The sequence below is a fragment of the Carassius gibelio genome, chromosome A18, assembly GCF_023724105.1.
Source record: "Carassius gibelio isolate Cgi1373 ecotype wild population from Czech Republic chromosome A18, carGib1.2-hapl.c, whole genome shotgun sequence".
NCBI lineage: Eukaryota > Metazoa > Chordata > Actinopteri > Cypriniformes > Cyprinidae > Carassius > Carassius gibelio.
Window position 1 is genome coordinate 2512787 of NC_068388.1, and position 139449 is coordinate 2652235.

The 139449-nt window shown below is 36.1% G+C and overlaps 6 protein-coding genes and 3 non-coding genes across 10 annotated transcripts; 3 read left to right on the plus strand and 6 right to left on the minus strand.

Annotated features, from left to right (window-relative positions):
- Positions 1-1553: 1553 nt before the first annotated feature.
- On the minus strand, positions 1554-5708 carry LOC127934545 (40S ribosomal protein S3). Its single transcript, XM_052532002.1, has 7 exons — positions 5573-5708; positions 5038-5168; positions 4077-4170; positions 3894-3988; positions 3441-3628; positions 1877-2080; positions 1554-1615 (listed from the first exon to the last, which is right to left on the minus strand). The coding sequence occupies exons 1-6, from the start codon at positions 5600-5602 to the stop codon at positions 1881-1883; spliced, it is 738 nt and encodes a 245-aa protein (XP_052387962.1). The 5' UTR covers positions 5603-5708; the 3' UTR covers positions 1554-1615; positions 1877-1880.
- Positions 1695-1840, minus strand: LOC127934789 (small nucleolar RNA SNORD15). Its single transcript, XR_008147898.1, has one exon. It is a non-coding gene; the product is annotated as a small nucleolar RNA SNORD15 (small nucleolar RNA).
- Positions 2167-2312, minus strand: LOC127934791 (small nucleolar RNA SNORD15). Its single transcript, XR_008147900.1, has one exon. It is a non-coding gene; the product is annotated as a small nucleolar RNA SNORD15 (small nucleolar RNA).
- On the minus strand, positions 3704-3853 carry LOC127934790 (small nucleolar RNA SNORD15). Its single transcript, XR_008147899.1, has one exon. It is a non-coding gene; the product is annotated as a small nucleolar RNA SNORD15 (small nucleolar RNA).
- A 3751-nt stretch (positions 5709-9459) lies between the features above and the next one.
- On the minus strand, positions 9460-84264 carry LOC127934356 (F-BAR and double SH3 domains protein 2). Of its 2 annotated transcripts, XM_052531681.1 has the most exons (21): positions 83990-84264; positions 80586-80683; positions 65022-65067; positions 43750-43829; positions 42731-42875; positions 42510-42643; positions 39884-39938; positions 39354-39482; positions 29493-29615; positions 28829-28924; positions 25954-26028; positions 23339-23455; positions 22282-22386; positions 18750-18911; positions 17364-17492; positions 16501-16584; positions 15278-15455; positions 14316-14536; positions 13270-13441; positions 13089-13180; positions 9460-11502 (listed from the first exon to the last, which is right to left on the minus strand). In XM_052531681.1, exons 1-21 carry the CDS (start codon positions 84236-84238, stop codon positions 11419-11421), a joined length of 2574 nt encoding a protein of 857 aa, XP_052387641.1. In that variant the 5' UTR covers positions 84239-84264; the 3' UTR covers positions 9460-11418. The 2 variants fall into 2 exon arrangements, with proteins under 2 accessions (XP_052387641.1, XP_052387642.1); XM_052531682.1 differs by lacking the exon at positions 25954-26028 and having other exon boundaries at positions 83990-84263.
- Positions 84265-88907: 4643 nt separating this feature from the next.
- On the plus strand, positions 88908-97196 carry LOC127934608 (P2Y purinoceptor 2-like). Its single transcript, XM_052532103.1, has 2 exons — positions 88908-89165; positions 94119-97196. The coding sequence occupies exon 2, from the start codon at positions 94131-94133 to the stop codon at positions 95106-95108; it is 978 nt and encodes a 325-aa protein (XP_052388063.1). The 5' UTR covers positions 88908-89165; positions 94119-94130; the 3' UTR covers positions 95109-97196.
- Positions 97197-104583: 7387 nt separating this feature from the next.
- On the plus strand, positions 104584-111156 carry LOC127933987 (P2Y purinoceptor 2-like). Its single transcript, XM_052531131.1, has 2 exons — positions 104584-105605; positions 110709-111156. The coding sequence occupies exon 1, from the start codon at positions 104594-104596 to the stop codon at positions 105593-105595; it is 1002 nt and encodes a 333-aa protein (XP_052387091.1). The 5' UTR covers positions 104584-104593; the 3' UTR covers positions 105596-105605; positions 110709-111156.
- On the plus strand, positions 109686-110697 carry LOC127933988 (P2Y purinoceptor 2-like). The gene has a single exon (XM_052531132.1). The coding sequence runs from the start codon at positions 109696-109698 to the stop codon at positions 110695-110697; it is 1002 nt and encodes a 333-aa protein (XP_052387092.1). The 5' UTR covers positions 109686-109695.
- Positions 111157-113143: 1987 nt separating the features above from the next.
- Positions 113144-137596, minus strand: LOC127933907 (tumor necrosis factor receptor superfamily member 19L-like). The gene is made up of 11 exons (XM_052531035.1): positions 137412-137596; positions 127281-127355; positions 126141-126233; positions 125483-125667; positions 125285-125337; positions 123904-124140; positions 119199-119279; positions 119027-119105; positions 116934-117155; positions 115771-115942; positions 113144-114862 (listed from the first exon to the last, which is right to left on the minus strand). Exons 2-11 carry the CDS (start codon positions 127320-127322, stop codon positions 114851-114853), a joined length of 1176 nt encoding a protein of 391 aa, XP_052386995.1. The 5' UTR covers positions 127323-127355; positions 137412-137596; the 3' UTR covers positions 113144-114850.
- Between the last annotated feature and the right edge of the window lie 1853 nt (positions 137597-139449).

Sequence of the window (139449 nt, forward strand, 5' to 3'; positions counted from 1 at the left end):
TAGGACAATGAATGAATAATGTGCATCAATTGGTCACACATTTTATTAAACGGATTTAAAGCCAATATAAAATTGCTCGTTTTATGCACAAAACAGGATTTTCAATGAAAGATTGCTGAAATTAATGCGACCAGCTGATGTTTCTATCCAAAGCAAATGCATTGAGGTGACATTTTGATCATTTCTTGCATTCAATGGGAATCAAACCTATGATCTTAGCATGCTTGGGTTGGGATTTAAATGCAGGAAATGATTGGATGGGGAACAATGTCTATAGATGTTTGAGAAGTACATTTTAGATACTACATTCTTAGTATTTGAATCTTTAAAATCATTTTCTCAAGCTTCCGCTTTAAGAAGTATCGAGTATTATTAATTAATACAGCTCAGGATGTTCAAAACTACTCGCGCGAGTTTGCTTTACAGTCCGTGCTGTGAAATCTTCAAAAGCACGTGATGACCGTTATAATCGGTCAAAAATCTACTTAATGTTATACATATACGTCTCAGGCGATTCGAAAGATTAGCTGGAACACAGAACAGCCGTTAACATCAAATAGAACGCTCACGATGAAAACGTTACAATGTGACATTCCATTTTTAAATGCAAATGTTTCTTTTTGTTCATGTAGAATGTCTCACCGACTGCACAGGAGCGGAGGACTGCTTTCCAGGAGATTTAGTCACGATGTTCAGCTGAAACTAATGTTCTTCATGCAGGTAACAGCAGCTCAGGCTGTAAATCAGGTGTGTGTGGGTGTGACACTTTTGAAGACCCACACAGGGCTGATGCCTTCCATTCTAGCGAATCAGGAACTATTGGTTAAAACGGAGCAAATGATTCTCGATCAGTTTAATTCAACAACCCACTGACAAAAAGTACTTTAAACGTTATCTGTTTTAGACATGTACCATTGCGGTACAATGTAAATCCGATGGTATACATGTATGGTAACCACTCATCACTGGGCTTTTACAGGAAGGTTTGTCTCAGGTTAAGCACAACTGAAGCTCTCTATCAGGGACATATTTACAATTAAAAGACAAAAGCATTTTGTTTCAAAGGAAACTTATTTTAAAAGTCATTTCCAAAATTAAAACCACTCTAAAACATTTGATCCAGTAGAAGTTGTGATTGAATATATATGAAGTATAAAGTCTCTAATTCTTATTCAGAAAATACCATACAGCGGGGAAGGTCATAAGGCCTTTGAATATTGTGCAACGAGGGGCCATGGAGTCAAGTATATAAAATGACTCAATGCAACATTAAAGATCACCCTCCCATAATGTAACAATTTCGTTACAACTTAACACTTTTTTTTATAAATGAAATCAAAAGTTATTTTAAGCAGTTTGTTGAAGTTTCTACTGTTAACATGACCTCCAGGATGACACGGACTTCCAACTACATTCTTCTTCTCACGGTTGTGTTTAACATCTGCTAGATCATCACACTCAAATGTGTTATAAGCTACTAAAATGTGCATTGCCATGTACTGCAGAACATCTTTAAAACATTGCTCATCTGAACAGAATGAAAACAGACAGCATTTCGCCATTTCTCATTTTATTTATACAGAAAAGTACAAGCCTTCCATCAATGATGGTCAACCTGGAAGAGACAAAAACATCTTGTTAGTAAAAATAAAAAAAAATAGCATCACAGACAAACAAGTCAGCAAGGAAAAACCCCTTCTCAGACAAATGCCTCTACATCTTCAATTTGAGAGGACACGTTATCTCTGAGGAACTGAAGTCTGACACACAGAACGTGAGCCTGACCCAGAATCCTCAGAGACGGACCTCGATCCGACTCGTCATCGTATCATCACCGAAGGGAACGTGGAGGTCAGTTTGGGGTTTTAGGGCTTACCTCTTTAAGGGGTTGGCACTGGGGCTCCCTGTGGCATGACTGGGACATCGGGCTTGGCCCCCTTCTGTTCGGACACCGGGGTGGTGGGCAGGACCTCGTCTTTGGGCTCCACGATGCTGACGTGGTCAGGCAGGGGCTTCTTGGGGCCGATCTTACCGCTGGGATCCCAAGGAAGCATGATTTTCACCTTGATTCCAAGCACACCTGTACGACGACAATCACACGGACACATTACTAAACTAGATATGACAAGAACTAGTCAGCAAGAAAACACACACACATAAAAAAACCCTTCTCAGACAAATGCCTCTACATCTTCAATCTGCGAGGACACGTGTTCTCTGAGGAACTAAAGTCTGACACACAGAACGTGAGCCTGACCCAGAATCCTCAGAGACTGACCTCGATCCGACTCGTCATCGTATCATCACTGAAGGGAATGTGGAAAGAATCACATGGATCATGCATCACACATCAGTATAATACCATTTCATGCATTCAGAAGCTTCTCAGACTAACGCATCTAAACCATCACAGCTCTGAGGAGCCAAAAACAACCCAACTCTGGTTCAGTATATCATCACTGAAGGGGAGGTATATATGCTTCTGAAATTACATTCTGGAACAATGGTTAGTTCATCAATATTTTAGACAACTGATGTGCCATACTAAACCTTATAGCTTTAGAAGACAACAGGTTTGCACATTAAAGTCCAAGTATTTAAGAAACATTTCAGTTCCCAGACTTAGATTTGATTTCAAGTTGAGTCACAAGCTCTCAATTCAATAATCTCACTGAAAAATCAACTATGTTCCCATTTTACTGAAAGAGTGATCAGTGCATAAAGTAATATTTTAGATGCTAAAAACAAAAAATATTTTTTATTTAAAATAAAGACCCAACTTGTACTTAATATTAAAAATGTGTCTAAAATATTTTGAATTTAGTTTAGCAAGTTAAATTATATATTTTTTAAATTATTGTACATTAATTTTCTCTAGTTATAAAATTCAGTATTTTTTTTAATCTTAATATTAATATACTTTGCTCAAGATTTTAGCATTACGAAAATCCATAGTACTCATGATTATGTCAAATAATTTAAATGCAGTCCATTTAGTTACACTCTTGTTTTCTATTTATAGTACTTTAATCTTTTTATTTGTATCGCTAAACATTTTCACTGACCCCCTTGCAAAATAATGCAATAAATGTACACATTTGACAAACTCCTGAAATAATTTAGAAAATTTGATTTAAGTTGCATTTTATTCTACTCTGAGTACTGTACTGAGTAACACTGTCATACAATGTATTCTTATTTAATAATTCTTTTTTTTTCTCTAAACATTTACTCCATTAAAACACAATTTGCTAAAGATTGACAAAAATTCTTAGAGCTTATGAATATTATTTCTACAAATATTAATATTTACAAAATACGTAGTTTGAGTACCATTTACTTTATAGTACTGCATTTTGCTCAACATTTCCACAATACCATAATAAAATGTGAACGTGACAAAAAGATCTGACACAATCAGTCCATTAAATCTCTCTCACCCTGTCGGAGCAGCACGTGGCGGACAGCCGTGTCGACGTAGTAGTTAACGGGGTCTCCGCTGTGGATCATCAGGCCATCCACGAACTTCATGGATTTGGCTCTCTGACCTCTCAGTTTACCAGAAACCACCACCTCACAACCCTTGGCCCCGCTCTCCATGATGAAGCGCAGAACACCGTAGCATGCTCTGAGAAGAACAAACATCACATCCAATCAAAAAGACTGAGAAAAGTAATCTAGACTCTAAAAAAATCCCATCCATCCTTCTCAGACAAATGCCTCTATGTCTTCACACAAACAGGACTCACTGCTTCGAGGACCTGAAGTCAGACGCACAGAACGTGAGTCTAACCCAGAATCCTCAAAGACAGAACCGGCCCCGTTCCGACTCGTCATCGTATCATCACCGAAGATAACTGCAGCCCAATGCATGCTGGGAAGTGAGCGCTCACCTACGGACAGCCAGTCCTCCGAGCAGCTTGTAGCGCAGAGACTCTGCCTGAGCGATGGCGCAGAGACCGCGGGTGGCGACCTTCTCAGCGTACAGCTACGACGAAACAACCCAACACTTCAGAGCATGCCAACACAAACTAATGTTAGACCTCATTCACAACTGTATTTAGCACTAATCTTACCTCCACACTACCTTCAGGGAACCCGAAGCGTTTCTGAACGACGGCAGTCAGTTCACGAATGCGGCGGCCTTTCTCTCCCAGAACATTCTGGGTCCTGAAAAGACAAAAGGATTAAATTATTACACTGTACGCTTGAGTTAACCATAGGGATGTGCTGATCAAATACTCATTAACATTTTTTATTATGCAAGTAAAGAATGTGTCAATGTTTACAAGTGCCAAATGCAATCGCTCATGATTAAAAAAGATTTGTCATAGATTATGACTATATTCTATATTCTAACTTACTACACTGCTAAGGGCCACACAAATAAATGAATAAAAATCAGACGCAAAATATTGATTTGATTACACAACATTTCACCACAAAATTATTAAGGCAATAAAATTAGGACGAAAATCACAGCAAAATGGCAGCAGTTGCGTTTGAATGAAACGAGAGCGAGTCCGCGATGCCAGAATGACAAACAATTGTAAACCATTTTAAATAGTTTTAATATTTTACTAGCTGACAAACGCAAAGCTTTGACCAAAAAAAAAAAAAAATAGTTCAAGCAAGAGTACAGCGCCAACTGCTGTTACCAGGATGTTATTACCTTTTACAGGATGTTATCCAAAAGATAACATGCCTCGGAATGTCGCGACTGACCAATCAGAATCAAGTATCCCACAGAGCCGTGTAATCATTTTCTTTAAAAGTTGTCCATATTTAGTAGATTGCGTTTAATATACAAAAGAGTGATTATAAGGTCTACAAACATTCAGGAATAGAAAATGTACACTTGATTAGAAAAAAATAAACATTTTTGTATCAGATCGATATCGTATCGGGCAATACTCAGAACTTCTGTTATAGGATCAAATCGGGAAAAAATGGTATGGGTGTATCCCTAGTTAACCCATGCACGTTTTGAACATGCAAAGTAATAGAAATCAGTGTGAATAAGTGAGCAGTGCACACCTGGTGGCTAGGATGATGATTTCTGTTCTTGTTGGGGTCACACGGACCTCCACACCCGAGTAACCATCCTCAGCCAGCTCTCGGGTCAGAAACTCGTTCAGCTCGGCCTTGAAGATGCCATCTGACACAAACTGATAGAGAAACATGAAAACGATTAAAGTCTAACGAATGTCAATCAGAAATAGAAGGCAACTCTGGCACTACATGCAAAATAACACATGTACGAACACTTACGTAGTTACCTGTACCTGAATATAGCGTCACTTCCCAGAAGTCATACTAACGCCAGCATAAATTGCTGAAATATCACTTCTGTATTATATATTTACACCGCTCAAATATTTATGTTCATCTGCCATGTTTCACTTCCAGAATTCAGTGCCGACAGCATCCGACTCAATCCGCCCATACATCCTTCTTAAATCCCCATCTGAACCGCTTCGATCATAGTTAAGTATTATAGCAAACAGATTCCGCACTTATTTCGCACTCTAGTGCTTGCCTTACACTATTCTGAAGTGAAATTCGTACCAACCTTTCTCTTCTTAGAGATTTGCACCGCCATCTTGCCGGAGGCCGCAGACAGGAAAGGAATTGGCGGCGTAGCGGAAGTGCGTTTATCGTAACAAATCACTTCCGTATGCTGCGTATGTGGTGATGGGAATTGTAGTCCTCCCATCACATTCTGTAGTTCGTCACATCGCCGCGTTTAAACTAGTGTTTTCATTGGATAGGTTTTAAATGTTTCGTAACAAATGTTTTAATAGGATAAATAGATAGGATAAATGAGTGTGTTTGAATAAAGTTATTGTGGTAAAACCCAGATGCATCTGATAAAATCATCTTTAGAGGAATCTTCTCAAATAAAACTGAACAGATATTACGCAAGTTTAAATCATGTTGTACTGAAATAAATGTACCACAGGGCTCAGAGAATATCTCCAGTATGTGCAATTGTTTCTTCTGTGAAGACCAGAATTTGGGATCTGCTGTCAATTACCTGACAGGTTGGATCAATAGACAGTTGTAAATTTATGATTTTTGCTTATTTTTAGTGACAATGCAAATAATTCAAAGAAAATACTTTGTGCTGGTGGCCTAGATCTCAAACTGCCAATCAATCACCTTTATTTATATAGTGCTTTAAACAAAATACATTGCGCCAAAGCACTGAACAACATTCATTTGGAAAACAGTGTCTCAATAATGCAAAATGATAGTTAAAGGCAGTTCATCATTGAATTTAGTTATGTCATCTCTGTTCAGTTGAAATAGTGTCTGTTTTAATTTGCAATCAAGTCAATGATATCGCTGTAGATGAAGTGACCCCAACTAAGCAAGCCAGAGGCGACAGCGGCAAGGAACCGAAACTCCATCGGTGATAGAATGGAGAAAAAAAACCTTGGGAGAAACCAGGCTCAGTTGGGGGGCCAGTTCTCCTCTGACCAGACGAAACCAGTAGTTCAATTCCAGGCTGCAGCAAAGTCAGATTGTGCAGAAGAATCATCTGTTTCCTGTGGTCTTGTCCTGGTGCTCCTCTGAGACAAGGTCTTTACAGGGCATCTGTATCTGGGGCTCTAGTTGTCCTGGTCTCCGCTGTCTTTCAGGGCAGTAGAGGTCCTTTCTAGGTGCTGATCCACCATCTGGTCTGGATACGTACTGGATCCGGGTGACTGCAGTGACCCTCTGATCTGGACACAGACTGGATCTGGTGGCCACGGTGACCTCGGAACAAGAGAGAAACAGACAAATATTAGCGTAGATGCCATTCTTCTAATGATGTAGAAAGTACGGTGTTATGTGAAGTGTTCCGGTTCCAGTTTACCTAATTAATGCAGCCTAAAAATCCTTTAACGGATTTAGATATTAAAAGCATATTAGTATGTTATGTGTATGCCAAGTTAAAGAGATGGGTCTTTAATCTAGATTTAAACTGCAAGAGTGTGTCTGCCTCCCGAACAATGTTAGGTAGGTTATTCCAGAGTTTAGGCGCCAAATAGGAAAAGGATCTGCCGCCCGCAGTTGATTTTGATATTCTAGGTATTATCAAATTGCCTGAGTTTTGAGAACGTAGCGGACGTAGAGGAGTATAATGTAAAAGGAGCTCATTCAAATACTGAGGTGCTAAACCATTCAGGGCTTTATAAGTAATAAGCAATATTTTAAAATCTATACGATGTTTGATAGGGAGCCAGTGCAGTGTGGACAGGACCGGGCTAATATGGTCATACTTCCTGGTTCTAGTAAGAACTCTTGCTGCTGCATTTTGGACTAGCTGTAGTTTGTTTACCAAGCGTGCAGAACAACCACCCAATAAAGCATTACAATAGTCTAACCTTGAAGTCATAAATGCATGGATTAACATTTCTGCATTTGACTTTGAGAGCATAGGCCGTAATTTAGATATATTTTTGAGATGGAAAAATGCAGTTTTACAAATGCTAGAAACGTGGCTTTCTAAGGAAAGATTGCGATCAAGTATCACACCTAGGTTCCTAACTGATGACGAAGAATTGACAGAGCAACCATCAAGTCTTAGACAGTGTTCTAGGTTATTACAAGTAGAGTTTTTAGGCCCTATGATTAACACCTCTGTTTTTTCTGAATTTAGCAGTAAGAAATTACTCGTCATCCAATTTTTTATATCGACTATGCATTCCATTAGTTTTTCAAATTGGTGTGTTTCACCGGGCTGCGAGGAAATATAGAGCTGCGTATCATCAGCATAACAGTGAAAGCTAACACCATGTTTCCTGATGATATCTCCCAAGGGTAACATATAAAGCGTGAAGAGTAGCGGCCCTAGAACTGAGCCTTGAGGTACTCCATACTGCACTTGTGATCGATATGATACATCTTCATTCACTGCTACGAACTGATGGCGGTCATATAAGTACGATTTAAACCATGCTAATGCACTTCCACTGATGCCAACAAAGTGTTCAAGTCTATGCAAAAGAATGTTGTGGTCAATTGTGTCAAATGCAGCACTAAGATCCAATAAAACTAATAGAGAGATACACCCACGATCAGATGATAAGAGCAGCCAAGTGTTTTATACACCATAATCTGTCTCCTGACATGCTTTTAGAAAGAAGTATATAGTGTTACCAAGCAGAGATCGATACTAAGCCGGTCAGTGTTTTTATCATTTACACAATTAAACATGCATTATGTTTAGATAATGAGACAGTAGAACATTGAAACCATGCTCAATGTTCCAGTGAAGGAAATAACCATTATTTATTCATGTTTAAGGATTAAAACATAATTGCTTGTGGGGGAAAATCATTTGTTATTGTCAGCTGGAAGTAACACAACTATAATGTTTCTCAGAAGTAGATTGATCAAATGCTTTCCATACTGACAGAAGATGATGAAAAAATAATGATGGATGTGTTCGGACTCTGAACTCAACTCCATGCATGTGCATCCGCAGCATTCCCTCAGTCTGGGGAAAACTCTTCCTTAGCAATGCATTTTGGGAACATGCATAAAGACAAAACATTTCACAAATAAAACCAAATGCAACATTTCATTCATTAGAGATGTGCTGGTACTTAATTATTAGATATTTAAGTACAATTCTCAGTTATATTATGGGTAGTCATACTTTGGTAAAGCCAGAAATTTAGGCTTTTATTCTAAAAAAAAAAAAAAAAAAGAAGGAAAACAAATTTCTGTAGCCACTAAAACTCTAAATTTAATCAAGTTCAGCCATTTCATTTTCTTCAAAGTTTCTTGTTCATTCCATGTAAAATGAACATGCTGAAACATTTTGTTCTTGAGGAAATATGTGAAAAATCTGCACACATTACCCTGTGGATGGAGAAAGGATGAAGGCGAGGAGGGCAACCACATGTTTTGCCTTGTACCTCATTTCCCAGCAGGAAACCTGTCCCTGTTATTTACATGCAACAAGCAGCATGATTTGATCTGATATCATCCAGCAAAAACACACTCTAGACATTAAATTAATTTTAAAACATTCTGAACACTTCCTACAGGAAGTAGTACAAAATTTGAATTAATTTAAAAGTCATTTCAATTAAAGCATTCAACATTTAAAAAATGCAGAAGAAATATTACATTTTATTCATAAGAAAACATTTTTGAGCATATTGTGAAAGGAGGTATTTAACTTTTAGATGTTCAAATGTCTTGGTCTTCAAATGTTGATCCACTTAGAAGAAATAATACCAGCTGCATTTGGTATTTACTATTACCTATGTAATAGTTTTTTTTCTGCAGCTATTTTACTCAAATATGGGTCTGAACAAAGTTAAAAATATTCATTTTCTATGAAAATAAACACTTAACATAAAATAAATACAACTGATCAAATAAAAATAATATTTGTAGTTGCAATTTTTGCATTTAAGTATGCAATTGGCTACGTCAGAAAACAGAAACAAACAGAAGCACTTTCCCCAAATTTTTATTTAACATTTGTACACAATAAATACAAATAATTTTACAGCTAATAATATGCAGAAAGAATATTTTTCACCTGTTCTCTGATATTGTCACTGCAGCAACAGTCAATTGTTTTTCAGTTATTTTTATTTTTATTTTATTTTTTGTCTAGCAGCTCGGAATCATCTTCAAATTTTAATAAATGCAGATAAAATCACTTTAGAAATAAAAACAACTAGAATATGCAGCTAATGCTATTGAAGAAGCTCCAAAGAGTTGAAACTGTCCGAGAAAACTGGGAGCGCAATTTTAAAAAAATGCAAATGAAAATATCAAAATATGCGTTCGTTTCGTAGGCGAGAACAGTTTTTGACACAACGGGCTTTAACCTCTAACCATAAACTTCAAAACAAGTTTGATAACATTCAAAAGATCTCAACGAGATCAACAAGAAAATAGGTTGTGACAGAGGAATATAGAAACAAAGGAAGATTCTCAAAACATCTTCCGCTCGGATTAAAAAAAGTCGGGTTTTTTTCCTCCCACGTCTCGCACACGTTCTTTTGGTGATGACCCTGTTCCTGCTTAACAGAACTATGGTACCATTTCACAAAATGGATTTTTTTTTATTCTTTCCACTATCTATATTATGGAATCAACATAATAACTCTGTTCTCTTTCAAACGTTACGGGAAAACTACAATCAGTCACTCTCTAACGAGATCAATAACACGACGCTGGGCAGCTTCATCATCCAAAAGAGGCAGCTGGGATACACGGACATTAAAAAAACTGATCAAGGAAAAAGATCAAGATATGCATTAAAATACTGTGGAAATGAATGAAAATGATAAATCTAAATAACAGGCCTTGCTTATTAAAGTCTTCGACTGCAAAAAAGACAAACACGTAGCTGCCCCTCGTAGGGAGGAAATGCACTTAGGACACAATAATAGGTTTGCATTCATTGGCAATAATTAAAATGAAAAATCCCCATGATGATCCACCTTTTCTGTGCTTGTTGGAGGGAATCTTTCCCATCACATGACGATGAGAAATGCATTAAAAGCACTTTAACTGATACTTGTATACTGATCAGCATATTTCCATGATTACGCTCTGCCCAAACAGACGCAGACACATCTTTAGATCGCTCTCACACACCTTTCTGAGGACTAAATATTAGTAATACATACAAACACTGGTCTTCGTAATGAAACGTTGAGGAAAAGGATATAGCTATGTAGTTAGTACTTTTTTTTTCAGATCAACACAAGACAGAAAAACGCTAAATTGATGAAAAAAAAGAGCGAAGTAACCAGCCTTCCTCTCTTTTTAATAACCCTCGTTCTCCTCTACCGCTCTAGCCTTTTATATACAGTTCCCTTTCTCCGTTATGATCTGTAATGGTTAACGTGAATATAACATTCCTATGAGGACAGTAATGTACTGTGCTATTACATATGAAATACGTAAATGGTCGGAGTATTTGTGGCTGACCTCTTTTTCACATCCCAGAATTCCTAGTATTGCATGTTTGGCTCTTCAAAAGCTACTGAAGAGATGGATGTGCAAGTGTAGCCTCTTTAAACTCTTGCTAAACCATTGTATTCGATTCCTTTCTGTGTTTTCAGATGCACACTTACACATCAACCATGATTTCGCAAAACTGAACTGAGTGGATTAAGAAAGTTTTAAACAAGTTCCTGTTACACGATAAAGTCATTACGAATACAAGGATTAGAGTTTGGCATGAAAGCGGTTTAAGGCACCAAACAGTCTGTGACGCCAGAAGAGGTGTTTGTATTTTATGAAAAAGAGATGCCTTTGAGATGCTGTTCTCTGTCCCCTCAGGGATCTGAGGATGCTCATAGGGCAGGTTAATGCATGCCCCGCCCCTTCTGCGAGGAGTGGGAGGAGTTAGAGGTCAGATGGGGTGTGTTCTCAGTCCACTAGGGCGGCGCTCTACACCAGCGTGATCTCCACCTCTTCGGTTTTCTCCACCTGTTTGCGGGTGTGCTGCTTTGGAGGAGGAGGTGCAGCCCGAACCTACAGACACAGAGTAACAGGGTTGTTTAGGGCCCCCAAAAATAAAGAGAAAATGAAAAGGATGAACAAAATATTTATAATATCATATTTACACAATTAAAAATAAAATAATCAATAGTAAATATATAATAATAAATATAAACTATTTAAATAAAAAAGGGTTAATTTGTTTTTTTTTTTTAATTTAAAAAAGAGAAGTTGGGAAAAAGTGCTCGATTGTTAAAAAAATAACATCATAATAAACCTTAATCTTAGAAACTCAGAAATAGACTTCATTATCTTAATGAAAAATATAATTTGTTATTTCTCAGAGGATAAAATTTGGTCTGTATGCGTTAAAATATATATAAAAACTGAAGTTATTGTATATGAAGTTATAAAAAATAACTCATAAAATATATATTTATTTGAACTAGTGAGCAACATCTTGAAATCAAAGTAATAATAATAATAAAAAAAAACACTTAGCAATCTGTTTTTTTATATATATATATATTTCTCTTAATTTAAGAAACTGCCAGGGTAATTTTAGTAAGCTGAAACCATAAACATGCATTTTTGTTACTGAAATAAAATGTTTTTTTATTATAGACATATATATATATATATATATATATATATATATAAAATTTACGATTAATAAAAACTAGGGCCGGGACTTTAACGCGTTAATTGAGATTAATTAATTACACAAAAAATAACGCGTTAACTAAGATTAATTAATTACAGAAAAAAATTTCCCGCATTTTTAATAACTTATTTTTGCACCGCGGAACGTTTCTCACAGGATGAGTTTCAGCGGACTGATTATACTGAAGCACCAACTAGCGTTCGCATGTCACTGCAGCAGCACATCGAGCCTCAAGTATCCCCTTAACGCAAAACATATAGCAGCTAGCGTGGACTTTACACTTTATGTTGAACTATGTATTATTGTGTTGGTGCAACAGTTTATGTTGAACTCTTTATTGTTTTGGCCAAGGTTATTGAGAGTTGGAATTAGTATGTTATGGCCTCTGAAGCAACAGAGAGATGTTTTCTAATAGTCAGTGTTTCCAATGTTCTGAATGTACTTGACAGTATTGTGTTTTACTTAAAAAACACTTTACAGAAGGTTCCAGCACCTATGAGCTTCCTGAATTTCTGAAATGTACTATTTCTAAATTGTTTCTAAATATGCTATTGCTACACTTCATGGCAAAAATTGCACTGGTCTGCTAGACTTGGTTGAACAAAAATAAACAATATTTTTTTGCTTAAGCTTATGTATTCAGTCATTATTCAATGGTATACTATAAATCCATGTGAAAAAAATTACTTCTCACTGTTCTCAGGTCAAATATTTATCTGCGATTAAAATGCGATTAATTTCGATTAATTAATTACAAAGCCTCTAATTAATTAGATTATTTTTTTTAATCGAGTCCCGGCCCTAATAAAAACTATCCTTGTTTTCTCAGTTTTATTAAAATAATACTACAAGCAGCAAAATCTTACACATAACTTTAAAATGCAGTATGCTCACAAAACAAGTATAAAAACCCATCTGAGTCTAATCAGATCCGTAGCACTGTGTGTTCACATACAGGTCTGAGTTTTCCGGGGCCGGATCCGTCCGGAGCGAGTCTCAGCGGCTGGGAGAAGCCTGGGCTCTCTGGACTCAAGCTGGAATTGTGATCTAAACCAAATGAAAAACATTCTCAAGTTAGAACAACGGCAGACACAGATCCACAGAGTAGCACAGCTGGATTCATGATGGCGCCTTACTGTGAGCGCTGATTTTCTGCGGGACGGGCAGTTTGTGTTCTCCGTTGACAGACGGCGAGCGGGGCAGCGAGGGAGCGCTGCTGGTCTCCGGGCTCGTGTACAGACTGCAGGGCGGCTGATCATACAGCGGAAGAGGAGGAAGTGATGAATGAAGCCTTTGGCACGGGGACACCTGGAGACCACAACACATGTTAGCTTGCTAAGCTAGCGTCTCCTTACCAAGACCTGCATAATGCAACCTTCTGATCCTCCTTATGACAGATAAAGTTTGGGGTCAGTAAAATGTTTTATTTAGCAAGAACGCTTTAAATTGATCAAAGGGATTTAAAATATTATAGAATAGTTCTATTTCAAACTTCAATGAAACAGCCTAACTGTTTTCAACACAAATAATCTTTCTTGATTTCTGAAGGATCATGTGATACTGAAAACTGGAGTAATGATGCTGAAAATACAGCTTTGCATCACTGGAATAAGTTGAAAACTTTTGAACATGATGACGATTTTTCTTATTTTGATGGAATAATTTTTTTTTTTCATTTAGTTCTGCCCTTTGTATACAATAGAAGATACTTGTATGTTTCCCGGAACACAAATTAAGTACAATTTACCTTGATCTTAAAATTCCAAAAGTTTTCACGCCCCAGCTCTTAATGCATCTTGTTTCCTTCTGGAGCATCAGCGAACATTTGAACCTTTTTTAATAGTTGTGTTTGAGTGCCTCAATTGTCCTCAGTGTGAAAAGATGGATCTCAAAATCATAAAGTCACTGCTGGAAAGAGTTAAAATATGCGAAAGAAGCTGGAAAACTGAAGAATCTGCAGGACCTTAAAGATTTTTCTGAAGAATGCTGCTCAGTTTAACTGTCGTGAACTGAATGTAAACATATTTTTTGTACAATATCTTACTCAGGACAGTATTAAATAAAAAATAACATGCATTTAATATGATCTCTCTTATTTTGTTAAAATTATTCACATTTTCACAGATTCTGCAAGGGGTTCCCAAACTTTCGCATGCCACTGTACAGTAGAGACTTGTGTCACCTGTGTATCTGTTCCCCAGTGAGCGTCTCCGTTCTCTGAGGCAGTCAGGTCCTCCACCAGCACAGACGGGAAGACGCCCACTCGACCGTTAAACTCGCCCTCCCAGAAGCCGTCGTCCTCCTGGTTGTCCTTGTTGAGGATGCGGATGATGGCTCCCTCGGGGAATGACAGCTCGTCATCCGTCTGACCCTCGTAGTCGTACATGGCCTTAACAAAACTCACTGGAAAAGAGGAAGAGGAAAAGATGAGGTTATTAATACGGCAGGCTGGATTTAATGCAGGTAAAAGCGAGGATATGAGCGATAGACTTGCAGTCTGTACAATGGCACGCACTGTTTAAAGATCTGAGATCAAGTCTTTTTCACAACTTGAAACTTTTCAAAAGTGTTTTAAGGAGTTTTTGTCTGCCAAAAGTTTGGGATCTGTAAGATTGACTTAAAATAAGTCTCTTACGCTCAGCAAGACTACATGTTTTAGAATTAAAATAGAGTAGAAATAGCTAAATATATATATATATTAAAAAATATTTTGAAATGTAATTTATTTCTGTGATGTCAGCATCATTATTCCAGTCTTCAGTGTCACATGATCTTCAGAAGTCATTCTAAATAAACATTTCTGATTATTATCAATGTTGAAAACAGTTGTGATGCTTCATGTTTTTGTGGAAACAGTGATGCATTTTTTTTTCTTCAAGATTCTTTGATGATTCGAAACTTAAAGAACAGCATTTGTTTGAAATGTAAATCTTTTTTTAACATTACAAATGCCTTTGCTGTTACTTTTAATAATGCATCCATGCTAAATAAAATGTATTTCCACACTGACTGCCTGATAGTAGTACCATAGCACATTTTCATGAATAAAGGTCAGCATGAACATTTAGATGACATCACACACAAACCATCTCTCTCTGTGAGTGAGTGTGTGTGTGTGTGTGTGAGTGTGTGAGAGAGACTCACTGCTGCTGTCTCCGTTGAAGCTGCCTGATGCCAGCTCAGGCTCCGTGGAGTTGCTGGAGGAGTGTGAGCGTGCGTCCAGAGCAGCGAGGGATTGGAGCATGCTCAGGATGCTGTTGGACGTGGGGAACTGCAGGTACTTCTCTGGGACGTAGCCCACCTGACCGGTCTTATTCCGTGCCTGGAACCAACCATGACAACATTCAGTCACCCAAACGCAATCCGCAGACTTGAATCCCATTTTCTTCACTGACTTTGGGAGAAAAAACTCAGCAACTGATCTAAACATGACAAATGGGTTAAACACTGCTAAGAACAAATAGATGATTAAAAATAATAACAGCCAATCGGTAATAATCACCAAAATATTTCATAACCGAGCATGCAAGGATAAAGACCGACATGGAATCTGCACAGACTCTGCAGAACGTTCCACAGAATTCAAACGATCGGCAAATGGAACTTTCGGAACAACGCTGGAATTCAAATGGAATCTAAAGACTTTAATATCCTTTTCTGCAAAGTAAGAGATCTTTGAAATGACTGGTAAAATGTGTTAAAGTATGCATGAAATGAAAATTAATTCTACATATTTTCTTTTTAATGAATGTTACATTGTGTATTGTGAACTTTCATCCGTGCATACTTTTTTTTGACCTTGTAATTTTGTAAAAAATGTCATGGCTCTTCTGGATCTTCCAGTGAAAGCGCCAGTCTTCTCTCTGGCGATGTATGCTGGACTTAAACCCGGCTCTCCACAATCGACTGCAAGCTCACATCTCAAAATCCAATCTGCAACGTCACATAGAACCAAGATCCCGTCCTATTTTTTCTCGGTCTTTAATCTGTTAAACTGTGATACAAGTCACAACACCAACAAAAAGATGCAGCTACTTTTATCTCACTGCAACTTTGAACAGAACTAAAAGAATATTCATCAAATAATAATAAACTAAACTAAAACATGACTAATCAAACTCATAAACAGTCTCACGTGGAATCTGCAACCATTAAAACCTCAGCAGAAAGTTCTACAGTTTTCCAAAAAAAGTATTATTTAAACGGTTTCTGTGTAGAGCTTTGGGAATAACCAGAACTGAATTGGAATTCTGTGTAAATCTCATCTCGAGATGCAAGACTCAAGTTACTGAACTGCAGTCTGATTGAAAGAAACTTCAGCAGGTTGTGTAGAACTGCTGAAATAAGCCCAGGTTTGATTGGTTTACCTTCACCCAGTCCTCCATGTCTCCATCTTCTATAACCTCCAACATCTGATGCTCATCGATCGTTAGTTCATCAGGCTGAGAGGCCTGAGAGAGAGAGAGAGAGAGAGGTTAACAGACTATAGTGCAATGCAAGGTCAAATGTGCAGCTGATATTTTAGCAGTTTCCCAGACACAACCTTTAGAGTCAAGAGAATGATGCAGTAAAACGAAACTGATTTCCAATCGTTCCAATCTTAAAATATGTATTTTGTTTGGCTGCAGAATAATGGTTAAAAATATGAAGCACACAAAAATGACATCCGGCTACACTGAAACAATAACTGTGCAAGTGCTAAATCACAGTCACTATTAGGACACAGTTAGGACATCACGTTATGTTATGCTATAATTGAATTATAGAAATTGACATGTATTAATTTAAAGAATAATATTATCTAAAAAATGAGAACAAGACTTTATTTATTTTTTTTATTTATTTTTTTATTATTTAAGTATTTGTAATTTATTAATGTAATTTTATGCACATAAATAAAATCTATACATCTATTTAAAACCCATTTTTAAATTTTTTATTAAATGTTAAATAAATTATAAACATTTATAGCTTATTAATATACTTTGATGTATAATTTATTCTAAATAAAAATAAAACTTTTTTTTTAAATTTTATATTACATACAATTATATGAATAAATGAGAAATATGTATTAAACAAGTTTTTTATTCCAGTGCAAGTTTTTCATCTAATATTTATATTTAATTCCAACTTTACTAGTTTTAGTTTCAGTTAACAACTAACAGCACTGGTCTGGTTTGGGGTGGATCCTGAGCCCCAGTGAAGAGTCTGAGTGGGTGTATTTTACCTTGTATGAGTAGAGCACCTTGCAGGTGAGCGGGTAGTTCCTCAGGGTTCCTGATGGACTCGAGCTGCTGTCGTCATACGTCTCCATGTTCTCTTCTAATTCTTCTCCTTCCTCTCTGTCCACCGTGGTCTACAGAGACACCATTATGAGTGTCACTACACTGACAAACAGACCTTGTTGCTTCACAATCCATCAATAAGCTTTCAAAAGTCTGGCAGGGGGCTGATAGAACGGATAACAGACCATAGATGTGTGGACTCTACTCAATGTCCACCAACTCTGATGGGATAATCTCATTGGTCTAGAGAGGATTAGGTGGCAAAAAGAAGAATAAAATCATCAACGAAGAACACAGGCATTGGACCTTCACAGGTGCTCAATGTGCATCTCACAGAACCGGATTGAACTGGTTACAGTAACAGATGAAAACTGATCCTGAGTCAGTCAGTGAAGGTCAAGAGAGCTGAATCATGAGACCAGATGAGGTCACTGTAATCTGTAACCTGTGATGTGGTGGGCGGAGACTGATCTACAGGCCACGCCCACAGCTGACATTAAATCACTTGTGATGAGGTAATAAAGATTACACTGTGACGTCACTTATCTCTTTAACCCTATAACCCCAACTGCATCATCTATATATATATATATATATATATATATATATATATATATATATATATATATATATATATATATATATATATATATATACATTTTTGCAGATGTCAAGCTTTACAGGCTTGAAGTATCATCTCCGCACAGATGTGTGTAAACTAGCTCCAATACCCTTCTCTTTTCATTTCATATATGCTCATAGGGACAGAGATCAGCAAAAGCGTGGTTCACTTTAGTCCAGGTTTCCCAAACTCGGATCAGTTGCTGCTGTCTCTTCTTGTCTTTACCTTTCTTATGTAGTCTTGAGAATCTCTCCGTCTCTGTGTCTGTGTGCTGCAGGGTGCAGTGAGCTGAATATTAAACCACAGGCGGAGGTCAATCCGTCTACGCTGTGGGCTAAACTCCACTACATTATTCAGATTTCCGCTGTCTTACCTAAAATCACTCGATCTTTACAATGACCTTGATGCACTACGCTACACTCCTGCTTTACGCTATGTGGATGTTTCAGCCTCACAGTGCTTAGCCACTTTTCTCATACTTTACTCAAGTACTATTCAATTTAAACTAAAATTTGACCTCCGATTAGTCAATTTGCAGTACATGCACATGCACAACTAGCAGTTAATCAAGTGGTAACCAGTCTTATTTTTCTGATTCAGATTAGACCAATCTCTGTTTTTATATAACTGACTGATTTTAATAAATTGACTGCAGGTGAGGAAAGCTGCATGAAACCCTTTGACAGTGAAATCAAGAGGTGCTCACTGAGAGAGAGAGGTCGTGGGTGATGAGGGTGGGCAGCGTCGCCCAGCGCTCGTTCTCCAGCTCCTCCATCACCTGGTTCATGGCGCTCTTCAGCCATGTGTCCACAGAAACACCCACCTGCCGCAGGAGGTCCAGACGCGCTTCTGCTTTCAGCTTTAGTGTCTGAAAAAGACATACATTTAAGTTTAGGAAATAAATATCTTTAAGTACTATAATTACTAAGACTGACATAAAATACAGTTAAATAGAAATAAACTAATAAAAATGACAAAAGTACAAAATAAAATGAAGAAAACTTTTGTAACTTATATTACAATTAAAGGTAAATAAACAAAAGCTTTGAAAAAAATAATTCTGTTCATACAACAGCTTGCATGTACTCTAGTAAAGCGACTGAAATTAAATGGATTATATTGTTTAGTAATTGAAAAGGGGCTGAATTAAAATAAAAAAAATATTAGATGTAAACCATGAGGAATGAAAATTTAAATACTATGTTGGGAACTAAATGAATCAAATAAGTTGAAATAACAAATTGACTCAAATTAAATTTTTTAAACAAAAGCTAAACAGAAATATAAAATGCAAAAGCACATAAAATTAGTAAAGTAAAATTACAATGAAAACTAGAAATAAAAAAGCTAATAAAAAAATCTGTTTGTACAATAAGCTTACATATACTGCAGTTTAAAGAAAACTGAAATTTACATTTTAATTCAAAGTATGCCTTGGAAATAAACTGAATTAAACTGAAATACTTAAATTATAATAATAATAATAATAATAATAAAGCCAAGCAGAAACATTAAAACACTAAATAAAAATAAACAAAAGCTAAATAGAAATACAAATAAAAATGAATAAAAATTACAAAAGCACACAAAATTTGTACAAAAAAGTAAAATTACACTGAAAACTAAAAATAAAAAAAGCTAATTCAAAAAGATAGATTGTTCTGTACAAAACGCTTACATATACTGTTGTTTTCAAGCAAAAAGAAAAATTACATATTTTTTAAATTATTTTAAACCGAATAAGTACTTATTATAATAAAAATGTAAATTATTAAAACAGATTTAGTTTTAATTAATTAGTAAAGCTAAGCAGAAACACTAATACAAAAAGACGAAACAATTCAATAGTAAAGCTAAAATTAAAATCTGGAAATACCAAAATACCAATAATAAATTAAAATTAAATTAAATTAATTAAATGTATGCATTTAGCAGACGCTTTTATCCAAAGCGACTTACAATGCATTGCATTCAGGCTATACATTTTTACCTATCGTGTTCCCGGGGAATCAAACCCCTAACCTTGAAAACACAATGCTCTACCACTTGAGCAACAGGAACACTATATAATTAATAATTATTACATAATAATACTATAAAAATGTATAAAAATGACTAAAATAACAGTCTAGGTTTACCAAACTCACTTTTAAAATGCATTTTTGCCATCACTTTTTGCAATGCAATTAAGTTTATATAAAGTCATACTGTATATTCTACTGCTGAATGAAACTAGCATCTGAAAGCAAAAGGGCAGCATTTTAAAAGACAATCTAACATCAGACACCCAAGATGAAGCAGCCGGGGTCCCGTCCCTGATGCTCAATAATGTCTGGAGTAATTGTGCTCATCAGACGGGTGAAGCGTCTGATCTCTGAGGATCTACAGCCGTCCACCAGCTTCAGCATTTCTCATCATCAGGCAACGACGCAAGCTAACTTTCTGAAGACTCATCAGTTTCAATTTAGACAACAAACTGCTTTCAAAAGCGGTTTCAGTCGTTCATTTCTGTGTACTGGAATTCTGAGGGGACGAGAAATTTCCAAGGAAATAATTAAAGCGCAATTATACTTTTAATATTTGTTGATGAGTAAACACAGATTCCTCTGGCACACTGCCTAGTTCTGAAAACAGCTTAACATTTCCAAACGCAACTTTATGCTACATTTCTTATTCTGTTTGTTGTGTTGTTGCTGGCTGTCCATTAGTTCTTAATGGGGATATTAAATATTTAACCGTCTGTAAGAACTATAATTGGGCTTCAAGCATTCTGAGTTCAAGAGGCAAAGCAAAGATTGTGTCTTAGTCTATTAAATACTCATGCTTATTGTCATGAATTGAAAAGATTTTATCAGTTACCAGACATGCAAGAACCAATTTGTGTGGTGTCAATGATGACAAACCAGATAAAATGACCAGACTGAATGCATGCGTGCTTAAGAATGACTGAGAGCAATGCTGGAGAGCATCATTTAGAGGGAACACAATATTCGATTTCAAGCTGTTGTAAAATTTATGAAGACTTATAGCACACTTTTATGGTTTTTTTGAGTCTGTTTTTGAGTTTGACATCTCTTTGACATTGCATGAAAATTAAAAAAAAAGTAAAAAAAATAATGTTGATTGAAAAAGTGCAGAAAACATAATATAAGTATTTGATGAAAACTGAAAAAAAGATAAATAAAATAATTTAATGTTATAATAAATGAAGTAGTAAATTACTAAAAATAAAAATAAAATACAATAAAATATAAAATACTGAAATAAAAATAAATACAAAAAAGCAAAAACAAACGAATAAAATAAAAAGAGAGATGAAAATAAAATAAATTAATTTGAAATAAAGATAGGTAAATAAAGGTTTTATACCTAAAATTACCAAAAATAAAACTGAAATAAAAATAAAACTTAAACTAAAAAAAATGACAAAAGCAACAGTAACAATATTAATTAAAAATAAATTAAAATGAAAACTGAAAATAAATTCAACAGTCACCTATGAATAACTAGTGGTCAGTTGTCAACTATTGAAATTGATTTCATTATTGAAAATAAAGCTTAAACTTAAAAGAAAAACTTAAAATGTTTTAACAAAATTATTTTTATGGTGCATTTATCTCTTAGTCACTATAAGCTGTCAGTGCAAATATCAGCACAGGATGAAGTCATACGGGCTTGGTGCCACATGAGGGTGATTAAATGATGATACAATTGTCATTTTTGGATGGACTATTTCATTAATATACGCCAGAACAGAGGTCAGAGACATGGCCAGCAGAGGGCGCCTCGACTGGGTTCATGTGTAGAGACATCTTAGAGAAGAAGACACATCGATCAGACAAAGAGACTGACAGCCTGTCTCTGAACAGATCGATAGAGAGACGGAAAGAAAATGCACCTCAGTTTGCAAAGGGAAATGCGTTCATTACAGAAAAACAGAGGCATTATTACTAAGTACTTCTGCCTTGTTTGGCGAAAACACGAAAAACAAAAGAAATGCTCTACTCTAATAAACACTATACATAACTATTCTGTTCTGTTTGCAGTACAAGTAAATAGAGATGAACACCATCAAGCTCTAAAGAAGCGAATCTATTCTAGACTAAGGATTTTTCGAGGATTATTGAAGTATTTAAATGATAATAACTCATTCCCAGTTCACTCTCTTAGCGGGAACATCCTGCTTAACTTCTCCATTTGTGTTCCTCAGAATAACATGATAAGTGTCATTACATCACCTCTGCTTTGCGGATGTTCTCCTTGATCTCCTCTATTCGGAATTCCAGCTCATTCCGGCTCTGTTCCGTGGGCGGAGTCCCGAGCGTCTCGCATTCCTCTAGAGTCTGCCATAAAAACAAATGACCGCTAATCAGCTTCAATTCAATTAGCTCATCGAGCAACTAGCCTACAAAACAAAAAACAGCATCAGACCACGCTTCCTGCTACTAATCTAACATCCGCTCAGGACACAGAGTGATTAACAACAGAGTCATTCAAATTCCTGAAAAAACAACAGCAACCTTTCCAGAAACGATGAGGCCATGTGTGATCTCAGAATCAAAAAGAAAGGAGTAAGAATAGAAAGGAATTAGAATTTACAAATGTAAAATATGCCCAGAATTTGGGTCTGGCACTCACTTAATTGTCATAAAAATAAAATAAATAAAAAGATTATGAATGAATAATTGTATGATTATTAAATACAATACTGCATACTGCAATACAAATAATATTGTATAATATTATACTGCAATATGTTTTAGATCAAATACTGTACACACAGTAATTAAAAACAAATCACAACTGAGAATTATTTGAAGTAGAAACACACAAAAAACCTCAACTGAAAAATGTCTAGAATTTGAGGTTGGAACTTACTGAATTGTCATGGAAAATTGGTTAATTATTATTATTATTATTATTATTATTATTATTTTGTGTATTTATATGACCTGGACATGAAACAGTAAATTATGTCTTAGCCATTTGTAATTATATTATTAATCTTCATCTCAGCAGCTGGATCTCACCGATTTGTCATGAAAATCAAATATAGCAATACAAATAACACTGCAATATATTTTACTGCAATGTTTTCAAATACTGTATATACAGTAAATAAGATTTAACTACAAAAATCACCACTGAGAATAACGCAAACTTCAAAAGTAAATTAATAAACTGGGAAAACACTAGATTCATCCGCTCACAGATGATGTTTGTTTAAGTGTTGAAGTGTGTGTGTTGCTGATGTGTGTGTGTGTGTGTGTGTGTGTGACATCCAGCGCCTCTCACCCGTTTGTAATGGATGATGTTTTTGTGTTCGCGGGCCACACGTGTGGCCCATTTCCTCGCCTCTTTGTTCAGACTGTGTTCTTCTGTGGTTCCCGTCTCCGATTCCAGCTGTCGACTCTGAAACACACACACACACACACACACACAGAACTGGTTACCAAAGCAACACACACCTGCTGGAATCACAGGTCTGGGATCTATTCAACAAGGATGCATTAAAACGATAATAAAGACATTTATAAATGTTTCAACATTTCTATTTCAAATAAACACCGTTCTTTTGAACTTGAAAGAATCCTGAAAGACAGAGTTCCCACAAAAATATTAGATTAATAATCTGAAATTTCTCTCGAGAAGCATTTCATCATATTATTCTGATTTCTGAAGATCATGTGACACTGAAGACTGGAGGAATGATGCTGAAAATACAGCTGCGCATCACAGAAATAAATTATTTATTCACATAGAAAATGGCCATTTCAAATCTATAATAATATTTAAATTTTTTACAGATTTTACAGTTTGGGTTTTTAAATCTAATTTTACCTATTAATTATTTAAGACATAATCTTAAATTGTGTCTGGTCATCTACATACATTTTTCATTGCATTTTTTTAAAAACAGATTAATTTTTCGATAAGACATAGTCCCCACATTCTCTCCACAGAACAGTATCCTGACTGAGAGTATCGCAGACGCTGTGAATATTTGATTCTGACAGTAATGATCAATACAAACTCAATCAGAGCGCTTTAACACATCTGATGTCAACACTACTCAAGGCTGACAAGAGTTTCATGAAAGGCACAAACAAAAACATGGCTTTCATGTCTTCCTGTTTTTCCTCTCAGCGTGACCTCAAGCAGATGTGGCGTATGTCTTGCCCGAGTCTGCTGGGAAACACATGACAGTCTGCAGGGTCTTCATGTGGATCAGAAGTGCTCACGAAAGCCTAATCAATCCCATGTGTCTCTGCTTTAAACTCTGAGACATGCTTTCTAGGAGAGCATGATGGGATGCATGTGACATTATGTTTGTATAATGAGAAATATTGTGTGTGTTTGCACTGTTGATCGATCCCAGCAACTGTCTCTTTGAGTGTAAGATGTGTCAGTCTTTTAACAGCAGACACTGCACGGATTCGACAAGCAAGCTACAGTCTAAAAGACTGAAGTCATAGTAATCAACACAGACACACTAGCACAGTGTAGGAAGTCAGATATCTAAGTGGACCATCAATAATACAGTTCAGTGCCATTACACAAAATTATCTGACCACAGAAAACCACGACTGACCAATCAGAATCGAGTATTCCAGGGATGTGTACTACATCCTTTTTATTTAAAAGGCAAAGTGTGTAATCTGATTGTGATGTTTTCCTTCAAATTAAATATAAATATACATTACTATTAATATTTATTAACATTAACTCATAAATACACTTTAAAAATGTATATACATTTAGCATAATATAAATGTATAAGAATTTCTGTTAATCAGATTTGAAACTGTATTGTGAAAACCTTTATACAAAAAATGTACTTGAATAAATATAAATTAAAAATTACTATGAATATTTTTAATATAAACTAATACATGATATTAATTAATATATATATATATTCATATAAATTAACATCATGCATTTATGTAAATACAATTCAAACTGACTTGGATAAAAAGATGTATTAATATATAAATATAATGTATGCATATAAATTAGTTTTAATATTTATTAATAACTAATACATTATATTAATTAACAGATTTTAACAACATGCATTTGTATAAAGCTGCTGTGAAACTGTGTACTGACAAAAAACATTAAACAAATAAAAAATATAATTGTCAAAATATAAATATATAATAACACAGTAATGATAATAAAAAATACACACACACACACTTATGTAACCCTGGAGCACAAAAGCAGTCTTGAGCCTCTGGAGTATAATTCTAGCAATATCCAAAAATGTATTGTATGGGTCAAAATGATAGATTTTTATTTTATGCCAAAAATCATTAGGATATTTAGTAAAGATCATGTTTAATGAAGATATTTTGTAAATGTCCTGCTGTAAATATATCAAAACTAATTTTGGATTAGTAATATGCATCGCTATGAACATAATTTGGACAACTTTAAAGGCAATTTTCTCAATATTTAGATTTTTTTTGCACCCTCAGATTCTCGGCCAAATATTGTTCTGTCCTAACAAACCATACATCAATGGAAAGCTTATTTAAAAAAAAAGACCATTATGACTGGTTTTGTGGTCCCCGGTCACATATATTCTGCACCACTAGCGGCACCCATTAGTAGGACAAACAGACATATAGTTACACCACTGGTTGTGCCAATGTTGTTTACACATCCAGTCTGGCCAATCAAATTCATAGACTGTAATTTGGATTGGTGCTGCTACTGGTACGTAAATTACACACTTCACTTTTAAAAGAAACAATGAAAGACTTGAATGCCATGATGAAATTTTCCCTTCAAATTTGTGCACAGGCTGATGTCAGCATGCAAGCAACAACAATGGTGAGTTGATGATGGCTGCACGAGACTGATGCATGATGGGAAATCAAGTCCAACAGATATTGTGGTACCTGCGCCAGAGTCATTCTCATCACACTGACCGTCGATGGCTCAATGTCCACCAACTGCTGCACAGAGCTCAGTGTCTGAGCCGGAGAGGAGGAAAGATGGGCACGCACACACATGCACCCACATCACACACACACGCACGCACGCATGAGGTGGGGTTAAGAGAAGGTTAGAAACAGACTGTTAGAAGACAGAAAAACAGGGTTAGAATCAGCAGAGCAGTCAGAAAGATGTTCAGAGACGTTAACATTAGCAGACACGGTACCTACTAACTACTAGAGCCGTGAGAGAGAACAATTACACTACAGGATTCAACACTGAACTATAGGAAGATGAGAGAGAGACATAGAGAGAGACATAGAGAGAGAGAGAGAGAGAAAAATTACACTACAGGATTTAACACTGAACTATAGGAAGATGAGAGAGAGACATAGAGAGAGACAAAGAGAGAGAGAGAGAGAAAAATTACACTACAGGATTTAACACTGAACTTTAGGAAGATGAGAGAGAGAGAGAGAGAGAGAGAGAGAAAAATTACACTACAGGATTCAACACTGAACTATAGGAAGATGAGAGAGAGACATAGAGAGAGAGAGAGAGAGAGAGAGAGAGAGAGAGAACAATTACACTACAGGATTCAACACTGAACTATAGGAAGATGAGAGAGAGACATAGAGAGAGAGAGAGAGAGAGAGAGAGAGAGAGAGCAATTACACTACAGGATTCAACACTGAACTATAGGAAGATGAGAGAGAGACACAGAGAGAGAGAGAGAGAGAGAGAGAGAGAGAGAACAATTACACTACAGGATTCAACACTGAACTATAGGAAGATGAGAGAGAGACATAGAGAGAGAGAGAGAGAGAGAGAGAGACAGAGAGAGAGAGAGAGAGAGAGAGAGAGAGAGAGAGAGAACAATTACACTACAGGATTCAACACTGAACTATAGGAAGATGAGAGAGAGACATAGAGAGAGAGAGAGAGAGAGAGAGAGCAAGCAAGCAAACCTAACCTTACAGTTATTTATGGGGTGTTTGATGATGAATTGCTGTTAGTCTACTAATACTTCTTACAAAACTGTGGTCTGTGATCATTGCAGCAGTCGGAAACAATAATTTGATATAAGTTAATTAATATTACTTTATGAACCAATAAAATAATATCTTAAGTATTTCATGATCCACACAAAATAAAGATGTAAAGAGAAGCTGCTGTTTCTGTATTTCAAATTTTTTTTCTTTTAACAGACACTTTTATCTAAAGCGACTTAGCAGTGAGTAAACTAATAAATCTTAAGGATGCAATAACATGTGCATAACAAAAAAACTATAAAAACTGTGTGAAATAGAACAGATTAAAACAGGAAGGAATAAAATTCTGTGTTAAAATCCTCCTTTTTTACTTTATTTTTTATACCTGCATTAAATTTTATATATTTTTGTTAACAATAGTGAAGGTCTTAAAATTAAACTCACACCAAGCTAATTCCAATACCTTTATTTAAATAATAATAAAAAAATAGAAATGTCAACAATTTTTCAATGAGATCGATTTTAATGACAGTTATGAAAACTCTATAGCTAATTAATATAATGCATTTAATAAAATATGCTATTTTATCCAATTAAATATACAAATAAAATAAAAAATAGAAGAAATAGAAAGAAAAAACCCTCATAATAGCCTTAACATTTAATTTAATAATTAAATTAAACTAATTTTTTACATTATAGAAAGTGCATTTTATTACAATGTCTATGTATTGGTACTAAATTAGCAGGTTAGAATGTCACCAAGTTTGCTGTTATGTCATTAAAGCCCACTAAATTGAAACTAAAGTTTAAAATGGGACAGAAAAATACAGAAAGATACAAAGAGGAAGACAAACTAGATCTCAATCGCACTCGAGCCGAACTGAAGCATAACGAGAGAACGATCCCAAAACGGCTGCTGATTAAAGCCCGCGCAGAGACAGACGAGAGTTTAAACAGCGGGATGTTTCTTCATCACCACAGGAACAAGAGATTCTGTTCCCGGAGACTCTCAGAAGCGTCAGGCTAAAGATAGAAGGTGGTGATGAAATTTCAGAGGTTTTTTCGGCAGTTGTGAGGTATGTGTCGATGATGTCGTTAACGCTGAATAAAATCTGAAACGTCTGAACACAATTTAAACCTTTAAATAGAGAGAAGACCAAGAGACAGAGAGGAAGAGAGAGCGCTGATACGCTGAATAATGAAACCAACCAAAAAAAAAAATTAGAGGCCGATTCCCTGCCATAACATGGTTCAAACTGAATCAAATCTCATTTGAGATGATAGAGAATTGAGATATTCACACACTGAAGTGATTACATGAATAAGACACATTTTTCTTCAAACATACACTACTGTTCAAAAGTTCAGGCTTGGTAAGATGTTTTTTCATGTTTTTGAAAGAAGTATATTCTGCTTAATAAGTAAATATGTTTTCTATGGAAGCCCATTTCTTAACTAAATAAAAAATAAAAAAAGGTAATTGTGACTTTTTTACTTACAATTCTGACCTCATCTCATAATTGCAGGATATCTGCGGGTGATATTTTGGAATTGCGAGTTAAAATACATAACTGTGAGAAATAAACTCGAAATTCAAAGAACATATCAGCCGCCCCCCCCCCATTTTTTTTTTTGTGAAAGGTGTGATGCATTTCTATTTTTAATGATTCTTCAATGAACAACTTTAGAACTGTAGCATTATAAATGTCAGTACAGTCACTTCTGATTTATATAATGCATCCCTGCTAAAAAAAAGATATCTTACTGACTCCAAACTTTTGAACAGCAGCACATGATTCCTTGATTGCAGATCAGTTTATGAAGACGCATGCGTAAAGCTCACCGTATCGCTGTCGCTGGGCTGGAACGGGAAGTCTTGGGCTTTGTGAAACACTGGGTTCTCCTGCAGGAACAGCTGCTGGTTGAAGTCCTGCATCACCTGGACATGACATCACAACTAATTCACAAACACGTTTATATGACATGTACAAATGTTCCTTCAAAGGGAGCGTTCACCCAAAAACAGACTCTTTCTTTCTCTCTTCTTCAGAGCTTTTTTTGGGCACACAATTTCAATTGAATTTCAAAGCCTTCATGATATCTTTTGTGTTCTGCAGAGGAAAGAACATCATGCGTGTGAGTAAATGATGACAGAATGATCATTTCTGTGTGAAATATCCCTTTAAAAACGTGTGCAGGAAAGATCCTTGTGTAACTCTCGCCCTTTCTACACACACACGCGCGCGCACACACACACACACACACACACACACACACACACACACGTACACGTTTCACAATAGTGGTATGTAAAATTAGGGGCCCTTGGGCAGTGAAATAGTGCTCAGACAGATGTGTTTGACAGTGCAGCGGAGGAATGATGTGTGTGTGTGTGTGTGTGTGAGAAGGGGATTTCTTCATAGGGGAGCCGATAATGAGGCGCTGGCAGAGGGAATCTATTTTTGGGAATGAAGAGAGTGATGAAACTATGAAAGAGAGAGACTCACTCGACTGGACTTCTCCAGCAGGAACTGGAAGGTGCTGTGGACAGCTTGAAACGCTTCCAGCTCGGTCCGACAAAAGGATATCAGATAATCCTTCACATGATCGTATACGTTCCCCTCCAGACCCTAGAGAGAGAGAGAGAGAGAGAGACAGATGACATAGTCTGTGTTTGAACTGAAGAATAACAAATGCCCTCAGAAAGGGTCAGTGGTTCCAAAAAGTGAAATGAGAAAGATAGAATGATGAAATGACAGAACTACAGACAGATTTAAGCACAAAAACGACAGAAAAATAGACAGAGTGATAGACCAAAATATAGAAAAATAATCGAATGATAGAAATGACAAATGACGAATGAAAGAATCTTAGATAATGGAACAAAATAACTATGACAGAATTATTGAATAAGACAGAAAGATTTAAAGAACAACAGACAGAATGAAACAACAGAATGATGAAATGATGGAGCAATAGAAAAACGACAGAACAAAATGATGAAGACAAAAAATAAAGAATGAATGAAAGAAAAAATGAGAAAAAAATACAGAGCAATAAACTGAAAAATATTGAAAAACTATACAGTGATGAAATGATGGACAGATAGAATGAGAAGCCAAAAATATAGAAAATTATGGAAAGAACAACTGACAAAAGAATGAAAAATAATGGTAGAACAAATACAAAAAAACTATAGAATGATAAGAGACAAATAGAAAACGGCAGACAACAGTTTAATAAAAATACAGACAGAAGGAATAACAGGACAAAAAAAAACAGAATAAACTAAATAAGAGAAACAAAAATGAGTGTGTTAACAGACACCAAACACATCTGTATGAGAGACGGAAAGCAGGACAGAACGTCCCGTCGGCAGCCTTCGAACAGACGGAGTGTGACGCTCGGATCAGAGCAGACTGTTCAAACAGCAGCAGCTGCTGGGAAAGGTTAGCTAGTTCAGATTCCAAGGCCTCGACGTGCAAAAACAAGACTCCAAACCTCTGCTTTTCCCTCTCTCTCTCTCTCTCTCTCTCTCTCTCTCCATGTTCAGCAGCACTGGGTAGGAATGTATTTTGGAAAAGGGCTTTGATTTGTATGAATGAGCTGGAAATGACACAGACTCGACCATGAGCAGCTCTGGATTCACGAGCTCCGTCGGGTTACAGCAGGTGGCGCCGCTGTCAGGAAGCACTTGAGTGTGTGTGTGTGTGTATGCATGAGAGAGAGAGAGTGAGAGAGATGGAGAAAGAGGCTGTGCTTCCTCCTGATAGGATCATGTCTACCTCCACCCACCACACTCAAACTCCATAACGTCCATGTGTGAGAGCCACGGGACCTGCTTCATGTGGTTATCTCACCTTTCTAAGTTGCAAGAGATTTTAAAGTAACAGTTTAGCCAAATTGTTTTTTATTAGATTTGGAGAAGAATTGTATCACTTTCTCACCAATGGATGCTCTGCAGTGAATGGGTGCCGTCAGAATGAGAGTCCAAACAGCTGATAAAAACATCACAATAATCCACAAGTAATCCACATCACTCCAGTCCATCAGTTAATGTCTCGAGAAGCAAAAAGCTGTGTGTTTGTATGAAACTAATCCAGCAATAAGGCGTTTTTTTTTTTCTTTAAACTGTTTCTTCCGGCTAAAATACAATTCCTTTATCCATAACAACAAGTCCAAAAAGTCCATCTTCTGTTGCCCTCACACATCAAAATGAGACAAATCCACACAAATCCACAGACAAATTTGTTTAGAACGGCTTTAGACTTTTTTCATTTGTAGACGGTGCTTGATATGTGCATATTTTTCTCCTCATTCAGACAAGACAACTTTTTACCTGGAGAAAGTAATATTAATTCATTTTTAACAAACATGCGGCTTTCTGCTTCTCCAGATGTTAACTGATGGACTGGAGTGATGTGGATCACTTGTGGATTATTGTGATGTTTTTATCAGCTGTTTGGACTCTCATTCTGACGGCACCCATTCACTGCAGAGGATAAATTGATGGGCAAGTTATGGAATGCTATATTTCTCAAAATCTTTTCTGATGAAGAAAAAGACCCATTTAGGTAATACCTTATAATAAATGTAATTAATAAATCTTTAATAGACATTATATAATGCTTAACAGATCATTATTTAATGCTTACCAATGTTATTAAACTTTCAATTCATACTGATCATGCTCATTTAAAAAAAAAAAAAGATTTTAGCAGATGTTAACAGGTTATTTGTTAATGTACTTTTGCTAACAACTGTCATTAAAACTTCAGTTCACATATTACCTAATGCTTTTTTGTTTTACAAATGTTTACAATGAGCTTAATTAGTAATTTTAAGCACTTCACAAACTATTTATGTTAATATATTATTATTTATTAACTCTTTAACTCTTAATCAATGTCAGTAAAGGTCATACATTCGGTCTTCATTAGTTGTATAAACTTCTACTATTTACACATCTTAATAAATCATTTATTAATCATTTGTTTGTGTTTTTCACAGTTTTCAAGCTAAAGTTGACACTTTTCATCATTTGTAAATGCTTATTGTTTCCTAATCTTTTAATATCTTTATGGGCATTGGACTTTTAACTGCTGTAACAACGTTTATGTAAAGGGCCGTTAGTTAAGATTAACTAAATGCTCGCTAAAAACATAAAACACATTGTAATTTGGGTGCAAAATATATTTGTATTGCCTCAACAGTTATATCAGTGTACTACTGTACATCATTAAACAGAATATTCCTTGAATCGTAAGTCTACAGGAGAAAACATCTAGTTTCCAAGAAAATACTCGTTCATTTATTGAAACAATTTAATATAAACCGATTGAACCATGTTTCCTTATAGTGATAAAACTGACTCCTGTATACTTCTTCTGACCCACTCAACCGTCCCTAAACTTACCCATATCGCACCTCATCCGCAGCAAATGTGCTGCACATTAACAAAAGCTTTTAGTAATTGCATCACATCTGTTAAAATAATTGGTAGATTTACAAGAAGTGCATGATAAAATGGATAAAAAGTTTAATGCCATTTTTAAGAATTTTTATTTACATTAAATGATGATCCGTTGATCCTTAGGTAATGATCATAAATGTATTAGTAAACATTAACAAGCACGTTATCTCATATCTCTAGTGGTTTTGAATATATATTACCTAATGATCAGTCAAGAATTATATAATGTTTGTTAATGATTTAAGAATGAAAGTGTTACCCTCATTTACATCTCAGATAGCCTGAGAGAGAGTTCGCAATTTTTGGGCCGGTGAACGATTTCTTTAAGCTAGGTTATTTTGTCAAGGCTATACATTCACAAACTCTCTGAAAACATACCCAAATGTGTCTCCACGTGCATGGGATGGGAACACACGCATACACACACAGCACATGAAAATACATAAAGCAAATACAAGCATCAGCCGAACAAACACTTCTGCTGCATAATAATTGCTTCACTTTACACCCCAATGCCTCCTGCAGGAAACTAATGAACCCTCCACCACACACACACACACACACACACACACACACACACACACACAGAGGAAGATTTCTTGAAGACTCGATATGAACCTGTGGTGCACATTTAGCAACAGCCGTCTGCTGGCTATAAATAGAGGCTATCAAAATAAATATGCAAGTTATTTTTATACATGTTTATACTAATGTGAGGTTACGAAGAAAAAAAAATTCAACCTAAACTAAATTATATCATTGTAGTTTTAATAACGCAATGTTAATGTTCAACACCATTCAAAAGAAGGTCAGTAATTGGTCACAAGATATGTAAAAGAAGCCATACAGGGTTGCAACAACATGAGGGTGTGTAAATGATGACAACCTTGCCATTTTTGGATGTACTTCTCCTTTAAGCTTTTACCAGGGATATTAGTTTATAGAAATATATGTGCATTTGGGTGTTTCTAGGGAGGCCACATTATCTCACAGTTCAGTAAATGTCAACCTTCTATAAAAAACAACAAGAGCAGAAGTGTGACACAATGCTGATGGTGTTTGATGGCTGGTTCACGCACAAAAACAGGAACAAGATCTAAGAATACATGCAAAACACACACATCTGACATCAGGCTGCTCTCACCTCTTTCCTCACATTTACAAGTACAATACAACAATGACAAACATGGGGGAAAACCCACAGCCCACCTCGAAAGCAGAAAATCCCCTCTCTTGAACCTCTGAGATGCCGTTAAACATACTAGGCAAAATAAGGACTAAAAGAGAGACCTACTCAAAACAGGATCATGATGCAATGTGAGAGTTTGTATAAAAAAGTGCTGCAACGGTTCATGACATTTAGAAATGTTTAAATTGTGATGAATTTAATGAACTGATTCAAGACTTTTTATGGATTATTTGCAAAGCTCAAAACAAAGTTTCAGGTTCCACCAAAATATTTTTGGATCATTTTTTTTTTTTATTTATGTGCTTTCATTGTAAAAATAAGTGCACAACGAAAGCACGACATAGCAAAAAACTTTTATACATATATACACTAATTGACATATACACTAACACATAAGTGTGTGGAAAATTTAGACTTTTTTCAAAACAATATAATATAATTACAAAAAATAGAAGCACCTTATTTCTGCTCTTAAACTCTTGAATGCATGGTCCATTAACTTCCATTGGAAGTGTATTACTTTAATTGTGATGTCTGCTTTTAAAATACATGAAAACCCAGAGGAACAAGCAAAATGATTTTCTATGGCAACTGACAATATGCCACTTAGTCTAGGAGCTTAACTTGTAAATTAACCTGGAATATTCCTTTCATGTGGACCGCCAAATGGAGCAACTGCCACAGACACATGGAGAAATGAACCTGGAAACACTTATGCTGAGAAAAACTACATGTGCAAGGAAAATAAAAATTGGAAAAGACAGGGTAAAAGAAGTCTTTAAATCCGCCCTGACAGCAATGGAATATATATCTAAGAATATATCTGGAAATATGACTGACGAGCATAGGCGGAGGGTGAACCAACTCCAAGGCAAGGCTAAAAGCAGCCAAATGTATTAAACATCATAAACCAGTATTTTTAGGCATGAACCAGAAATGGGTGTCATGTAGGCAAAAAAAAAAAAAAATGTTTAATGGGGCTGAATTTGTAATTAACGTGATTAAAATTTAATAAAAACCTTTAAAAAAATTATAATTAGGCTATATAATTTTTCCTTTCATCAATTTTTACTTTCCACGATCATTCAAACAGCAATTAAATTATATATAGAAAGTGACATTATCACTAACATTGATCTATCTAAGTCTAAGTACTCTCAAAAGAACAAAACTATTGTTCTAATCGCTAAAGCTATTTACACTGTGTATTGAATCTCTTACTTACATTGTACACACATCTGCGCTTTGTTGTTTATGATTAGAGAATTCGCAAGAGTCCGGAATTCAGTCAGCGAACGTGCATGTGCTCAACAAAACTGATGAGTTTCATCGAGTTTTCATCATCCGAACGACTTTGACATGGCCAACGCATTTCTAAACTCAACAGAATTGTGTGCGATTGGTTAAAACGCGCAACACTGTAGGATTCTCCTAAATTTCCTTTTTTTCTTCCTTTTTTAGTCTTTTTCAAAATTCATGTTTGCAATGTAGCTATTTTTGTTTTGTTTGCCATTGACACATTCATATGCACTTCTAGTGTTTTATTAGATTAAATATTTAACCTGGCAGTGATCTTGCTGTGAATTTCATGTTTTTCAATATTGTTTTTTGTAGTGTAGCGGTTTTCCAAATTTACTTATAAGTAATTAATTATCAGTTTTATTCAGTGTTACTAGCAAACGCTAACAGCAAGGCGCATTAATGTTAGTATTTTGTAAGTAAAACTGTCCACACATTACACTTGAAAAAGAAGCAATTGTGGCTCTTGTATATTTTTTGAAATATATATTTTTTCGCTGTATGTGTCAAAATAGCACAACATTAGGCTAATTCAATATATGTGCTATCAAATAAGGGTTAGCACAAATGTAATCTAAATGTAATCCAAAAGTAATCAGATTACGTTACCGAAAAATGTGTAATCTAAGAGATTATTTTACAGACTACAAATTTTGTCATGTATTCTGTAATCAGTAACTGATTACAATTCCTAAGTAATCTACCGAGCTCTGTGTACAGCTATGGTAGATTGACCATAACCAAGTATACGGGCTCAGCCAATGGGAGATAAGGAGAAGGGCTGTGGTGGGCCGGTTGTTCTGTATTTGGTGGAGCCTGAAGCACTGACTCTCCATCTATCAATAATTTAAGACAGATTCTCTCTCTCTCTCTCTCTCTCTCTCTCTCTCATTCAGATTGCATTCGTATGGCTCTCGGTCAAACACAAAGCGGGTGGAGCACAGATGATGTCCTCCGGTAAGAACAGGAGGAGACTAGCAGTTCGGTTCTGGAGGCGGTGGAGAAACAAAGCTGATAGCTGCGTTACGAGACAAATGAGACCCATCAAGTAGAAAAATGCTCACTTAATGCTCGTCTGGTCTGATCACGAGTAGAAGTGCAGAAATAAAAGAGAAAGATTTAAACAACAGATTAACAATCGGATACAAACTTCTGACGGTGAAGCTGATTTAAAAAAAAATACAATACATTTAAAGTAAGCCAGGATTGTTATAGTTAACTAAAACTTAACTACTTACATTTTGTTACATAGTAAATAAAATATAAAAAACTTGATGTACTAAAACACCTAAAACAGAAATAACAATTTAAGAACTACATAGATATGAAAATTATTAAAAATGACAAAACCTCAAAATGACTAAAAACGACTTACACCCACATATATAAATCTTAATATTAATGAAAACTATAAAAGTATATCAATGATACTCAATTAGACGGATGCCAATAAGATAGAATACAATAAAATAAAATAACATAAGATTAAAAACAAAAACAAATGAATAAATAGTAAAATAGTTACAATAAAACCAACCAATTAAATAATCTTCATTAAGAAAAACAATAAAATCTATACAGATTATATTTTCAAATGTATATTTAAAAGGTCTGAATAAATGTAAATGCAAGATGCCTGGGAACTGTAAATAGACAAGTGTGAAGATATCAAACCATGCTGACTGATGAAATAATTAATAATATGTTTAATCATGTACTGCATAATGGTGCCTTGTATTTGTGCTGCTGCAAAATACTTTTAAGAGAGTGACTTTCATATGGTTAATGGAGCTTAATATATTTTACTGTCACCTTTTAACGTGTACTGCTTTAGTTCTGTTAATCTGTTTCAGTTCTCCATCACCCATGATGCCATGTGTCTTTTTATATCTGTTTTGAAATGCATCACTTCTGTAGTTACAAATAAAACATCTCATTTCTCATTTGACTAGCATATATTCTGATGTCAGATTTAGACCGGTTTGACTAATGTATCTTTGAGGATGTGGTGGTCTTTTTGCCAGCACATTCTCCCAGATATCTGCTCCCAATGGTCCAAGATTAAGAAAGATGTTGAAGAATTCGAGAGGGTGTGCATCACTAAATAAGGCCATGAGTGGAGCGGCTGTCAGTCTGTGGAGATGAAGCATTGATTTATACTGGCACAACCCTGCACTGACACGACCGCACAGCATCACTGGACACTCGTCATCTTACAAGGCCTGAATAGTTGGCTGAAAATGTATTTGCAAATGGGCTCGGACCGTGCATGAGGTTTGTTAAAGCCAACGTGAAATCCACACGACTCTATTTACAGTCCTAATGCACGCTTCTGGTTTTACTGTGAGAGATTCATCAGTGCACACTGTCACAAAGGTGGAAAACAAATGTCTTCATCTCTTTCATCAAAGTGTAATAACCTGCTCCACTTATGAAATGAATTTCCTTTTCGGGTGACGTCAATAAAAGGTCAAGGTTTGGTTGGTTAAGCATAGCCCTGTTAACACCTGCCTTTAACTACACCATCTGGCTCTATTGATGGAGACAAAACTTTAAAATCACAAATATTTCACTATATTAAACTAAATGTTTTATCCATACATCCAGTGCAAAATGGACTTATATTTTCACAGCTCAGGATGTGTTATTGTAGGATCAGATTTATTCATTATTTGAATTATTTTGTATTTTCATATGTTCCTTTTTTAATTTTAGATAAAGTTTTAGAAATGGGTTTTCATTTTTTTTTTTAGGTATTATATATATATATATATATATATATATATATATATATATATATATATATATATATAGATATATATATATATATAGATATCACACCCACCCACAAATTTACTATACTTAAAATATGCATTTCAATAATTAATAATTGTTTGCTTTTAATGGTTTTAGTTTTAATTTGGCTGCACCGAATAAATCTTAAAAATAAATCTAGATTAAATCAAGGGTTTATTTAATAATTCTGTTGTACCTAACTTTTAAACCATCAGTTTGATCCTGGTTTTAATTTACATTTAAAACAGTTTACCTTTAACCCCGTTACTATAAACTCTGATTTAAGTCTCAGTTGTGGATTAACTTTAAACTCACAGGTTAAAAGGAAATGCAATATTAAAACTATTGCTGTTTATTAAGTGATGCAACACAGCTCGATCAACAAATCTTTGATTATTTCTACATTTTGGTTAATTTAATCCCACACTTGTTCCCTGAGCTGTGATAAAGTCCCACGAGCGATGTGAACACATACCAGACGTGCTTCAATGTCCTAGCCAACTTCTGTCTATTACACACACAGCCAGATATGCTGGACCACAAACACCAAACATTCAGTTATGTAATCCAGCAATTACAAGCATTTAACATCTGCAGGAGAAAGGAACTGTAACATAGTCGCCAGCCAGTGAGTGTGTTTACATGCACGGCACAATGCTTATTAGAAACACCAGAGGAGATTTTAAAACACAAACACACATGCACACACACCAGAATGGAGGTAACGTAGTTTCTACAGCTTAATGCAAGCAAACATTCAGTGTCATAAGACTAGACCTCTCTTATCCAGCTGTAAATGAGCAATACTGGGCAGAGAAAGAAAGTATGCAGCTCTTTCTCTCTGTAAGGGAGCTTTTTCCTGTGAGGAAAACGACACAGGAAGTACATAGTTTGATCTGTCCATAGATAACATCATTGTGTGAACCACTGTACTAGATTCATGCCAACAGACATAACTCATGTAAAACGTTAAGATGTGCAATACACAACCAACAACAGAAATGACAAAATAAATACTCTAATGTTCAGTTAAATTAAGCACTGTAGACATGGAGCAAACTCCACCCACGTGATAAAACACAAGGTCATCCACCAAGAAAAGTCCTTAAAAAGGATGATTTAGAAAACTTTTTTCAAGGTTTTTTTTTAACTAAAGAATTAATAAAGGGCGTTTTTATGCCTTTATGATGCTTGGTTCAGAGGTCAATCATCACTGACGAGTTTTTGCTACCTAAAACTAAATCACCTAAAACTACAAAGTTTAATTTTTCGAAATAAAGCAGGAATAATTCAAAGTAGAAATAGAAGAAAATTTAAACTTAAAAAAATAAATAAATGAATAAATAAATAAATTGAAGTACTCCAATTACTAAAACAAAAAATAAATCTAAATGGAAATATTATATGTATATATATATATATATATATATATATATATATATATATATATATATATATATATATATAATACTATTCAAAATGTCAAAAGCAAGTATCTGAAATTACAAAAAGTATACACAAATAAAAAAATAATAAAAAAGATACAATTTTGAATAAATACAATAATAGTAGTTGAATACTAAAATAGCAGTGCATTGCTGTGGTGCTCACCTTGATGCAGCTGGCCAGGTCGGTCTGGTAATATCGGTCGTGATGTGCGTTAGCGGCTGCCAATGTGAGAAGATATTCGTTCCTTGCGTGGGTCGCTTTGGAGTTACAATCGCTCCTCTTCGCTTTCAACTGAAACACACACAGAAGGCCCAAAACTTCAAGAAGTGCAAAGCACAAGCCTCTAAAACAACCATGCATCAAGCCATTCTAACACTGTATCATTCACTTCATCCTGAACTGTCATCGGTCACATGTGTCCTTTTCTCACTGAACACTATTAGAAGACTTGAAATATAGTGTATGTTGTAGTTGTATGCACTACTTTTATGGTGCATTTCTGTAACTTCAAAATTAAAATCATTTACTTCTATATTCTAGTTCAGCTGAGCAAAATATGAACATTTTTTGAGCTTGACAGAAGACCCAAAAACATAGTGGTCATGCTACACTAACATGGCATAAAGAGTAAATCAGGTTTTCGAGCTGAAGCAAAATGTTTCTCAAAGAAACAGACAGACGCTGGTGTTTACCTTCACACTGGCCTTCTGTAAACTTATCCTGGACTGGAACAGACCCAGCTTCGACCTGAGAGAACACAGAGCAGGTATTATAAATCACAGATATATCAGGCCCGGCGGAAGCAACAGGCAGGAGAAACGAAAGCCTTGTGTCGAGGAGGAAACAGACATTATAAATCAAACTAGTGTGGATCACTCCTGCAACCTGTGAAAGGAAGGAAGAGGCTTTATAAAGCTGGCACAAAATCAAGTTATGCCATTTCTGAGATGACTTCTTATCTTAAAGGAACAGTTCAACCCAAAAAAAAAGAACCAATGCTTTTGTGTACCATGGTATAATTTGGGTTTGGAATAACATTAGGATAACACTATTATAGGTGAACTGCTATGTTCATTGGAAACCAAAAGTTGCTTTCTTTTTTTTACCAACTATGTTCAAATTCATAAACAAATCTGCACAAACCATCTAAGAAAATTCTGAAATGTAATATTAACATCCAATTTTCTGTGTTTATGTTAGATTTACATCTGGATTCAGAGATTACGCCCACATCACAGAGCCCTCATCATTAGATATCAAAGTTGTTCTGGGGTCTAATACAATTTGATTCATCAATTTTGCATGAAATTAAGAACAAAGACAGAGTCTCTCCCATCTTCCTCTGACCGCTGAGAACAATAACTGATTCTAATTCAGCTTTACTGCCGGCCATGTGAAGCAGGACAATATCCATAGCCAAAATCAATAGAAAAACCGAGTGAGTAGCTCACAACACCGTGCAACTGGACTCGTCTTTCGCCTCTCGGTGTAATCCGGTTTTGGCAGACGCTTTGGAAGGGCAATTGTTGTGTGGGTACAAATGGCCCTTGAAGATAGAGAGAGAGAGAGATGGCTAAGTGTGTTTAACAAATTCTGCATCAGGCTAATAAAATGCTTTGAACAGAGTGGGGTATTCCCTACTGAGGGCTTATAGGAGTAGTTCACTTCCAGAAAAAAAGAGACAATGTTCTCACCCTCTTGTCATCCAAGATGTCTTTCTTTCTTTGGTAGTAAAGAAATTATGTTTTTTTGAGGAAAACATTTCAGGAACTAACTCCATGTAGTGGACTTCTATGGAGCCTGTGAGTTTGAACTTCCAAAATGCAGTTTAAATGCAGCTTCAAATGGATCTAATTAAACGATCCCTGCCATGGAAGAAGGGTCTTATTTAGCAAAAAAAGAAAAAAAAAGAAAGACTGGAAAAAAAACTAACAAAAACATCTCGGGTGACGAGGGGGTAAGTAAATGTTTGTTCTGGAAGTGAACTACTCCTTTAAGAATCAGCCATGGAACTGCATATTTAATGAAGGCATCTCAACACAAAAACACATCTTATATTCTTTGGCACTTTTAATGCTTCGAGGTTTGTGATTCTGAGCCTAATATCTTCGACAAGGTGAAAAACTGCTCAGTGCATTAACATTTTAAATTCCAATACCAAATTATGCATATTTTCATGGAAAAGGCCCACAAAGCTAGCAATGCCAAAGTCATGGGTTTGATTCCTAGCGAATATAAAAACTGATAAAGCGCACCTTGAATGCAGTATAAGTCACTTTGCATGATACTGTCAGTCAAAAAAGTAAAAGGATTTAAACTCTACTGAAAAATAAGATTACAGTACCAAGGTATACACATTTTTATAGAAAAGGCATTACTGTAGCTAAAACAGTAAAACACAGCGATAGCAACGCCAAACTCATGGGTTTGATTCCCAGGGATTGCATGAACTGAAGTGTACCTTGAACATAATGTAAGTGGTTCTGCATAAAGGTTTCTACCAAATGCAAACATTTAAATATAAGAAAAAGGACTTAAGTGCTATATAAGTTTCGATTCCCAATGTAATGTAAATAAATGTAAAATGATTTAAGCCCTACTTAAAAAAATAAAAATAAAAAAAATATGCAAATGTTTATAGAAAAGGCATTCCTGCAGCTCAAACAGTAGATCATGTTGCTTCGCCAAATACACAATTTTAAATGTAAATAAAAGGGAAGAAAATAGAAAAGAAAAATAATTAAATTGCTATACCAAGATATGCACATTTTTATGGAAAAGGCTCAAAAAGCTCAAACAGTAGAGCACAGTGCTTACAATGCCGTGGTCATGGGTTTGATTCCCAATATAATGTACACAACTATAAAAGGATCTGAGCTGTACTGAAAAATAATGCAATTACAACTTTCCGATATGCACATATTTTATGGAAAAAGCATTCCAGTAGAGCATGCGCAAGCAACACCAAGGTTATGGGTTTGATTCCCAAGAAATGCATTAACTGATAAAGTGAAACTTAGCTTTACAAAAGGTACTAATATGTACATTTTAGATACCAATATGCAGTTTTAAAGTATTAACATGCACCTTTAAGGTACTAATATATATCATTTAGGGTTAAACATGGTACAAAGAAATACCTTTTAGCTTTTGTAACTTAAGAGTACCACCTTAGTGACAGCTTCATACTTTTTTTTTTTTTTTTTCGGAGAATGTAGTTCTTACTCTTTAATTAATGGTACAATCACTTGTGAAGTGCGTGTTTCTGATCTGGGCACCTCTGGAGCCGTTTGCACCTGCAATACCAGAGACACTTACTTGGACTCAATGTCGGCCTTTTCCCGCACAGCCTGGGCCATCTGCTCCAGCTCAAAGTATTTCTTTTTGGACTTGGCCAGATCCTTTACTGAATCCTGGAGCTCTGCCTGGATCCGACCCAGCTGGTCAATGCACTGCGGACAGCAGAGAGAGAGAGGTGGAGGGGTGTTAAAGAATTACATGATGGATCAGGGCAAAGGACACAGGATCGAAGTCAGTACCTTTTTCAGCTGCTGTTCTTTGTAGAGGCGTAAGGTTTTGGCAGGGTCCGAAATGTCGCTCTTGTAGTTCTCGCAGACGTTGAGTCGAGACTGGGTCACCTGCACGGTGCCTTCAAGATAAGCCCGCCACACTCCATACACATTCCTGCAGCAGGAAAAACATGGCTACTGATTGCAAACACTATTTATGATTGATTTATTTATGGAGTGATATTCCCATGCAAACAAAAGCAGGAGCCCTATTCTGACAGTGTCTGATTGCATGCATTTACAGTAAAAGAACATTAGCACAGTTCCTTCACATTCAGATGGCGATTTATTCACAGGTCGTCCTTCTAAACTGGAAGTTTGTTTCACACATGGTCAGTCATGATCATAAATAACTTATTCAAGGTAAATACAATGCTTCCTACCTAAAGAAAAGAATTTATTTTAATAATCTCGATAGACTGGCTCCTAGTCACTGTAGGGGGGAGGTTATTTGATTTAATTCACATTTTCATTACCATGCAAACCGTCATTTAAAAAAATGATGGCAATCCTACAGTAGTCAAAAAAGGTTTAATCAAGGCATAGTTCACCCAACAATTACACCCTCAAGTTGTTCCAAACCTGTATGGATTTCTCTATTTTTTTTTCTAATGATATTTTTTTTATATTCTGAAGAATGTGGATAACCAAACAGTTTCTAGTCCCAACTGAATTTCATTGGGGTTTTTTCATATGGAAATCAATGGCTACCAGCAACTCAAAATCTCTTCTTTTGTGTTCAGCAGAAGAAAAACAATCATACAGGTATGGAACACCTGTAAATGATGAAATGAGTAAATGATGACAAAATGTTAATTTTTGTGTAAACTATCCCTTTAAGACATTGATTTAGAGATTTATATTTAGAGTAAAAACATTGCCATTTCTATTTTTTGACTGTAGAATCACAACTCCGAAAACAACAGTCATTAAACAACAAGCTCCTTATGATTTCATCTTAAACTTGTTAAAGAGGGTGTTTTATTCACCGGTAGTCTGTCCTCTGGTCATCTGGTTTGATCCCAGGCCAGTCCCTCTTTAAATACTGATTCGCCAACTTCTGCAGGGCCTGGAAAAAATAAAAGTAACAGAAAACAGAATAAGATGCTTGAATGTGTTCAGGTTATCACACTACATCCCAAATCCATTACTATTCATCCCAAACAGTATGCAAAATACAAAATCTTAGTATATTTATAAAAACATGCCAAAAGATCCAATTAAATGTTTTATTTAGGTAATATCACTCAATCCCAACAGACCTTTTCCGCTTATTAAAAGGCCGTATATAAATGAATCTAAAAGTTATGCATTCATGAATAATAAGCTAATAAACTTCAATCATACACAGAAAACAACAAGGTCAACAAGACATTTGATGATGTGTACGTCTGCTGTACTGTTCTTCTGGTCGTATGCAGTCATCTGTTATTTTGTTTTCGAATATGAACACAAAGCAATTAACAAGCCATATGCGTGTTCTCATGACCCTGTCATCGAATGCCATTTATCATGGATTAACACAAGCCCAAACACACAACGCGTTACAAAGCAACCCAAATTCCAACGACCGTGACATATGTTTGCTGTTGGTTTGAAGAGCGGGGAGTTTGCGCTCTCCTTTGGGATGGAGAATGGACTCAAATGCCGCCTGACTTTCTGTGAAACAAACAAGTCGGCCTCACTTCATAACATGTTCTCCATTCTGCCATATTGTAAATGGAGGAGAGAGATGCGCCTCTACGTGAGGCGTCCCATCCCCACCTGCCCGATTCCCAGATACCAAAAGTGGCTGGCAGTGAGCACAGCATCTTCAGTGTGTGTGGGGATGAGAGAATGGCATGTGTTTGTGTAAGCAGCAGGGAATGAAGCAGAAGAAAGGAGTCGTTCTCTCGGTCTGAGGGCGGCGGTGTGGCAGAGACTGGCCTCTTTCAGTCCCTCAACAGGACGCTACAGATCAGCTGGGCTGACGTCTTTTATTTTCCTTCCTCTGCATGACTCCCTCTGCGTATTAGAATAATCACTGGACGTGTTTTTCTAACACTCACATCACCGCTGGACACTCACTCATACTTAAGGCCAACAAGACCGAATTAAAAAGGTCAAAGAGAAAAGCAAACAAAAATGTCTTCGTGTGCACTAGGGCAGGGAGCGAAATATTAAATATTAACAATTTACGCAACACTGAAAATCACAATGATTGCATGTTATTTTTCTGTATTTGGATTAGTTTTCCAATCCTTTAAAAACACAACAAATTATTTCTGTGATTTTACTACTTTAAAATGTTTCAACGGATAATTAGTTCAACAGTTTCTTCACAACATTTTCATAGATTTTAGTAAAATATATGAAGATAAATGCTAAATAGAACAGTGATGTTCATTATAACTGTTTACATGGGTGAACATCAATAAACATTTAAAAATTATGAAATATTGTACTGCATTGTGTTCATTTGATTATGTCCTCTGATCAGCTGATTCAGGGCTCAGTTTTCATTATATTCCATACATATTAAATAAATAAGCAAATAAACAAATCGTTTAGCAAATACATACATGAGTAACATCTTAAAAAGTAAAAAAAAAAAAAAAAAAAAAAAAATATATATATATATATATATATATATAATATCTCTTATAAATAAAATAAAACCCTTTTAGCAAATACATAAAAAAAATATATATATAAAATATAATGACAGAATATTTTCAAAGTTCAAAAAACACATTAAAACAAGCTGTAAATGAATAAATGTATTAACCAAGAAATAAATAAAATCATTTTAGAAAATACATAGTTGTATAGCTGTATTCTAAACATCATCAACAGCCCAAAAAAAACAAAAAAAAAACATGCATTTATATACTAGCTGTGCACTAAACATCTTCATTGATCTTGTTTTTTTTTTCAAATTACTTCAATAACAGTGGAATATATATGAAACATCCTTTTTCTTATATACGCACATCCTAAAAACTTTTAAAAACACCTAGAAACACAACCACAACACACAACAAAATAGAAACGAAGGGGAAGAAAAGGGGAAGCGGACATACTGTCTCGAAGACTTGTGAGAACGGCACCAGAGAGACTGACACAACATCGACAACACGACTGCTGTTCCTTAAACACAAGAACTTCACATGAAGAAACAGGAGACACTGATATGAACATGAAGAAGAAGGAGCCCGTCTAAAGATGCAAACGGCCAAATGTTACAAAACGAGTGAAAGATTCAGAACTGTCCTGTCGAATCAGGCCTGAATGTCTCAAACCTGACAGGAACGCTAGCTAATGACACAGTTAAAGGGTCAAACCTGGTGCATGAGAAGCAAGCAAGCATGAATCTCTCTTTCTCACCATACATAATGCATACACTCTATAATGCATTTTGTCCAGGGAGGCGTTCAGACTCGGCTGATTGTTGCTTCTAGAGTCTACAGGCGTGTGCCACGTCTCCTGAAGCATAGAAGTCAATTCAAGACTTCTGCAGTCAAGCTCGGGTAATTACAGGCAAACACAGCACTTCATCTCCATAAACACCTGGTGGAGCGGTCGTCATGGCAACCGGAACAGTCTTCCTGTGCGGTCTAGATAAGGCGGACCACTGCTCTGATAAAGTGTGGTCCATTCAGTCATGAGGGATCCCGGGAAGATGCACTGAGGTCATTGCATTGCATTGCATGCTGTCTGTTTTTTCTGATTTCACATAACCATGCAATATCATCTCAGAAACATGCAAGCATGAAATATGTCAATTATGTGACTCTTGTGACTTTGCAAATAGAAATGCAAAAATAGTTAAAACTGCAATTATGATTTAAAATGCCTTTTTTTCCCAGGTTTGCTGTGCTTGCTTTTAGGACTGCAAATTGGGACAAAAAAATTACACATAATTATAAATATGACCATACAATAATAATAATAACAATTATTATTTCTATTACTACTTAATAAAAATATTAACAAAATAGGATAAATGAAAAAAATTGCAATATTTCACTGTAAAATTTCAGTGCTTATAATTGTTTTCATTTCTTTATTTTCAAACATCCAGCTTGTATTTCAGCAAAAAACACAGCCATAGAGTTATTTTTGTTTTATTTCTCTACTTTTAGTAGTGTCTACACTTTAACTGAGATATGAGAAAGTACCGTATTTTCCGGACTATAAGTCACACTTTTTTTCATAGTTTGGCTGGCCCTGCGACTTATAGTCAGGTGCGACTTATTTATCAAAATTAATTTGACATGAACCAAGAGAAATTAATCAAGAGAAAACTTTACCGTCTACAGCCACCAGAGGGCGCTCTATGCTGCTCAGTTCTCCTGTAGTTTACACTGAAAACATAGAGCGTCCTCTCATGGCTGGAGACGGTAATGTTTTCTCTTAGTTCAAAATAAATGCGACTTATAGTCCAGTGCGACTTATATATGTTTTTTCCCTCATCATGATGTTTTTTTGGACTGATGCGACTTATACTCAGGTGCGACTTATAGTCCGAAAAATACGGTACATACTTCAACTGTAACAAACATAAAATCCATTAAAGCACAGCTGTGTAAATTCAAAATGCAGTAGTGAGTAACTTGTGTCAAAAACTAGCCCTTAAAGATCTCTGAATTAGGCTGGCTTTATTACTAGCTGACCATTTATGCAAAGTCTCTCTTGCAATAAAAAGCAGAGCACAGCTAGACAAATTCTAGAACTATTCTATAATGAAAAACAAACACGAATCATAAACGATTTAAAATGCGATGGTCAAAGTCGTTCATAGATGCAGCTCTTTAAAGTGGATGCATTTAAAGATGTGATTTTAGTAAAGCATCAGTAGTTTCAGGCTCATTCTGCCGTGACATTACTCTTTAAATGCCTTCTTCAGTCTTTACTCTCTCTGAGACGTCCTCATCTGACCTGCTGAGAGCAACCAACTAATCACATTTGAGGACACTAATTAAAGGTCGTCTAGACTAGCATCTGAAGCTGCAATTTATCTCTTCTCTCTTATCATTACAGGCTAAATGTTAGATAAAATGGGAACTGGCCTAAATGCAAGACAATATATGAAGTACAGAGGTTATACAGCGCAGTAAAATACAATGTATAGAGATTACTGTGTTAAGCCTGGTTTGTGGTATATGGGTGTGTGCACTGCATTCAGTATGTATTTTAGTAGATCACACATAAAGAGGAGAGGAAGCCCAAATGTGTGTCATTACAGTAGACTTCGACACTCTAAGATCTGTGTTATTTATAGAAATGACTACAACAGCAAGTTCACTACCCTTATAAAGTTTGGGGTTGGTAAGAAATCCCTAGAAAGGCTTCATAAAAAAAAGAAAAAAAAGAAATATTATTAGAATTTAAAATACGTGTTTTCTATTTGTATAGTTTTTAAAATGTAGTTTATTTCTGTGATTCACTGCTGTATTTTCAGCATAATTCCTACAGTTTTCAGTATCTCATCATCTTCAAGAATCAGAATATGATGATTTGCTGCTCAAAAACATTTCTGATTATTATCAATGTTGGAAACAGTTATGCAATTTTTTGTGGAAATTGTGATTTATTTTATTTTTTTCAGGATTCTTTGATGAATAAAAAGTTCTAATGAAGAGTGTTTATTTGAAAGAGAAACCATTTGTAACATTAATGTGTCTTTACTGACACTTTTGATCTATTGAATGCCTCCTTGATGAATAAAAATATCAATTTATTTACAAAAACTGACCCTCAAACAGATGAAATGGAAGCAGAAAGATTTTATTTATTTATTTTTTACAATTTTTGTTAAACTTAAAGGGATAGTTGACCCAAAAATCATAATTATGTTATTAATCACCCTCATGTCGTTCCAAAACCGTAAGACCTCCGTTTATCTTTGAAACACAGTTTAAGATATTTTAGATTTCAGTTCAAAACAAAGCAGTTTGTGATATCCAGTTTGCGAACGAATCACTCAATGTAACCGGATCTTTTTGAACCAGTTCACCAAATCGAACTGAATCGTTTTAACCGGCTCGTGTCTCCAATACGCATTAATCCACAAATGACTTAAGCTGTGAACTTTTTTAATGTTGTTTAATGTTTTAATGACACTCCCTCTGAGTTAAAACAAACCAATATCCCGGAGTAATTCATGTACTCAAACAGTACACTGACTGAACTGATGTGAAGAGACAACTGAAGATGAACACAGAGCCGTGCCAGATAATGACTCGTTCACGAGTCAGGAACCGGTTGCATCAGTTTTCGGATCACCAGTTATTTCGGACAGTTCGCTTCAATAAACCAGTTGAAGAAAACGGTTCACCGGTTCTTTTGAGCCCTGGTTACTGGGCTCATAACACTAGCACAGAATCAGTTCAGAATCAATCACCAAAAGAATCAGTTCGGTTCAGACGCTCTGTGTGTGTCGGTCTGCTTCACGCTGAATCACACATGTGCAGTATCATCAGCTCCTCGGTTCTCGAATCAGACACGTCTGACGAAACGGTTCTTGACTCGCGTTGGAACTGTGTTCCAAAGATAAACGGAGGTCTTACTGGTTTGGAACGACATGAGGGTGAGTTATTAATGACATAATTATGATTGGGTGAACTATCCCTTTAATTTAGTGGAATATTGACACCATATCTTAGATAAAGCTGTTTTTTAATTAAATTAAATTAAATTTAATAACTGACCTATTTTGATGTTTTAACAACGTGAATCAGCTTTAAACCAGTCTGTATTACATAAAGCACTATATAAATAAATGGGACTACAAAATTAAACAAAACATACTAGAAATTCACCAGCTACAAATCGAAAGTGTGATCACTTTGAACAAACTGCACCAGTGCCTGTGGTTTCATCGAACGCCTCATGTCTAAGTACGAGCAACAGCAGCACTCATGTTTCTCACTCTTCACGAATACGGCTGCTGTGTCAAAAAGACCATTATTGGTCATAGGTGTGGTAGCAAACAGGCCAGTCGTAACAGGAAGCTCCTACCACTGGGCACACAGTCACTTCCTGTCAGCAGGCAGAGGTTGGAGCGGCCAGCCCAAAAGCAGGATATCCGCAGCAGACGAAACAGAGTGAGAGAACGAAAAAGTGAGAAAGACGGAGAGATAAACGTCTCCTTCCTGCTCTGTCGTTCTTGTCATCAAGAGCTAAATTAACAACCAGTGCAACTGTCATCAAACACAAAATGCCACAACGATAAGATCACAAACAGCATGAGAAAGCAGTGAAAATCTGCCGGAAATGAGAATATATATATATATATATATATATATATATATATATATATAGAAAAAGCTGACTAAAATTTAAACTAAAGTTAAACCTGAATAAAACCTGAAAATAGAAGCAAATTCATGATATTAATAAAAACTATAACCTATATATATACAACAATTTAAATAATACTTATATAAAGAGAAACATGGGGAACAAAAAAAAGTGTTACAGCTACAATAAGTGTTAAATAAACACCCACGTAGAGAAAAGAGTCATAATCCAAGCATGACATCACAAGGAGAGGAAACAGAAACTTCAAAATCACAAAACGGACTAAACAATAATCACACGAGGGAGTCTCTCTCTGTGTGTGTGTGTGTGTGTGTGTGTTTGTGTTTCAGGCTTCAGTCCGCACAAGCTGTTCTTTGTGCATCCCTCTATTGTAAGGTCAGTTTCCTGGCCTGTCCTCTCACAGGGGCACAAAAGGGGCATTGAGAGGGCACTGCACTGCCTTTGAGCTCCGATAAAACACCTAAAACGGCTACTTCATCCTCTGAGCCTTTCGGGCATCGTCTAGGTGCATCTTTTAGTAAAAGAGGGGGTTTATTCGTGCCCTCGTTCTCCATGGTTCTGGATTGAGGGGTGAACAGGCTTTTGGCTGGTTCTGGGGTGGCACTGTCCGGAGGGACCGCAGCTTGGCACCCGGCTGAAAGCTGTGAAAGCTAATGATTTATGTGCTGTGTAAAGATTGACTGACTCTAAACGATTGGACAGACTTCTGGGATTGTATAAAGTACAGCACCGTTTATTTTAAATAGCGAACAAGTTTGGACAATACAGCGCTTTTTATGCAACTAGGATGCCGTCCAAACGCTCCACGGCCTTCATACCTTAACAAGAGTCAGTAACAACAGCTCTCTAGAGCACACATATATTATACAACGCTGGAAAAGAGTTTACAATGAATACACTCAATCATTTCACCCTGAAAAAAAGAAAAAGAAAATAAGCTCTGCATAAAGAAATAGAATAACTTTTTGCATGTAATTATTTCCATGACTGTTTTCAGCACAATTTCACCCTTAAATGCTAATTACTGTAATACTTCCAGATGTGCAGTTTTAAGTTTTGTTTTGTTAATTGTCATTAAATGATGATCCTCATTAGATTCGCATTAGTGGAATGAAAAATAATGTATTGCTTTATACCAGAAATAAAAAAGGATATTTAAATATTTAAATAGTAGTGCATTACAGTAATTAAAATAAAGACATTTTATTATTTAGATTCAATTTATATATAGATATTTGTGCATATTGATAATATTTATTTTACTTCATTTTATTTATCCCAATTTATGCCAGTACTGTATTTAAAACGACACTTATTTTAATACAATACTACTAAGCATTAACGTTTTTTATTTAAATCAGCATAATTAAATGGAAGTAAATGTAAATAAAAAATAGTTGTTTGTTTAAATTGATACTTTTGTATTTAAAATTACATATTTATTGATTGTCAATGGAATACCATACTTTTAAGTAATACAATTATTTTTTATTTAAATCAGAATTTTAATTAAAAAATAAATACTGATATTTAATTCTGTATAAACACAATTGTTAAATATTGAAATATATAATCTTAAATGTGGAATGCAAAAAAGTGTCTAAAATGTAATAAAACATCATAAAAGATATCATACAACTGAAAACATCTCCATACATCATAAAAACAAAGAACATAAAAAATAACTTTATTTACTTGAAATGAAATAATTTTGAACTGAGATGAAGTATAATATAGTTTTTTTTTTTCAGCTAGTTGCCAAGTTTCATTCAGTATATCTTGGTGTACTAAAACAACTAAAACTGAAAAAAACATCATTAAACATAAGAGGTGTGAGCATGTCGAGGTTTGAATCGATCCCTCCAAAGCTCTTCTAATGGGACGGGGTCCTGACATCCAAACTCTCCTCTCATGCACTACATATGCTTCATGGTTCTGCTGAAAGGGAAACACTTCGGGTGAGATGCTCATTTGTACCCCGGGGCTCAACGCCTGCCATATGCTGCATGTTTGTCTCATGTTCCTCAAGAAAACCCTTTTCTCCAGCTTTCTCTGTTGCTCTCTTGTGCTGATGATACAGAGGGATCATGCGTGTGGTCAAGGCTCTCCTCGGTGAGAACCAGGATAAAGGTGAACAGTGAAAGTCCAGATGAAAACGTATAGTTTTGAGCAGGACTGCACAATTAATCTCACGCGATTGTCATGCGTGTCTCTTTAGTAAAGCTGGTTCTGTGACTAGTACTAAATATCCATCACCTGCTTTCAAATGGAGAGGCACTCACTACACAGAGCCGTGATTCGCTGACAAGCTACGCAATATCATGCGAATAATCATGCAGCCCTAGTTTTGAGTAAGCAATGGGGGGTCACATAGATGTGCAGATAATTCAATTCAACAATATGACATTATGCTATTCACGATCTTCACAAATGTGCTGAAAACGACTAAAGAGTGAAGAAATGATTAAAATATTCAATTAAACAAAAACAACCATTTACACTACAGTTTTTGAAAGAAAGAAGCCTCGTGTTCACTAAGCTTGCATTGATTTGCAAAATTGTGAAATATTATTGCAATTTAAATTAAATGCTTTCTATTTGAATACATAGAAAAAATATAATTTATTCCTGTTATCAAATCTGTATTTTCAGCATCGTAACTCCAGTCTTCAGTGTCACATGATCTTCAGAAATCATGAAAATATACTGATTTGCTGCTTGAGAAACTTATCAGATTATCATCAATGTTTGAAAACAGTTGTGCTGCTAGTGCAGAAGATGCAAAAACATTCAGAAAGGCGTAGACACTAATTCATCTCATCCGTACAACGCTTGTCTGTCCAGACACCCAGTGCAACACGGACCAAACCTTTCACCCTGTGACCTCTGACCTCTTGGCCCACGATTTAATGACTCCTCTGAGATATACAGACCCCAGACTCATCGCTCTGGTGTGAGTCCAAACAGACCCCAAAACAACACTGGATTCTGGCAGAAACACAGACTGCGCTTGGATTTGGCACAGTTGTCGAATCCCCCTGCGCAAACTCAGATTAACACTGGCCTCCAGCGAGCTCACACATCTAAACATCACACATAGCTCTTGGAAGTGATCTGTCCTTGGGACCGGTGCTGCCACATTATCAGCGTTTTAACGGAGACATGGTGCATTAAAACACTATTAACGTGTGCCAGCACCGCTCACAAAAGAGTGTGAGAATCGATCGTGGCCATTTTTACGCTTCGTCATTCTGATTAATACAGTAAGACACAGCGGGTGGGATGAAAGCATGTGTTGCGTTGCGCTACGTGATGAAAATTCCTATGGAAGGAGTAAGGGGAGACATCTGGCCTTGGAATGACCTGCTCCAGAAAACAAAAACAAAACAACATGCCCCCCGAATCTGACCCCTCACATTTCTATGGCAACAGCCCCTTTCCCGCCCATCTTTCAACCTGCACCTCAACATCAGTGCTAACATATGTGTCTCCTAAAACAGACATAGATTCAATCCCAATTCACACACTTCAACTAAACACTAGCTTAACATACTGCATTTTAATTCTGCGTCTGGAATGCACAGACTTCGGTCACCTACTGTAAGCATCTTTAATGTTAGGGGCTGTTCACACACAATGACTTTTTGCATTCCACTGCACTGGTTTTCAATTGTCTTTCTATGTACATCTGAGTTAGACGACTCTTTTGCAGTGTCTTGAACATTCAACACACAGCGCAAGTTAGAACTAGAAGTAAAAAAAAGATTTCACTGTCCTGTCTTTTTTGCCATTTTTCAGAAGGAAATCAAAGTCTTAAACTTGACATTAACACAAAAGTATGCACAGAAATATTACGGCATTCAGGTCGGGCTTCACAATTTTGGAAAAAAAACCCGAATGTAATCTGAAAATAATTTGAGCATCTGAAAAATAAATATAACAAATAAACTCCAGATTTACAAAATTTGTCCAAAAACAAACAAACAAATAATTATTATATATCAATATGACTTGAATAATTATAAAATAATAATAGTTATAATATTGTATATTATATCATTATATATTGTAATAATAATAATAATAATAACAACAATTAATATTATTGGTAGTAGTATAATTTTATTTTCTTCGTCTTTCAACAAAAATATTAATCTTGAAAACATATTACTATTGCTATTGTAATATTTGACAGTAAAAAATATTTAACAGTAATTTATTTTTGACAGTAACATAAATAAACAGATTTTTTTTAAATTATTGTTGTTTGTTATTTTTTTTTTATTATTACAGCAAAAATTTTAAAAGTTATTACAATTGTAACTTATCTCTGTAAAGTATTTGAGAATAATATATAAAAATTTACAACTGTAAAATTACAAGTCTAATTTTTATGGCTGTTAATTTCTTCATTTTCAAAAGTTAAAGCATTGAGATTTAATTTTGGCAGAAAACAGCATGGAGCATGGGTCAGGCCATCATTCTCATCATATGCACAACTTTGATGTGATACTTTGATGCGATACAGCGAGTAACACCTGCAGAATAGAGGCTGTCTGACCAACGAGTAAAACAGCCAAACAAATCAGTTTCCACATTAAATTTAGTGACATGTAATGAAATAGGATGTCCCCTGTGACCTCCAGAGGGTCCGTCCTACCAATGATGACTTGGCTCTGTCTCAGTACCTGGAAGAGCATCTGACTCACTGTGCTGGAGCTTAATGTGTTTTCAGGACTTTCTAAAAGGGCTATTATCAGCTATTATCAGCTCAGACAGACAAACACACGGAGTCAGCTGGGCATCACAACACACTGTTCTCACACTCTACTGGAGGTCTATCTGTCTGTCTATCCATCTCACATTATCAGTCTCCAGTCACTTTCCTCTAGTTGTGTCAGAACCACCCTGAAGCGTGATTGATGATGCCATGAGGAGGAGACGGGCTTCACCCCAAACCATGACATCATTTCCTCTCTGGCGTTCAGCTGCAGTCGACTGGGTCGATGCTGATGGAAGCAGACTCACGAGATGTGTGTACCTGAGACGGAGAAACCCACTGATGCATTTCATGATCATACCAAGTCCACATCAGAATCACATTTCACAAACTTGTCTTCCCATGAAGTCATTGAATTAAAGATTCTGTTTTTGCTAATGTGCCTTTAATAATGCATTCCTATAATCCTCCGTGCTAAAGCCGAGCATTAATAAAATAAATAAAACATCCTTCATGCTAGAGGACAGAATTTTAACAAGATCCCTTGCTTCCCTTGAGAAGTAATTAGGGCCGAATCTCCTCTGCTCAACAAAGCTGCATTTAGTTCATTAAAATACAGTAAAAACAGTCATTTTGTGAAAAAGTTCAAATAGATTCATCTTGTAATTTATTTCTGTGATCAAAGCTGTATTTTCAGCATCATTCCTCCAGTCTTCAGTGTCACATGATCTTCAGAAATCATGAAAATATGCTGATTTGCTGCTCAAGAAACATTTCTGATTATCATCAATGTAGAAAACCGTTGTTCTGCTTCATATTTTTGTGGAAACCTGAATATATATTTTATTTCTCAGGATTGTGTAATAAATAAAATGATCAAAAGAACAGCATTTATTAGAAATAGAAAGCTTTTGTAACATTACAAATGTTTTTTTTCCATCACTTTTGATCAATCAATGAATGCATCATTACTAAAAAATTATTAATATCTATCAAATAAAAACATTTAGAGTAGTGGCTTATATAAAAAGTTTTTTTTCTTTTTTGCTCTCAGATGAGAAATAAGTTGTAAAATAATTTCTTTATGGTCACTTTTGATCAACTTAAATATAAGTATTCATTATTTGGAAAAAAACGAATACATGTATGTATCACATCACTGACCCCAAACCTTTGAACGGTGGTGCAGATTCAGTTATGTTATGTGATATATATTTGAATGTGCATTATTTTACATATTGTGATAGACATAGCAAGGGCAGACACATTGTGCTCACATGCTCCGCATATATTCGGATACGGCAGTGTGAACGCCTACTAAATCCAGCTGTGCAGCACATCTGTGACCTGCAGCGATTTAATGAGCGTCAGTGTGAACGCCCCTCTAGTTACAGCCCAAACAGCTCGCGAGCGTCAAAAATCCCTCTCGCCGCTCTGCTCGCGACGCTGCAGAAAGATTCGTGAACTCTCAGACGCTCTGACGTAGATCAAATGCTTATTTTGTATTTAAAGTGGCCGCAAAGCAAACAAGCTTGTTGATCACGTGCAGACTAATCACAAGGAGGGTAACGTTTCAAGTTAACCTAATTAAATATTGTTGTGGACGATGTATTAAGATCCTTTACCTAATAATGTATAAAGCACTGTAAAAATACTCCGATGCAAGTAAAAGTCTTGCATTGAAAATGCTACTTAAGTAAATATAATCAAGTATAAACATTACTTAATGTAAGTATAATCAGGGAAATTTGTTTAAAAGTAAACTGGGACTACAGTACTATTATTTATTATGTCATTAGATTATAATTCCTATAACGTTACTGCACATCAGCAACTCACTAGGAAAATGAACAATCTCAGACACCTTGGTCCGCGTATCACTTTTAATTGATTTTTTATGTCCCTCAGGGACACATCATAGATTATTGCAAACGCGAAATGGCAATAATTAACCTGTCCTCCATAGTGCTTGGGAACTAATGTGGTCAGAGCTCTGGAATCCTCTCAAGCGGTGGACTTCTGCGTTCCGATTGGTTGCTACCCAACAGCATCATAGCTAATTACCATAAAGCCTTGATTTCAACTCTCCTCGCCGCTGCTCGACGCCGGCTTACATTGAAAATGAATGACTTTTGGCCACTTTGACGCTCTCGACGCCGGCGGTGTGAACACACAGATACAGCAGACCTAACCCTAACCCTAACCCTAACCCTAGCATCATTGCAGCAAGTTTTGAACAGTTAAGTACCAATATTCTTTACTAAAGAAAGTCATTTTCAAATTATTTCTCTTCTGAGTGGAATATTTTTTTGGGGGGAAGTTATTGAGAGTTTCATTTACATCATCACAAAAAGTATCAAAATGTCACTACCATTGATGTCTGAATCGATAATGTAACAAATGATTTGCATTTAAAATATATAAAATAAATTCTGGGCATTTTAATTTTCTTTTTTTTAAGAATCCTGAAAAAGAAAACATTTATCAGTTTGGATATTGTTCAGCACAACGGTTTTCAACATTGATAATAATCAGAAATGTTTCTCGAGCAGTAAATCATCATATTATTCTGATTTCTGAAGATCATGTGACACTGAAGACTGGAGGAATGATGCTGAAAATACAGCTGTCAATTGATCACAGGAATAAATGAACATTTTAAATACATTTAAGATAAATACATACAAATATATTCAAAATATATTTGTAAACAGAAAACAAATAAATTGTCATAATACTTAATTGTTTTTACTGTATTTTTCATCAAATAAATGCAGCTTTAGTGATTATAAACGACGTCATATTAATAACGTTATTAATTGACGTCAAAATAATTCAATAAATGTAACAATAATTGCAGTGAGTTATGGCTATGCAGATACAAGATCTGTTTTCGAGTGTCAAGTTTAACAATGTGATCATTGAGACTAACAGTTATGTACTTGCAGTTAAACAAATGAAAACAGATGGATATATTGCAATTTATCATTATTCTCAAACAAATAAATCCTTCGGGCTCTCATTAACAGACTAATGGCTCTCTTTTGTCCATCTAAGTCATATTGAATCAATTTATTCATTAGCATGTGGATGTGAGCGCGAGCAGGGAGGGGTCCGGCCGCTGCACAAAGAGCCGCTTGATTTGTTCTGGACAGGTGGTCGAGCCGACCAGTGACGGCTGCCGCTCTCCCCGAGAGCCCGCCCACAATGGCACTAAAGACGATTATGCAAATGCAAGACCTTTCCCGGAGACTTTCCCAGGAAGGGGAGCACGAGAGCGAGGGGGATTGGAGGAGCGCGTGTGAAGGGGGGAGAGCTGCACTGCGGACGTCAGGCTGATTGTGTCTCAGCTGGAGAGAAGGATGGAAAAGACTGTGCATTCCAGCGCTGCTCGCGAAGATGCTTTTCTGAACGACTGAGGCTGGTTTACTGTGATCTCACCGCGGTTAGCAGAACATGCAGATAAAGCCACATCTGACGGGCTTGATGAGTGTCGCTGACATGCACAACTGATTATTGGCAAGATAATTACATCTGACAGATGAGTGTCACAATGCTGCTGAGAATACCCAGATTAAAGTGAAAAGAGGGAAATATTTAAACCTTTAATTACAGCCCAATGTGTCCATGGGGAAAAGAGAGATGGTGGGAAGAGAGAGAATGTGACTAGCTCTCTGTTTGTTTCATTTATGCCATTTTTGTATAGTTTAAGAACTAAAATAACTAAAACTGACAAAATTTATAACAAATAAACAGATATTTAAAATAACTAATAAAAATTACAAAACAGAAAATTATTTTAAATTAAAATAAAAAAATATTTAAAAAACATGAATAAAACTATAATAGTTTGTATTTTGCAGTTTTTTTTGTCTTGCTTGAAGTGCTAAAATGAATAACACTAAAATTTGCTATAACAAAAACTACACATATAAAAAAAAACTTATACAAATGACAAAACACATTAAAATTACTTGAAATTAAAACACAAAAAGAAAAACTAAAAATATTAATAAAAACCATAATAGTATATCAACTTGAAGTACTAAAATGAAAGTGGAAAAAAAGTGATAAAAAGTAATAAATAACTACAGATTTAAAAGTGAAATAAAAAGTAAATTGTTAAAAACTAAATGGATGTTTTTAGGAAAAATATAATAAAAATAATAATAATTGTGAGTTTTTTTTTAAGCTCTAGGTTTGCTGTGCTTCTGTATTATATTACATAGGTTTGCTCCTTAATAAAAAAGCTGTTCCAAAATATTGGAAGCATAATTAATTATTTTGGCCAAATCCTTTCAGAAGAATCCAATTGGAGTTTTTATAAATATATATAATATTTATAAAAATATATAGAGTATTTTATATATATATATATATATATATATATATATATATATATATATATATATATATATATAAATGTTCTGGTTTCTTCCAGGCTTTATAATGGCAGTGAATGGGTGTTATTTTTCAATAATCCAAAAGAAGTCCAATAAAGTGCATCCATCCATCATAAAAAGCGTAGGTCTCTTTTTTTTTGTTTTTAGGTGAACTATCCCTTTAAGGTCTCTATAATTGCAAGTGTACTATATGTGCTAATATCAAGTTTAGCACATCACAGAAGCACATTATATGAAGTTGTTTATGCGACGGAAACATCAAAATGCATTGGTTTATAAATCATGTACTATGTTAAAATGCATTTTGAAGTCATTACATATTATTGTGCAAGGAACTGCATGCAAATTAGTTTATTAATTGTTACTCTGTCCCTGAAATCATCATTTGTGGGAAAGCAATACAAGTTGTCAATGCTTTCTGCCACTTATGTTCATTTTTAGCTGGACCCTGGTAGGTAGGTTTTTGGAGTGAACTAGAGGCATGTTTTTCCACAGAGATGTTGGAGATCTCACAGTGTCAGGTCAACATACAGGTCCATGTGCACAATCTCTCTTCTCTCTCACACACTCAGACAAACCAACTGTGTGAGATCTAATGCATGCAGACACAAATATAATCCTGTGTTTACCCTCAATATTTACACATGCACAAGCAAATAATCTTCCTAAACCACTCAAGAAGCTTTTTCAACCCTCAGTGATTTGTGGTTGGTGCATGAGTAAGTCTATAGTGGATCTTGCCATGCAATACTCATTGCCATCATGTTAGTTGGTTGCGATAATTAATAGCATGTTGCTAGGTGGTTACAAATGGTGTGGGATAAGTTATGTTAAAGTTTAGTACTTTATGACCCTTCCACCCACAAGTGACCAACAATTAGCTATGAGTTCTGCCTTCACACGAGGGGCTTGTGATCTACATATAATGACGGCCAAAGGTTCAAAAGCATGGTCTGCTTCTGCTGGATGTGCCAGAAATGGGCCACATTTCACATTCCCACTGGATGTCCTCACAAATGAAGCCATTTAATTACATTGGCAGCAGAGGTTGTGAAAATGCAACCAAATATGTGGGAAAGCTCTAGATGTACGAGTGAGACCGAGAAATGGTGCGACTGTGGGACTAGAAAAATGGGAAATGGAGAAAAATAGCTATTTGGTTATTGGTTAGAATTGACCAATTACCCATCAGCTTTATCCATTACACAAGTTTAAGATTATAAATGAATTGGACTATTCTCTTCTTACTACTACTATTTAAAAATATTAAATTAAATCAAATATTAGTACCGTAATATTTCAGTTTTAAATAAAGCATTTAAGAAAAATATAATAATAATAGTTATTATTATTATATTATACTGTTGTTCGCTTATTAGTATATTACTACTCCTAAATAAAAAAAGGTAAACAAGATAATCAATATTATATTTCAATGTAAAGTACGAAATAATTATAATAAATAAAACATTTTAAGGTGAATAAGAAAATATTATTGCAATATTTCAGTGTAAAGTAAAAAAAAAGAATAAAAGGGAAAAAATACAGTAATTAAAATAAATTATTATAATTGTTGTTATTTATTAACAATAATAATAATAAACACAAATATAAAACTAGAAATATTTCAGTGTAAAGTAAAAAAAAAATTGTATCATTCCCCTTATCCTATGTTTGAGAAGAAATAGAGATACTAAATTAAAAAACTAGTCAGTATGATATAGATTAGAGGATCATATCTGCCAGCTGTAGATCAGGTGCAGGTGTTTGTAGATGTTTGTAGATGCGTGTCTAATGTACGTCTGCGCGCTGTGCGATGTACGTCCATGTGATGTGTCACTCCTCTCCCAATCTCTCACCCTTCATCTTGTCATCCTGCCTTTTCTCCGCATCAGGAGCCAGCAGCACACGGGCAACTCATTAGAGCCGAAGAACAGAAAGAGAAAGACAGAGAACGGTGAGGAGAGAGAGTGAGTTTCTCCATCTGTTACGGTGCGATCCAGAAACACACACACACACACACACACACACACACACACACACACACACACACACTGTCCTCACTGTCTCTCTAGTGTACAGTGTGGATGTCTCGGTCTCTCCCAGCGGTGATACTGAATGTCTCATCACTGCGGTGATGGCGGTCGAGTCGATCCAAGCGCTGGCTCGGCTCACAGGATAGACTGACTCCAGCTTCAAAGCCACACCCCCTTTCTTTCCCCCTCTTCTTTAAAAAAACAAGTGTTCCTCTGTTCGTCAGGCCTAGGCAATAAAACAATGTTTATTTGTGTGGACAGCTGCACAGCACACCATGTTCATGTGTGAGTAGGCCGTGAGTAGGCCAGCATGCCAAGTGCGATAAAGGATAAAAGACTTCATGGAGCTGAATGGATGGACCTCAAGCTCACTTTCAGTCATTTTATTAATCAGATGAAAACTGGTCCATTCAGAGAAATAGGAATTAGCCTATCCTTCCTAATCGGCCAAAGGGAACGATTAGACTGTGGCCTGTTTTGGTAGAAAATGATGGACATTGTTGCCATGGCAACATTAGAACAATTTAGAACAGATATCTTAGCCCCGCCCCTTCACCTGTGTTCTGCTCAACAACAACAATAGAGTGCATTAGTGATTTTTTTTGCAGCAGCAGCAGCACTGGTTCCTGAGTATTTTTTTCCTATTAATTGTCCAATTGGGATTTTTTTTAATCATTAAGCTATAGCCAGCTAGGGAGAAATAACAGCACGACAAACATTTAAAGCAAAAAAGTATTCGAAAATCAGACAAAAATACCAAAATATAAGAATGTGTACTTGGTTTTAGTCAGGAACAAGTATCCCAAATAAAAAGAAGCATTGTGAGACATCGAATTTAATGAGACAAAACGATTTAAAGTTTCTGATTGTAAAAGTTTATTGCAAAAAAATATATATATATATATTCACAAAAAATATATATATTTTGTTTTGCAAAAAACTTTAACAATCAGCTAAATTTTCCATGAATTAATGTAAAGGATGTAATCTTTCAGTGCTAGAAAAATTGCTTAAATATTTGCTATACACACACATACTACTGAGTATGTAACAAGTCTCTGTTCGATATATTTGCTCAAAAGCTTGATTGCTTCCACTTTCTTCATGTGGAAGTGGCTTTGGATAAAAGCGTCTGCTAAATTAATAAATGTAAATGTAAATGTAAAAGCTATGCATATTCAAAAATCCACAGAAAACTAGAGCACAATAGTCATGCTATTTTAATATACTATGATTTAGGATACACTAAACCCAATTTTGCATATAATACAGCTTTGAAAGTATGCAAACTGAGATTCAACTAAAAACTGCTTTCGAGATTCATCATTATGTCCTATGGGTTATGGAAATGTGCCATACAGTAAAACAGAAACCGATTAAACATTGAGGCATACAATAGGAGTTAAATATTAACAACATCACAAACGTCCCACCTGTAAATCATTAACTACTCAAAATTCTGACAACATATAAGTCAATTATGAAAGAGTTAAGTAACACAAGAGTTGGATCAAAGTTCAAAGGTCTATAAACTTTATCGCACATGCATACAAATAGCCTATGCATATGCATACAAATAATCAGATTCTAGAAGATTCAGCAAAACAAGGCAGTTTTGGAATAAAGAAAACTCTTCCAATATAATTATAACTTAAATCCACCAAACTGTTTGTTCTAAAGCCCAAATACTCTTCCATGTGTCATACATCTGGTGCGTTTGTGCGTGCACGTCTTCATTAAGACCATGTGGCGTTTGTGTTTACAGCATTATAATGTGCGTAAGATGATGCAGTGAATTAAATACAGAACCGAAATCCATGTCATCTCATTTGATTATTTCCGCCTTTTTATTTGGAACTTAATAGCCATGCAAACACATCTACCGTAGTATAAACATTATAGTGAGACCTTTACAGGTTGAAACAGCTTGTGCACTATAATACTGTCTCCTTAAGTGTTGTCATACACCGAATAAGCTAAAATAGTGCCAAAATCATTACATGGGACCACCGTACAACCACGCACACAGAATACGAGCTCCAAATCCAACAGTTAATAATGTTGCATATAATCTCAGAGACAGCATCCTTCCCTTCACATCTTTTGATGAAGCAGTTGCATGACATCATCCCTCAGTTTTCTTCTGTCGAGAATGCTGCAAATACAAGTTTCATTTATATCTCAGAAGCTGCAATTAAAAGTCCCCTGCAGTCACTAATTATATCCCTTAAAAGGATAGCTCACCCAAAAATGTTAATTTTGTCATCATTTACTCAAATTTAGTCACTGACTTCCATAGCATGGGAAAAATACTATGGAATTCAATGGCTACGGTCAACTGTTTGGTTACCAACATACCTCAAAATACATTCTTTTGTGTTCAACAGAAGAAAGAATTTTTTTTTGAGGAGGAGTATATTAAGACAATTTTCACTTTTGGCTGAACTATACCTTTAAAGTTTTCATAACCAAAATGACATTTTTCCTGCGTATTATTATTATTATTATTTTTTTTTTGCCTTAAAATGGCTTTAATAAAACTACACCCTTATGTGGATACATGAATATGCAAAATAGTCCCCCGCCTCCACTCAATCAAAGCAGCACAGACCACTTTAACTCGAATGGTGTTGACTGATGAATTTGCACATGGTTGGTCTTTAATCATTTTAAAAACACCAAAACGACATGTGAACAATGTCGAAAACTTGACTTTTAGTTGACCACATCGAGTAAACTTCACATAGCAGGACATCCAGAGGTCGACAAAGAGCAAACACATTTTCTTAAGATGCTATTTCTTTTTCTTTTGCATTTGAATGCTTCAGCTTCAAATGCAATGCACTTCAAACAGTATCTGGAGATAGCTAAATACATATCTTCTTGACAAGATATTACCAGTGCAATAATAAAAAAGAAAATTATATTTTAGCACTAAAATCTGCCGGCATGATGCCTAATGTCAAAATGCATGATAAATACAAAAAAGTGTGCTTATGAAATATGAAGAGACCTTAAACCTGGTAATAAACTCAAGGACTGATCACCTGTGAACCAATCTATGACCTTTGCCATGCCTCAATGTGATGCACGTTTACAAACCTTTGCTATATCATGCAATCAAACAAGCACACGAAACATACTTAATCAGCAAGACAATATGCTTGGTCATAATTCACCAACTAATGATAAACCAGAAATCATTTCTATAAAACCCACTGCAAACTACTAAAGATAGAATCTCACTGAATCGATCTAGTCAACCAAAGGGTGCATTCATTATTATCTTTTTCTTTTTTAAACATAATTCATACTTTATCTATGCTAAGCTTAACTTGGCATGAGATCTTTGCATACTTTCCAATATTCAAAAGCGACAGAAGTTTGAAACACTTGGACTTCTGGCACAATGTCTGCACAACTCAATCAGGTTTACAGTGATTCGCTGAAATCAATCATTTGTTGACAGATTCTTACTTCTCTGAAAAGCAAAAGACAGTGGCTTTTCAGTACTGCCTGGTTATCGAACAAGAGGTTCCTTAATATTATGCTGGAAGAACCAGATTTCCAGTGATCCTATTATTGCAATAAACCAGGGTAGGCGATGGATTTGCTGTTGTTTTGATGGTTCCCAAAAGAGCACTGAATGTTTGCACGGCTGCAGCGTGATATGAATCAAAGCAACAGGGCTGTAATCAACACTTTAGAGTAGACTTTAGTGAGAAGATTAACACGCACGAACCCTCAGACATCATCATCATCACCAACATCAAGAAACAGAAAAACCGTAATCTCACCTGTGCGTAATCTCTCTCCAGTGTGGCCTTTTTCTGGCTGTAAGTTCTGCAATTAGAAAGAAAAACAGTGAAAAAAAAGTGCTATTTGCCATTTCAATTCTGTGCAAAATTGTAAGTGAAAATTGTTTCAAAAGTAAATGCTACATTATTTTTTTATTCAGTGCAGATTTGAATAACATTCACATTAAGACTAGAAATATGCATGAATCATGTAAACTGGGTCGGTTTTGGTTTCATGCTGAATTTAAATCATAACGCAAGATCACAAGATTAACAGTTGTGATTTTTTTCAAAGTTCAAACTCTCTGAGCTGCAAGAATCATTCATCTCCATCACACATCATCCTGTGAGTTGGCCGTGGAGACGGTGTTTTTAACATTCTTCCTTGTATGACTGCTTTGGTTTTCGAGCCAGAGGGCAGGAGGCATCCAGACAGCTGATGGTTTGAGAGCATTCATCTCCATTCGCAGCATCACAAATGAGTACAGTCTGAGACTAGACGACTTGTTTTGCTTTTCCTCCCTCTGCTGACTCCAATTCCTTTTCCCATAATCTCATCCCTTAGCTGCACCCTCTGATTTTAATTTCAAATCAGCGGAACTCATGACACGTGTTTTAAAAATCATGAAGGAACGTGGTAACAGGCTCTGTCCTATCATATGGGTCGTGGTTCAGGTTTATGGGATTAGTGTGTTTGTGACATTGCTTTTATGCAAGACAGGAGTTTACGTACCTCCCCCTCCCTGCAGAAATACTTCCAAATATACAGGAAAGTTAACTACAGGACACCTCTGTGGCCCGGACCCAGATTCCTATCAAAACAGGCTCACATAGGCTTACATAGCGCCAACAGTTTATGGGGGAAGAGGTTTCGTGTGGTATGTCACACATGCTTGCTCATCGCTTTTCACTTTCCAAGGGTCTGTGGGCCAGTGAACACACCTAAGGCCTTTCATCCCAGTTCACGGCTACTGAAAAGGTTTCTTTAAAGACTTCTTTATCTGCTGCACATTTACACTGCGTGTTCACATACTATGCAAAATGTTAATAGTCGTGCGAAATTCCAGTTTTAAAGGGGGGTTGGTCATATGATGCAATTAAAATTTTTCCTTTCACTTTGGAGTGTTACAAGACTAAAGTCTCAAATCCAAAGAGATATTCTTTATCAAAGTTAAGACTCTGCCACGCCCCCTAAAACATGTCATTCAAACACACCCCCACATCTCTACATCACGATGTTGAAATATTTGCATAATGCTGCCCAAATATTTTTAAAGCAAAAACAACAGACTAATTTATTTATTCTTTTGGTAACACTTTATACTAAGGCTCCATTTGTTAACATAAGTTAATAATATTAGTTACATGATCTAACAATGACAAATACTTCTAAAGCATTTATTATTGTTAGTTAACGTTATTTCCAAAATGCACTAATGTATTATTAATGGGCCTGAGCTGATGTGAACCAACAGCGAATAGTTTTGTATGTTTATTAAATAACATGAACAAAGGAAAAAAAAAAACTTTAACAAATGTATTGCTCATTGTTGGGTAATATTAGTTAACTAACATAAACTAATGGGATTTTACTGCAAGGTGCAAAGTGTTAATATTGTTCTTTTAACACCATTTCAGCAGCAAGGCTATCTTCTCGACAAGAAAAGTTGTACAATGAACAAAAAAACCTATATAAAAGACATTTAAAATTAATATAAGAAAACTAATTCTAAAATGCACAAAACATAAGAACAATACAAAAGGTGATACTTTTTAAATACATCTGTTACACATCTGAATAACAATGTTGTTTATTTACAATAAAAACAATGTAAAATAAACTTAATCACATCTAGAAATGCAATGACTAAAAAAACTGGTGATACTTTACACTAAGATTTCATTTGTTACCTACATGAACTAACATTGAATCTGTTAACATTAGTTAATGCACTCATGAACATTATTAACTTACTTTACTGCAAGTATACATTAATGTTTTTACTTATGTTTACAAATAAGACCTTATTCTAGGATTTAGATGTGCTAATAAACTGTGGCCGCATACAAAATAGCACTGTTTCCTAATATATAGTAGGCGGGTAGCCAGGGAGCGTCTCAGTCAGCTCCCTTGTCCAGTATTAAGTGCACTGCCCAGGGAGGTGAAGATTTCTAGAGCTGTCCCAGTGTCAAAATCAATCCACTGACACACTCACTCCCTAAAAATTTCCAGAATGCATGTGAAAAACCACCGGAAAAGTCCCCCAAGCTGTCAGAGAAATTTATAAACTCTTATTTTCCGTCTTTAAGAATAGATTTTGTTTGTAATGATCTTTTATCCTTAATGTGCATGAAAACTTAAGTTATTAGAGCTATTAGAAGATTAGAAAGACTTTTTAAAATGTATATCAAATTATGCATGCTCTAAAACGTTTCAATATTTTTATTAAACATTAAAATGCCATTATGCATGTACATCATCGGTTTAGCTGCATTTAAAAAGGAAGGACAAGTGCATGTTTTTGTCATATTATACAATTGCGCTAGTCTACTGATGTGTGTGCGATCGCTGCTAGGCACTTCTGACTCAGCAGTCTAACATCGATCATCAATGTCAAAATGACTGAGATGGCCAATCATATAAAAGTAGGCGGGGTTTACTGTTCAAAGAAGCAGAGCATGAAGCATCCGTTTAGCTCTAAAGAGAGAGATCATTTAATATTAGTTAACTTTTATAACTATTGAAATGCTAAATGACCAACAGCTATATCCAGTGATGCAAACTACTCGAATTTTTTTCTCTCAAATATAGTCATTTTAAGAGAGACGTGAAAATTGTCTGCGAATGTATCTCTCTACAAACAATGAATTTGAGTTTAGTTACTTTAAAAAAAAAAAAACAGCAATTTTACCCCCCTCCTTGCTGAGAAATAAAATGTAGTAAAATTCAGTAATGATGAGTGATTACTATTAGTGATTAGTGATTAATGGAATAGGCCTATTATTTTTTTATGTATCATATTAAAATGTGTCTGTACAGTTTAAATAAAGAATGCATAAAGGGGAGGGGGGGGCAGTGGTTAACCAGGAAAATTTAAAATGGCACATAATGCCGAAAAAGTTGCAGACCACAGCTCTATAGGATGAAGTGAACCTGCTGCTAATTAAAGTGTCACTGGTTTCATAAGAGCATGGACAGGGTGACCTCGAGTTACAGTATAGCAAAAATCTTTTCCTTGAACAAGGATACAAGCCAATCTATTATGACATTTTTTCATTTATTTTTAATTTTTTAATGTAGTAAGATTGTGTCAGTGCTGTTGCCTGCAAAAAAGGGATGTATATAGCCTGACAATATCAACACAATATCAAGTGGCATCTATAAATGGAAATTGCATCAGATCATACGGACACAGACAGTGACAGACAGAAATGCAAGCAGACAAGAGCAGGTGTTACAACACATCCTCTGACTGCTACAACAACTTTCTGTTGCAAAAGTCAAGTCAACAAATTTGTTTTTTCCTGCTGTATCATAACCCTCACCACACACACACACCGTCTGACTGAATGCCTGTACAACAACGCGCATTCTTTTTCCCACAAATTTTAAAAAAGTTAAAACGAAGCTGAATTATAATCGACTCCTTTCATATTAAGGGGGAAATTCATCTTTAAAAAAAAAGCAACGTGCTATTTATTTTTTTATATCACGTTTGGTGTGAATAGTATTAATTAACATTAGTTAGTTAACATTACGTTAATCTCACAGCAGGGCACTGCAAGCAGACAGGTCTGAATGGATGGAAATGTGAAACCCACTTATGAATAGAATGGTAATAATACTATATTTACATACCGTAAATGTTTCCATAAAAATATTTACATAAACATTACTATATATAGTGTCATACAGCCAAGAATGGTGACCCATACTCAGAATTCGTGCTCTGCATTTAACCCATCCAAAGTGCACACACACAGAGCGTTGAACACACACCCGGAGCAGTGGGCATCATTCATGCTGCGGCGCACAGGGAGAAGTTGGGGGTTCAGTGCCTTGCTCAAGGGGACCTAAGTCGTGGTATTGCCAGCCCAAGACTCGAACCCACAACCCTAGGGTTAGGAGTCAAACTCTCTAACCACTAGGCCATGACTTCCCCATATACACACACGAACACAGACACACACGTACGTACACACACGCACGCACACAGACTACTTTGAGCTGAATAACTCAAGTCTTTTTCTAGACTTTGCACAGGATGACCACAGGTGTGGAGTGGTAACAGAAGGTGGCATACAGTGTCAAAGGTTTAACAGACTCAGTGTGTGTGGTGAGGACTGGTTGCTACTAGACAGGAAATGCAGAGGCTGCATTCAGACAGTGAAGCATGTGAACTCCAGATGTTAAAATCTTTGCCACGACTGACCTACATAGGAAACAGCACAGTTAGGGTCAGAGGTCACTTGGCCTGAGGTCACGTCTACTAATATGTCTCCACTGTGAGCTACGCTATCAAACGTTCAAGAGTTTGGGGTCTATAAGATATTTTTAAAATAAACTAATACTTTTATTCAACAAGGATCCTTTAAATTTAAAGTGACAAAGCGGTTAAAATGTTACATAATATTTCAAATAAATGTTGTTCTTTTGAACTCTTGAGAATAAAAAGAAAAACAAGGTATAAAGGTTTTCACAAAAAATATTAACTATTTTCAACATTGATAATAGACAGAAATGTTTCTTGAGCAGCAAATCAGCGTATTAGAATGATTTCTGAAGGATCATGTGAAACTGAAGACACTGAAAATTCATCTTTGATTACAGGAATAAACTACATTTGTAAATGTATTCAAATAGAAAGCAGTTATTTTAAATTGTAATAATATTTCACAATATTACTCTTGAACCAATATACTATACTAGACCTCAAATATGTAGCTTGTTAAATTCAGCAAATGTTTCTTTTAGATAACATGCTTAATTATCATTTTTGCTAAATAACGGCATCACATTTAAAAAAAATAAAGTATGTAGTATTGCATTCCGAACATACACATACATGGAAACAAAGAGAACCCGAACAGAAAAGGAGACATCCAGAGGAAGAGGAAATGGGGAAAGATATAAGTCTAAATCAATAATTACAGCAAGCCTCAGAGTGACTAATTACAGAGCAGTATCTCAGCCTGAGGAGCCGTGGAAGCCTAATGATGGCTCTTGCTCTGGGACCAACAGGTCTGTCTGTCTACAGCTGGGAAAAACCCAGCAGTGTCCTTGGAAACCCTGTCATTCCGGATTGAATGCCACTTAAATTATTAAATCAATACAGCAATGACTGCAATTAGAACTTGAATGTTATGTGCTAATTCAATCATTATATCTTGGAAGCAATCATAACGATTCCTCTTGCAAGCATTGCTATTACTGCTATTCATTTCAACTAACCCCTAACAAATCAAGTATTAAAGGGCTCATCAGATGCCCATTTTCCACAAGTTAATATGAATCTTAAGGGTCTTAAAGAAAAGTCTGTAAGATAGTTTGTTACATTTTCTCAGTGGTAGTGTAAAAAACAGCTCTTTTCAGAGCAAACCATTTTGTAGTATTTTCCTTTAAATGTTAATGAGCTCTGCTGACCCCGCCCCCTCTCTTCTGAGCTGCTCTCTGAGGGACTGTTTACTCTACCCGCATTCATCGAGAAACTTACTAATTAGCATATTATTAGGAAAGGTGATTTGCAAAGATTCATTATAAAACCTTATATTCACTTCTTCTGTATGTGAAGCTGGATCACGAATGATTTGTATGAACATAAACGCATTTATGTATGTTGGAAACAAATGTGATCCACTGTGTCTTCATCGGCTCAGATGTCAGGAGTAAATGACCTCTGCTATGTTCATTATTACATCCAACAACAGAACACCTCAATCGCTTAGGAGTCATAAACATGTAGGCCTAACTAGTCCCACAACAACACATTCAGAGCACATTCACAAAATGAAAAATATTCGGTAATACTTCAAGTGGACTTGAAGCATTTAGACACATTGTGTTTACTGAGAGCAGAACTGTGGTGGGCAGAATGGCACTTTCTGCAGAGATTGTTTAGTGCGGAAACACACAAAGCAGACCGGAGGAATTTGAGGGCCTAGAGTCAAGCTGTAAACCCAGGAATCTCCCACAAAACTACAAACGCACACAGACCCAGCCAATGTCATTTATCTTATAGGCAGACGTTACAAACCAAAGGCTAAAAGATTAGTGTTTGTAAGAAACAAATCCATCATTTAAACAAGTCCTCTGTCCTATATTGCTTTCGCCACTCGTCTGAATCAGGACAGAAATACACACAGACCATTTACAAGCCAAAACAGTCTAATAAACGTATATGTTGGGTGGATTTTGAAGTGAGAGACAACAGGAGATTGTTATTATGGACTGGTATTTTGGCCAGAAGCAACTCTTTAAAGTGATGGATTAATTTCTTACAAACACGCAGCTTTTCACTTCACAAGATATTAACTGCTGGACTGGAGTGGTGTTGGATTACTTGTGGATTATTGTGATGTTTTTATCAGCTGTTTGGACTCTCATTCTGACGGCACCCATTCACTGCAGAGGATCTACTGGTGAGCAAGTGATGCAATGCTACATTTCCCCAAATCTGTTTCAATTAAGTGACACAAATGTTCTTTTTTGAGTGAGTGTATTATTCCTTTAAGCATGACTGAACTATCCAAAAGACACTGTACATAAAAAACACGTTGCATGATGGGAGTTGTTTATACAAATCTGTGTATACTAAATGTTAAATGACTGATTACTTCCTAAAAAGAACAGTCATAAACACAGTAATACACATACAGATGGGAGAGTGGGGTGTGTGTGTGTGTGTGTTCAGTTATAAACAGATAAAACTAATCCAGAGGTCAGTAAACCTTAGATGACGTGGTTTTTGTTTCTAAGAAAGATAATGTGAACTATTTTTACAGCCTAATATAAAAAAATACCTTAACTATCTACATAAAATTTTTTTGTGTGCAAATATATTTTTTTTTACTGTCTTAAGCCAAAAGAGAAAGTCTGGTCCTTAAATACGAAGGCGCTTGAGTCCCTCCTTCAATCTTATTTTTTATCATCTAGCAAGTGAAGAAACAATATTTGAGGAACAGTACTTTAATACTCAAGGTTAAAGGGTTAAAGTCACTAACCCCAAGCATGAGAACCAGTAATAGTGATGTTTGACTTGACAAGAACAAGAGAGCAGGAGAGTTAAATCCTCAGAATAAGAAACCAAGTACAACAAAGAGATGGAGAGACTCAGAGATGAGATCGAGCGAAAGACAAATGAATCGATGGGCATTAGGAGGAGCGTTTTCGATCTAATTAAGAGTGTCAGAGGCGTCTGAGCTATTGGTGAGAGGGGAGGAAGAGGTCGGAGAGGTCAAGGCCTTGTATTTCACTTCCAGCTTTTCCAATTAGTGCTTGTTTGGATGTGAGAGCAATGCAATCTCCACACAACACAACACAGACGGCCAAGTGTGTTTGTGTGTGTGTGTCTGATGTGACATCCTCTGTAGCTGAAGCCTATTTTGAGGAATATTGCAATTTTTTTAAAGTTTAGTGTCTGGAAGATGTTAATGTTTTTGTCTCTTCTGCTCACTAAGGTTGCATTTTTTTAATCAACAATGCAGTAAAACAGTAAAATTTTGAAATGTATTTACAATTCAAAGTATCAGTTTTGGATTTGAATACATTTTAAAATGTAAATTAAACCTGTGGTGCTAAGATTAATTTTCTGCATCATTACTCCAGTCTTCAATGTCACATGATCCTTCAGAAATCATTCTGATATGCTGATTTATATGATTTGCTGCTTAGAAAAACATTTCTCATTATTATCAATGTGGAAAAGAGTTTTGCTGCTTCATATTTTTGTGGAAAGGTACACAATTTATTTGAAACCGAAAACTTTTGTAATATTATCAACGTCTTTACAGTCAATTTTGATAAATTCTTGCTGAACAAAAGTATTTAATAATCTTATTGACCCTATACTTCTGAAGGGCAGTGTACATTGTGATATTACTTTCATGACACTTTACCTAAAACTCAAGAAATGTTACTTATATTGTAAAATATTTATATGCAATGGATAATTTAATTGAAAACTACAGCATTACAGTAAACATAATCTGAAAAACATCAGTTGAGATTCAAATAAAGGGGTTAAAATGTCTGATGCATTACAGTATTTTTTTGAAAATTGGCTACATTTTCCTAATGCAAAACTTTATTTTGGTTTTAAATGTGACCTGCACATGTTTTCGTGACTTTCTGGAGCCGGTACAAAGCATTCCACTTTGAAGCATCAGGCTCGCTTGCTCTCTTTAAGAATTCATAAACCTGTATGGTTGTATTTGCTTATGAACGCTGTGTTTGTGTGGGAGAACATGACTTTGTGTTAAAGTGAGCATAAGAGAATGTGAACTCCAGGGAGACGAGCATTACAGTTCTCCTCCTTCCTTTATCAGCACCTCCTGCTCTCACATGCCTCCTCAAATTCCTTTCTCCCTTTCAGAAACCCCCCCATCATGCTCTATAACATCACACACTGGCTCACTTTTCACATCCGAATCCGTTTTGCTTGCTTCAAGTTGTAAAGCCTTCATCCTCACAGCACAGTCTGAAATCTCCAGGAATTTGTGCTGTTTTCCTTCCCAGATCACAGTCATCTGCTTTTTTCCACACTAAAAGCTCACAATAGAAAGCACACACACACACGGCCCTCCAGATCATCTCCAGGATAGAAGGCATGTCTGGGCCTCACGCTCCTATTGTTCTAGTGCTCTAAAGACATCACGGAGAGTGCTATAATACAGATTCATGGTGCTAGTTAAGGCAAGAGTCACTATTACTCCTTCTCACAAACAACCTTTAGGGATTTGAATGACTAAAATTATAGCACCATAGCTTTATGAGAGGAAACAGAAAAAATATAAGACATTTTTACTTTACTTTTGCATTATCATTCCTCCAGTCTTCAGTGTCACATGATCTTCAGAAATCGTTCTAACATGCCGATTTGCTGCTTGAGAAACATTTTGTTGAAAACAACTGTGCTGCTTAATATTTAAGAGATCAGAACGTTGCCAAAGATTTCTGACACCTTTGATCATTTTACTGAATCCTGAAGTGCAAACTGTGTACTATATAAGTTTTAGAAATTCATATAATCAGTTTGTGTGAGGAACCGACCATAACAGACATTTCCCTCAGATTAATTATATAGTTCACGCCAGAATAGAAAAAGCAAACATAGAAAATAGTTTCAACTACTTTTGTCCTTACAATGAAATCCAATGGGGCCCAAAACAAAACGGTGGACTCCATTGACGTTAACTGAAAGGAAGGACAGAAAAACATCAAGACATTATTCAATCTTCTTTAGTGTTCTGCAGATGAAAGTAAGTCATACAGGTTTGGAACAACATTTGCACATATCTAAAACTTTCACTTTAATCTCATGTCTATCTAGACCGAACTGAATTGTTCACACTACGTATCATTTACGGTCTACATGTGGCGCAGGTTGAGGCTGAGCAGATGCGTTTCGGTGTTTGAGAACGCTGTTGAAAGAATGAAAAGGCTTTTCATGAAATACCTCTCTGATCAAATTAGCCTTGAGATTCGGGAGGCAGGCTCAATTTCATTAAAGCCTTTGAGAGATGTGGGCTTGTGTGTGTGACGATGGTTGTAAGAAAAGCTCATTCATTAAAGAATGATGGAGAGCAGGATTTCTGTGCATTTGGAAGACAAAGTTAATGCTCAGGTCAGATCTGACTCAGAAAACCTTGGGAGAACTCAACATAACAAGAGCAAACATCAGCCTTTCAACGACCAAATTCTAATGTCACAATCTAGCTATTTTTACTGGAATTCAAAGGAAAAATTGTTCCTATATCAGAAAGTGCAAAAGAGAAACAGATCCAGTCAGAATTAGGGCTGAGAATCATATTGGTCAATATTGTAAGCACGATTATTTAATATGATTATAAGTGGGCCACATGACCAAAACTTTATACGATTGAAAGATTCATTTAAATATAGTGACATATATCAAATATATGTTTTCTGTAAATGAGGTTGCTGACATCTACATTTTAGATGCCAGTAAGGGTTACTTAAAGTCTTCAAACATGATTGAAAAATAATTCTAAGAAAAAAGATACAAATGAAACAAAGAGTGATTTGCGTTTTTATGCAAGTCTAAAGTATTCAGTAAAAAGCCTAGTACAGAAATGTTATAATCAAATGTAAAATAAGCAGTATAGTAAGAACTTATTAAAGCTACAAAAGTCCTTCAGTCAAGAGCAGCGAGGGATTTTCTCTTTGTCTTTTGTTGTTTGATTAATACGAAGCACACAGTCAGCAGCAGAAATATAGGCTTCTGTCACTTTAAGAGCTGCGCGGTGGATGCATTTTATTTTCTTCCTCACGTTTGCATTCACTTAAGACATAACCAGGAAGGGTTTCCGTGCATAATAATCTTCAAGCGCTGCATTTTGACATATTTTAACGAGTATCTGACTGCTTAGGCAAGTAACTTAAGCTAAAAGGTTTTTAAGGAGGATCGAAAGCGCACCGCTGGAAAGGGGGGCGGAACGGGGCACAGGGTTTCATAATCGTTGGAGTCTAAAAAGGGAACTGTATTTCTATTAATTGCACAGCTTTAACCAGAAGAGTCTTGATGGAACTCATTACGTCTCTCGTACACAAACAGGACAAGGCGGCTCCCTCAAAGCAACTATTTCTTCTCGTCTGCTTTGCTTTTTTCTTCTTTTTCATCTGCTCCATCTATCAGTTTCTGAAACAACAACTCTTTTCAACTCTTTAATATCACACAGGATTCCTCAGCTATTTCCCACAATCCCTCAGCTCCCTCCCATGTCTTCCTGACGGCAGTATCAGGACATCTCTGATATAGATAGTCGCTCAACTGCTGCCCTGGGCAAATAATTCGTCCCACACCATTTGTTCTGCAGATATGAATGATTCCTCAAGTTATGTGAAGAAGAGAGGCGTGCTGTTTTTTGGGCTGCACGATTAAGCAAAATAAAACCAAAATTGCGCTATTGCTTTGTACAATTTTCAGATCACAAAGATTAAGATGTATTTTAATAAATAAAACCGCTGTTTGTTTAAGAGTGACGCACTTCACTGTGTTCTTTTACACACGAGCCGCTCATGATCCAGTGTTTTCATACATACATTTGAAAATGCAACACGCACTAAACATCTTCTTGAGAAGCAATTATAAATTGGCTGTGGTAAACAAAAGATAAGCTTTAAAGCCTCCCAGTGGTTTTTCTTTCAAAATAAAAGCATGATGGTTTAACATTTGAAAATGAAGATATTAGAACAGCCATAGAAAATTCAATAAAGTCAAACTACAATACTGTATGATAAATTTCTGTAATATTTTTTTTTTTAGAGAATATGCCGATATACAATAAATAGAATCATGATTATTATTGTTAATGCTATTATTATTATTATTATTATTTGGTCATATTTATGTATATAAAAATCACAACAATTTGTTTTGGCCCAACGGTGCAGCCTTACAAACAATCACAGCAAACCTGGAGCTTTTTGCCTTTATTTTTTTATATAGGAAATACATACATACATGCATGCATGCAATTAAATAATTCTTATTACAGAGAGGGGGAAAAAAATAAAGAAACTCCCTTCCTTTTTCTTTTCTAAACAATCAGACCTTGATTTTTGCCCATAAGGCAAACAATTCTAGACTTATACTTATAGACTTATAGGTGATGGGGATCATGGATCACGCTAATCAGGGAACCGGCTTTACTGATGAGATGCACATTATCATATCGTTTGATATATTGTCCAGCCCTAATTCATGCTTTAACTAGTAAAGAAGATGAGATGATTGGTTCATGTGCCACTTGAAATGAGGCGCTACAGCGATCTCTCACCACACATTAAAGAACCACATAATGGTTTAAATTTCTTTAAAAAAAGACAACTTTGAAAGCTGACACTTTGTTTCATACCAAAAGTAACCTGCTCTGTTTTGTCTGTCGGCAATGTCTTTTTCCCTGCATTAGAGCTCCATTGGTTGTTGAATGTAGCAACAGTGACTAAGGGGGCGGTCTATGCAAAGGTTGAACTGAAAAGGAAGGTCCCTAAATCAGTTAACACAGGTCAAGTAACACAAGTGCTGATGTCAGCATCTGCGCATTAACGACTAGGTGAGCAACAGGAGGAAAAGAACAACACCGACTACAGCAGAGCGCTTCATGTTTGGAGTTACTACTGACTCCAGCGTTCTGGTCTGGAAGAGTCAGCAACACTACCCAAAATACACCATGAACTCACCACTGCCAAATATATCTGACACAGTGCGAGTGTGACTGTGTTGGAGTTCTGGGGTAATAACACATCTGCTCACACAGCCTTCCTCTCGTCCTGGAGAGATTACGCTCAGAGGCGGTAAACAGGAAGATCAAACTCACAAGAGCCGCTCAATCAATGGGGCTCTTTGACTCCTGGCTGAGACGTCGATTTATCCCTCTAGACCACCTTGAGACTGTTTGCATACGTGTTTGTCAGCAACAGTCAGACGGAGAATCAAAGAACAGAGCACAGAGACCAGATCTATGAATGTATTTCACAATGAGAGAGCAAAAAGAAGCGAAGTCCGTAAAAGTAAAAGTCACTTTTAAAATCACTTAGTATAATATGACACCATGAGATTTCTTGTTGCAACAAAATCAGCTTTTGGCATCTGTAATAATCCAGAACTATGCTAAAGTACTGGGACTATTTTGCACAAACTATTTCCCAGTACCATAAATAAGTTTTTGCGAAAGGCCCTAAACAAACAGCTCAAATCTAAAGAACAAATCAATTATCAATACAAATTCAACTTGATAATCAACTTGAGTTCGATGCAAAATCTGCGTGGGGAAATCTTCCACCCTCAAGCGAAATTCCCAACTGTGCACATTCCTATTGAAATGACTCAATTTAAACCATGACCATTCAATTTGCAGAACACTGGTAAATGTTACTGTAAATTTAGTCTAATTTGACTAACTCTGTGTTTGATGAACTTTTAATCTCAATGAGATTTATATGAAAGTACACTCTACTCCTTTAAATTCATTGAAAAGTCAGCATTGAAAATTTAAGTCCGTTTCTGCCACAGAATAAAAAATAAAAAAAGGTAATTGCAACTATGTTTGTGGCAAACATCTGACTTTTTTCTCATAATTCCAAGTTTACATCTAGGGTTGGGAACCGTTAGAAAATTTCCTGTTTTTTCTAGTATTTTACCTTCAATGAATGTAGTGTTGCTGGACGGTAGTGAGTAATGTTGAGTAATGCTGGTCCATCAATCAGCATGTGCTTTAAAGGTGATGTTTTTTACACTATTAATAACATTTTGCTTTTTAAGAAGGAATAATCTGGTTGGCCAAATAGTCCCTTGAGGGCTGAGACACTTGTTCATTTCCCTAAATTAATGAACTATAAACTGATATACTTATAACCATGTATACACACTCAAAGCCCCTATTTTACAAATAATAATGCAGTCAGGAGATGTGACGCAATGAGTGGTTTCCACATTTTTAAACATTTAAAATGCATGAAAATAAATATTTTCTAATCCCTCTTGAAATGTTCTGTATACTAAATAATCTATCCCTCATACTTACATAACAATAACAGTCCATTTATTTAGTGGTCCAAGTTGAAGTCAGTATGTGTATTAATGACAATATGGGACAAATATAAAGTAATTCAGTGGTAGCAGGTGCTGTGTGCTGCTGGTACATGCACAATCAGACTGGCTAAAATGGCTAAAAATCATAACCAAATTATTAATAGTCATAATTATGTTATAAAAAAAATGAAAAATAAAAAAAGTGTTTCCAAAGGGGTTTTCACGCATTTAAACCTTCCCTTCCATCCTTGACTATTATTCAGGCAAAGAGTGATTCAAAATTAGATGAGACAAAGTTGACAGGCCTAAAATAAATAAATAAAATAAAACAGATCAATGTTTCAGTGGCAGTTGTTTCTGCACATTAAAAACGAGCATTTTCACGCCATAAATAACTACAAGCGTCACCTTTAAATACGGCGTCTAGCCTGATTAAGGTTATTGATGTAGTGCGTAGCATCATCGCTAGCAGAAGCCAGGGATCTGCACATTCAGCAGGATTCCAGATGGTTAGCTGATTCACTGCATGACTGACTTTCATGTCTCACTATTTTTTGTCTTTTTTTTCTGCCTGAAGTCGGGGACAGCAGAAACACCAGCTGAAGGTCTTTGGCTATGAGGCATAAAGCTATTAAAGGATAAGTGCACTTCCAAAATAAAAATTTCCTGATCATTTACTCACTCCCATGACATCCAGGATCTGTCTTCAGTCAAAAAGAAATGAGGGTTTTTGAGGAATACGTTCCAGGATTCTTTTCCATTTTTTCTTCTTTACTCTGGAAGTGAACTTATCCTTTAAAGTGTGCAGCGAGCGGTTCTCTGCAAGGATGCAAAGCTAGATGCTTGCAGAATTTACATGCAATAAAGTTTGTCCTTTCTCCAAGCAGAAGGTATGACATACAGATTACTGAATTTAAGAATCAGACCAAGAATCAGGCCTTCTATGTTGTAAATAAGGGCAAAGCTATACAGTATGACAGAGTGAAGCACCTGGAATACAAGTATATAAGTCATTTTTAAGTTGCAACATGTTTCAAATTATTAAAAATGTGACTTTATGGATATTTTGGAAAATACAGCAAGCAAACGTTTTTTTTTTATAATTTGCAATAAAAAAAAATCAAATGCAAATGGGAGAGGTGTTTAAAAGTAATTATTATTTTATTATCATAAACTAAATGACATTCTCACCCTTAAATTAGACTAGTCTTTTAGGCAGTCCGTCAACTAATCAGTTGTAAAAATATGCAGTTTAACCTATCCTGACTCTCTCTCTCTCAATCTCTTTTGGACACAAACTTCTTTTCACTCCATTACACAAACACACACCAAAATAGCCTCTAAAGCAGATTACTATTGCACTGCAATTTTCATCTTCAGCTCCCTTGTGAGGGTGTGCCACAGTCAAATATCTTCTTAAACATCCGTAAGCATGTACAAACACATACAAGCTCAAGATGTGCATAAATTCTGTCCAAACGCAGAGGTTTTAACACGACTCCCTCCCCCTGCTCTGAAGCAGCCCGCAATCCCTTTTAAGAGAAGACAAGGAGAGAAAAAACAGGGGAAAAAAGAGAAAAGCAGCACAGTTATGACTTCCAGCTGTGGGAACGACTGGCCTGTGAGCAGGAAGTCCGAAGGAAATGCCTTCGTCACATCCCGCTCCTGTGTTCGTTCTTCAAAAATGGGGAGAATTTTTACTCTTTTTTTTTCTTCTTCTGCGGCCTGTTTTATCCGTTTGTTTTTATAGATGCGTGTGTGTTTTAGGCAGTGTTTTAACTTAAAGCCTTACCTCATATCTTCTAATAAATCACATTCCGTCTGGTGTTTGAGATGCAGGCGGCCGAGCTGCTCCGTATGAGTGTTCTTCAGTTCCTGTGTCACTTTTACCTGAAAGCAGACGACATCATTAGAGGTGAGGAAGAGGATGGCACATGCAGGGTGCACAAACACACACAATGTCCCACGTTAGCTCATTATTGCGTTTCCAGCTCCAGTCAACTGTACAAGACACGATGACAAATTCACAGTCCTTCCAAACAACAAGAGCAGAATTCCCACTAATCAAACTTGAACAAAACAGACAGACACAGTTTTATGGTCGATTACTTCTATAAAAAAAATATCTGTGCATGTTAAAACTTTTTCCTGACCCAGTTTGATATGCTGTCAATCAAAACCTTGGCTCAACCAATGGCATGAGTTTGTGGGCGGGACAATCTGACCAGCAGTGCTCAGGAAACCTGTTTGAAAATGGTCATCATTTTTTTTGACACTCAATGCGTGAAAGTAACACGCTTCAGCTTTAAACTATTCTATGTTACACAATACAGCACTGCTCATCTTATAATTTAGACTATTAAATATGATTCTACAAAAGTCTAAACTATGAGATGAGCAAACCAAAAACCAAAGTAATTAATAATTAAAAACAGATTTGCATATTTCTGCAACCTTTTGAACCAAGGCTTCAAAATGTCTGAAATGTTTCCATGTTATGTTGACTGAATAAGATTAAATGATTTTATCAAAACAGTTCAGATGAGTTATGAGAATTTTTTTTTTGATATTTAGCATGATAGGAATTTTTTTCTGGCATGACATCCTAATATTCCACATCTAATGGGATCTAAATACATCAGAAACTATTGCATTACACAAAAATGTTAAAAAGCAATCTGTAGACTTTGTACCGTATCAACAACTGAGAATTCATGAACTTAATCAGCAAACTTAAAGCCACACCTTTAGAACATATCACAGTAATGAAAGAGCAACATCCTCACATACCAAATATTCTGTCCAAAAATACCTGTATTTTGTTGCACTTTTCATTTGTTGCACTCTTAATAAAAAAGGTATCAAAAGAGGGTTTTGCAGATTTTTTTTAAAAAGAAGCATATTATTTTCTTAATGTGAAGAACATTTTAATAATCTAAAGAATGCTTTTCCACTAAGATGAAATGGTATGTTTGTTAGAGGAACCATCAAAAAAATTGGCAGAGTGTAGTGCCATACCAGTAACCTGAAAGAAAACTGTTTTAGGTTTATCTACAGGAAGTTGCCAACAGTAATGCTTTGAGGTCAACAATAAAGACACAGGTGATGGTTTCGATTAAGACCTTTAACCACTCACATCCTGAGTTATGAGGAAGTGAAAGTCGTGGAATGATAAAGAACCCTTCCATACACTGATTAAGCTCATAAATAACTCCTTGCTGGAAAGACTATGTGGCGCAGCCATCCAAAACTCCATGAAATAATCTTGATTATAGGAAATATGGCATTGATAACAACACATTTATGAGTTAAAGGAATAGTTCACCCAAAAATGTACTCACCCTCAGGCCATTCAAGATGTAAACAAGTTTGTTTCTTCATGTAGCATCACTAATGGATCCTCTGCAGTGAATGGGTGCCGTCAGAATGAGAGTCCAAACATCTTATAAAAACATCTTAATAATGGATGATATTATCACACAGATATTTGCTGCACAAGATGTGAACTGATGGACTGGAGTGGTGTGGATTATTGTGATGTTTTTACCAGCTGTTTTGACTCTCATTCTGACGGCACCCATTCACTGCAGAGCGAGTGACGGAATGTCACATTTCTCCAAATCTGTCCTACATAATGGATGGCTTGAGGGTAAATTCTCAGTTTAGTATTTTCTTAAATGCTCTTAAAATACTTAAGATGAACACATTCTCCTCAGTGTCTGGGTTCAATAACAGGTACTGGAACCTGAACCAAATGTAATACAAAAGAAAGTTTAATACGCAGCTGCAAAAAAACAAAACAAAAAAACAACAGGACCAGACCAATGAGCCCGGGCAGGTTGACTAATATCTGGGGAGCAATTGTTAATTAACAGAAGTTCTCCACTTGCAGGTGAGGAGATAATTGGTTCTGTATCAACTCCCTAAAGGTTAAAGGCAAGGAGGATGGAGAATACTACAGAACGCCTGCATCCAACCCTACCAGCATCAGCAGGACACAGTGTTACAAGCTGCACCATAACACATGGTCTGACAGCCGGCTGCACGGCTCTCATCAACACTTTGAGCTGTACAGGTGAAGCATTATTACTCTGAGATGGAGGAAACATTCACAGCAGCATTTGCGTCAGGGGAAAACAACAGGGCATCAACAGACCAGCACATTTTCCAGGCATTTCCTCAGATCTTTGTTGTGGAAATATCCACACTGATGCCAGACACAGATCAAATCTGATTTTTGGTTTGAAAGACACATTTGATGACACATTTACAGTCTGTCCAGCACATGCACCTTTTAATCCCACATTTAACCTAGGATTTATACTGTAGCCTATCCTGTGTCCTGCATTTCTATAGAAAGAGCTAGACGTCATTTTATTGTGCATTCAAAAGGGAGGGAATATTATCAGCGCAAAGCAAACGCTTCTTTGTAAAATATTTGCATTTTAAAACATCGTTTAGCCAAAATAACAGGGCTATTGTGGGGTAAACGTGTGCTACATGCTATCTGCCTCCCTTCTCTCCACAAGACAAAGCAACTGCAACGAGTCAGACGTCACCTTTAAGGATTTTACACTCTGATGTAATGCTTTGAGGATTAAAATGCATAAATGTGTGCGGGATGATAGGAATACAACGGTTTCGCGAGGTAATTTCACATTCCTCCATGCAGCCTGTGGGACATGAGTTTGAAACCCAACACCTCTGCTGTCACCTCTGAGGGAGACAGTAAAACATCTTTGTGCAGGATATATGATTTTAAACGCATCTTCCCCTCGTGTGCATGACATCATGACACATGTGTAACACAATGTCAGACTTTAGGGTGAGAATAATGATTGGTGATCCGTCTATTTGACAAAAGCGTAGTGACTCGGTCCATTCGGAGTAAAAACACACAACACAAGACGACTCTCATGGCTGCAGGGTTTAACCGTTATCTGAGGGCAAATCAGCCTAAAACACTCATCTATCATCTCTAGAAAATGACCTGCTGAATCTCGGGATTATTTACAACCGCTGCCGCTTGAAAAACAACAAGAAAAACAGCACCGCTCGAGAAAACTCTTGATACATGGTTTCAAAACAAACCGCGGCTGGATACAAAGTTGCAACTTAGGGAAAATGTAACAAATCACATTTAAAAATAAAAATAAATAAATAAACACACGCGTTGTTCCAACGCTGGGTTCTTACCTTTCTTGGCGGAGGCTGCATGTTTGAACATTGGCACAAATGAAGTAATATCCCAAAGAAATGATTCCCACTGCGATCGGGAGAAATGATTGAGAAAACGGGATCAGACTGGGATTTGGATCCAAATTCAGACGGCCATGATGAAACAGGTCCAGTCGGGCAGACGCTTAACAAACACTGCAGATCAGGGGAGAAAGTAATGAAAGAGAGAAGAATATGCCTCCAAAGATGAGTCTCCAACCGTAACATCCAGCCCAACAGCGCCCCGGACCGGACACACCAATCCCCGCTGCACGAACTCTACTACGGGGATGGCTTAGTCATGAATATTAATTACGTAACGGGACGTTCGCTCACTTGGCGAACTTGATTGGCTAACGTTGGTGCGTGAGCAACGGTCATCGGGTCATTTGAATATTAATGAAGTTACGTGATTGGACAGTTCAAGAACGCACCAACAGCAAATAGAGCTCATTACTATTCATGAACTAGGCCTTTGTCATAGTAATGTTAGTACATTTCGCAATCCCATTGATTCTTTATCCAGTGGATGAAAATATAACACATTTTGATGTACTTCGGACAGAGTTACAAAATGAGTTATCGACTGTAGAATTCGGTAAAAACACATTTCAAATGCGTAAAATAATTAGACAAACCATTCTGGAATGTAGGCTATAACACATCTGACATATAAAGCCGCTAAATCTGCAGGTCTGAACATGAGGATACACCTTCAAAGATTTTTCTTTGAATATGTCAAGCTCTTGTGTATGTGCAATATAGATCGTATACAGTCAAATACATTTCACTGGATGTTACATAACAATAATCAGATCTAAGGATCTCAGAATGGATTCCAATACCATGATGAACCTCCTATTAATGTTTCACAGACAATGATCTTTTGACTTTTTTTCACAATATAAATCTGTCTGAACAGGCTACTTGTCACAAGGGAAGACATTAATGAAAGAACAGTCAAAACCACCATTCAGTCTTTTATTATGACTATTTTCTACAAGATAGAGTAATGAAAAATCTGAAACTTCAGTGGAAGTGTTATATAATGACTTTATATAATAAATTAGCTATATAATGAGCAAAATATGTGACAAACTATCTTATATTTGAGCTGCTTCTTTGCTAGATGCCCGTTCTTTATGAGGTGCATGTTGGGACACTTTTGAAGCATCTATTTGATTCTGTTGAAGTAGTTCACATGTATTCTTAATACTTGTCGACTGATCATCCTCATCCTCAATTCAGTCAAGTGTGCACAAACATCGTAGTACGTGCAGAGACTGACCACGTATAGCCCAGGTTCATAACTCTGCTTACTAAGGGTAAAAATTATTACAGTATTGTGAGGCAAGTACGATAGCAATTGGACTCTTTGACATTCTTTCTTACCTTTATAGTAACACAGTCACAGAGGAAAGATGACGGACCTCATACAAATCTGATAAAGCCTTTTGAAGCGTTTTGCTTTTGCACTGGAACTGTGCCAGTGTTGAGAATATTTTCTTGTATTTGGACTGCATGGTTTGTTAAGAAACCAAGCAATAGGTTTCATGCGTTAACATCTAAACTATGGTTTTATTCAAGTTCCCTGAACGAATGTGTTTCCGGTTTCTTTCAGGCTGTGTGTATTTCCTCTGCACTGTACTGTCGAGCAAGATGTTAATTATTGATAATTAGCATATGCCTTTCTCCTTTGCCAGACTCTGCAGGGTTCTCACCAAGGGCTCTATTCTGAAACGTTAAAATGCAAAGCATAGTGTTTTTTTTTTTTTTGTTCTTCTTTTTTCCCATCAGTATTATTGATTAAAAATAGATTACTGAACTTTAAAGGAATAGTTCACCCAAAAATGAAAATCAGCTGAAATGTACTCACATTCAGGCCATCCAAGATGAGTAGATGAGTTTGTTTCATCATCTGAATCAACATTGATTTAAACGTTTGCTGGAATGACTCGGCAGGTAAAGCCATCAGGAACTCTAAAATAATATTGCTTACAGGAAATATGGCACTGATAACAATAACTGTATGAGTTAAAGGAATAGTTTACCCAAAAATGAAAATTTGCTGAGAATGTACTGAGTTGTAGATGAGTTTGTTTATTCTTGGGAACATATCACTTGCTCACCAATGGATCCTCTGCAGTAAATGGGTGCCGTCAGAATAAGAGTCCAAACAGCTGAGAAAAAAAAACATCACAATAATCCACAAGCAATCCACAGCACTCCAGCCCATCAGATAATGTCTTCTGAAGCAAAAAGCAGCACGTTTGTAAGAAACAAGTCCATCAAGATGTTTTTTTACTTCACACTATTGCTTCTAGCGAAAATATTCATAATCCATAATATTGCTTTCTTTTCTGAATCAGGAGAGAAATCTGCACAGATCAAGCACTGTTTACAAGCCAAAACAGCTCTAAACAAAAATATGTGGGTGGATTTTGATGTGAGAGGACAACAGGAGATGGACTTTTTCACTGGAGGGTGAGCACATCTTCAGCACATTTTGATTTTTGGGGAATTATCTCTTTAAAGTGACTGTGTGAGGCTTCCAGAATGGCTGATACTGTGGCCTATGAGAGCAGGCTGAGGCATGTAAACACACCCACAGTGGATATACTGTATGCAGAATAAACAGGCTGTGTAGGTATGCAAACTGAAAGGAGGCACAACTGTTACGTTGCTGAAGGAACCACTGAAAGCATCTGTGTGAGTTGCTTTTTATTTTGCATGTGTAAAGGATGATTCTTTAACATCAGTATAAAATGCATTACCATTTTTCTTTATTGAGCTTGCACTATAAAAAGATTGTTAATGAAAAAAAAAAAAAAATCTAAATCAATCCAAAGAGAGATAAAGTAAATTATGCATTCATAACATTTATAATCTGTTTAACAAATGGTCAGGATGTCTAATAGGTTTGTTCAAATCACATCAAATGTCATTAGATGTAGATATGATCTATAAGAAATATTGGATGAAATTCTGAGGAAGTTCTCAGCTACTTTATGGCTTTATCCAGTGCACTGATCGAGATGTGTTGGTCTGTGTCATCAATGCAAGCACTTAATGGGGTGTGTGACTATGAGAACAACCATTTAGTGAAACTTTAAAAGCTCATTTTATGCATTGAGCTTTGAAAAAACAACTCAACACACTCAGTTAACAACAAAGTTCAGAAACACTCGCATGCATATACAAGCTGGCTAATGCATGCTGATCTTTTATAAAAAGACTTTCAAAATTCAAAGTAACGTTGACATGACACCACAATCAACAGTTTGCTATGACACCACAAGCAATGAGCTCTTCAATGACTTTTATTATTGTGATTTTGGCTTTCATTTTGTGCTTCTTGCCTTTCCATGTGAACCGCAGTATATGCTACACCTTCCGTTACCTGGACAAACACGACTGCAGCATAATACTACTCTCCAATAATATCTACAAGGTCACACGACCCCTGGCCAGTCTCAACAGCTGCATTGACCCCATCCTCTACTTCATGGCAGGACAGAGCTTCAGAAACAAAATCAAGAGCAAGAAAAGTAAAGTTAGATTTGAAAACAGGAAATCATCCTCAACCTCTCTTACAGAGTTTGTGATCGAAGAGAGTCACTCAGGGAAATGACCCATGATAAATGACTGTGATAAATATTAATGGAATTAACAGTTCATTTGAAATCTCTGGACATCTTTGAGTCTCTGAAACTCCTAACAAGGAACCATTTGGTGTTGAATAAATAGAAAGACCTTGTGTCCCTTCTGAAAGATGTTTTATAGAACGTGAAGGACCATATGGTTAAATATATCTACTCTTTAACCAGAGAACGTGCTTCGTTCAATTCATAAGTTGCAAACTCTGCATTTGTTTGGAAACCTTGCAAACTGACACTGTGTTTGAGGATTTATGGGATTATAGGCTGATTAAGTTGTTCACGAAAAGTTGTGTCAGGAAGGTTAGTATCAGGACAATGGCTTTTCTCTAACTGAATTTGGCATTTGACAATGGCTTTTCACTAAATTTTGGTTCAGTTCCAGAATACTATTCAAATCAGCCAGAGCTGTCTAAACATGCCTTTAATCAGTCGAGCTAGTTTTGTTATTCTTAACTAAAACTGAAAGTAAAACTATTAAAAAGCATTTACTGAAATTAAGTTGAATAAAATACAGGTTGTGAAGGGCAAGACCTGTTTATAGTTTAAGAAAATTAACATATGAGTGACTTGTAGTTTTCTTGTTTTAAACAAATCAAACAAATTATGTACTTTTTTTAAGTAAAAAAAAAAATAAATCCATAATTTAGCTATTGACGAATAAATGTAAAAGAATTGTCTGAAATGTTTAAATATCAAGAAAACTGTACATCATGTGGTTTAAATACCAAGAAAATCAATAAATACCTCATATACTGTTCACAATAACCAAAATATGTCTTCCACGGTGAGTTTTTTTCTTTCAGGTGAATTGCTGTCAAGTCTGAACATACAATTGCAGTATTGTATAACATGTTAAACAAGCATGTTTTAAAGATGTTGATGTAGCTGTATAAGGGTGAAGTTTAAATGAATTTGCTACTTAGATTGAAGCAGAAGTGCCCCTGTTATTGATTGTTGAAAATCACCTTTCCTGCAGTGTGTAACACAGCTCTAAATGAATGAAAACATCCCGCAAAGTTTTACATCTTAAAGTGCACTGTGTGTAAAGTTATTGTATTTTAAAAGAAAGAGTCGAGTCATAAGTCTCCGAGTCATGAAAACAAGTAATGTTTAAAACCAATCTTTAGCTGCTTCAAGGTGATGTCAAAATTAAAACATTACAAAAGGTACATTTGTACCTTTAGGGTCCATTTTGGTACCTTAAAGGTACATATTAGTACATAAAGTGTACTGTACATATTAGGACCCAGTAGTTACAAAAGTGTACCTTTTGAAAAGGTACAGCCCCTAGTGACAGCTTTTGTACCTTTATTTCTGAGAGTGTGCCAAGTGATTGACAGGCCATTGACCAATGAGAGCAGGCTTGAGGCGTGTTGACGTGAGTAGTCCCGCCCACCATGAAGAAATGCAGCATGATCAGGCAGAGGAAGATCAGGACTGTGCGGGTATGAAGAGCACAAGGGGACATTCCTGAAAATAAACTGCCGAAAACACATGTGAGTACGTGACTTACATTTTTTTTTTTTTTGGCATGTCCACAATCATATTTATCAGAATGTGTAACTTACAAAAATGTGCAATGATTATTGGACTTCACTGTGATTACTTTTTTTTTTTTATAAATCTGGACATAGATAAAACTATAAAGACGTGTCAGTTTGTGGGATATATATTTTCTAAGTTTATTCATTTAGAAGATGTCTCTAAGTGACATCTAAATAATGAATGCTCTAGTCAACACCATCGATTCATCCTTAAAACACAGTTACATTAGACAAAAGTCTAAACTGTAAAGTTCCAAAACTTATATATTAAAAGGTATTTGTGGAATTATTAACTAATAATGTATGCAGGGTCCGGAAGTCTCCAGTCAGATTTATGCTTTAGGTTTCCTAAATTATTATCAAGTTATGCTAGTGAACATGATTAGTTTTGGTTTTATCAACATTTGATAATATAATTTATATTAAAAAAAATTTGTTGTATTGAATTATACAAAATAGAAAGCAAAAACTGTAAAATTAGTCGTTATTGAAATATAATCCAATGAATTTCTTAGGAAATTCTCGGGAGATTTAAACACACTTTGTTGATGATTTGCTTCATTGATCGATAAGATGTGCTGTTTTCAGGCATAAATGAGAGTGCTGTTAAACTGTGTGAGGAGCAGAAAAATCTATTTAAACTTTGTACATTTGTTCGTGCCATGAGTTTGGATGAAACAGTTTAAAATTACTTCAGTGCTCTGTTACAAACAATATTCCAGGAATATTTGTAGGCTGTCATATGCATGACAGTATCAATATGGGTGTGTGCAGTTTGTCGATATTTACCATCTCTTAAAGAAATACATGTGTGGTGTATGTTTACCGTAGGTACCCAGACAGACACCATGATGTGCACTTGTTACATTAACCTATTGCAACGTGAAATATATTTATTCAAGCTACACCAAGATATGTTGTACTATGCAAGACCTGGCTTGGGAAGCAATGAATGCTTAAATGGTTTTACATAAACAGATTATCAATATATTTATATTTTTATTTGCTTGCTTACTCATTTAAAGGAATAGTTCAGCCAAAAATGAAAATTTACTGAAAATGTACTCACCCTCAGGCCATTCAAGATGTAGATGAGTTTGAATCAGGAGAGAAATATGCACAGATCAAGTTGTTATCAGTCTCACAGCACTCATTCACTGCAGAGGATCCATTTGTTAGCAAGTGATGGAATTCTAAATTTGACATGGACATTGTCTTGAGAGATCTTGAGAGGCATTCATCCTGATATATTTTCCTAACCAATTCTCGACTGAAAAAAAGCTTTTTATTTTCTGGCAGCTTAGTCATGATTTCCTCTTTCTAACATAAAACAGCATCATTTTACTGCTTACATTGATTTACAAACCTGATTCAAAAAAAGTTGGGACAATGTACAAATTGTGAATAAAAACAGAATGCAATGATGTGGAAGTTTCACATTTCTATATTTTATTCAGAATGCGACATAGATGACATATCAAATGTTTAAACTGAGAAAATGTATAATTTTAAGCGTAAATTAAGTTGATTTTAAATTTCATGGCATCATCACATCTCAAAAAAGTTGGGACAAGGCCATGTTTACCACTGAGTGGCATCCCCTCTTCTTTTTATAACAGTCTGCAAACGTCTGGGGACTGAGGAGACTAATTGCTCAAAAATGGGACAACATTCCTATTCCTAAACTTGTCTAATACAGGCTAGTTGCTCAATTATCTTGGGTCTTCTTTGCCGCATCTTCCTCTTTATGGTGCGCCAAATGTTTTCTATGGGTGAAAGATCTGGACTGCAGGCTGGCCATTTCAGTACTCTGATCCTTCTTCTACACAGCAATGATGTTGTAATTGATACAGTATGTGGTCTGGCATTGTCATGTTGGAAAATGCAAGGTCTTCCCTGAAAGAGGCGACGTCTGAATGGGAGCATATGTTGTTCTAGAACTTGGATATACCTTTCAGCATTGATGGTGCCTTTCAAGATGTGTAAGCTGCCCATGCCAAACACACTCATACAACCCCCATACCATCAGAGATGCAGGCTTCTGAACTGAGCGCTGATAGTTTGTATACGGCTTCTTTTTTGACCTAAAGAAGTAGAGTTTTAGCCAGCAACGGCAAATGGCACGATGGATAGTGTTCACCGACAATGGTTTATGGAAGTATTCCTGAGCCCATGTTGTGATTTCCATTACAGTGGCATTCCTGAATGTGATGCAGTGCCGTCTAAGGGCCAGAAGATCAAGGGCATCCAGTATGGTTTTCTGACCTTGACCCTTACACACAGAGATTGTTCCAGATTCTCTGAATCTTTGGATGATATTATGCAATATAGATGATGATAACTTCAAACTCTTTGCAATTTTTCTCTGGGAAACTCCTTTCTGATATTGCTGTACTATTTTTTGCCGCAGCATTGGGGAAACTGGTGATCCTCTGCCCATCTTGACTTCTGAGAGACACTGCCACTCTGAGTGTCTCTTTTTATACCCAATCATGTTGCCAGTTGACCTAATAAGTTGTAAATTGGTCCTGCAGCTGTTCCTTATATGTACATATAACTTTTCCGGCCTCTTATTTGTTACGGCTGCTGGTGTGTGAATGAAGGCGCACGAAGGAGAAGATATACTAAAGGGTACTTTTAATGATCGCGGGAGAATAAGGGCACATCCAACAAAACTATACAATATTACATTAAGATACAACATCATACATCAACTTACTAACTCAATCACGGACAAGGAGGAACTCAAAAGCCAGGGTATTTAAGCACAAGGGAAGAAATCAGATGAATGGAGAAAGGTGGGGATTAATCAATTAACCAAACAAGAAAAGGAAAATGACAAAAAAAAAAAGGAAACAGAAAGTCAATGAATGTAACAGTTCTCCCCCTCCCAGAACAGGGCGTCCTCGCACTGAATGAGGAATACCAGCGGAGGGAGGGTGGGGGTTCTGGAAGCGGACGTGGGGCAGGCAAGGGGCAGGCAATGGAGAGGACCCCGGATGGAGTAGGAGGGAGGAGCCAGAGAGGAGCCCGGAGCAGAAAGAGCCAGGTGGTGTTCCAGAGACCAGCCAGGACGACACCCCAGGGGTCATACAGACGGAGACAGCACCGGTGGGTGAGGAGCCCAAGATGGAGCAGAGCAGCCGCAGAGCCAGGGTGACGCAGAGGTTCCGGAGGTCCAAGGCAGCGCTGAAGGCACCAGCAGCCGAGGCAGAGGCGGGGTCTCCGGAAGCCCACTGCAGAGTCGGAGTGACGGAGGACATAGGTGGAGCCAGAGGGAAGGAGGAGCCTGACAGAGCCGGAGGGATGGAATGACGAGGCGAAGCCATAGGAGTGGAGTCCCAAGACGGCGGATGGTCGACGAATGACCAAGGTGGATCCGGAGGGACGAGGGAGCCCGGTGGGATGACGGGCCACGGTGAAGACGAGGGAGTGGGGTGCCAAGGCGGAGCCACAGGGTCGAAGGGCCGAGGTGGAGTCCACACGCCAAGACAGGGAATACACACGCCAAGGCAGAGCTGGAGACTGGAAGTCCTGCGGCAAACCATCGCGCCCAGATGGTGCTGACTGAGGGTGAGCTGTGGGACTGACTGGCACCAACAGAGATGAGGTTGAGGAACAGGCTGGTCTAGGAGGAGATGAGAGAGGGAGGCCGGGAGGAGACACAGGAGGAACAGGGCTGGATAGAGCCAGCAGAGAAACAGGAGATTTAGGGCTGATTTAACTAACGGAAATGAAGCAGAGGAACTGACAGGTCTAGGAGGAGGTGGGAGAGGGAGGCTGGGAGGGAACACAGGAGGATCAGGGCTGGATGGAACCAGAGGAGAAACAGGAGATTCAGGGCTGGATGGAACCACCGGAAATGGAACAGAGGAACTGACAGGTCTAGGAGGAGGCGGGAGAGGGAGGAAATTCAGGACTTACCTCCACAAACCAGTCAATAAGGTCCATTAATTCCTCCATATAATTTACAGAAACCGAATGCAGCTCACATTCGGTCGCAGGAGTGTGGGCAGGGCTTTCCTTCACGCCCTCGATCTCCACCAGTAATCCCACGAGCACGGTGTTGCCGGCTCACACACCTGGTCAGTTGCGTTCTCGAGTCCTTGCTCCCTGACAATGATAGGCTCAGGCTCTGCGGCTACGGTGGGCTCTAGCTCCGTGCAGCGGGATGGCGGCTGGCCAGATCGAGAAAGTCCCTAGTGTGGTCTTCCAGCGAACGGTCTAGTTGCTCCAGGCACAGGAGTTGGACTGCTGAATGAAGGTGCACAAATGAGTAGATATACTAAAGGGTACTTTTAATGATTGCGGGAGAATAAGGGCACATCCAACAAAACTATAAATTATTACATTTAGATACAACATCATACATCAATTTACTAATTCAATCACGAGCAAGGAGGAACTCAAAAGACAGGGTATTTAAGCACGAGGGGAGAAATCAGATGAATGAAGACAGGTGAGGATTAATTAATTAACCAAACAAGAACAGGAAAATGACCAAATAAGGAAACAGAAAGTCAATGAATGTAACATTACTGCTACCTGTCCCACATTTTTTGAAATGTGTGGCTCTCATGAAATCCAAAATGAGCCAAAATTTGGCATGACATTTAAACACGTCTCACTTTCAACATTTGATATGTTATCTATATTCTATTGTGAATAAAATATAAATTGATGAGATTTGTAAATTATTCCATTAATTTTTTACTCACAATTTGTACATTGTCCCAACTTGGAATCGGGTTTGTATTAACAGAATATATTCCGAATATTAGCTGATATTACTTTTAATCTGTATTTACGTGCATATTGAAATGTGTATCCATATCGCTTTGTAAATTAATATATTGATGTTGACATGATGTATTGATATGATTTAATTGTCTTATTCTCTGACAGATCTGATTGAGAATGGCAACGCTTAACAGTACTGGAATACTGGAGACTGGAACTAATGATAGTCAAGTCTACCGTTGTACTTTAAAAGAACAATTCAAGTACATTCTCCTCCCGGTGAGTTACACTTTGGTGTTTGTGTTCGGTCTGGGGTTGAACATCACGGCCATGTACATCATCCTGTTTCGCACCAAACACTGGAAGCCCAGCACCATCTACATGATCAACCTCAACGTCTGCGACACGCTTTACATCCTCACCCTGCCGTTCCTCATCTACTATTACGCTGATAAGAACGACTGGCCGTTCGGTGAGCTGATGTGTAAGCTGATTCGCTTTCTCTTCTACACAAACCTCTATGGAAGCATCCTCTTCCTCAGCTGCATCAGTCTGCACCGGTTTCTAGGCATCTGCCACCCGATGCGCTCTTTGTACTGGATGAACCGCCGGCGTGCTCGTATGATTTCTGTGGGAATATGGCTGATCATTCTCATCTTACAGGCACCACTTCTTTATTTCTCCCGGGTGAGACAAAATGATAATAATCTGGTCTGTCATGACACCACCATCAAGGAGCTCTTCAATGACTTTCTGGTCTACAGCACGGTGGTGATGTTTCTGCTTTTTGTCCTACCGTTTGGGGTGGTGCTGGTCTGCAGTGGCCTGATGGTGAAGAAACTTCTTGATCCCGGAGATCTCAGAGAACCAATGTCACAGCGCTCCAAACAGAAGTCGGTGAAGATGATTGTTATTGTGCTCTTGGCTTTCATGGTGTGCTTCTTGCCTTTCCATGTGAACCGCAGTATATACTACACATTACGTTACCTTGACAAACACGACTGCAGCATAATACGTCTCTCCAATAATATCTACAAGGTCACGCGACCTCTGGCCAGTCTCAACAGCTGCATTGACCCCATCCTCTACTTCATGGCAGGACAGAGCTTCAGAAACAGCTTCAACAAGAAATCAAGAATAAAGACTCACAAATAACATTCATTATTATAGTAAAAAATCTGGATTTTTACAAATATCTGTATTTCATAGAATGACCCGGGAAGATCCTGGCCAGGATTTCTAAACTGGCTAAAATGTGTTCCATTGTGTTGCATTGCTTTGACCGTTTTCTGTAGATCCCATCTTCTTAGATGCCACGATCGGTCGATTATGCATAATGCCTGAAGGCCATTGGTCAAACTACTGTATGTCATTACTTCTTTAACAAGTATAAAAACAATGCCAGAACCAGACATTTAAGGCAGTTGAGAAATCCTGGCCATGAAAAAAAAAAGAGAGAACTTTTCACCATGCATTTAATCATTTCACACATGTAGCTAATTCAGAATCAAGTTTGAATTAGCAACAGATATCCAATCACGTGCCTCACCTGTCAAACAGTGACAGAGAGCATTTACTCCTCCCTTATAGCTGCCTTCACTCATGTCGTAATGAACGTAATTCTGAAATTGACAATATGTGGCATTCTTTCTTCTCTGAGCTCTTCCAAGCAGGGTTGCCAAGTCCTCTGTGGGTTTTTGGGCCGGTTTTGTTGCGATGACCTAGCAGCCCTGTTTACAATTCATACAATTCAATTCTCTGAATTATGCATTTATCCATTTAGATTTTGCATGCTCAAAGTATACTGTGACGCTGCATAATTAACTATTTAAAGTGTGAAAAGCCATATTGTTTATGTTACTGTAACAATTTCCTGGTAATCATCAGGTTATTGCATATAATCCGTCCAATAGCATGTGAGATCAGAATAGTGTGTTAGTATACTGAAAAGGCCATATATTATACAGTGTTTTCTGTGGATTTTTAAAGTGTAAATTGTAATGTTTTTATTTTATAACACTTTTATCTATTCCTAATGCTCAAAAATGCAAAAGCCCATTTTACACCACTCTTCAAAGAAGTTTGGGTCAGTAATTTTTTTTCTTAAAGAACTGAATACTTTAAAAAAAAAAAGTCACCAAAGAAGAAAAACCAAAAAGGGGGTTTCGTGACGATGGCGTAGAGGAACTGTCACAAGGTAAGCTTGTTGACAGATAAGAGACTACCTGGACTTGATACACATGCACACATCATTATTTGATTATGCCAGAATTTACCATTTTATAAATCATCATGTTGTTGTCTGTAAATGTTGTGCCCATTTCAAATGAGTATGATGTTGTTGTTGTTTTTGTTAGCCAACATTTTGTTCAGTTGTTCTTTTTAAAGAATGTCACAATACGGTTTAATTTTACAGTTTAATCTAGTTTTGTCTGGGGGAAGGGGGGATTTATTATTTCTGTGTATGTGTAATGTTTTATTATTTTATTTTCTCCTGTGTATAATGTATGGACCCTGTTTGTTGATTTGGTAGCCTCAGCCTCAACCATTCATCAAAAGGACTGTGAAAGCGGGAATTCTTTGAACCACCAGAGGCAGTTTCCATGGGATGAAAAAGAGCATACCAGTGGATGATGGGGGCACTGACATTAACCTGCTGTATTCACTCTATTACACATTTTTTATTTCAAGTACTGGTGGTTTTGATTTTGTCTGGATGGCATGCTGTTCTAACACAAACTAGTCAGAGCTCAGGTACCACTCAATATGCTGCCATAATCAATCAGAAAATGAGAAATATGAGTGTCCATTTTTCAAAATTGAGATTTATATATGATACGAAGGCTGAATAAATAAGCTTACCATTGATGTATAGTTTGTTAGGATCTAAAAATTAGGCCGAGATACAGCTATTTGAAAATCTGGAATGCGAGGGTGCAAAAAAATTATATATTGAGAAAATCATCTTTTTAGTTCTCCAAATGAAGTTCTTAGCTATGTATATTATCAATAAAAAATGAAGTTTTTATATACTTATGGTAGGAAATGTATAAAATATCTTCATGGAACATAATCTTTACTTACTATTCTAATGATTTTTGGCCTAAAAGAAAAATGTATCATTTTGGCCCATAGAATGTATTTTTGGCTATTGCTACGAATATACCCCAGCGACTTTGGTTTTGTGGTCTAGGGTCACAAATATAAAGTCAGCTTATAATAAAGTACTCAGACTCGACAGCGATGAATGGTCATGAAATTAATGATTACAGTGACTTCTCAGTTGTAAGGTCTGAGTACTCTAGTACTTGTGCACATCTCTGTTACTTATAACACATATACACGGTATTGGGGTAGGATGTATATTGCATTGATGTATACTGTAAATGCAATAAACATTTTAATCATACATCTTGTCACATCTTGTTACTTTTTTTTTTCAAAATTACTTTATGAACAATCTTATTGAGAAGAAAATGTATAGTATGATAGTATGATACATTTTAGGATATTGTTTTGGAAGAAATGGGGCCATAAACAAAATAACCTATTCATCGGTGGTTCTTTGTAACACCATTTCTTTAAAGAACCTTTCACAAAATGGTTCTTCGGGGAACCAAAAATTGTTCCTGTAAGAGATCCAGCCCAGTGGTCTGAGGAAATAATTACAATCAAACTGGTCAGAGGTCCGGTGACCACTTTACAGCCAAAACATGCAAAGAGTTTTGCCATTAAAACAAAGCAAAAGGAAAGAGTAGGCGCAATCTATATTATTTCATCTCTCTATAGCATAGACTTTATTCAGTGCACAGAAAGACAAATGTATTATTGAAAAAAATGTCTATACAAACATGTGAAGTCATTAACAATGCTGTGAGACAAATATAATGTAATTTAATAGAAAACGATGTGACTGGTGCCAAATACTTTTAGATATACAGCACAGATACTGTGCACTGTTTTTGAACACTTTAAGAACGGGAGAAAATCCAACAAGCAATATAGGGGAATAGTCCTGCCTTTAAAATAAAAGAGCCAATCGCTATTTGGAAAAATCGACGCATCACTACAGGTGCCTTTAGAAGCTCTGATTAGGGTCTTGAGATGCACATTTCTGATTGCACAAGGACATTGGCTGATTTACCCTGAATTTTTTTGTTTGTTTAGGCTTTTTATTATTTTTTTGCGCTATTTGATCATAAGAAATGACATATTTTATAGATATTTGTTGTCAGATTGAAATATCTGCCCGAGATGAGTTTCAAAGATGGCCGCCATGTAAAGCGACTTACCTTTAAAGTGGCTTTGTGCCTCAGCATTTTGAACAGCTCTGCACTTCTCATGCAGTCTGTGTCCACCTTTAAACTTACTTGCAACCAATATTAATATTCTTGTAATATTCAATGTTAATATATTAACAATGTGCAGTGCCGCGACACATCAAAATAAATACTGATAAGGTGTAATGAAATGTCATCAAACTGCCAGCAGCAAATACATTTTTAAGGTAGCATGGGGTGGTCAATCAGATGTGCCACTGTTACAGTTTTTATAATGCATTCTGATTTATATACTGTTTATTAAAATAGTTGGCAGCAGTTCCATTCAAAAGACAGTCTGTTTTGTTTCATTGCTCTGCCCTTCAAAGAAACAGTTCAACTAATGGAGTAATTTTACAAAAAACAATGGAAGACAGGGGAATGAGAAGAGTTTTTGGAAACCTGTTTACCTCTAGTGGAACTTCTTAAAAGAACAGTTCTCTTCTCATACCAGGTGATTGACAGGCCACTGACTGAGGCTCTGACCAATGAGAGCAGGCTTGAGGCGTGTTGACATGAGTAGTCCCACCCACAATGAAGAAATGCAACATGATCAAGCAGAGGAAGATCAGGACTGTGCAGGTATGAAGAGCGCGAGGGGACATTCCTGAAAAAAATCTGCTGAAAACACGTGAGTATTTTTTTATTTGGCATGTCACTGTGATTACTTTTTAAATCTGGACATAAATAGAACTATCAAGATGTGTTATTTTGTAGGATATGCTGTACAGACCAAAAGTTTGGACACACCTTCTCATTCAAAGAGTTTTCTTTATTTTCATGACTATGAAAATTGTAGATTCACACTAAAGGCATCAAAACTATGATTTAACCCATGTTGAATTATATATGGCATTATATACATAACAAACAAGTGTGAAACAACTGAAAATATGTCATATTGTAGGTTCTTCAAAGTAGCCACCTTTTGCTTTGATTACTGCTTTGCACACTCTTGGCATTCTCTTGATGAGCTTCAAGAGGTAGTCACCTGAAATGGTCTTCCAACAGTCTTGAAGGAGTTCCCCGAGAGATGCTTAGCACTTGTTGGCCCTTTTGCCTTCTGTGTGCGGTCCAGCTCACCCCTAAACCATCTCGATTGGGTTCAGGTCCGGTGACTGTGGAGGCCAGGTCATCTGGCGCAGCACCCCATCACTCTCCTTCTTGGTCAAATAGCCCTTGATGCGTGTGAAGTGTGACTCTACAATTTTCATAGGCATGAAATTAAAGAAAACTCTTTGAATGAGAAGATGTGTCCAAACTTTTGGTCTGTACTGTATACATTTTTTACATTAATTCATTTAGAAGATGTCTCTAAGTGACATCTAAATAAAGAACGCTCTACAACACCAATGATTCATCCTTAAAACACATTAACATTAGACAAAAGTCTAAACTGTAAAGTTCCAAAATTTTTACAAATTTATACTTTAAAAGGTATATGGGGAATTATAAACTAATTGTAAATAAATAAACTGTGTTGTGGAGCAAGAAAGTCTGTCAATAATAAGATGGCATAGATCATGCGGCTCCTTTTACAGACTGTCAGATTTATTTGCTTATGGTTTCCTACATTTTTAAATTATGCTGAACATGATTTTGGTTACGCCAAAGTATTCCGTTTGATACAACATTGTGTTGATTTCTTTTGTGTCGGAAGTGCCTAGAGGGTTTCTGTGACTAGCTGTTATTGAAACATCATCTGGAGAAATTCTTAGGAAATTCTCAGGAGGTTTCCAAGATATTTTGTGGTTGATTTGCTTCAATCATCAATATGATGTGCTATTTTCTGGCATAAATGAGAGTGCTGTTAAAGAGATACTCTACCCCAAAATGAAAATGTTGTCAAGTCAAGTCAAGTCACCTTTATTAATATAGCGCTTTAAACAAAATACATTGCGTCAAAGCAATGAACAACATTCATTAGGAAAACAGTGTGTCAATAATGCAAAATGATAGTTAAAGGCAATTTATCATTGAGATGTCATGATCTCATTTCAGTTTAAATAGTGTCTGTGCAAGGAACCGAAACTCCATCGGTGACAGAATGGAGAAAAAACCCTTGGGAGAAACCAGGCTCAGTTTGGGGGTCAGTTCTCCTCTGACCAGACAAAACCAGCAGTTTAATTCCAGGCTGCAGCAAAGTCAGATTGTGCAGAAGAATCATCTGTTTCCTGTGGTTCTCTGAGAAAAGGTCTTTACAGGGGATCTGTATCTGGAGCTCTAGTAGATGCCATTCTTCTAATGATGTAGCAAGTACATTGGGTGTTATGAGAAGTGTTCCCAGTTCCGGTTTATCTAATTAATGCAGCCTAAAAATCCTTTAACGGATTTGGATATTAAAAGCATATTAGTATGTTAAAGAGATGGGTCTTTAATCTAGATTTAAACTGCAAGAGTGTGTCTTCTCCGAACAATGTTAGGTAGGTTATTCCAGAGTTTAGGCGCCAAATAGGAAAAGGATCTGCCGCCCGCAGTTGATTTTGATATTCTAGGCATTATCAAATTGCCTGAGTTTTGAGAACGTATCGGACGTAGGGGAGTATAATGTAAAAGGAGCTCATTCAAATACTGAGGTGCTAAACCATTCAGGGCTTTATAAGTAATAAGCAATATTTTAAAATCTATACAATGTTTGATAGGGAGCCAGTGCAGCGATGACATGACCGGGCTAATATGGTCATACTTCCTGGTTCTAGTAAGAACTCTTGCTGCTGCAACAACCACCCAATAAAGCATTACAATAATCTAACCTTGAGGTCATAAATGCATGGATTAACATTTCTGCATTTGACAGTGAGAGCATAGGCAGTAATTTAGATATATTTTTGAGATGGAAAAATGCAGTTTCACAAATGCTAGAAGCGTGACTTTCTAAGGAAAGATTGCTATTAAATAGCACACCTAGTTTCCTAACTGATGACGAAGAATTGACAGAGCAGCCATCAAGTCTTAAACAGTGTTCTAGGTTATTACATGCAGAGTTTTTAGGTCCTATAATTAACACCTACATTTTTTTTTCAGAATTTAGTAGTAAGTAATTACTCGTCATCCAGTTTTTTATATTGACTATGCATTCCATTAGTTTTTCAAATGGGTGTGTTTCACCGGGACATGAAGAAATATAGAGCATAGTATCATCAGCATAACAGTGAAAGCTAACACCATGTTTCCTGATTATATCTCCCAAGGGTAACATATAAAGCGTGAAGAGTAGCGGTCCTAGTACTGAGCCCATTGTCATTAATCACTTTCCCCATGTTGTTCCAAACCTGTAAAAGCTTTGTTCGAATTCAGAACACAATTTAAGATATTTTGGATGAAAACAGGGAGGCTTGTGATAAGAACGTTATGAAGCGACAAGAATTGTTTTTGTAATGCGTGAAAACAAAAATATCCATAATTTTAGTGCCATTTTGAAGAAAATGAGCTGAACACAGGCAGTGTACGCTCTTCTGTCTCAGCCGCGCCACAAGGATTTACTATTTTCTTTCAAATCAAACCGTCCACTGAGGAGACAAATTGTTGAATAGTCATTATTAAATATAAATTCATTATTTTTGTTTTCTTCAAGTACAAAAATTATTCTTGTCGCTTCATAATGTTACGGTTTAACCACTAATGGGAGATGGACTATTCTGACGATGCTTTTCATACTTATACAGTGAATACTTCATACAGAACAGTGTCTTTTACTTTGCAATCTATGGGATAGACACAAGCCTCCTGGCTTTCATTCAAAATATCATAAATTGTGTTCTGAAGATGAACAAAGCTTTTACTGGTTTGGAACGACATGGGGATAAGTGATTAATGGCAAAATTTTCTTTTTGGGGTGGATTTTCCCTTTAAACTGTGTGAGTAGCAGAACCAAAAGACTATACTTTGTACATTTGTTCGTGCCCTGAGTTTGAAAGAAACCATTTGAAATTACTTCAAAGCTCTGTTAAGAACTATGTTTCAGGAATATTTGTAGGCTGTCATATGCATGTCAGTATCAGTATGTGTGTGTGCTGTTTATGGACATATAAAACCTCTTAGAGAAATATCTGTGTGCTGCATTTTTATCGTAGGAGCCCAGACAGATGAAGTGCACTTAATTGCAACACAAAATCCATTTGTTTAAGCTAGACCAAGATCTATTGTACTATGCAAGACCTGGCTTTGGAAGCAATGAAATGCCTAGAATGGTGTTATGTAAACTGATGATCAATATTTTTATTTTTTAAATATTATATACTTACATAATTAAAGGAATAGATAAGCCAAAAATGAACGTTTCCTGAGAATGTACCCACCTCTCAAACCATCCAAGATGTATTTGAGTTTTTTTCTTCAATAGACCAGATTTGGAGAAATTTAGCATTCCATCACTTGCTCATCAATGGATCCTCTCCAGTTATAGCTGGTAAAAACATCACAATAATAGGGGATAACAATAAGTAACACAATAAGTAACACACATCACTCCAGTACAGTAATTAACATCTGAGAAGTCAAACAACATGAGAAGTCAAAATCGGATCACCAGTAGTTCTTTCGGACAGTTCGATTCAATAAACCGGTTGAAGAAAACGGTTCACCGGTTCTTTTGCGCTCGACGTAATGGGGTCATTGACGATGATTACAAGCCTTCGGTTTACCTGGGCTCATAACACTAGCACAGAATCAGTTCAGAATCAATCACCAAAAGAATCAGTTCGGTTCAGACGATCTGTGTGTCGGTCTGCTTCACACTGAATCACACATGCGCAGTATCATCAGCTCCTCGGTTCATGAATCCGACACGTCTGACAGAAATGGTTCTTGACTTGTGAACGAGTCATTATCTGGCTCGGTGTTCATCTTCAGTTCTCTGTTCACATCAGTTCAGTCAGTGTACTGTTTGAGTACATGAATTACTCCGGGATATTGGTTTGTTTGAACTCAGAGGGAGTGTCAGACACATTAAAAAAAGTTAACAGCTTGAGTCATTTGTGGATTAATGCTTATTAGAGACGCGAACCGTTACAAATGATTCAGTTCGATTTAGTGAACTGGTTCAAAAAGATCCGGTTACATCGAATGATTAGTTCGTGAACCGGATATGACAAACTGCTTTGTTTTGAACACACTCACAACAGACATGGAAGAGAAGAAGACAATGCTGAATAAAGTCGTCGTTTTTGTAATTTTTGTACCAAAATGTATTTTCGATGCTTCAAAAAATTCTAACGGACCCTCTGATGTCACATGGACTACTTTGATGATGTTTTTCTTACCTTTCTGGACATGGACAGTATACCGTACACATAGCTTCAATGGAGGGACTGAGAGCTCTCGGACTAAATCTAAAATATCTTAAACTGTGTTTCAAAAATAAACTGAGGTCTTACGGGTTTGGAACAACATGAGGGTGAGTTATTAATAACATAATTATGATTTTTGGGTTAACTATCCCTTTAATCGTTTTTCAGTTGCCCCACTTACCACCGCTCGTCTCCTCACTCGCTCTCCCATCGCAGACCTCGCTGAACCATGCCTCCCCCGCCACAGTTATGTAGCTACCTTCCAAATGGACAGTTTATGCTGTTCTTCTTTGGCTGATGAAAAACAAACGCAGCTTGAACGTTCTGTATCAGCAGAAAAGAACACAAAGAATCTGGTCTGCATTGTTCAACTTCCATGGAGAATCAAAATTTTTGTCCCAACTAAAAGAGTCTTCCTAAACAAAAACAAAGGTCCTGGCACAAGCAGTTTTAAACACATACTGCAGTGATGTATAAAGACACAATACAAATCTTAATAGGGATAGGAACTGATTTCCACAGTATTTTTTCCCCCATAAATTCCATTTTGCTACCAGAAACCATTTGGTTACCAACATCCTTCAAATATTCAGACAGAAGAAATAAACTTATACAGGTTTGACACAACTTGAGTAAATGATGACATAATATTCATTTTTGGTTGAACTATCCCTTGAATGGTCCTGATAACATACTTTATTTACTTATTTTTCATGCAAAAAAAAAAAAAAAAAAAAGATCTATATGATCCTCATATATTTTCCATATTTTCTTATCCAATTTACTACTTAAAAAAGTTTTTAATTGTGTGGCAGCTTAGTCATTTGAACAGTCTTTTTATTGTTTATATTTAATTTTTTATTGCAAATATTGATTGATCAATACACAATATGTTCCAATGATAAGTTGCTTTTTATCTGTACTTGCATGTATATTGAAAGGCACATCAATATCACATTGTAAATGAATATGATGATGACATGATGTATTGATATGATTTTATTGTCTTATTCTCTGACAGATCTGGATCAGAATGGCAATGTTTAACAGTACTGGAATACTGGAGACTGGAACTAATGATAGTCAAGTCTACCGTTGTACTTTAAAAGAACAATTCAAGTACATTCTCCTGCCGGTGAGTTACACTTTGGTGTTTGTGTTCGGTCTGGGGTTGAACATCACGGCCATGTACATCATCCTGTTTCGCACCAAACACTGGAAGCCCAGCACCATCTACATGATCAACCTCAACGTCTGCGACACGCTTTACATCCTCACCCTGCCGTTCCTCATCTACTATTACGCTGATAAGAACGACTGGCCGTTCGGTGAGCTGATGTGTAAGCTGATTCGCTTTCTCTTCTACACAAACCTCTATGGAAGCATCCTCTTCCTCAGCTGCATCAGTCTGCACCGGTTTCTAGGCATCTGCCACCCGATGCGCTCTTTGTACTGGATGAACCGCCGGCGTGCTCGTATGATTTCTGTGGGAATATGGCTGATCATTCTCATCTTACAGGCACCGATTCTTTATTTCTCCCGGATGAGACATAATTATAATAATAATAATCTGGTCTGTCATGACACCACCATCAAGGAGCTCTTCAATGACTACATTGTCTACAGCACGGTGGTGATGTTTCTGCTTTTTGTCCTACCGTTTGGTGTGGTGCTGGTCTGCAGCGGCCTGATGGTGAAGAAACTTCTTGATCCCGGAGATCTCAGAGAACCAATGTCACAGCGCTCCAAACAGAAGTCGGTGAAGATGATTGTTATTGTGCTCTTGGCTTTCATGGTGTGCTTCTTGCCTTTCCATGTGAACCGCAGTATTTGCTACACCTTCCGTTACCTTGACAAACACGACTGCAACTTATTACTACTCTCCAATAATATCTACAAGGTCTCGCGACCTCTGGCCAGTCTCAACAGCTGCATTGACCCCATCCTCTACTTCATGGCAGGACAGAGCTTCAGAAACAGCTTCAACAAGAAATCAACCAGGAAGTCTGACAGAACCCTTTTAACATTACAGTAAAATTTCTTGAGTTTTTATGTCTTTATTTTTATAGATTGACCATATGTACTTTTTTGGGGGATTCCTGGGTTAAGCGCAATGTGAAAAGGTCTATTTTCCCGGAAAAGGTCCTGGCCAGGATTTCTAAACTGGCCAAAATGTCCGGCTGTATTTGCATTGCATTGCTTTGACTGTTTATGTAGATCCCACCTTCATGAACGCCATGATTGGTCGATTATTCACAATGCCTGAAGGTCATTGGTCAAACTACTTTTCCGTCATTACTTTTAGCAATTCTGAAAACAAAGCCAGAACCAGACAGGCAGGATCTGGCCAGGATCTTCCTGGGAAAATAGTGCTTTTCACACTGTGCTTAACCCAGGGTTATCATTTGTCACATTTAGCTAATGTAGAAGTGAGGTTGAATTAGCAACAGACACCCAATCGCTTGCCTCACCTGTCAAACAGTGACAGAAAAACATCAGATGGATTGAAGAAACTGTTTTATCCTCACTTATATAATATTTAGCTAATATAAACAATATAAAAATAGCTGCCTTCATACCATAATTCTGAGATGACAATGTGTGACATTCTACTTGCTTTTTGTGTTGGTTTTGTTGCACAGACCTGGCAACCCTGCTTCCAAGACATCAGACTCTGAATTATGCATTTGTCCATCTAGATTTTGCATGCTCCAAATTGAGATCAGAATAGTGTGTATACTGAAAATACATTTCAGTGTACTGAAATTCTACTCTTATGAACTTTTTATTTATCAAAGAACTCTGAAAAAATGATCATGATTCCCGAAGGGAAGACTTGATGCAGAAACAGCTTTTATAACAGAAAAAATATATATTTTAAAATGTATTCAATATAGAAAACAGTTATTTTAAATTGTAATGATATTTCACAATATTACTGCTATTACTGCTAATGCAGCCTTGGTGAGCAGAAGAGGCTTCTTTCAAAAACATAAAAAATTCTTAGCGACCTCAAACTTGGTGCATGGTGCATTACCAGAAAAATCATCACAAGTGAAAATTTAATACACCGCAGTCCTAATGCAGCTGACATCAGTCTATATAAAGATGAAGACATGTAAATATAAATTTCCATGCAGATACTGCAATTAAGTTCTTTATTTGAACAGTAGAAATATCAAGAAAAAACATTATTATTAGGAAAATAATAAATAAAAGCAACAGCAATACAAAGCTGAGTTTCCCCCTTAACTTATAATTCTAGTCGATCTTCGCAAAGTAAGGTGTAACAGCGATGTATGTCTCCAGCTATAACTATGATGGAATTCCAGAAATGATTGCAAACAAACATAAGTATTGTATCAAATATTCACTTTATATAAAATGTGCATGTACAATGAAGGAAATGATGAAACACAGAGTATTATTTCATAATATATATGTCTATTTAAATTTTTTTCAGTTATCTTAGTAAGTTTTGATGATGAGTTGATTTTGCAATCAAGGTCTTTGTGAAACGTACCGGAACGGTTCAGGATAATTTCATGTAATTTTTGAAGCCTTGCACAATCTACCAAATGCAACAGCTCATGTAGATTCTTGTTTCTTTACATCTATGGACTGATGAACACTAAACTATATCCTGGGAGAGGAAGATGCATGACACCAAAATGTACGTCAGAAGTTACGTTCACACTGCGAGCCAATTTGAACAACTACAATTGTTTTCAAAGTTTATTTTTAGGTAGGACAAACATGGCAAAAATGTTTTTTTGTACTTAGTATTACATTTTTTAAAATCAAGATGTATTTAATTGCGAAGCAGAATTACTTAAGAACATAACAAATATCTGTCAGTGTGGAAAAAAATTTAAATAAATATCTTCCCCAGTATTTTTCCCAGGACAAATGTCTTAACATTTCAAAATCAAGAAAAATTGTATTCAAAGGGTAACTTATTTTTCATACCCCATTGACAGATATTTTTTCTTGTTTAAATAATTATTTATTTTAATTTTGTAATGGAATGAAATAGGGATAGGGATGTAAAATAAAAAAAATAATAAAAAATTATATATATATATATACTAAAAAAATATATTTTTGCAGTGAATGACCAAAAGATCATCAGCAAATTTCATTATATGTTTTAATATAATATTTCATTACACAAACTTTAGGCTTCTGTTGCTAAATTTATGAATTTTTATTTTCAATGTTATGGTTGACAACATATAAGACATTAATATATATTTAAAAATATATATTTTTTGCACCTTTGTGTATAATAATTAAAAAAGTGCAGTAAGGTGCATCAACTATTTAAAAATTCATACAAAAACAAGAGTGCAGTTATTATGGATGTAAGTTTGATTTAAAAATCTCATCAATTTTGACAACACTGAAATCGCACATAAAAAATCTGATTGGAAACATATTTTCATTTATTTAAAAACTAACGTCAGATTCAGTATTGGTTTTCAAATTTGATTGACATTGAGCTGCAGCGTGAACGTCAGTCAGACGTTTATCACTTTTATCACATTAGTTTAGCTTATAGCATGAATTTCTCAGCAGTCTGCCCTTAGATTAGTGCCTTGCATCTGCCAAAGATATAAATGAATATATTTTATTCAGTTGCTTTGTTTTTTAAAAAAACATCTTCAGTTCTCTCTTCACAGCAGTTCAGTCAGTGTACTGTTTGAGTACATGAATTACTCCGGGATATTGGCTTGTTTTAACTCAGAGGGAGTGTCAGCCACATTAAAAAAAGTTAACAGCTTAAGTCATTTGTGGATGAATGCTTATTGGAGACGCGAACCGTTACAAATGATTCAGTTCGATTTAGTGAACTGGTTCAAAAAGATCCGGTTACATCGAATGATTAGTTCGTGAACCGGATATGACAAACTGCTTTGTTTTGAACACACTCACAACAGACACGGAAGAGAAGAAGACAATGCTGAATAAAGTCGTTTTTGTAATTTTTGTACCAAAATGTATTTTCGATGCTTCAAAAAATTCTAACGGACCCTCTGATGTCACATGGACTACTTTGATGATGTTTTTCTTACCTTTCTGGACATGGACAGTATACCGTACACACAGCTTCAATGGAGGGACTGAGAGCTCTCGGACTAAATCTAAAATATCTTAAACTGTGTTTCAAAAATAAACTGAGGTCTTACGGGTTTGGAACAACATGAGGGTGAGTTATTAATAACATAATTATGATTTTTGGGTGAACTATCCCTTTAATCGTTTTTCACTTGCCCCACTTACCACCGCTCGTCTCCTCACTCGCTCTCCCATCGCAGACCTCGCTGAACCATGCCTCCCCCGCCACAGTTATGTAGCTACCTTCCAAATGGACAGTTTATGCTGTTCTTCTTTGGCTGATGAAAAACAAACGCAGCTTGAACGTTCTGTATCAGCAGAAAAGAACACAAAGAATCTGGTCTGCATTGTTCAACTTCCATGGAGAATCAAAATTTTTGTCCCAACTAAAAGAGTCTTCCTAAACAAAAACAAAGGTCCCGGCACAAGCAGTTTTAAACACATACTGCAGTGATGTATGAAGACACAATAAAAATCTTAATAGGGATAGGAACTGATTTCCACAGTATTTTTTCCCCCATAAATTCCATTTTGCTACCAGAAACCATTTGGTTACCAACATCCTTCAAATATTCAGACAGAAGAAATAAACTTATACAGGTTTGACACAACTTGAGTAAATGATGACATAATATTCATTTTTGGTTGAACTATCCCTTGAATGGTCCTGATAACATACTTTATTTACTTATTTTTCATGCAAAAAAAAAAAAAAAAAAAAGATCTATATGATCCTCATATATTTTCCATATTTTCTTATCCAATTTACTACTTAAAAAAGTTTTTAATTGTGTGGCAGCTTAGTCATTTGAACAGTCTTTTTATTGTTTATATTTAATTTTTTATTGCAAATATTGATTGATCAATACACAATATGTTCCAATGATAAGTTGCTTTTTATCTGTACTTGCATGTATATTGAAAGGCACATCAATATCACATTGTAAATGAATATGATGATGACATGATGTATTGATATGATTTTATTGTCTTATTCTCTGACAGATCTGGATCAGAATGGCAATGTTTAACAGTACTGGAATACTGGAGACTGGAACTAATGATAGTCAAGTCTACCGTTGTACTTTAAAAGAACAATTCAAGTACATTCTCCTGCCGGTGAGTTACACTTTGGTGTTTGTGTTTGGTCTGGGGTTGAACATCACGGCCATGTACATCATCCTGTTTCGCACCAAACACTGGAAGCCCAGCACCATCTACATGATCAACCTCAACGTCTGCGACACGCTTTACATCCTCACCCTGCCGTTCCTCATCTACTATTACGCTGATAAGAACGACTGGCCGTTCGGTGAGCTGATGTGTAAGCTGATTCGCTTTCTCTTCTACACAAACCTCTATGGAAGCATCCTCTTCCTCAGCTGCATCAGTCTGCACCGGTTTCTAGGCATCTGCCACCCGATGCGCTCTTTGTACTGGATGAACCGCCGGCGTGCTCGTCTGATTTCTGTGGGAATATGGCTGATCATTCTCATCTTACAGGCACCGATTCTTTATTTCTCCCGGATGAGACATAATTATAATAATAATAATCTGGTCTGTCATGACACCACCATCAAGGAGCTCTTCAATGACTACATTGTCTACAGCACGGTGGTGATGTTTCTGCTTTTTGTCCTACCGTTTGGTGTGGTGCTGGTCTGCAGCGGCCTGATGGTGAAGAAACTTCTTGATCCCGGAGATCTCAGAGAACCAATGTCACAGTGCTCCAAACAGAAGTCGGTGAAGATGATTGTTATTGTGCTCTTGGCTTTCATGGTGTGCTTCTTGCCTTTCCATGTGAACCGCAGTATTTGCTACACCTTCCGTTACCTTGACAAACATGACTGCAACTTATTACTACTCTCCAATAATATCTACAAGGTCTCGCGACCTCTGGCCAGTCTCAACAGCTGCATTGACCCCATCCTCTACTTCATGGCAGGACAGAGCTTCAGAAACAGCTTCAACAAGAAATCAACCAGGAAGTCTGACAGAACCCTTTTAACATTACAGTAAAATTTCTTGAGTTTTTATGTCTTTATTTTTATAGATTGACCATATGTACTTTTTTTGGGGATTCCTGGGTTAAGCGCAATGTGAAAAGGTCTATTTTCCCGGAAAAGGTCCTGGCCAGGATTTCTAAACTGGCCAAAATGTCCGGCTGTATTTGCATTGAATTGCTTTGACTGTTTATGTAGATCCCACCTTCATGAACGCCATGATTGGTCGATTATTCACAATGTCTGAAGGTCATTGGTCAAACTACTTTTCCGTCATTACTTTTAGCAATTCTGATAACAAAGCCAGAACCAGACAGGCAGGATCTGGCCAGGATCTTCCTGGGAAAATAGTGCTTTTCACACTGTGCTTAACCCAGGGTTATCATTTGTCACATTTAGCTAATGTAGAAGTGAGGTTGAATTAGCAACAGACACCCAATCGCTGCCTCACCTGTCAAACAGTGACAGAAAAACATCAGATGGATTGAAGAAACTGTTTTATCCTCACTTATATAATATTTAGCTAATATAAACAATATAAAAATAGCTTCCTTCATACCATAATTCTGAGATGACAATGTGTGACATTCTACTTGCTTTTTGGGTTGGTTTTGTTGCACAGACCTGGCAACCCTGCTTCCAAGACATCAGACTCTGAATTATGCATTTATCCATCTAGATTTTGCATGCTCCAAATTCTAGTGTGATGTTGCATAATTAACTATTTAAAGTGTGAAAAGCCATATTGTTTACGTTACATGTGAGATCAGAATAGTGTGTATACTGAAAATACATTTCAGTGTACTGAAATGCTACTCTTATGAACTTTTTATTTATCAAAGAACTCTGAAAAAATGATCATGATTCCCGAAGGGAAGACTTGATGCAGAAACAGCTTTTATAACAGAAAAAAAAAATATTTTAAAATTTATTCAATATAGAAAACAGTTATTTTAAATTGTAATGATATTTCACAATATTACTGCTATTACTGCTAATGCAGCCTTGGTGAGCAGAAGAGGCTTCTTTCAAAAACATAAAAAATTCTTAGCGACCTCAAACTTTTGAATGGTGCATTACCAGAAAAATCATCACAAGTGAAAATTTAATACATCGCAGTCCTAATGCAGCTGACATCAGTCTATATAAAGATGAAGACATGTAAATATAAATTTCCATGCAGATACTGCAATTAAGTTCTTTATTTGAACAGTAGAAATATCAAGAAAAAACATTATTATTAGGAAAATAATAAATAAAAGCAACAGCAATACAAAGCTTAGTTTCCCCCTTAACTGATCATTCTAGTCGATCTTCACAAAGTAAGGTGTAACAGCGATGTATGTCTCCAGCTATAACTATGATGGAATTCCAGAAACGATTGCAAACAAACATGAGTATTGTATCAAATATTCACTTTATATAAAATGTGCATGTACATGTCAGTTACAAAACTGTGATGCTGCCTTTGAGTAGCCTTTCCTGTCAGTACTTGCTCTTAACTACAAATAAATACAATGAAGGAAATGATGAAACACAGAGTATTATTTCATAATATATATATATGTCTATTTTAATTTTTTTCAGTTATCTTAGTAAGTTTTGATGATGAGTTGATTTTGCAATCAAGGTCTTTGTGAAACGTACCGGAACGGTTCAGGATAATTTCATGTAATTTTTGAAGCCTTGCACAATCTACCAAATGCAACAGCTCATGTAGATTCTTGTTTCTTTACATCTATGGACTGATGAACACTAAACTATATCCTGGGAGAGGAAGATGCATGACACCAAAATGTACGTCAGAAGTTACGTTCACACTGCGAGCCAATTTGAACAACTACAATTGTTTTCATAGTTTATTTTTAGGTAGGACAAACATGGCAAAAATGTTTTTTTGTACTTAGTATTACATTTTTTAAAATCAAGATGTATTTAATTGCGAAGCAGAATTACTTAAGAACATAACAAATATCTGTCAGTGTGGAAAAAAATTAAAATAAACTTGATATAATAAGAAAGAAAATCCTAATTCTATGCATTTTTTTTTCTATTTTAATGTCACTATATATATATATATATATATATATATCTTCCCCAGTATTTTTTCCAGGACAAATGTCTTAACATTTCAAAATCAAGAAAAATTGTATTCAAAGGGTAACTTATTTTTCATACCCCATTGACAGATATTTTTTCTTGTTTAAATAATTATTTATTTTAATTTTGTAATGGAATGAAATAGGGATAGGGATGTAAAACGAAAAAAAATAAAATAAAAAAATAAAAATAATATATATATATATATATATATATATATATATATATATATATATATATATATATATATATATATATATATATATATATACTAAAAAAAATTATTTTTGCAGTGAATGACCAAAAGATCATCAGCAAATTTCATTATATGTTTTAATATAATATTTCATTACACAAACTTTAGGCTTCTGTTGCTAAATTTATGAATTTTTATTTTCAATGTTATGGTTGACAACATATAAGACATTAATATATATTTAAAAATATATATTTTTTGCACCTTTGTGTATAATAATTAAAAAAGTGCAGTAAGGTGCATCAACTATTTAAAAATTCATACAAAAACAAGAGTGCAGTTATTATGGATGTAAGTTTGATTTAAAAATCTCATCAATTTTGACAACACTGAAATCGCACATAAAAAATCTGATTGGAAACATATTTTCATTTATTTAAAAACTAACGTCCGATTCAGTATTGGTTTTCAAATTTGATTGACATTGAGCTGCAGCGTGAACGTCAGTCAGACGTTTATCACTTTTATCACATTAGTTTAGCTTATAGCATGAATTTCTCAGCAGTCTGCCCTTAGATTAGTGCCTTGCATCTGCCAAAGATATAAATGAATATATTTTATTCAGTTGCTTTGTTTTTTAGAGAAAAGCTTTAATCAAGCTGATGAGCTGAAGGTTGCTGTGCGTATCGGCTTGTTAGAGTCTGAGTTTGTTAATATATGAAATATTACATTCTATTGTCAAGGTCAAAACCTGTGAACACCTGAAAATGCTCATTTCTAAGCGATATTGCTGTTTTTTCTGTGCCATTCACATGAAAAAATTTTAAACGGTGGAACAATTAGCCGCCTTTTTTTTTCTTCAAAGAAATAAAAATGTTAACCGAAAATGTAAAACATTGTGGTCCCAAAAAGCATTTAAAAATGTTTGAATGCCATTGCATTGGATGACAAATATCAAACCAAGCATTTGTTTGAATAAACAGACTTCAGCACACTTTTCAAGCCAATCATTGAAATACAGCAACCCTAAACCTTACATGTGTGAATGTCATAATATTTGATTGCATTAACAATGAACATGTTTCGCTAATGACAGACTGTTTAAAAACATAATGTTTTCTTGGTTGTTTCTGATTTAGTGTCATTTAATCCAAAAATTCAAAATAAAAGTCCAAAATGAGGATTATGTGACAAAAAAAGCACATTCACTGTATTAGCAAATATTTTAGTTGGTGAGCTAGTGTAAACCATCTAATATTTTCATATATCCTGTACCATTGTTTGAATATATAAGTTATGCATGTAAAAACCACAGAATACTAATTTATATAAAAATTGCATATATAACTCATATACTGTATATGTGTATGAAATTAATAATGCGTGTTTTTGTATATTTTCTTTTATTTATTATTAACAAAACAAGGTGTTTGCAAACACTTTTGACCATGACTGTAGATATGCAACTCCTTTAAAATCTCAAATACTAAAAAAACCGAACTACAGTAAAAACAAAAGAACTGAAAAACGGCCAGAGATATAAATCAAACTAGTTTCTAATAATACTTAGTAATGTTTTCTAACTGGAGAGAATGTCTCACTGGTGTCTTGTTGTTCTGAGTGCTGTTTTCTTTAGTGTCTTGTGGAAGCACACATGCTTTCTACCCTTCGCTCTCCTATTATCTGCTAGCAGAGACAGAGCTTTTTAACAACATAGTTCTAAGACTTATGCAATAAATATGAATGTTTCCTGAGGTCTTGAAGTCGAGGCTCCTCAAGGAGGTGAATACTGACATCACCGTCACACGTCTGCCCGATCGCTCGGTCACTGATGATGTCACATGTCCCGTTTGTGGATGTCTTCCTCAGCCTTTCATATGTTCATCTGAGAAAGAGCGAGAAAGAATGGAAGAAGTGGTGTGAGATTAGCCACACAAATGAAAGGATATCCTGGATTTACATCTATCTACTACAGTACACAGTCATTTGTTGGTTAACAAATGCAAAAACGTTTCCAGCCACCAGAGGGAGCCAGACAAAATAATTTGACTCAGCATGAACTGAACCAGTGGAAAAACTGACTACAGGTTTGATGGAAAAAGGCTTAAGTTTAAGTAGAGGACAGTAAAAAAAAAAACACAAAAAACAACGGATTCTCACATTTGTCACCGTGGAGCACCACACAAACACAATTAACCCTCTATAGACCACATTATGTAAAAAAAATAAAATACTGATTTTATATAAATATATATTCATTGTTAATTAGTCAAAAACATAATTGGACTAAAATAAAACAGCTTTATAACAATTTTTCATACAAAATATATGGATATAAATGATAACTTCAAAAGTTCAAAACTGGTCAGTAATGTTTTTTTTTTATTTTTATTTTTTATGAAATACATTTATTTAAATATAACTTTTATTCAATGTGAATTTTTTTTATTGAAATTTTTGAACTCAGCATGATCAAATTAGATAATATAAGGCCTTTTTTGGAAATCAGCAGACTACGTTATTAAAAAAAAACTTTACAGTCTACAGTGTTCTTCTCTGGGTGTTCACTAATCTGGACTATTTAGCTATGACTAAAGAAATAATTATGAGTGTTTTCCACAAATGTGCCAGACTTCCTGTGGGGATTTTTATGCGTGGTTTTAGACAGTGAACTTCAGGCCAAGGCAGTAAAGGGAGAGAAGAGGAAGAGGAAACTACAAACCAAAAGGATTTATTATAGAAAACCAAACACACTTGGAGGAATATTCCTGTTCTGCTTGATTACTCACTCACCTCCTGTCTGGACTTTGAGGAGGCGGAGTTACAGGAAGAGGACACGCCCAGCAGGGAACACTCTTCCGCAGGCTCGGTGTGGCCGCTGTCCATGGAGTCCGTATCGCTCGCTTCCGGCTGGGTCACTTTCTTTGAAACAGACTTCATTTCAGGGATCTGAGCAACCTGAAACCTGCCAATTCACGTGTGGGTGACACAGAGGTCAGTGAGTCAGTGATGTGTCTCTCAGCAGAACTGAGTGTGTATGTGAGAATGAGAGCAAACCAACACACCTGATGATTTACAGGCCTGCTCCAAAACCTAGAGACTCTCTGAACTCTGACACTAGCACTGATATACTGATATAAGTTAATATATTCAAATATGCACAAAAATACACTAAACACGGTAATATTGGGTGAAACATTATTTAATTATTGCTAAGTTAGATAATATATATATATATATATATATATATATATATATTTTAATGTTTTCATATTACAATACTACTTTTTTTTTCCTCATTTTTTTGTGTGGATTCAGTCCATGTCCTATTTAATTTTTTAGCTAACTGCTATGCTTTCTGGGATCAATTCCTAAAAAAGTCATAAAATTTAAGTTAAAACTACTAAAATATACCATGGTTGGTAATTTAAATAAACCTGAAATTAAATAAAATAGAATTATTAGATGAAAAATGTAACTCATAAAGTTTTATTTAATAAATACAAATATATATATATATAGAGAGAGAGAGAGAGAGAGAGAGAGAGAGAGAGAGAGAGAGAGAGACAGAGAGAGAGAGAGGGAGAGAGAGAGAGACAGAGAGAGAGAGAGGGAGAGAGAGAGAGTATCAAAAGCACATACTGTAATAAAATTACTAATAGAAAATTGAAATTGAAGTAACTGAGGTATTTCAAAATATGAATGAATACTATAATACAATGTAAAAGCACTTAAATAATTAAAACATAACTAAATAACTACTGCAATTTCAAGACTGCCTAAGAATAAGCATCTTCAATTTTTGGGGGGGAAATGGTTTGGATGGGCTTTATACGGGAACTGCATTTATGATGTCTAATAACATTCACTAGGTGTTACTAAACAGAAGCGTAAATAAAGGCCCTTCTTCTCAGAATTCACATAATTGTATATTTTATCTTCTCTTTTTTTCTCACCTCCCTACAGACAGGATGTTGACCTCCGGCGTCTTGACCAGGTTCGTGGGGCTCTTGTGCGTGTCGATGGGCAGCAGCAGCTCGGGCCACTTCTTCTGACTGCAGCGGGAGCAGCAGAGGCCGGAGCGCGGCGCTAGCCCGTTTATAGTGTGCAAGTGATGCTGGTGAGAACACAGCCGCGGTAACGACCGGAACGGAGAGAAATGAGGAAGAGCCGGAAACCTGAGAGAGAGACACACAGACAGAGACTCTTACAAACTCATAGCCATACTGTGTGTATATATGTATATAAAACTCAAAGGACTGGGAAACAGTGCAAGCTTGTGATGCTCACATGAACATCTCAGCTCAATATGTTGCCTCTAAACAACACCTTACCAAATAGAAATCACCTAAACGATTCAGAACACCTTAATAATCACATAGCAACACCTTAAACTACTCAGAACACCTAAGAGTCAGTACTACAATCCAGTCCAAATCCAGTGTTTATTAATGCTTAGGCATGCCAACGAAGCTTGATTTTTGTCATACAGGAAGAGGCATGTTATCGTAGCAGTGCAGATGGTTCTTAAAATAAGTCTTGAAGTATATTCAGGTCTTCTGTGGACAGACTGAAAGCACATAAACCCAAAAACATAGATGTAGTCCTGATATCCACGCGCCCCCCTCCCACAGTTGCATTGTGATGATGTCAGGGTCCCTGAGCTCGCAGCAGCTGTGTAACGCAGAACTCTCGGCCTGGAATTAAAGGATAAGCAGACTGCACATGCTGTTATTTCAGCATCTATTTCAGATCTCTGTGCCAGTACATTTCCGAGAGGTCACTGTGTAGCTGTGATGATGTCAGAGAGATGTAGCAGGCTCGGTCTCTCTCATCACTGTTAGGATGCATTTGACATCATAAAATGCATAATTAAGACTCTGAAATATGATTGGATGTGCGGTAAAACAGTGCATATACAATAATGACCAAAACATAATAGCTGAACTTGTGATTTTTTTATTTTATCTCTCTCTCTGGTTTTAAGGGACCTTGACCTGACTGTGGTGATGCTGCAGTCAGATAATGAGCACACACTTCCTTCTTGATGATTTATAGCTCTCTCAGCGCAAACTAGGTGCAACCTCATTAACACAGGCACGATCTCTCCCTTAGCTCTTCTAACACTTGATTGACTTTTCTTTAAGGAGTTTACAAGAACGAGCTGCATCTTTAGCTCAGCTAATGTAACTGGGAATTCCTCTCAGAGCTCAATTTATTTGGTTACTGCTGGAGATGAGACATGCAACGACTCAAGCATGAACTGTTCATCTTCAGTCATATACACTAAGATTCAGAAGATGGGAGATTTTTTATTGTTTATGATAGAAGTTTCTTCTGATCACCAAAGCTGCATTTATTTGATTAAAATATGAAATATTATTAAATTTAAAACCATACTTTTCTACTTGAAATGAATATATTTAAAATGTAATATATATTCCTGTGAACACAAGCTTAATTTCCAGCATAATTTCTCTAGTCTCCAGTGTAATTTTTTTCAGGATTCTTTGATGAATAGCTCCAATAAGCAGCATTTTTCTTTGAAATAGAAATCTTTTGTAACATTATAAATGTTTGTCCTGTTTGCTGAATAAAAATATTAATTTCAGTATTCAATCTTATGTGTAAAATGTACATTTCACACTTTAAATCCTTGTAATTATCTCATAAGGCAACATTAAACCTATAATCTCATAAATGACATGCTTTAAAAATCGCTTGCTTTTTATTATTTACAATGGGGAATATTTAAAATAGCATTCGAGCAAACAAGTCACTCTCTACCTAGTTAGGGAATGTGAATATAAATTTACTGTAACTTTCTTAGGAACAGCAACATAATGAATACACGGTTTCATCTATCATCTATCTTAACATCTTAAAAATCCCATCGATTTAGGGACAAAAATATATTGTGTAATAAAAAATGCCAAAATATAATTGCATGGCTGTTAAGGAATATTTATGGACAATGCATTTTCTCAGTATAAAGTTAATTTTGGACTCTGTGTGTAAGTATTTCGAGCATGTTTCTGTATATTCCTACTTGATGGATGAACTCTTGTTGAGGGCCATCTGTTTATTCTCATATTCCAGCAGAAGTTCTTCCAGAGCAGCTGCATTTTCTGTAACACACAAACACATTAAGACACAATCAAACTCTGATCTCACAGTGTGATGTGTGATGTGAGTTCAGTGTGCCGAGAAACACCACACACCTTTCTTCTCTGTGATGATCCGCACCAGAATGCTGATGGTGTCTTCATCGGGGTCATCAATGATGTATGGACAAGAGTTTCCTGAAGAGAAAGAGCAAAAACTGAAGTTTATATACTTCCTGTTATATTTTATCTCAGAGTTTTTAAATAGAAGCCAAATAAATATATTAAAAAAATAAGACATAAATGTATGAATCGCAAGATCAAATGTCACAGTCCAGTTTCACCCCAATTTCCAAAAATAAATTATATTTTTAGAATTAACAAATTGTATTTTGGATTCAAAAAATGAGTTTATTATTTGTATTATTATTATTGTATTTTGTCCTGATAATTGGTAATTTAATAAATATTTTTTATAAAGATTAGCATATATGCAAATTATAATAAATACTGTATAAATATTTAACAATTTAAATGTGTTTTTTTTTCAATTTAAAAAAAGTTTTATTGTTTTATTTCAACATTACTGTTAACTAAAACTAATAAAAATATTTTTCTGTAATTAAAATGAAGCTGAAATAAATAAATACAAAATATTAGATGATAAACCTAAAATAATTATATATTGCCATGCCAATCCAACTGAAATATTAATACCTAACAATAAGTAAAAAGATAAATAAACAAAAATTCATGAAAGCTAAACAGAAATATAAAAAGTAATAAAAATGACAATTGCACAAAGCAAATTCACTTTACAACTTAAAATGAAATTAAAAAATAAAAAGTGAAAATACAAAGCTAATTAAATAAATGAATGCTATAATAGTATATATATATATATATATATATATATATATATATATATATATATATATATATATATATATATAATTCTAAAACAACAATGCTTCACAACTTGGGGGAACATTAACCTAAAAATAAGCTTCACTTTCTCACTTTCTTTGTGCAAATGACACATACTGTATACCTATGGGGTATTGTTGTGATGTCACCCCCATCATTAGTTGCTATTTTTAAGAGTTTAACAGCAAAGGGAAGCCACTGTGCTCCGTCCACATCCATACCAGTTAAAACACGCCAATTCACCATTAATCACCACAGGCAGAAGGGATCATAATACACCAAAAATGTTGTAACACCATTGCTGAACTCTGACTGTGACACACTTGTGGAGCATACAGAAGACTCAGTGTGCAGTTAACAGTGTCTCTATGGTAACTATATCCCAGAGTTCCACAGTGAGGCAGCTGCAGACGGAGAGAAGAGCTCACTCAGCGCTCTGCTACTGTATATTCACGTCAGCACTGCCGCACAGCCAAAGACACACATTAGAAACATATTCATGGATCTAATGAAGGACAAACGTCAAAATATCAGTGTTATTTACTGGAAAGAAAGACTGTTTTTAAGCAAAACATCTGACTTCACCTTCAGATGATTTAGTGAGGCTATTCTACAACAAAATTTCCCACTAGACTTGATGCAATGTATTGCAGAACAATTTTATCTAGTAGCTTCCATTTAATTTCAAACTTGCTGCAAGCCATAAAAAGGCTCTTTTTAGCTCTGTCATTATTGTACTAATACATTTATTGTGCTTGAAGTGTCTCGGCTGTGACAGGAGGATGCTGGGAAATGCATCTTTGACACCTTTATAGTTTTATCTCAGAAGAACAAGTGTGGCAAACGACATAAAGACAATGCTGACGCCACCTGAGCTGAATCATCTTCTTCATACCGCACCAGACCTCTCTTAGAAAGTAAAGCTGATAATCGAATGCTCGGACATCTATACGGATTCATCTCACAGCTGAAATGTCTATATCAGATTACTGTTCGACTGTTAGAATTATACAAGTGCTGGTCAAGGTAGAAGTGCTCGTGAATGCTTGAAAGCTGAAAGAATAACTTCTTACATAAACGGTGCACTATGTCACCCAGTGGGCTATTTTCTTCTTCTGAAGTATATAAGAACGATGTGAATCTGCTGTAGTTCACACTGACCACATTAGAACTAGAGAACATCTACTGTACAAGCAGAGAACCGACTGAATTATTGATCTAAGGAAAGGAGATACAGCAGGAGTGTTTTGAATGCTGCTCAAAGATAGATGAGGAAACGGGAGAACACTTAAGTGTCCACACAGCAATGCCCTGATGCACTGTAAGAGTTTTGCATGAGCAAAGAACCAAAAATCTGCATCTTTTATCATATTGATGGTGCTGCTATACTATAAAGTGATAATTCTCTCACAGTCGTGTACTGCTTTAAAGGAATACTTCACTCAAAAAAATGTATTTGCTGAAAGTTTTCTCACCCTCAGGACATCCAAGATGTAGATGAGTTTGTTTCTTCATCAGAATAGATTTGGAGAAATGTAGCATTGCATCCCTTGCTCACCAGTGGATCCTCTGCAGTGAATGGGTGCCGTCAGAATAAGAGTCCAAACAGCTGATAAAAACATCACAATAATCCACACCACTTAACATCTGGTGAAGCAGAAAGCTGCATGCTTGTAAGAAACAAATCCATCAAGATGTTTTAACATTAAACCATCACTTCTAACAAAAATATGATTCCAGAATCCACAATAATGCTTAATCTAGTGAAAAAGTCAATCTCTGTTGTCCCCTCAGACTGTTTTGGATTATAAACAGTACTTGATCCGTGCATATTTCTCTCCTGATACACTGGAAAAGCATTGTTATAGATAAAAGACTAAAATCACCTTAATCATGGCTTTTTGTTCTTAAAATCATGCAACGTTTAATTTCTCCAGATGTTAACTGACGGACTGTAGTGGTGTGGATTACTTGTGGATTACTGTGATGTTTTTATCAGCTGTTTGGACTCTCATTCTGACGGCACCCATTCACTGCAGAGGATCCATTAGTGAGCAAGTGATATAACACAACATTTCTTAAAATCTGATGTAGAAACAAGCTCATATACATCTTGGATATCCTGATGGTGAGTACATTTTCAGGTGAACTCTTCCTTTTATCACCATGCACAGCCTCTTGGGGCTTACATGATTAACTTCATTATTCTACGGCAAACAATTAATTATGCTGGCTGACATCTTGAACAAAACCTTGAATCCAGTTCTGCTGCTCCGCTTATTCAGCTGTAAAACACGCTGTGATTGAGGTGTCATATACCTGGAGATGTACCCGCTTTACAGGCCGAACCTGAATCATCATACACTAGCGCTACTGTAAATGAAACACTGAGCTCATCACAACAGCAGCGGATCCACCCAATAATTCACATACACTACACACAAAGGAGAACAGAGAACAGCATAAATCAAACTCAGGTCGAGTGAGTTTTAACAGACAGCAGGCGAGCCGTATGGAGCTGTTTGCATCATTAATATTCTGTAGGTGTGTGCTGGACTGTTTTGTATGTTTGACTTTCAGGGAGTTGTGATTACAGGGGTTTCTTTAAAAGGTTCATATCAAATTTGATATGATAAAAGACTCAAAACATCTTCCACAGTCCAGAAAGTGCATTTATTGAAACCAGCTTACAAAAACAAGACGTTCTAAAAATCCACAAATTTCTGATGTCAAATGAATGCATTTAAATATTTGATAACTATTAAGAGAAAAATCTGAGATGGTGGAACATGATGTCTTTTTGGTCCGATCAGAATACTGTATGTCCTGTTAAAGTAATATAATCTAAAGTTTGGGGTCAGTAAGATTTTTTATGTTTTTGAATTACGTCTCTTATGCTCACTGAGGCTGCATTTATTGCATCAAAAATACAGTAAAATTGGTAATATTCTGAAATATTATTAACATTTTAAACAGCTTTTGTCTATGTGAATATATTTAAACATGAAATTTATTCATGTGATGCATGCAGAATTTTCATAAATCATTCTAATTTGCTGGTCACAAAATATATTTTTGATTATTATCAATGTTGAAAACAGTTGTGCTGCTTCATATTTTTATGGAAACCATGAAACACTTTTATTTTCCAACAGAGGAAGACAGTTTAAGTAGAGGAGGAATACTGATGGCTGCATTACCACCTCAGATGTGCATTATTTTCTCAACCACATCTCAAAGCATTGTTCAGATGTTTTTTATTTCAAGAAATTTGCCATCTTCCTGTCATTAAAACATGCTTGTTGAACTTGTTTCTTACGCACCTCATCCAAAGCTTTCCATTGCTAATTCCAATTCCTAATGTCTTTTAAGATCTAATAACGAAGGCTTGAGATTAATGCATTTTATAACTTCTAGATTAATGCAGTTATAAATGCAGTCTAATAAATAGATCGAGTGATTAAGTGCATGTGAATTACCTGAGTCTGTGCGTCTCTCAACATCATTACTAAAAGTGAATCTTTAAGTTGAACTGCTTCAAGAACAGTAACGTCACCACCTCGCTACTGAGAAATGGCACGTAGCTTTTAAGGCGTGAAAGTATTTCATTGACAAACTTGCGGGTCAACGCTGACAAGAAGTTTCTGTGCATGAGTGTGTGTGCCTGTACCTGTATGTGTGTGTGTGAAAGTGATCAGGAGAAAAAAGCGTGCTTTCTGTAGATTTGTTATATTTATTTGGTCAGTGTCTTTTGGGCTTTTGGGTCTTTTGCTGTTGTTGGTAGCCCGTAGTATAAAAATTTGTAACTATTTCTCTTCATGACCCCCCCCCCCCCACTTCGAAGTGCTTAGAATATCTATGCATAAATCTGTCCCTGTGTAATTGTGTGCAATACCTTCTTTCTGCGGAGTGCCAGCTTCTGCGTCCACCCCGTCTTTCTCGGCGTTGCAGCGGAAGCCCTTCTTCTTGAGCAGGTTACAGATGAGAATCCCCAGCAGGCCCATCACACAGAAGATGGGCACCAGAGCAAACACGGCATACTCTGTGCTCTTCTCCTCTGGACCCTGAACACTGGTGGCGTTCCTGATGGAGGTGCTCTTACCAACATTACGTCTGCGCCGGCTGTATGGCTCTGTAGATTGAATACAGGTGACATAATTACCAATGAAACAATTCTAGGCTCAAAATATGCAAAAGGGGCAATTAAATGTAAATAATCATGTAATAATATATGTACATTATATACAGTACAGACCAAAAGTTTGGAAACATTACTATTTTTAATGTTTTTGAAAGAAGTTTCTTGTGCTCATCAAGCCTGCATTTATTTGATCAAAAATACAGAAAAAAATGTAATATTGTGATATATTATTACAATTTAAAATAATTGTTTTTAAATGTATTATACTTTAAATTATCATTTATTTCTGTGATGCAAAGCTGAATTTTTAGGATCATTATCACATGATCCTTTAGAAATTATTCTAATATGATGATTCATATCATTATCAAGTTGGAAACAGTTCTGCTGCTTAATATTTTTTCAGAACATGTGATTCTTTTTTAGAATACTTTGATGAATAAAAAGTAAAAAAAAAAAAAAGAAGCTATGTTTTTAAAATATAAATATTTTGTAATAACAATATACACTACTGGTCAGGAATTTGGGGTCAGTAAATTGTTTTTTTCTTTCTTTTTTTTAGTACAATTTATTCAGCAAGGATGTGTTAACTTGATAAAAAGTAATAGTAAAGAAAATATATTATTAGAATATATATTATTAGAATTTTTTTTCTTTTATTTTGAATAAATGCAGTTATTTTTACCCTTTTATTGATCTAATATATTAGACAGCAGAACTGTTTCCAACACTCATAATAAATCAGAATATCAGAATGATTTCTAAATGATCATGTGATCGACTGATGTTACATGTGACACTGAAGGCTGGAGGAATGATGCTGAAAATTCAGCTTTGCATCACAGGAATAAATTATTTTTTAAAAGTATATTCAAATAGAAAACTATTATTTTAAATTGTAATAATATTTCACAATATTACAGTTTTTTCTGTATTTTTGATCAAATAAATGCAGGCTTGATGAGCAGAAGAAACTTCTTTCAAAAAGATTAAAAATTGTAATGTTTCCAAACTTTTGGTCTGTACTGTATGTGATATGAGTAAACCGATCAGATAGAGGGGTGCTGCCTTCACTTTTCTAGGATTGCTGTGTATCTTCCATACAGCACTGATGTATGAAATGCTGAACACTTACTCCTGACGCAGGCGTGGAGGGTGGAGGACTTCCGTGTAGCAGCAGGGTGAAACCTGAAAAATATGTCAGTTCAGCGATAAGCCTCCTCTACGCTTTCCATTTCATTCAGTTTTGGAAAGTTTGTGGGACTAGAAAAACACATCTGTTGTGAAATCAAAGTGATGCAGGGATGAAGACTTAATATTTTTTGCTCTTTACCCGGGAAGGCATCCTCCACACACAGCGTCAGAGAGTGAGGTCGGTGCGGTCGAGATCCAGCGCTTCAGTGTCCCGCAGGAGAGATGTGGGCGGCACGGCTCAGTGTCATGGGTATCAGAGAAGCTGCCTGCTGGGCAAGTCCGGCACAATCCGGTCTCACCGGGACTCTCAACTTCCCCACAAGCCTTAAAGAAACAAATACACACCACTAAGATTGTGCGAAAGAAGAACAATCTGTTATGTCTCTCATTCTGGAATGAAATGTGTTTTAGAAAAGATCAAGATCAATAAATAAACAAATGAATATATTAATATATATATATTCATATATGTGTGTGCACTTGGTATTAAAATAAGATTGAAAACAGTAATGACAATTTACGGGGAAAGTGTACTTGGTTGTACAATGGAAAAAATCTCAATGGGCCCAATACTTTTTTTTTTTTTTTACATTTTCTATTGAAATGTTCCCTGGACATTTTTTCATGAGATATACTCACTAGACTGCACTTTATAGGTTTGAAAAAAAAATCTTTAATGTACATAAATGCAATAATAAACTAAACAGGAGTGAATTCCCTGGACAGAGATCGTAATGTAGGACGTAGTGGAACAGAGAAATGTTTATGGACTGTGTTTTGGTGTTGTAATCTCTCACCGAGGTGGGCTCTTGTCCGGCTGGACAGAGAGGACACACACACCCGTCCTCCCACCGACACTGCGCCGCTAATGTCCCACATAACTCCAGCAGCTACAGAGACACACACAAATGACAGCAGTCAGTGTTTAAACTTTATAAATACTAGTACAACACATTGGCTAAAACACAGGAGAGTAGAGTAAAGTGTAGTTTAAGGCAAGACACTACAGGTGAAGAGGGTATCACCATATATTCCTCAGTTGAAGTTTAGTCATATATTACTAGTTTTCTGGAATGTTATGTTGAAATATTCAAAAAAGGTATCATTTAGCTGAATATGCACAAATATGCATACATTTCCTGAACAGAAATCTGAACATTGGATAAAGCCAGATCCCATTTTTGGATTTTTGGATATTCCTTTCTATCACATAAGAAATGACCAATTACCATTTTTTAAGTAACTTTTTAAATCAGTCAAATTATATATTTTTAGAAACCCCTCTTTAAAAACCTTCATAATAAAGACTATGATTCACAATACCTTCATAAAATAGAAGAATACTGGATTATGTTATAAAAAAATAAAATAGAAATAAAAAATAAACTTAAGTGTTTCTACTGAGAAATTTCACATTTAATTCAATGTATCACTTACTGTTTCTCTGTAAATGTAAAATCTTTGAGTGAAATTTGTTTCTACACAAAACTGTTTTCAGTGTAGATTTCTGGCTTGAGAAAAAAACTCATTTTGAAACTCTCAAATGTGTTTCTTAATTGAAATCTACAGATGCAAATACTGTAGATTAAGTTTAATAACAAATAATAAACACTTAAATTTGTATTTTGTAAGTTTCTTGCCACTAGTCTAAGAGAAGACAAGTTATAAAAGCAAACTAGCTTAACATTTCACAATATGGCACAGTGTAGCAATTTATAGTATACATTACAGAATAAGATGCATAAGATTGCACTGATGGAAGGGACATTCAAAGAAGTGTGAGAAGAAACACAGTTCTGAGAGAAACCACACTGTAATATCCCTCCTGTATCACTGCTGACTTCAGCACAACGCAGTTATCACAGGTTCACACACACACACACACACACACACACACACACACTCTCTCTCTCTTTAATGAAGAGTCTGATACTTACGATCAGACAGACAGGAGCTGAGCAGTAAAGGTGGTTCTTCATCTTCTTCAAAATATTCTTCTATACTCATGTAATCTGAAAAGGATACGGCAGGAACTCAATGACACGGGCAGCAAATATAACATCATCAGCATCAGCAGAAACCACCAAAACCACACAATGCCAAAGACAAGTAAACAGCAATTAGATACTCTTGTGATGGGCAAAGTGGGATTGTACTTGTACAGAAGTGATCTATAAGCTAAAGCGTGGTATAAATAGTTAGCTGAACTAAAGCAGGCCTGTGGTTTGGGGCAGGACTGCTTTTCTTGGCCTATTTTTAGACCACATATGCCAGAAACCACTCACTGGATCTACTGGAGCGAGAGAGTGAGAGGAATGGTTCTCTGATGAGAAGGTCATGAAGTCATAGTGGAGTATAACATCACTGTTGAGCTACTGCTCAAAAAGCCCTCGTACAAACAATATCAAGATCTAAACCAGACCCTGAGATGCCAGCTGTGGATCTCAGACTCTCTTCACAAATAAAAGAGTCTGGAGACCAGACTTTAGATGGAGTTTCTCATATCTCTGATTTTGTATCAAAGGAAATGATTGGTTTTCTCACATGTCCAATCTCGTTTAATAAGAGATCTCAGCAAGGTCTCAAAATTTGCTTCAGTGTGTTAATTAAAAGTCACATACTTAATATGCAAATTCATTAAATTTACTAGCAATTTCTCAGTGAAAATTTCCCAGGGCTTTGAATAAGCTTTTTTTTTTTTTTTTTAAGATAGTTTTGAAGACAATATTATAACTACTTAATGAACATTATATAAAACTGTAAAGTTAGGTAAACTACACTGTACAAAAAAAAAAAAAAAAAAGAAAATGAATGAATATTAATAAAAATAAATTTTAATTTAAGTAATTTACAGATATTTCCTTTCACCTTAAATCACAATGCAATGCGATACATCATTTAAAAAAACGAAGCAACACCTGTGGAAAATCAATATGAAAATACTTCATATCATAATTGTTTTCAGACTTTTCTTAGAGTGTTAAGTCATTTAAAACTAGACAAATTTATCTGAAAAAGCAAAATTCTGTAAGATAAGACATTTTTGGTCTACTTATTTGCTAGTTTGCTATATGTGTTAGACATCTGTTTTCTAATACAAAACTATATACTACATATCTAAATATCATTAACTTTTTTAAACTTTATAAAACAATGATAAATATAACACTTCTTCATCCAGTTCCACAGCAGACATGGAAAAGATAAATAAAGAACAGCATCATCTCTAAGACAACCAGACGCCTGTGATGCTTTGATCTCGTCGCCATGACAACAGAACACACACAGGTGCCACTGAGAGACACACTTACCCCAGGGTGGTTCTGTGCTCTGTTGCCCTGGTAACAGCTGAGGATGCTCTGCTCACTATGATGACGTCTGCTATCTGTCCAACTGTACCTGTCTGCATCACGCTGTCATTCCTTATACTGCCACTCAAAACCACGACTCCTCCCACCACCCGAGACAGGCCCCTCCCCCTTTACCACAATCCTCCAATCGCATGAGTTTACTGATGATTGTGGTGGAGAGTTTATTTTCCAAATGAATGTTTTCTAAACCCAAGTGAAGAATATAAAACATGAATGAATAAAAAGATAAAAAGTCTGTCTGCAAGACATTTTGGCCCGTGCTGGCACAGCAAAAGTTCATTACCTACTCTACACATATATCTGTAATCATATATCGTTCTTGACAAATGACAGGGCATTTGGGAGAAATGTTCTAAGAATGAACAAACACCCACCTCCTCCTCCTCCTCTGCCGCCCCGGCCGCCCACCCACAAACCATCACACAGAAACGGCTCGTCCTTGGCATTTCAAGATCAGCTGCCAGTCAGAAGTGCCCCATGCCTACTTAAATTTAGCTCTTTCATTAAAAAGCAATAAAGGCCCAACGAACAGTAATTACAAGTTCTTACAGATCTATGTCCGTACTGTCCAATTTCTCCATTCCGTGGCTTTGGGAGCACATGGAAAAATGGCACAAAGTAAATAAAAAAACAACAAACATAAAACAATCACCTAGAATTTTCCAGTTTCGGATCGGTCATGTTAAAAATTTGAAAACGATGAAGGGGTTGCCCTGGCCTGACTTTAGGGAGCGTGGCGTTTTGCAGCTCGCGTCCTGCCAGCATGCTGCTCCAGGATCCACACTCGAGTCCTAGACCTGAATCAAGCCATAACACAAAACAAAGCCAGAGTCCCGGTCCAAGAGTACAGCTCTGTTCTACAGCCAAACCTTCAGACCAGAAACCACAGTCTAGCCATCGCTAGACTGACACATTCTTGCTGAGCCTTCAGAAGTATTGATTAGCTAAAATATATGGACAGACTTCAAATACAATTCAAAATAAATGTTTTCTATTTTTAATATATTGCAAAATGTAATTTATTCCTATGATCGAAGCTGATTTTTCAGCATCATTCCTCAAATCTTCAGTGTCATGATCTTCAGAAATCATTTTAATATGCTGATTTGCTGCTTTTATAATTATTATATATGTTTAAGATTCGTTGATGAATAGAAAGTTCAAAATATATTTTTTTTAATTTTCATTGTTTTAAAATATTTGTCAAACTAAATTCTTTACTGTTACTTTTGAGAGAACTATTTCCTCCTTGATGAATAAAAGCATTAAAAAACCCTGTTGACCTTATTAAAGATTTCAAGCCATGTGAGCTTGTCTTGTAAATCCTGTCAGCAAGTTTTGATGCTGACGTACTATATGACCACATGTCACTTCCTGTTCTCACTCTGAAAGTTCAAAACCGCCGTCTTTCTTCAAATCCCCACCAGCCTGACGATGCTGACAGATATAGCCTAAGATTTTATTAACCAGACACTTTCCATTTTCCTACCCTCATTTTCACTCCCTCCATCTCTCTCTCTCTCTCTGTTCCTTCAAATGAACGGACCACACTTTGTTTTGAGCTGCTAAAAGCATGTTATGTCGTATGTCTTGCTTGTTTCAAGATACGTGCCAGCCACGTGCGGTGACCGGTGACCACCACAATCCCTCTGTCACCAGGGGTGTGGAACGTTACACAAAAATTACAGCGTCCAAAGAGGGACAAACCTCATCAGACAATGGGATGAAAAGGGAGTTTCTGCTCATGAAGCTGTATTGGGCTTCCTTTTATATTGCTTCTGAACAAATGAGCATCCAGAGCTATGATAATACTGAGTAGAGAACAGCAGCACTGATGGTAGGACAGGACGATCTGTTAATTAGTGTTTTGGAAACCTGTGTGAAAACAGTCATTATTTATGCAAATTCATTTTTTAATGCTATTGCCACAAAAATCAAGCTCTTCAGCTTCAAGGGCGCAAAATCTTTTAAAATGTATTTGTAATATAACATAGCACACATATATATATATATTATGCAATTAATGCAAAATGCAGCACAGGGACATTAGTAGTGTCAGAACTTCTATTGAGTGCAATGCATGTACTTTTGCAACTGTTTGTATCTGCGGTGTTTATTTACATTAGTAAACACAAGCTGGCGGTAACCATGTCAATGCTGGGAATGTAAACGGACCCAGTGAGAAAGAACGTCACTGGTGTAGGATTCCACTCGTTTGATTGACAGGCTGACATCACCACCTGCGAGGGAACAGACTCTGTGTTTGCTTGCAGACTATCACAGCATCCAACAAACATTTCACTATCTATAATAGAAAAAGAGAAGGAAATAATTTCTTACAGAAGGAAACGTAAAAAATGAAAGGAGGAAAAAGGACATCATAAGATGCTTGAACCTAATAAACCTAATAAAGCACACAAAGCAGGAATCTCTGTCAAAACATTGCTGAGATCATTCTGGCAAATAAATGGTAATGTAAACCATATGTTAAGTGATTCCACATTGCCAACAACTGAGATTCTCACAGCTTGATCTGCAAAAAAGAAAAGAAAAGAAAAGAAATAGTGCAGCTGTAAAATGCAAACAGCCAAACCCTTGTGAAAACAAAGTGTGCTTAGTGTGCACTTGAAGTACACTTCAAATCTCAGAAGTATTTAAAAACCGTACTTGCAGATAATATCAAATTATGAAACAAAATGCCACTTTCATAACTTTGTTTTTTAACATAGTAAAAATTCCACTTTGTAGTTATATAAAAGTTGTAAAAGTTTTACTTTAAAGTACGTTAAATCACGTTTTAATATAATATAATATAAATCATAGTGCTGTGCTTTGAACTTATTTTGAGGTGTTGTCTCACTAAAATGCAAGTAAAATAGCCTACATGATTTTAATTTGAACTGTAATGTGTTATTCGTTTTATATTGTAAATTACAAATGTGGCATTACAAAATGTTTAATTCACAACATACACATTTCCACAGAAATTACATTACATTTTAGTTTACTCCAAATGTAATTTATGGAATTTAAAATGTTTATTGTAAATAAATAAAAAATATTAAATCAGTGTTTCTAATTAAAAAAAAACATGTTTAACTCAATATTTTACTTTTACTTTTTTAAAAAAAAAATTTCAGTGTGTTTCAGAGAACAAATAATTATAAAACTACATATAGATGTACTTAGTAACTCTTAAGTTCAGCTAATTAAATTGAATATAAAAAACTACTATTAAATATTACATATTAAACTATAATACATTTTCATTTAAATACAAGTAACAATAAAATATTTATTTCAAATAAAGTATATTGCTTTTTTTCATAATAAGTACTCTTTGCTGCTACTTTTTCACAATGGAATGCCTGCTGGAAAACGAGAAGAAAAGTGAGAGATGTGGTGTGAGACTAGCTCATTTCATCAGGTTGGAAATTAAATCATCAGGAAAACACTTCCTCGATGTGGATGAATCCCACTTCCTGAGGGGGAATTCCATTCTCAGTTTTGTATTGGCAAGAATGTTAAATTCACCCGAATGCCATTGACAAAGAGCAGTTTTATGACACTTCTGATGGAATATATTTTCATATTATAATTTGTAAACAAAAGAAGCATATTTGCTAACTCTTCCAAGAAAGCCAAATGTCTAGAATAAGGGGGGTCACTCACGACCGTTGACTTTAGATCAATTCGTATCCCAAATCCACTGGTCACGTCTTGTTCTCTGAACCTGTGATTATCCTCCACTACAAGAATGTCATATTACCCACTCTACCCATGCTAATCATTGGATGTCGACCTTTGTGGAGGGTGTAGGCCTGAGTCATGTGGCCATGCATCTGATGGAGAGGGGACTTCCTGTCACATGTCCATCTATGCCCTCTAATAACACCCTGAATGTGGACCAAATGTGGCTCTGTCACCAAGTGCTGTATCATCACATCCTGAATAGCAATATGTTCCCTTTGTGTTGGTCTTTGTGGTCACAGCTAGTGTTAAAACGAACATGCCGGAGCTCAGTAGTGCTAGTGATGCCAAGAGCCTGGGTTTAGTTCCTAGTGGACACATTGTAAAATACACAAACAAGACTCACAGTGCTCTTCAAAATGCTAGTAATTCTAATTCAGGAAAAGAACTGTTCTCTTGAGTCAAATCTTTGTGATGAATTAGCTGAAATGGTTCACAAAACAATGGACCAAGAATGATTTGTTCACAAACCAGACTGAATTAGTTCTCATATAAACAAACCACTGAATCATTGAACCAAGAATAAGTTGTTCACAAAACAGTCTGAATCATTCAGAGAAGATCAAAATTCAACAACGGAGTCCTTAAACCAATGATGATTCATTCACAAATCAGACTAAATTGCTTGAAGCAGCTCCCAGATAAAAAACAAACAAACAAACAAACAAACAAACAAACAAAAAAAACACTGGCTATTTTGACCTAAGAATAATTAATTAAGATTGCAGGTCTCAAAAACAACAACCTGACCATATTTATATATTTTTTTACAATTCAAATTGATTCACTTTGAATTGATTCAGTGCTAAAATCAAAACTCACTGACTAAATGAATCATAAAAATTTGTTCACAAACCATACTGAATCTCTCTAATTTCTCTAAAAATACAACCAACCTACTCATCGTACCAAAAATGATTAATTCACAAATCAGAGGGAATCCTTCAGGGGTTCTTGGGTCTACAATTAAAAACGTTTGAAGCAAAAAAAGTAAAAACTTTTTCAGACACGAGATGCAAATTAATAATAATAATTTAAAAAAAACACAATAAAGGGCCTGCATACGACTTTTTGGCACATGTAAAAAGCCATAAAAGAATCACTGAATATTTTTTTTAAACTAATTTATTGACCTTCTTATCAAAAGACTAAGCAAATAGTGTTACAGAACAGCCATTTCAACATTTCATAATTCGCAGAAATATCATAATGTGCCTTTAATGATCAGTCACACAACTCAATGTATCACAGCAGCGGAGTCAGAAGCCACAGGCACACAGAGTAAATCCCTGCTGATCTGAGGTCAGAGTGTCAGCGTGCCAGAAGCACCCAAACCGCACAGAGGTCAACACGGACACAGCAGCCAACGCAGGTAGATGTCTGCACGCGAGGGACGGAAAGTATACAGTAAATTGGGCTGTTTCTGGCTAAACGGTCCACCAACACAAATAATAAAGCTTTAATTAAACCATTGATTCCTGCATCCAGCCGTGGAGGGTTTGAATTCTGTCCAAACGTTTGCTTCATAATTTCAGAGGAGCGTGCCCAATGTCAGAGCGCAATGAATCCTGCCAACCAAAGTCTACTTCAAAATTGGTGCTGTCGCTCCAGTATGGGTCAAGCAAAGAGCATGGCTAATTACAGATAACAGACCTAGCAAGACCTCTCGGGCTTCTGGGCAGAGTTGGTTCTTGTTTGGACTGCAGAGTCACACTAACAGAATCAGGATTGTCAAATAATCTCTATAAAAACTAAACTATGCAAGCATGTGGAAAATGCACAGCCAGCTATGTGAGAACATGAACATAAGTCTTGTTTATATGAAAACATTCTGCCACAGTCTGGCACTTGTGCAGATTAATTTGTCTGAACAATGTGTCTCTCGAGTAGAAGATCCTCTAATCTTTCATTATAAATAATCAGCTTTACGCAAAGTTCATTGTAAAGACACAATTTTAGAAAAAAAGTCCTGCTCAGAACCACTTCAGCTCCTAGTATCAAAGAACCCATTGTAATCGCTGTGTAAATGCATTTATGCCACCTCTGAGCAGCATTAAACAGTCTGTGGAAAGATAATCAAATGCCTCTTAAATGCCAAATTTGAAGAGTGAATTTTATTGTATTAAGTCAATCTTAATACAATAACTTATGCCATTTTTACAGTGTAAATGTGGCACAGAAGCTCCTCTGAAGTGCAATTTAGTTATCTTAACACAGCCTGTTAATGCTGCTCAGAGGTGGCATAAATGCATTTACACTGCAGTTTAATTGTATACTTTTAAACTAAGGGTTAAGGTGGGTGAGAGCAGGCATAATTAAGTAATTCTTTTTTGCATCATTTTGCTTTGCACCGAATTTTAAGCAGGCACAGAGCTCTGTGCCTTCTGTGTGTAAAGACACAAAGCCACATAAAAGCCAGACTAAACTATTCCACCTCAGCCCCTTAGATTCAAAGTACTAAGTTACAGTTGCTTTGTAGATGCATTTATGCCACCTCTGAGCAGCATTAAAACGGTGGTGTAAAGACACCTAAATGCTTCAAAAGTGCTTCAAATTTACAGTGCAAAGGTGTTTCTGAAGTAGCATTTAGACATATATACAGACAGCTTAATGTTGCTCAGAGCTGGCATGAATGCATTTGCACAGCAATTACAATACTAGGGGCTGAGGTGGGTCTGAGCAGGCATAATTTAGTCTGGATTTTATGCACTGAATTTTGAGCAGGCACAGAACATCCTCAACTCGGCTGAGTAAAGGCACCAATTAGTGGTCTGTTTATTAACTGCCTAATGCACATTGCACGCAAAAATGCTAATAATTAGCTGAAATCAATTCTAATGAGACTGACTGTCTTTGTCCAACTTCCACTACCAAGTAATTCACATATTCTGCCTCTAATGCCTTGCTGTGTACAGTAGGGCGGATCAGAATTAAAGGTGGATTAAAAATTGCAAAGTATGTAAAGTGGTGCAGACTTAAAGTATATTACAGATATATTGCCAAATATATTACAATGTCAGAGTGAGTCTGCTGGCCCCTCCGATGACAAACATCGCCTGTATTAGAGTCATGCATTTAATCACACTGCCTGGAAGTTACTAAAGCATGTGTATGGCTCATAAAGAAGGCAATGCTGAACAGGCTAATAATAGTGCAGATTTATTTCAAACGTAAGCATAAAACTTAGTCTTAATGCCTGAGAACTAAAACTTGGCAAATAGATCCTGCTTTATAATAGTCCAGGCTGTGTGCCAGTGCTGCGTATCACTATAATATTCATGGAGGGTTCACAAAAGATGTTAATTATAACAACAAAGATGGGCCTTGTAACTTAAAGTCTTTTAAATAGGAATGTTGGGATATATCCAACAACCTCTGGTGCCTATACATTTATGTTATACAGTGTTTTATAACACAGCATTTTTGTTTATTGTAAAGACTATAAATTATGCATGCAGCAAATACATGTGTTTCCAGCCGGTATAAACCGCAGCTGGCACGGTGCGTGCCAAAGTCTGGAGCCAGAATGTGTGTGTATGTGTGTGTGTGTGTGTGAGAGAGAGAGAGAGAGAGAGAAAGAGAAGCTGACTAGTGGGCGACATATTATGCTGAGCAGTATTTAAACATGCTCGCTGTTTTCTCTTAGTTAACTGAGTTCGCTGGAAAAGAGCAGAACAATTTGTGGTACTTTAAAGAGCTGAAGTGGATGACACCACGACAGGAGGTAAATGATGGTAATACATTATTGTGTTATGCTTCGTTTCGTAAAACCAATAAATGCTGTTCCTCATATATCAGATTCTGTGGAAAATGTAACAAGTATGAGATGTTTATAGACCAGCCATAAATGATTTTGGTAAGTTTACAACATACAGTAAAACACAATGATCCTGCAATGATACATTTTGTTTTGGTGCATAATGCAATAATAAAATATAGGTACTATCTAAAATATAAATATAAAAAAAAAATTGTTTATGCATTTGTAATAGTATTCTCATGTAAGGGTAACACTTCATAATGAATATATACAAACTATAAATAATATTTCCCTTTACAACAATGTACCATGGTACAGTACAGCTATCGTTATTGCTGTATAAACTTTTTTAGGTAATAAAATAATATTACAATATTATGTAATACAATAAATGTATAAAGCTTTCAGAACGTTTATCATTGTTGATTTCCCTTCTTCCTCAGTGACTTTGGTGGTTAAAAAGTTATTTTAGAAGCCAATAAACAGCAAATAAATAGAATTTTGTCAAAAAAGATAATGGTACAAGGTAATTTTTTTTTATTTAAAGATTATGCACATTCAAATATGTTTTTATGCAATTATTAAAATAATTGAATCAACGCTGAATCATCAGTTTCAGCATTATACAGTAATTATATAATATTTGTAAACGTTTTCAATGAAAGTCATGACGGTATATAGCTAGTGTTGTCAAGACCTGTTAAATCGTATTTTATTCGTCTGTAAAGGAGGAATTATAATCATAATACAGAGTAGTAACTTAAAAGTAGTTTCAATATCGAGCTTTCTTAAATAATGAAAATCAAAGGTCATGAATATTCAGACATTGGATTTATAAAATAACAATATTTTAGTGTTTTAAAAAAGTGACGACACTGTTTTACAGCAGTTGGAGTGAATGAAAGTATCATAGTGCATAAAAATATCACGCCACAGCAACTCAACACATTTCTTTTGTCTCCTATATCGAACGTTTCATTAGAGAAATATCATCAAAACTCTACAAACACCAGCATACTGAAGTACAGCTCAGTACAGTATATCCACACTCGTCTCAGTATCCCTCATACCCTACAATTCAGAACACAACCCGATCCATAAGTTACTGAAAACACACCGGCAGAAATGCCGCATCCGCACCGCAACTGTCCCATCACACAGTCAATAAAGTTCATGTCTTTTCTTACCTGTTTTACTGTGATATCATAAGTGTTCGATAATCATCATATGCTGGATATGTGATCTATAATTACACACAGAAAGGGAGAGAGACACAGAACCGCAGAGACGAGCAGGAGATCCAACATGTGAACCGAGTCACTAACACAGAGACGCGTCACTGCGCGTGCACCTCCCATCCGGCCGTGCGCGCGCGCGGGCTCTCTAACCATTCAGACGAAGATTTACCGCATTGTCAAAACAGTGTCTAGTAATAATATACAGCATACATAAGGAAATAAGAGAAACGGGAAACGGAAAAAGTATTAGAACATTTGAATCACTCTTAAAGGAAAAGGAAAATTGGTGTTTCTTTGAATTAAGTGTCTTATTTGCTGCCCTTATTGACACCAGGCCGTTGTCCAAAAGTCTTGGCTTCACTGTGCATGCAGATGTTCTCACTCCAAAATGCTGCCATTCCTGAGCAAGCTCTTACAATCTAATTAGTATGATATTAATTTAACCATAGTACTCATTCACACTTCACAGGATCAAAAAACAGGGATTTTTTGTGTGTATGTGTAAAAATATTTTTTGGCAAGTGAAGCTATTAACGATGATTTGAAATGCATCTGATCACTCTACACAATATGAACACCACAACAGCTTAAGCAGCAAACTTTGCTAAACACTAAATTTATGTCACTGCCAAAACTTCTGGCCATGACTGTAGTTGATAATGAAATTACATTAATTTAGCATGTTCCCAAAGTAAAATAACGCAGAAATGTGGAAATCTTTCTCTCTCTACGTGGTTGGGACAAATATAAAAGTAAAATCTCACCTTATGTGACCCTGGACCACAAAACCAGTCTCAAGTGTCAATTTTTCATATTGTATACACCATCAGAATAAATGAGCAGAATAAATGAAGTTTTGATATATTTACGGTAGGAAATTTGCAAAATATCTTCATGGAACATGATCTTTACTCAATATAATATAAATGATTTTTGGCATTAAAAAAAAATCTATAATTTTGTCCCATACAATGTATGTTTGGTTATTGCTACAAATATACCCCAGAGACTTGAGGCTGGTTTGGTGCTCCTGGGTCACATATTTAATCTAAATAGAGACTATATACAGTACACTCTGCTCTTTTGGATTTGAATGTTTTTGTCTCTCCAGCGCAGTATGAACACATGCTGTAGGGCGGTTTAACAAATCGCACACCAATTTCTTGTCATTCCGGGTGTGTTTCAACAAAGAACACTACAAAAAAAAAAGTTAATCATTGAAAATTTTGGTTAATAGTGATATCACTCTGAAGTTATTTAATGGTTGTCATACAGATGAAAGCAGCCATCTAATGAAATGTGCATTCAATTAAAGATCTAAATACTAAAGTCTGGAATGAGTCTAAAGCACATGTAACCCACCTGCCTTTAAAATGTAATTGCACAGCTGATTAAATTAACATGACATTTGTAATAACTTTCAGGTGCCAATGAAAGTGTATATTATCTTTGACATTTTTCAGCTTGTGTTGAATAATAACCAAACATAATTGGTTTTGGTTTTTGAAAATCATTAAAAGCATCAAAGCAGTGGGTGATTCAAGAGAACTTTTGTTGCCTGTTCAATTGAGCAAACAAGATGGCAAAGACCTTTCAGCACAATAACAATAAAAATAGAACTAGATTTAATCATCATAGAATTTTTTCTTCTTCACAATTTTCACAAATTAACACAACCCATCGATTCAGTGTTCACCCTCCTCACTATGCACACAATTATTCAAGCTTTTGCATATTTGGCTTAACTGATGCTTCTGTATAAACCTTAAGTTTTTAATTAAATGAGTGTTCTTAGTTACTCAGAGCGAGCTCATGTATTTCTGCATGTATGTATATCATTCTTGGGTTTCTTGTGCGCCAACTGAACTGAATCATGCGTCAGAATAAAACCAGATCTCTCACACAAACCATGAACTGCAGAGTCAGGCGATGAACATTCACTGCAATGCATTATAAAGTTTTCTTTGTGTTCTCGCACAACTAGTTC

Bases quoted from the DNA above. Each gene is read 5' to 3' on its own strand.
- LOC127933987 (XM_052531131.1), top strand. From the start codon at position 104,594: ATGGCAATGTTTAACAGTACTGGAATACTGGAGACTGGAACTAATGAT.
- LOC127933907 (XM_052531035.1), bottom strand. From the start codon at position 127,322: ATGAAGAACCACCTTTACTGCTCAGCTCCTGTCTGTCTGATC. The intron at 126,234-127,280 runs GTAAGTATCAGA...GTGTCTCTGTAG, and splicing joins CAGCTCCTGTCTGTCTGATC to CTGCTGGAGTTATGTGGGAC. The intron at 117,156-119,026 runs GTAGGAATATAC...TCTCTCTCTCAG, and splicing joins AACAAGAGTTCATCCATCAA to GTTTCCGGCTCTTCCTCATT.
- LOC127933988 (XM_052531132.1), top strand. From the start codon at position 109,696: ATGGCAATGTTTAACAGTACTGGAATACTGGAGACTGGAACTAATGAT.
- LOC127934608 (XM_052532103.1), top strand. From the start codon at position 94,131: ATGGCAACGCTTAACAGTACTGGAATACTGGAGACTGGAACTAATGAT.
- LOC127934545 (XM_052532002.1), bottom strand. From the start codon at position 5,602: ATGGCGGTGCAAATCTCTAAGAAGAGAAAG. The intron at 4,171-5,037 runs GTGTGCACTGCT...TTGTCTTTTCAG, and splicing joins ATCATCATCCTAGCCACCAG to GACCCAGAATGTTCTGGGAG. The intron at 3,989-4,076 runs GTAAGATTAGTG...GTTTCGTCGTAG, and splicing joins TCCCTGAAGGTAGTGTGGAG to CTGTACGCTGAGAAGGTCGC.
- LOC127934356 (XM_052531681.1), bottom strand. From the start codon at position 84,238: ATGTTACGGTTGGAGACTCATCTTTGGAGGCATATTCTTCTCTCTTTC. The intron at 39,939-42,509 runs GTAAGTGTCTCT...GTGTTCTCTCAG, and splicing joins AAGGCCGACATTGAGTCCAA to GTCGAAGCTGGGTCTGTTCC. The intron at 13,442-14,315 runs GTGACACAAGTC...TGTGGTCTCCAG, and splicing joins ACTGGGGAACAGATACACAG to GTGTCCCCGTGCCAAAGGCT.